General features: G+C 32.6%; 6 protein-coding genes across 8 annotated transcripts; 2 read left to right on the forward strand and 4 right to left on the reverse strand.

The window, feature by feature from the left end:
* The first annotated feature begins 843 nt into the window (after positions 1 to 843).
* Shark (SH2 ankyrin repeat kinase) lies at positions 844 to 11,765 on the forward strand. The gene is made up of 14 exons (XM_085191442.1): positions 844 to 1,118; positions 1,656 to 1,752; positions 1,830 to 1,906; positions 2,064 to 2,272; positions 5,102 to 5,300; positions 5,759 to 5,899; positions 6,199 to 6,304; positions 6,613 to 6,842; positions 7,135 to 7,275; positions 7,434 to 7,737; positions 8,088 to 8,317; positions 8,822 to 9,048; positions 9,336 to 9,561; positions 9,815 to 11,765. Exons 1-14 carry the CDS (start codon positions 1,083 to 1,085, stop codon positions 10,016 to 10,018), a joined length of 2,427 nt encoding a protein of 808 aa, XP_085047568.1. The 5' UTR covers positions 844 to 1,082; the 3' UTR covers positions 10,019 to 11,765.
* Positions 11,626 to 15,645, reverse strand: LOC146535537 (uncharacterized). 2 transcript variants are annotated; one of them, XM_085191443.1, is made up of 3 exons: positions 15,356 to 15,642; positions 14,351 to 14,590; positions 11,626 to 12,774 (listed from the first exon to the last, which is right to left on the reverse strand). In XM_085191443.1, the coding sequence occupies exons 1-3, from the start codon at positions 15,566 to 15,568 to the stop codon at positions 12,010 to 12,012; spliced, it is 1,218 nt and encodes a 405-aa protein (XP_085047569.1). In that variant the 5' UTR covers positions 15,569 to 15,642; the 3' UTR covers positions 11,626 to 12,009. The 2 variants fall into 2 exon arrangements, with proteins under 2 accessions (XP_085047569.1, XP_085047570.1); XM_085191444.1 differs by lacking the exon at positions 14,351 to 14,590 and having other exon boundaries at positions 15,356 to 15,645.
* A 94-nt stretch (positions 15,646 to 15,739) lies between these two features.
* Positions 15,740 to 20,148, reverse strand: LOC146535538 (uncharacterized). Its single transcript, XM_085191445.1, has 6 exons — positions 19,603 to 20,148; positions 19,336 to 19,521; positions 19,134 to 19,260; positions 18,065 to 18,213; positions 17,132 to 17,236; positions 15,740 to 16,300 (listed from the first exon to the last, which is right to left on the reverse strand). Exons 1-6 carry the CDS (start codon positions 19,648 to 19,650, stop codon positions 16,145 to 16,147), a joined length of 771 nt encoding a protein of 256 aa, XP_085047571.1. The 5' UTR covers positions 19,651 to 20,148; the 3' UTR covers positions 15,740 to 16,144.
* A 1,322-nt stretch (positions 20,149 to 21,470) lies between these two features.
* Positions 21,471 to 32,559, forward strand: Mtr4 (exosome RNA helicase Mtr4). Its single transcript, XM_085191448.1, has 18 exons — positions 21,471 to 21,675; positions 21,753 to 21,884; positions 22,043 to 22,285; positions 22,752 to 22,926; positions 24,408 to 24,519; positions 24,911 to 25,113; positions 25,633 to 25,873; positions 26,801 to 26,991; positions 27,229 to 27,330; positions 27,749 to 27,922; positions 28,171 to 28,273; positions 28,783 to 28,955; positions 29,565 to 29,753; positions 30,274 to 30,515; positions 31,038 to 31,274; positions 31,546 to 31,708; positions 31,967 to 32,129; positions 32,358 to 32,559. Exons 1-18 carry the CDS (start codon positions 21,578 to 21,580, stop codon positions 32,513 to 32,515), a joined length of 3,099 nt encoding a protein of 1,032 aa, XP_085047574.1. The 5' UTR covers positions 21,471 to 21,577; the 3' UTR covers positions 32,516 to 32,559.
* A 336-nt stretch (positions 32,560 to 32,895) lies between these two features.
* stol (voltage-dependent calcium channel subunit stolid) lies at positions 32,896 to 81,294 on the reverse strand. Of its 2 annotated transcripts, XM_085191446.1 has the most exons (25): positions 81,072 to 81,294; positions 72,857 to 72,938; positions 66,667 to 66,777; positions 52,878 to 53,103; positions 48,862 to 48,993; positions 48,495 to 48,772; positions 43,820 to 43,933; positions 43,209 to 43,404; positions 42,841 to 42,977; positions 42,642 to 42,722; positions 42,481 to 42,561; positions 42,320 to 42,394; positions 42,220 to 42,234; positions 42,002 to 42,112; positions 41,644 to 41,857; positions 41,379 to 41,424; positions 40,925 to 41,097; positions 40,307 to 40,397; positions 39,983 to 40,015; positions 38,549 to 38,662; positions 38,152 to 38,422; positions 37,717 to 38,077; positions 37,172 to 37,460; positions 36,804 to 36,990; positions 32,896 to 36,634 (listed from the first exon to the last, which is right to left on the reverse strand). In XM_085191446.1, the coding sequence occupies exons 1-25, from the start codon at positions 81,164 to 81,166 to the stop codon at positions 36,527 to 36,529; spliced, it is 3,621 nt and encodes a 1,206-aa protein (XP_085047572.1). In that variant the 5' UTR covers positions 81,167 to 81,294; the 3' UTR covers positions 32,896 to 36,526. The 2 variants fall into 2 exon arrangements, with proteins under 2 accessions (XP_085047572.1, XP_085047573.1); XM_085191447.1 differs by lacking the exon at positions 39,983 to 40,015.
* Positions 81,295 to 82,499: 1,205 nt separating this feature from the next.
* ptc (protein patched) lies at positions 82,500 to 102,672 on the reverse strand. The gene is made up of 16 exons (XM_085191053.1): positions 101,447 to 102,672; positions 95,794 to 95,986; positions 91,118 to 91,263; positions 90,724 to 90,938; positions 90,224 to 90,431; positions 88,447 to 88,716; positions 88,200 to 88,340; positions 87,982 to 88,111; positions 87,620 to 87,864; positions 87,182 to 87,367; positions 86,863 to 87,003; positions 85,740 to 86,609; positions 85,396 to 85,578; positions 84,835 to 85,077; positions 84,345 to 84,668; positions 82,500 to 84,145 (listed from the first exon to the last, which is right to left on the reverse strand). The coding sequence occupies exons 1-16, from the start codon at positions 101,594 to 101,596 to the stop codon at positions 83,849 to 83,851; spliced, it is 3,942 nt and encodes a 1,313-aa protein (XP_085047179.1). The 5' UTR covers positions 101,597 to 102,672; the 3' UTR covers positions 82,500 to 83,848.
* Between the last annotated feature and the right edge of the window lie 19,840 nt (positions 102,673 to 122,512).

Below are 122,512 nucleotides of genomic sequence, written 5' to 3' on the forward strand. Positions count from 1 at the left end.
CAATCATAATGTTTTTTCTTTTATTATTTAAATAAAGAAAACAATACTTAAAACATTAGTACGAAAACACTAAGTAATAAAAGTAAAAGGTGTGAAATTTTATAGATGTCAATATGTAAAAAATAAAATACAACTTATGAGCTTATTCAACGTCCTTACCTTATAAGGACGTGACTTTGACTTTAGTTAAAATCGCAAGAATTTAATTATAAATCGGTCGCTATAAGTAAGTTACCTGCAATTATTGTAAAATAAGAGTATATGATTAAAAAAATATGTACTTAAAGATAAAAAATACAAATTAATACAACACAAAAAAGTAGATTAATTTGTCAGTTTTGCTAATTGGAATACTATATTTAATTATTATACTTACATTTGTAGCTATGTAGGTAACTAAAGTAATTTTGATATAAGTACATAAAATTAGTGAGATGCCCGGGGCCTAGCCTGTTTGGACTACACTGATAGGTATAGGTAATATGCATGTATTTATACATATAAATCTAAGTATCTCTTGAATCACATTTGCTAGGGAAAATCGCATTTAAATCAAATTATTTTCTCCACATATTATTAAATAGAAGCTTATATACATATATTGTGTTAATAATCCAATTCTTAAATCATGTCAATTATATATTTATGAAATAGGAACAAGCAGGTTGATAAAAATATTTGCAGAGCTAACACCACTTAACATGTATCTGGCGTTATTTACCATATGAAATAATATAATAACGATGTTGTGTTGTGCTTGTGCATGTGAGGGAATGTGTACTACTTATGGCATTGCTGAACTGAGTACGCTGGCTGGTGATTCATTTCTCGGAATTGACCTTGCTATGAGTCATTCGCTGGAAGGCAGAGTCGGGGATACCGCGCCTGTCTGCCGGTTGCTTTCTAGACGCTCTCCGTTCACTGTGAACGCTTTTATGGATAAATTATTTAGTGTAAACTCTTATTTTATTTGATTAATCGAAATGTGCCTTTTAAAAAAATATTGTATTAATGAATAGTTCGTATTTTGCATACACTTGAATTTTTGTAAATATTTTTGTGAGTTTCCGAAGTTGGATATCATGATAACAACCATGACGTCATTCATATTGTTGAAGGTAAGATTCTTGAAATAAATAATGATTTTATTTATTATTTAGTATTTCGCAAACGATGTCGCATAAATTCGATGATTAAGTAAAAAAATAATAATCAGTTTCTTATTTGACCAAACTAGATATTTGACGTTTGACGTTTACATTTATGCTACACAAATAAATGTCAAAGCAATATAAGAATGCTCTATCTCTTTTTAACACGTTTTAAATTAATTTTCTACGAAAGAGATGAAAAAAAATTATCTAGAATTTAAAACATTTGGTTAGGCGAAGTTATTTGCTATAGGTTAGAAAGAAATAAAAGACAAAGTTGTTGCTTGATCTCTTTATTGGGAATTTGGTAATCGTGTATTTACATTTCCAGCATAACTTTTAAATTTGTTTATTCGACAAAAAATACGTATTCAGACTTGGAATGCAAACTTTAATTGTTAAATAGTGTGGTGACATTAATAACAAAAATTACAAAAAAATTGGATCATCTGTAGTGGTGTAATGTGAGTAGTGACATTTGTTGAACAAGTTTCAACTTTTCAGACAAACTCTTTTTTATTGAGGATGAATACAGAAGACAATTTAAACTGGTTTCATGGGAAAATATCACGGGAAACTGCGGAGAAACTTTTGAAAGAAGGTAGGTTTTTGTCATGATATATAAATATGGGCCTTTGTTTGTAAATTGTTGTTGACAATTATTGTTTTATATTTCAGACGGTGAAGATGGTGTTTTCTTGGTACGCGAGAGTAACTCTTCACCTGGAGACTATGTACTTTCTGTTCTATATCAGGTATCTTTTATTTTTTGTTGTTAAAATTAATGCTTTTAATATCTTCAACTATTTAAATTTAAATTATAAGTACAGACAAAAAAATTGTTTTACTGTTATTGTTTGCATTAACTATTTTTATTATTTCTTTTTACCATAATATATACTTATATTTTAGGAAGAGGTAGTACACTATCAAATTAGAAGACATGGTGAAGATGCCTTCTTTTCTATCGAGGAACACACCACAGTGCATGGTTTAGATACATTGATACAACATTACCGAGGGGATTCTAATGGTCTTGTTACAAGACTATCAGTTGTGTGTAAAGGAAATCCACCACCCCATGAGTCAAGAACTCAGGGCACAACTAATCTTTTACACAGGTAAGTAATTCTAAATTAAAAAATACTTAGATAACCATTTTCACTTTTAATTTAAAATTATTTTTATCTTCATATTATATCTCACATTTAGCAATGAAAGCAAAGAAAACCTAGTATTGAGGCACTGTTCTTGAGATTTTGCATGTTGAGTGAAGTGAAACATAGAGAAGTGGGCAATCCTCAACTTCGCTACTATTTACTTGTTACCAGAGCAAGGAAATGAAAATAATTCATTCCCCTGTGAGGGAATCAAACCTACAACAATCACATATTATAGTTAAATTCTGCACTGCTAATGAGCTAAATAAGAAATAATGTAAATATTTATTGGATTAACTAGCTAGCTTAAAATTTCTATCATTTGAAAGATATATTTTTAATGATAATAATTTATCATTATATCCTGTTGATAGTCAAAAAGTAATTCACACCATTGGTTGTTACAATGATGGATTTTTTTTAAATGCCCATATTAAATGACATATTCATGATCTTTATACCATATAAAACAAATATGCTTCTCTTAAACCATGGAATGGATTTTATTATGGTTTTTACTGATTAAAATAAGGATAAATACAGTTATAATAAATACTTGCATATTATATATAATATTATTGTAGACCTGGATAAAGCTATGTGTTGCACTAGTTTATTATTTTTTCTATTTACATATATCATAAGTAGAGAGAAGGTTATGTTTGTTTCTCAACATTCCATGCAAGTCAGTGTGAAATTGTTTAGTGTGATTGTCAATAACAATAACAGTTGAAGGAGGAAGTCCTATTAAGAAGTGAGCCACACAAATTGCCCTTAATTTTTCTTTGTTGTTTTATTGCTTTATGTATGAATAGATAGCTTGATAGAGAAGGGTTCTAAATATCTAACGTAAATAATATAACATGTACAGACAGAAAGCAGTTATAACTTTATTATGTATACTAGTGAATTGCGTTCTGGCTAACGCAACATTCAAAATAGATTATGTATTTCTAAAAAAAGTATTTCTTTTCCTAAGTGTGCATTAAAACTTTAAAAATATTAAAAATATTTAATAAATAGCATTCTCTCTTGCCAAATGATAATTCTAAGTACACTGGCAACGCACCTGTAGCTCTGGTGTTGCACGGGGTCGTGGGCGGCGGTGATCACTTACCATCAGGTGACACGAACGCTCGTTTGCCTTATCTATTTCATAAAAACCAAATTGTTTACTCCGAGGACAGATAGAGAGAACTGATTCATAGATATATATAGATTCGCAATTTGAATTTTTGGCAACTACCAAATTAAAATATCCTCGTCTGAATAGTTTAAGTTATTAGCCCCCATATCAAGACACTACGTTAAAGATTGACGTCTTTAACAAACAATTTAGCAGCAATTGGCTTCCTACTGTACACAATAAGGTGTAAAATACAAATTGAGCAATGAAAAGAAATTGGCATTGGAACAGGGTATTGGCCTTTAAAGTTTTACTCGTATTGTACTCTGTAGGTGATGAGCAGTAAACAGTGACGAGCTTATTGATAATTTCCTGCTGCCTCTGCCACTGTGAGACAATGGCTATTGAGAATAACAGCAATTTATAGATTGATTACAAATAATAATACATAAATTACCGATTGTTTATCATTTTTATTCTTTTCTAAATTTTGGAGAATGGCGATTGTAGGGCGTACTGTTAAACGCTTAGGTTCAATTTATATTGGGTAGTGTGATCCTCTATGATATGTAATATTAGGAAAACTAAACGGAAAATCGATTGACTTAATTCACTATCCCCTAAAATTATAAGATAGGTGAAGATAAAATAAAAACACAACATATTAGATACAAGAAAATTCTAATAGTAATTTATCTACTTATGCAAAGTTTGTGTATGTCATTCTTAATACAAAAAAAAACTATACATTTATAAAAAAACCTACTTCGATTCTAAACATCTTCAATCAATTCTCAATCTGTGATTATCATTTAAAAATTTATATGCGAGACGCTATTGAAAATAAACACAAGTGAATATTAAGTTTAACCTTGACGCTTAAAATGGCGGATTATCATAAAAGTCGTGCTCAAAATCCAGATACTAATCTCAAGAGCAAACAGCGTCAACGAATGGTAAAGTAATTAATGAATCATTAACATAAACATAATGAGTCACTGTTAAACAGATGTATCTCCAATTGTTGCTATGTTATTGTCATAAGAACATTCTCAAGATATGAGTAACCAAAAAAAGTATGTGTCTTATATATATTCTTAGAATATATTTCATATTTCGTATACAATAAAACTATGTGAATTTTTACTGGGAATTTAAGTAATTAAAAATTTCGATGGGAGCCATTGTTTTTACCCACTGGATACTTATATTACCTATTTCATTTTTGTCTTTATGACTTAATTTAATTTAAATATATTAAAATATATTTCAGTGGTTTTTTAGTAAAATGTAGATCGTAATATTCTTCGTGACATTATGTGAAATCTAGGATAACTAAATACTTTTATATTACTTTACAAACTCTACTACTATTATAATAATTAGATGCAGTTAAGGTTCAGCTTTTGAAGAATCAGCTGTAAAATTTTATAGAAACAAAATAATAAATTCTATTGTGTTCGTGAGGCGTAAGCATCTTACGGTAGAATTTTTAAGCTTAAACAAAAAAATATTTAAAACAAAATGCTTGAATATTCTGCCTTGTATTGCAAATTTAGCATTATAGATTTTTTTTATATAATATTAACACCCTTAAACAACATTGAAACATTTTTAAGATTTTTCAAAAAATATTAACTTATTTCAAACATTTTCTCTTCCAGAGCAACAGAGGCCGGTGATTACAACATAGTATCTAAAATGCTAGACGGTGGTTATCGTAGTCGCGACGCCAAGAACCAAGATGGACAGACGGCGGTCCACATCGCAGCCAGGGCCGGCCGGGACAATATACTTGCGAAACTCATTGACAGCGGGGCTACAGTCAATGTGCGGGATTCCTTTGGATATACCCCTTTACATGTAAGTTTGATAATCTCGTCTTTATTTACGTCGAAATGTAGATATAGGTATGGCATCACTAAAGCTATTTATATTTATTAAAAACGTTCGATGGCCCCAGATTTAAATCTAAATGATCGCCGCCATGTATGAAAATTACTTTGTATTTCTTATTTTTAACAGTTGATCGATCACAGTCAACGTGGGTATAATTTTGAAAACTGCTCACTCAAATAGATGGAGCCCAAAGATTAAAAGACAGTTCACTTTGCAAACATATTGAGATTCTGATTAAGATTATATGAGATCAAATAAAAATTGACTTGAATTGAATATTAATGAATTCTCTCTCTGAATAAAATATTTATATTTTTTATATGACAGGCGGATTAAAAACAGTTCTCTATTTCGTAAGAGCAATATACAGATAAAAATGTAAATTAATTTTTATTTATAAATTATTTATTTTATTTCCACAGTACACGTGTCAAAACAATTTACCCAGTACAACGGAGTTGCTCATAACGAAAGGAAATGCAAACTATCAAATGCGACACGCGCCATCCGGCAAAGTGCCTCTACATGAAGCAGCGCAGAGAGGACATATTGAATGTATTAAGGTGAAATATTTTATTTAAACGTCAGGGTATTTTGTTTACATTCTTATCAATATTGTAAAATAGTAGGATTTTTTTTATTGTCCCGTCAACTTTTTGTATAAAGATTTGTTAGAAATAACGTTAACTTATTCCTTTCTTTAAAGATACATTTTCTTAAAGTCTAAGTTGTATCGACTTTGAATCCAATATCCAATCTTTATTTTGTTGTCCTTTTTATTTGTATATGTATACAATGAAATGGCAAAATATGTTTTTTTGTTCTACAAATTATAAATAAATAAATTTATATGTATTCATAGGTACTATTAAAACTGAAAGCCCCAGCTCATCCCCGAACATTAGCTTACGACACACCCGCACAATTAGCAAAACACAGTGGCCATACTGAATGTTACCATTTACTAAGTAAGTTTAATAAATTTATACTTAAGAAACTCTTGCAAAAATATATTTTAATTGTGCTTTTATTAGCTCCTCCTGTATCTAAGTCCTATATATCTATGTATCACTCTGTGTATGAAGACATCTTGTTATTTTCGATCCACAATTTTTCATTTGCTATAATACAATAATCAAACTATATTTTCGTTAAAATTCTTAAACGTTCCTTTTTAAAACAATTTGCTATCTTAAAATATTATACACTTTTATAATATATATTTGGATATAATACAATACTTAGTACGATTTTAACATTAGACCTACCCTTGCAGAAAATCACATTCCCGACCAACCGAACACAACAAAAAGTCAATGGTACCACGGAACCCTAAATCGAGAGGAAGGAGTCAAAATATTAGAGGAATATTGCAAAATACACAATTTGCAGGACAAAGCTTCCGATGGAGTGTTCCTAGTGCGGTACAGTGAAAGGAACAGAGGCGCGTATGTCCTTACGATGCTCAGTGAAAATACGCCTTACAACTTTATTATTAGGAAAGAGGTAGTTTAGAAGTTATTTTTTTTGCTTCACCTTGTATCATACATATAACATGGTAGGCAGTGGAAACCTTATTGTAAGGCACTGGCTCTGTTCTCCATTTTCTCATTTAATTTTTATATTTGATATATTAGAGAAAGGCCATTTTGATGCAGTGGTATGATGTAACCTCCATGGTTATAGGTTCTATCCTTATTTAATTATTAAAAATTAATAATGTATATTGTTAATCAACAATATTACTAAGATATTTTCATAAATTAATGTATATATTATCCTTTTATCAATATTACAGAATGAATGGCTGTTTATAGACGACGGTCCGTATTTAGAATCGCTAGAGAGACTGATAGAGCACTACGGCACTGTACCCGACGGCTTGCCAACAAAGCTTACTTCACCCGTGTCTCCTAAACCTAAGCCGCCATTGCCTGAGGTCAGTATCTATCATATCAGTATTTATTTGTTTATCTGTCTGTCACGCAAATTTAGATTTTTCGAACTCTTAACACCCTCCCCACCTTGTGTGACGTTACTAAACTTTTGCTTATTCGTAATTAGCTAATAATCTGTAATGATTTGTTTATATTCCAGTTTTCAACTATGCCACGAACAAAAAAATCTTCCCCAAGCCGAGTTCTCAACCAGTCACTGTCGCTAGTCAAACATGATATATTAAATGACACACAAACATCCCTAAATAACAACGCTTTTGAACTTCTCACAAGAAATTTATCGTTTTCCTCTGATTTCAATAATGATAGTTTAAATAATAATGACGATTGTCAAGACAATGATACTTACAAAGTGCCAGTAAATAATAGTGCGGTAGTTTCATTAGCGGAAAATTATAACGAAATATCAATTGACTCTGAAGGCCAGCTGTCCACATTGCAAGGTAATTGTAATCTATATTTTTTAGCTTCACAATTAGATATAGGTAAAGAGAACGTAGTGTCAAGACACTACGTTCTCCGCTTCCCGCCCGTATTCAAGTTGAGTGACGGAACTCACGCTGGGCTTTGTCATACATATGAAATAAAATTAATTACCTTGAACGTACAACCGTCGCATTTAGTCTCACTTTTACAATGTCGTCTTTTAATTCAGTACATATATATAATTTATAAAAAATACGGAATGTCTCGAAAGTAAAAGAAATTATTATTATTGTTTGCTTTTGTCTTATATTCATATATAATAATTAACTATAGACTCTATAACACATTTACTGTTTGCTGATTTCAGAATTTATACCATTCAGCGAGCTAACATTAGAAGCGGTACTAGGCAAAGGTGAATTTGGTTCTGTTCATCGAGCAGTATACACACCGGCGGATTCGAACCCCGTACCAGTCGCCGTGAAGACCTTGCACGTACAGCACACTGATACAAATAAAATGGAGTTCCTATCCGAAGCTAAAGTGATGATGTCGTTACGTCATAAGTGTATTGTACGGCTGATTGGAGTATCTTTAGTAAGTTTTTGTAAATCATTCTAATCAATACATAAAATAAAAAAGTAAGCAATTACTGTGTGTATGAAATTATCATTGTGGACATTTATTTAATAGAACCCAAAACATTGTTTTAAATTTTTTGCCTTTTTCTTTGTGTGTTTGAGCACGCTAATATTAGAAGCCGTTTAACTTGTTTAAATACAGTTTTTTGCTGAGCTTCCCTTAACATTGTTTGTTTTATTTCAATCGGTTCATAAATAAAAAACGTAAAATCATATAAATGATTTTGTTTGACTAAGGTAGCGTAAAATAACAATGTTTTATTGATTGACTAAATTGACACAAACTTTACTTTTGAGTCGATTTAGTCAGTCATTTGTAAAGTTATTATCCGAAAGTTTGTTAAAATAATAATGTTATTAGAACATGAAAGCAATTCAGATTAGTAAGTAAATAAGTCATACGCTGGTACCACTGCGTCACGACGTCCTAGGCTGTACATTAATTAAAAAACTATTGCAGGGTCCCCCTCTAGCCATGGTACAAGAGTTAGTACCACTCGGCTCATTACTGGAATACCTTATCCGCCATGGTCGTGGAGTCACAGGTTCAAATACAAGTGTGGGGGCTGCGCCGGGCTATGAACTAAGGTTGTGGGCGTGGCAGGTGGCCGCCGGCATGCGGTATTTGGAAAAGAGGCGATTCGTCCATAGAGATCTGGCTGCGAGGAATATATTGTTGGCTAGCAGGTTTGTTTGTTTTTTTTAACTTCACGCTTTATCGAAAATAGAGTGCGAAATGGTACGGTCTATACGGTCTCTTGACGTGCCCAAACCACCTAAGCACATTCTTTTTCATGTATGAATTAAAATTTCCACTTATGATTTTTGAAGCATTGAATGAAAAAAAGCCAATTAAATCATCTGATTTATCAAGTCATACACAAACAACACAAACGTCGTGTTTACATCACCTTTAATAATTTCGGTATCTAATATGGGTTCGGTATGAAACAAATACTTTTCATATTTCGCAGACATCAAGCAAAAATCAGCGATTTCGGTCTGTCCCGAGCTTTATCCACGGACAGTTCATATTATAAAGCGAGTCGCGGAGGCAAGTGGCCGATCAAGTGGTACGCACCGGAGTCCTACAACTACGGCACGTTCAGCCATAAGAGTGATGTCTGGAGCTACGGAGTTACATTATGGGAGATGTTCTCCTATGGGGAACAGCCTTATGGGGATATGAGGGGTATTGAGGTGAGATGGGTTTTTTATTTTTATTCGAAGATAGTGATGTATTAAGTTCGACCATTTAACACGAAATGTCTCGAATTCGGGAGTACTCTAAGGAGAAACTCCTTTATAGGGATAGGGATTTTAGAGGGATATAAGGAATAGCATTGAGATCATTATTTTATCTAATATATTGCCATGATTCTCTACATTTGCTTATAATTTATATCATTATACAATTATATTTTTATGAATATTTAATTATTTTTATCAACAGGCAATACAATTAGTAGAAAATGGTCAAAGACTAGAAAGACCAGAAGATTGTCCAGACGAGATTTACCAATTAATGCTCGACTGTTGGGATTACAGTCCCAATCAAAGGCCAAGTTTTGGTAAGCTAGTGGATTTTTTCTCACAGCATCCAGACTATGTAAATATAAGTCAATTGGCTATGGATAATGAAGATGTTAATGTATGACTTTTATATAAATGTAAGAAAAGTATGTAGGTAAAAAGTTATTTTTTTAAATTGATTTTATTTAAAATATTTTCTATTACTACATTGGAACATTAGTTCCAATAGAAAATGTTTTTCTTTTTTTTTACTCAAAAATGACACTGTTGTCAAATAGCAAAATGAAGAACTAAATTCTAATTTTAAAAAAAACTTTTTCTAATGAAATATTATTTTAATATATAAATATTTTTTTACTGTACATTTTAAGCTGAACTCAATTAATTTTATAGCGAAATATTTTTCATGACAATGAAATAGTTATAGACAATTTAGTTCATAACAGAGCCAGTTATTTATTAAAGTCAGTATGAATTATTTTAAATATAATTGTACAAATTATAAATAGGATTTACAAATATTGTATTTTAATAATATACGTATTTTTTTTATTTGAGTAACAATTATGGTTTTTTTTTATATACATATTATTTTTATTGTGCGTCATAAAATGAACCAATCCAATCAAACATGCCATGATGTGCCTGAAACATAGATATAAACTTTAACGTAATGGTGTACAAATGTAGTATTAGGGTTTTTAAATAAGATTTATAGGATTTGAATTTCAAATATATATACTTTAATCCATTAAATTTCTTTTTAAACTAAAATTTTATCCTCTTATTCTTCAAATTCATATTTTTAGACTTAAAATATTGTGTGCTTGTAGAGCATTTTCACTATAACATTAAATAATTTAATTTATTTCCGTAAAAATATGTTTAGACATATTTATTGTTTACATAAATATGTGTAAGAGAATTCATTTGAAATCGAAAAAAAATAATTTAGTGTGTGACTTCTATTTGACTCTTAAAATATGAATTTGGAATTTATACTTTATAAAATTACATTATATGACGTGAAGAATGTAGAAAAGATTTACATCTTTATGCATTTTTTTGAATGTTGCATTTCTATAAATTTAATTAAACATCTTTTTTATGAAGAGTATATAAATAATTCGTTGATTAAAAAATATATATTTTTTATGAACTTAGAATATAAAATATTATGTCAGTTATATTGCAAAATTTATTTTAGAATTATTATTGTACGTCATTTTCATATATGTGCTTTTTTACAAATTTTAACAAATATCTAGTAAAAATAATCATATGTAGAGATATCATATGTAAAGTAAATATTTTTTTGTTTGTTCTTTAAAATAAGAATGTGTGTAACTTCATATTTAATCAGACTTACAACGAAATAATGGTTTTAAGTAGATTGCTGTACTTTGCTTGGTTTTATATTTTTAGTTCCTCTAGAGTTTAATTAATAAATTAATATATTTTTTATTAATCAATTCAGACAAATCCAACATTGCTACAATTTGTACATTCCTTTTTATATTTTATAAACATAAGTAAAAGTATGTAAAATAATAGAATTTTAATATATTATCATTTTAATATTTACCAATTTCGATACTATAAGTTTATAATTGTTAACCTACATTGGTAATTCTTAAATGCCATGAGAATGCCATAAAGTATTTTTGATGCACTTATTGCCATGTGGTTGTGTTGTACAAAATTATGTTACCCAAATCATTTTTACTTTAGAAAGAATTTATATTAAATTCTATATACGAGTCTGACTAAACGTAAAATTTTATATTAATATAAGATTATATTGTTAGATTGTTATGCAAATGTGATAACTGTATTTATGAAGTAAATAAAATATTCCATATTTGCTTCTTTCAATGTGTTTTATTTTTCGTATAAAATTGTTTCGCACAATTAAAGTCCAATAGGCTTACTAGTTACCTATTATTAAATTACTGTTTCACTCATGAGTAACTTACTCTATTCTTTTTACATAAAATTGTAATAAAATATTATATATAATATGGTATCATGTCATAATATAGTTTCCTAAAAACCTAATAATATTCATTCTAAATTTAAATTGTAATACTTTGGTTCACATAAATATTACGTTTCTCATACATTTAAACGACATTCAACGTAAGGGGGTGGCGGCGTTTCTGCTCTGTCAACGCGAATGGCATCGACATGCAAACCAGCTATCCCGGTTCCAGGGAAAGGAGGACTGCGTTCTGGTAAAGATAATTGTCTCCTATAATACGGTGGAGTGTCTAAATCAGGGCTATTCCATAATAAATTAGCTCTCATATCTCCTTCCATGCGTTGACGACGTCGACTTCTTGTTTGTCGTCTAGTACATATAGGTCTGGTGCAGCTACAAAAATTTCTCAGCCATATGTAAGTTCCGACGATACCAAGCGCTAAGCCCACTTCAAGACCAATCACAAATGCTTGGACAGCAGAAAATTCTCTATCGAATTTTTGATATGGAGTCAATGGTTCAGTCTTATTCGTTTTCTCCTCCGTCAGAGTATTGTTTGTTTTAGATACATTCCACACGTTTTCAATATCTACGGCCTCTTTTTCAATTGGCAATGTAGAGATCATTTTTTCAAACATTTTAGGTAATTTCTTGTGGCATTGCTTGTCATATTTTATATTACGTGAGGTTATCCAAGTCTCAACGGCCACAAAGTCGGGTGTGCACTGCCAGTATTCATTTCTTAACTCTATCCTGTCCAACTTTCGAAGTGGTCTCAAAACGTCCAAATTTAATGTAACTACATAATTTTCACTAAGATCAAGTTTTCTTAAATTTGGTAATCTGGTAAAGAGTCGTTCTGGTAGAGCTTTTATTCGACAATTGTTAAGATTGAGAACCTAGAAAACACGAAAATATTTCAATGAAAGAACAATCATACAATTATTTTAATAAAATATCGAAAAGCCAGCTTCACGCTTTTTCCTACATTCCATAGTAGGCAGAAGGATCCTTGTGTTAAGACATCTCGTTCCTCATTTTCTGCCTAATTAATGTTAAGTGGCGAAACTTACGTTACGTCTTGTCTATCAAAGTAGGGAAATGAAAATAGGTAATTTAAAAATAATCATTCCACCGAGTAGGCATCGAACTTCACGCTACATTACACATGCGGCAGGGAGGAGGGAATGTAGTTTTAAGATACTCCGGTTCCCCACTTTCCGCCGAATTATTCGAGAGACATGCGTATTGAGCCAGAGAAGAAATGCAGATATTAATAAATAATAATTATCAATTCTCGAGTGAGGATCGAACCCACAACCGTCGCATCATAATCACACCCCTGTGCCCTTGCGCCACGACTGCCTCTTTTTGTTATTTAACTTAGAATTTTAATTTGCTTGATAATTATTTATAATAATAATAATAAATAATAAATTTATTTATTTAAGACATTAGTCCACTTGTTAGTAACAATTAAAACTTACCCTATGTTAATACAAACACAAACACACACATATACAAACAAAAAAAACAAAAACTGGCTTCCGTTGAGACTCCTACACTATTGACTGTAGCTGGTAGCAGGAGCATGGAGATTAGCCCAGCGACTAAGCAATGGGGAGTCCCATCGGTCAGCCAACGTACTCAGGATGGTGTTCGATGCTCCGCGCACTCGCGCCCACAGCGAAGCGCACCGCTTTCTAATAATCGCGGGGAAACAATCGGTACGCGACTCGGCAAACATCAACGACGCGCTACAAAAGCGCGGCAGATCGAACAACATCCTGAAAGCATTATTATATTGAACGCGCAGTGCGCCGTATGTCCGCTGCGTAAAGTTGACCCACAGACTGCACGTGTAGAACGTTTGACAGTAGGCTTTGAAAAGCGTCAGTTTGACCTGTTGGCTACAACGCGCAAATCTGTGAATCAACATGTTACAGCGGACAGACAGCGCCCTACGCTCTCTTTCTATATCCACCGTGTCTGACAAAGTCTCAGTGACCCAGTGACCTAGATATTTAAATCGGTCAACTCTTTTTAACTGAGTGCCCCCTAGATCAACACTAGTTACTGTCCGTTGACTCCTCAGGTCCTTCGCCTGGAAAACCATGAACTCACTTTTAGATGCATTATATCTAAGCCCATGGGCCACCGCGTACTCTTCACACATGTGAAGCAACTTATTCAAAGCACCGATCGACGGGCTCAGCAGCACCATATCGTCTGCATAGCTGATGTTGTTGATGCACGTCCCTCCTACATGACATCCTATGTAGGTGCTGCTGAGCCCCTCGATCAGCTTGTTAACATAAAAGTTAAAAAGCATGGGTGAGGACAATCCCCCCTGCCTCACTCCACATTCCAAACTGTAATCATTCGACTGCTTTCCAGCCCATTTGACACAATTCCTCTGGTTGTCATACCAATATTTAAATATTGATTTAGCAATAATAATTGTTATCTTATTACCTGTAATTTTGTGTGCATAAGAAAGGGCTCATTTTTCAATTTTTCAAAAACATTTGACGATAAGTCTAAGATTTCCAACTCCGGTGTATCCCAAAACAGGTCAGAAGGGATGTATCTTAATCTGTTATTACTTAGGTCCAGGTTGGTCAGCTGATTTACACCCGAGAATGCGTGTAATCCTATCCAGAAAATAAGATTATATGACAAATCCAATATTTTTAGATTTGTATATCCTACTTCCTGCAATAAATATAACATAGTTTTAGACGTAATGATAACCAAGTTTTAGTAGATGGTTAATATCTAACATTCAAGAGAAACAACTGTTTTTAAAAAATCTCTATTAACGAAAGTATACAAAAGGAATTGACTGAGAAACATTCACGTAGAAAAATGAGCATGACCTTCAAGCACCATAAATTTTTTTGGCCTTACTATTACGAAGAAGTTATCAATTTTATTACTTACGTATGATTAAACATTAATAACCTCGATATATTCATATTCAATATCTTCCTACAAAAAAAAATGCTAACAAATATTTGAACTTATACTTACAATTTGTATGTTTACTATTACAAAACATCATGAGTTATGGTAGGTCAGTTTTATGATAAGACATTTACTTATTCACGTATATCTTTATGATTCTTCTAATTTTAGGTAAATATAAGCAAAGAATAGCATAGCAGCAATAAACACATATATTTCACGCAGCGTCAACAAATTAAATGTTTTTTATATTAGTTGCGTATTCATATTCCACATCGTATTTATATTCGAGTGCATTGTATTGTACGTGTTTGTTTTTTCTTTTTAGGTAAGGAAAAATAAATTATTATTATCCGATTGATTTTACTCTATACCACTATAAAACGAGAAACTAAACACTTCACGCATATCTAGATCTTCAGATTAATTAATAACACAATACATGACAAATAAATACCACCAAGAAATAATTTCTCTACCAAAAAAAAAACAGAAAATAAAAAAAGGACTTACTTGAAAACAATAATTATCCAATTCACTTATCACGTTCCTCCTTAAGCTGTACACCTGCACCTCTCTGGGCACTCCCACATCAACACTCACAATGTTCTGATCAACACAAGCCGCCCTATTCAACCCATCGTCCAAATCACAATCACACTCTTTAGGACATAAAGCTCCCGAACACGTCCCGAATGCGATAAAAGTTATAAAATATAACAACATTGTATAAACTAAAGCATTGCATTCTGCTTTATTGTTCTAAACCACTAACCAACACATTGTGAAATGGAGCAGTCGCGGCCGCGGCTGATAAGCGTTATCAGTACAAAGATAAGATAAGATAGAGATATTTGTCATTTCATTAATAGGTAAACGGAAAATGAAAACATAAAGTTAGTTAAACTAAAATTGAGTATATATTTGTAATTATATAAATTATGTGCGTACATGAATATTTTCAGGACATTGAGATCATTATATAAAATTAATTTAATAGTAAAAAAAAACAAATATGCCATTAAATATCATAATACATTTTATGATTCATTTATTTAATCACTACAATTGACATGCTATCTATTTGTTATAATCGAAAGTGGATGACTCTAACACATACAGTCGAACAGCCTTCTGGAACACAGTCAATAATAAACACGTATATTTATACGTCATTTCATAATGCAATAAAATTACTTCAAACTCAACTATATAGAAATTATAAGTTACCTACATACAGTTATTGTATATGAAGTAGGTAAAATAAAAATGCTAGCATAGAACTACTCAATAAATAAATGTCTAGGGGAACATATTATTGTTTTGTCTTTGTTGCATGGGAGTGGCGGAGTAGCACCGTTTGAGACTGTAATCAATGTTCATTATTGCATTCCTCATATCGTACACTGATGCGTTGATTGTCTCAAACGTGTTCGCCAATCTGTCAACAGCAAGGGCCTGTAATAGACAAAAAAAAAACTTCTTTTATTAGATTGTACTTTTACAGGGGCTGCAGTTACAGAGTTCGATTCTGATTTTCAAATTAATAATATTCAAGTTATTTTTTTTTAGTCAGAAACTACTCATTTAGGAAAAACAATATTTAAATGTTAACAAGCGTATGTTCTAGTTAAAGTATGGTGATTGGTCAATAAACACAACTTTAAATAGGATGAAAGTGGAGTATTGTGATGTGTGTGAAAAAAAAATGTATTGCTAATTAAACATCACGTTGAACATGTACAGAAGTCAAACGCTATAAAACAGAATATTTTACCGTAATACATAATATATATTTTCTAGGTTCACACTATATCCCGGCAGAAGGAACCTGGGAACCTAATGTTAAGATACTCCGTTCCGAAAGACACTTTCATTACCCACTTTCCGCCAAATTCTTTTGATTTCCAGTCAACATCTTTATTTTCGTTCGCATGAACTTGATTCAAATAGTGGAGAACAGCCTGCCTCTCCTACATATTGCAAGATTTTGCAAGATTATTGCATAAAATTAAATACTTTATTTTTTTAGCTTCATGCTTTATAGTTTCAGTATATAGAAGAGTGAAGATAGTAGAGCTCAACCAGTCAGGGCACTCCATTTTCCGTTTTCCACTGAATTCGACTGTGTTTCGACTTTTGAGTAACGATAATTATGACATAAGAAATGACATACTCGTAAGTTCATACCACTTTACAATGATTGCACCTAAAACCATCGTGTTTACAGTAGTCCCCAATACTTCATAATTTATATGAACAAAATAATGGAGAACAATTTTTACATACTTGCTTATGAGAAGCATCTGCAATTTTTTCCATAGCTTTTGAATTGCATACTGCTGCTTGGGCTATTTCTGTCATAGCAACGGCTTGTTGATCCATTACTTCAGCCTTGAATAAAACATATTATAAAGAGATAGTTATGTATATTACTCATAATAAATCATGCAGTGGAGGAATCCGCGAAGTGTGATGTTGTGTGATAAGTGGTCCTTCCTAACTTTGTGACATCAGGTTTCAACTAAACTCACAAATGAGACCAGGAGTATTTTTTTTACTAGAGGAATGTCAGGACTCCACAGAGGGCATGTATGAAGAGGTTGATGACAGTGTTCGAGGCGAAAGAGATCTCTACATACCTCTTTCGCCTCGTACTCTGCCATCAACCTCTTCAATCTAATACATGAGCGTGCGGTGCATCAACGGTAGCGTTTCTACGGCGCTCTGTTCTCCCTGACTACCACGCTAGGGATTAAGCATGAAGCTATGTATGTACCTAATATATTGGATAAAAAATTACAGTATACAATCCTACTATCCTTCTAATGTCTTATTTAGATACTCACAAACTTCACATTTATGATATTAGTATCATAAATGTGATGTTTGTGAGTATGATACTAATATCATAAATGTGAAGTTTGTGACTATGAATGTTTGTTCCAGCTTCACACAAAAAGAACAATAATATAGCTTGTACATCAAAATTACACAGTGCCTACAATTTATGTAAAGGTTTTGTACAATTGGCTACAATATACTATTAACAAGCGGACAAAGCCACAATTGGGTCACTAATAATTTTTTAAAATTAATATAGAAAGAAAGAAAAATAAATACCTTGATTAAAAAACAAAAAACAGGCAATGCTAGCAAAATTATAAAATAAAATTATAAAAGTGTACTTTAAAATAGTAAAAATAAATTAATGCATTTTACCATTTTTTCCATGACTGTCATATGTTTGTCATCTGCTTCAGTACATTGTATTCTGTTAGTTTCAACTTCAAATTCAGATTCACTACCATTTAGTGCATCAAGGTAATTATCTTCATTATTACAATTTTCTTGTTTTAATTTACTTCTTCCTATTATTTCAAATATAGTGTTATTTCTTTAAACTTAAAACTTTAAACTTGTTTTATGATATAATATGTAATTAATTATAGTTCATTTCATGTAATTTATATAATGTGATGTCCTTTTTGCTTGAATGAATGAAATATTTTTTTATCAGATTCACACTGTATCCTGCACACAGCAGGGTAGCCAGAGGGAACCTAGTGTTAAGACACTCCGTTTCCCAATTTCCGATCCGATCCATCCGATTTTCCAATCTGAAGGCATTGCGTGTTGTGTCGCGGAACTCGATGTCGTGCTTTGCCGTGACACCAGAAGGAAGAAATGAAAATATAAAATTATATAAATATATGAGTTCATTTGAGGAAATATCTAATTGAAATCTATTAAAACCATAATATTATAAAACAACTTGTTCACAGAGGCCAGTTGTGGTGCAGGGACACATATTTTAACCAATTTTAATGCATTTTCACTATTGGCTTCTGGCATGCTTCACTTAACATTTAACATTACTTTTATTTCAATCATTAATAAAAAGATATGTCAATATAAAGATTTGCATGGTACTCTGGAAATTGTGGACCCACATGGGTCTTAAGGGTAACAAACCAATAACAAATTCAAAATTATTCTAATAGTTATGCCTGCCTTCATAGTCTACATACATAGACCTTCAAAGTCATACATTCTAAGCTAAGCTAAGCTAATGATAGTCCTGGACAGGTCAAAATCTTGTAGCAAGTTATAGATAGATTTTACAGTTACAGCTTTTAATTTTTTTTTATATATTTCCTGATAAGTTCAAGTATTTACATTAAAATATGACCTTTAGAAATATTTGTTTCCTGTTGAACTTTAAGTTCTACTGGTATGGATTTAAAAAAAAATGTTCTACTAGTATAGTTTAAAAACGTAAAGTACTTACTATTTATTTTCTCATTACAACAGAGACTTAAAATTTTTTGTTCCAAAGGTGTCAATTTTTCCTTAATTTTACCTTCACTAATTTGCTTATGTTTAAAAACAACATTTCTTCTTTTGTCAGACCAGAACTATAAAAAATATATTTAAGTGATACATGATATACAAAATTCCATGTACACATTTTAAACTTTTGAGATAAATACCTTTATCCATCCTTTAGTTGATTTTATCGTACCATTCATAGAATTTGCAGTGTTGGATAGTTCTATCCAAAGTTTTTTAAATTTTTCATGGCTCATGCCATACCGCAATTTTTTATGAGCCATGTCTGGATGTTTTTGCATAAAGTCTATTACTACTTTAACTTGGGATAAAGAAGGTCGTGTAGGCTGTAATATTTACAGTAAATAAAATTTATAAAGATTGAAATAAATTGACTTTCAAAAAAAATTTTCATAACAAATACGTACTCGACTTGCATTTTCAGAACCATCGCTGTCTGATAATATTTCTGCCATGCTTTATTCAAAAGTAAATAATGATTTCAATGATAAATTCTCTAATTCATTTATTTACAAATTCATTTTTACTTTGTCATTTATTATAATGAGTGACAATGAATACTAAATTCCAAATAAAAGTTATACTTATAAAAAATAACTAAAACACTAAACAATAAACATCCATAAGAATCCACATCCACAGATGATAAAAATTTAAACATTACCAAATGTCAATAAAAAGATAAAAATATAAAATTTTAAGAACTTATTATAATATAGTCTGGCAAATATGTTATTGATAATGGGAAGCACGCGCGGCAAATTGCGCAGAAAGCGTATTTTGATGTCTGCACATAGACACCCGCTCACGCCGGACCGATTCCCCGTAAGGGCTCGCGGGGAATCGTTGCGGGGTGTGACCGGGCTACGGTACAGTCGAGTGCAACGCTATCAGTTCATTACTATGAAATATGAATATAATATCATATGATAGCACCATATATACGGAATGGCGTAGTAGAGCATATTTTTCTAGTAATATTATAAAAATTAGTAAAACACACCAAAGCAACATGCAAAATGAAGATATGGATAAGCAAATTGAAAAATTAATTAAAAAACTGAATTAAATTATTATAATGAGGCCACATACAAATCTTCTCAATCCAAATTCAATAAAAAAAGTAAAATTTAAAAAGTAAATTTAATATATAAAACAAGCAAACAAATACAAGATATTGGCGTTAGGCAACATGCAAAATCAACTTATGGGTAAGTAAAAAATTTGTTAAATAATGGAAATAGAGGTCTTAACAAATGTTAATAAATTATATCTTCAAATTAAATCAAAATTTTATTACCGTTTTATTTAAAACGTTAATTAATGCATGCAAGAAAGTAAAAAATAAAAATTGACAAATAATAAAGCAAATAATCAAAACGGTAAAAGGCATTTTTGTTTACAATTAATTATATTCTTGTTTGAACAATATAGTGTGAGCTCGATAGTACCTTTAAAGATGTGTGGGTGCGAATTTCCTGTAAGGACGTAGCGCTCACACTGACGCAAATGTCAAACTATGGCAAAGGGATACCGCACTCTCATTTTTTGTACCTCAAAATTTATTGAAATAATTTACCCAATATTATTTTCTTTTATATAATCTTTAAAAAGTTTAAATATTGCCAGATATTTCTTTATTCATATTGCATAGTTTATAAGCTTGTATTATGCACACTGAATGTTTATGTTGTACATAAGTGTGTATATAGTATATACACATATAGGTAAATATCATGTGCCATTAGTTATATAAGCAGAAGCTTAGAATTGATTAATTATTTATTGAGTCAAAAATGTTATTATACTTTTCGGGCTAGTCTTGATTTTATTCTCGACAACAATGTATGAAACAGCTGATTATTTTGTGATATTTACATATCCTCATTAAATTTTCGTTTTGTATAATTTACTACAATATAAACATGATCAGATATTTTAATTATCGAATAGGTAAATGTGATTTGCTAAGCGTGAGGTAAAACAACATAACAGGTAACACTGATCGAACGTTCTCTGCGCATACGTATACTGCGCAATTTACCGCGCGTGCTTCCCATTATCAATAACATATTTGCCAGACTATACCATATAATTTTTGTACTATAATTTGTAATTGCTAATTGTGTCTATCAATATTGACTAATGAATATAATCAAGTGTATTTATTATATTTTAGCTCAAGTTCCTTATATTATATTATTTGTTTGACTCTAGTGATTTAATCTGTGTGTTTGACATTTATTTATTGAATTTTATTGACATATGCATATGCAATGATATGAGTTAATGTGTTCTGTGGACACTGGACATATGAAATGTGTATTTGTATTATATTGCGAACACGTTAGTTTGTATTATTTTTAAGTTTAAAAAGTAATTATGGCTGATATAAGTGATATATTTGATTGTTTTGAGGAATCTTCTCGCAATGAAAATTCTATTCAATTACCTAACGTTTCTAAAGATGAAGATAAGTCGTAAGTATTTTCTAACCTTTGTAATGGTTTATGAACTATCAATAAACTTTAGTAACGCGAATTTTTTTTTAATGTAGAATATCTGAGAAAAAACCACCCACGAATCCTCCCGTAAAGCGTCCTCACGAACTGGTTCAATATGAAGATACTTCTAAGAAACCGAAACAAGAAGAAGAAGAAAAACAAATCGATCTTATTAATGATATTAAGTAAGTGTCTTATTCCACATTTACCTTTTCTAATTCGTAAAGAACGTCATTCATATTATATAAAAACAAGGATCTTATTCCAATAGCCACATTTTCATATAAATATAGGTGTATTATTTTTTCAATTTCATATCTTAATCAATTTTATTATTTTTCAGTTTAGACATTTTAGGTTCAAGAATAGTAATACATACTTTAGAAACACATGAAGGTTGTACACATGAAGTGGCATTACCACCTAACCAGGAATATGTCCCATTCATACCACTTACATCTGAACCAGCAAAACAATACAGTTTTATTCTGGATCCCTTTCAAAAAGAAGCTATTATGTGCATAGATAACTTACAGTCAGTATTGGTTTCTGCACACACATCAGCTGGAAAGACTGTTGTAGCAGAGTAAGAGAGTTTTTTTTCATTTGTTTTGTGTGCTTGCTTGCAATGCTTTTGCATAAATATAAAAGCTAAAAATAAAATGCATTTATATTGTAGCTAGCTAGCTTTCTCTTGCTAGCTTTTTTAGCTTTTTCGTGGCTTTACCTATATAATCAAATAAAATTTTGTTAAAAACAATCAGAAAAATCAGAAATCATAATCATAAAAAATCAGAACTCCAGCTAGTAGTTTCTGAGATTAGCATATTCAACCAATCAATCTCTTAAGCTTTATAAAATTAGTATAGATTTTAATTATTATTGAATTATATGTATATTATTATTGCATATTATCATTAATTTTGGATTCTTTTTACCAATCCATTGTAATTGTGTCAAAAGGACATCATATAGTATAGTCAATCATATAGTTCATGCGGGCGAAGCCTCTCAGGTCCTCTAGTTTATCAATAAATATAATACTTTTTCAGATATGCCATTGCCCTATCACTAAAGAGTAAACAAAGAGTCATTTATACCACACCAATTAAAGCTCTCTCTAATCAAAAATACAGAGAATTTTCTGAAGAATTTCGTGATGTTGGTCTCATTACTGGAGATGTCACTATTGATCCTTCTGCATCATGTTTAATTATGACAACAGAGGTAATAAGAACTAGTTTATTGCAATAAAGAACTTCTTTTTAAGAGTTCTTATTTCAAAAACTTACACTTAAACTTATTTAAAACTAAATCCTCAAAATTGTCTCATGAGAAGGTACATACAAATTGAAGGTGGTTGACATTAATATAAAATATCCAGGTGGAGACCTGGATTCCCTTGGAGCACAGTAAAAATTATACTTTTAAGTCAATGCAATCAAAAGATACACACATTTATATTTATTTTTTCCACATAGTTTGCAATCTACTTCGAATTGATCTAGAACAATTAAATTTTGCAAGGAACTTGTAGGTCAAATAAAAAAAACTGTAACTTGGTCATTTAACCATTACTATTTAAAAAAACTATTAAATTATATTTATAGTTCCTTTTATACAAAATTTATGCATATATCCATAAACTTAGGTTTGTCACCTTTTCAAAGTTGTAGTAGTAGTAGTAGTTGTAATCAATAATGAAATTGACCCTCCTGAAATTGACTCACCTGGGCTACACTAGTGATGGTAATAGAAGCCTTCGGCCATTTAACCGGAATCTATTAAAATACCTTCACATTACACGTCGCACTGTCGCGGATGTTTTAAGTTTGCTGCAGGAGGAATTTGTAGTGCTCTACCGCATCCCTTAAGACTTAAAATTAGTGCAATTAATTTTAAGAATAAGCACAAAAGCGCACTACAAAAACGGCAACTTGATGCAGAAAATTATAACATATGTTGTAAAAAGAGTTTTAAATATTATTTTTAGTCCTGAAATTTCAAATATACTTGTATACAGGGTAGAATTGTCAGCACCACTTTAAATGAAACCACAGTTTTAACTACTCTATAAAAGCCTAATATAATTCGGAAAAAAAATAATTCCCAAAAATGAAAAAGTTATTTTTTCAAACAAAATAAATAATAAAATTATCGTTTTAAAATAAAACATCATTTGTATAGTATAACATAGGCACGCACACACTTACCTGTCAAATCGGAAACGTCGCACACTTATGTGTGCGTTACACGAAATACAGGTATGGATAAAAATCTTGAAATGAAAAAAAAATCCTATGTCCAAACTGTTGAGGTACCTTGATTAATTTCTAAGGTGTGGGTTTGAAATATATTACCCTATATGCAGTTTCAATAAAAGAAGCTCTGCCTCTTCCACCCTGTATATGATTTATTCTCCTTATTAAAACTTAAAACTTATCATTTAGCTGAGTTACACCTTTTGCCATAATGTCCTATTGTTAAATTGTTAATTTGTTAAATGTGTATTTCATGGCAATATTTTTTTTATAATAATTATTATTATTTATTGCGAGCCCTCAGTATGGTAATCCAAACTCGCATTTGATGTTTTTTATACTGTCATCATTTAAATAATTCCACTTATTTTCTAAAACAGCTAATGACAAAAGAATCTTTTAACAATAAAATAAAAAAAAACACTAACTCAGCTTTACTTTACACAGATTTTAAGAAACATGCTATACAGAGGATCTGAGATAATGAGAGAAGTGGGATGGGTTGTGTTTGATGAGATTCATTACATGAGAGACAAAGAACGAGGTGTTGTGTGGGAAGGTAAGTTATGATTCTATCATTAAATAATAACCTTAATAGCTAGCCTTTTACATTTATGATGGTTTATAATATAAGAAAACTTCACTAGCTTTTTTTTATCTGAGGTTTTGCCAATTTAATCAAATGGAAATAGATAAGTGTGGTGTATGAAACATTCCATTTTTCCAGGGGAATCTCTTAATGCAAATATACAACAGGTTACAAAGATACAATGAATTGGTATAATATATTCTATAGCCTTCTTCAATATTAACACAAAAAATACTATTACTATTTAAAACAAAAATATTTTTTTCAATTTGAACTAGTAATTCCTGAGATTAAAACATTCAACATACTCTTGAATTTTATAAGATTAGTATGGATACTTCTAATAGAAAAAAAATTTCAGAAACATTAATCCTGTTACCTGATAATGTCCACTATGTGTTCCTATCGGCCACTATACCCAATGCGCGTCAGTTCGCCGAGTGGGTATGCCGTTTACACTCCCAGCCTTGCCACGTGGTCTACACAGAGTACCGGCCGACGCCATTACAGCATTATATATTCCCAGCTGGTGGAGACGGCATACATTTGGTTGTTGATGAAAAGGTAAATGTTTACTTATTATCTATATTTCTGGTTTATGTGAGAACTGAGTGTTAAGACAGTTAAGTTTGCTAATAACTTCTCTAGTCAGTATTCATTGAATACTATTGAAGCATTTCTTCATAACAACAAAACTGCCTTGTTTATAGTATTCTGTCACAATAATTTTAATCTTACTAACACTCTGCCCACTCATAGATGTTTAGGTCTTTTTTATATATTTATTTCAACACTACAGACATTTGGTCCGTACCCTTTTTGACTTTACTATTATATCTATTTTTTTTATCATACATATTAATTACATTATTGTTTTTGTACATACAATTAATACCTATTATAAGAAACTATTATTTTTAACTTTACATTGTTTTATAAAATTTCACATAGATCTATGGTGTTGAGCAAGTTTTTATATAATACATTAACATTTTGACTAGGTTATCTTTTTCTTTGCTATAGTATTATATGTTTAGGTTTATCAACTATGCTATTATAAATTTTATTTTATTTTTTCTTTAGGGGCAATTCAAAGAAGACAATTTTAACACTGCAATGACTGTACTAAGCAATGCGGGGGATGCAGGAAAGGGGGATCAGAGAGGACGGAAAGGAGGTCCTCGTGGAAATAATAATACAAATATATTTAACATAGTCAAGATGATCATGGAAAGGAATTTTGCTCCAGTCATTATATTCAGTTTTAGTAAGAAAGATTGTGAACTGTATGCCATGCAAATGGCCAAATTGGATTTTAATACAAGTAAGTTTAAATATGCAATGCATATATGATGGATGGATATGATACAGGATGGAAGCGTCAGCGCTCCTTTTACGGGAGCAGCACATGGGGAAAAATAATTCAAACCCATACCTAAAAAAAAAAATTAGATACGTCAACAGTTTAGAGGTAGGATTTTTTTTTTAATTTCGCGATGTTTATCCACATTGTATACGTGTGACGCAGTTACGAATAGATACCAATAACGTAAACACTTACTACTACAAAAATACTACTAAAGGTTAAACAACTTTGAACTTTACCACCAATACCTACGACTCGATTTCGTAAGTGAGGTGTGTGGGGCGATTTCTCCTATCTGCATATTTTTAATTTTTAATGCCTTGAGCGGGATAGGCAATGTCTCGCTTTTCGTAGATCTTTTTTACACACACAATTAGACACAACAAAGACACACGACAATTTAGACGAAAGTCTTAGGTACAGAGAAATCGAAACATTTATTGTTATAAGTATAGTGACAATTATCCGTTTAAAAATATTTTATATTGTTATCTTATCACACAAATGTATACGTAAAAACTATTGTTACTTTTGTTTTGTTAGAAATATATAATTTCTATCCCCCGCGTTTGGAGAAGGAATCCCGTTTTTTTAATTGAAATATTTAAAAATCCTGGTTTTCTCCAAAGTAGAATTTGGCAATGCTGATCGACCGATTCATTCCACTCATCTACCTATACAGCAATTTACCAACCTGCAAACAAACCACTTCATCATTCAAATAAAATTATACAACATTATTCTGATTTACTTAAAAAAAATGTTTTGGCAGTATGATATTGCATAACTTTGATTTTATTTTATCTTTTTAAATTATTTTGTAATTCTTGATGTGCATTAGGTTCTTTTGACAAATAAAATTCTAAGTTATTTTATTTTATTAAGTTGAAGAGAAGAAGTTAGTGGACGAAGTCTTCAACAACGCAATGGATGTGCTTTCTGAAGAGGATAGAAAATTACCGCAAGTGGAGAATGTAATACCATTGTTACGACGTGGTATAGGCATTCATCATGGCGGCCTTTTGCCCATATTAAAGGAAACTATTGAGATATTGTTCGGCTTGGGACTTATTAAGGTAATAAATTGAATATTTTAATTTTGAATTTAATCGAATATTTTTTTAATTTATTTCTTACTGCAATTTTTACTTATTTTATTACAATTTATTAACGTACAAAATCTCTCTAATATTAAATTTTCATGCTATATATAAACAATATACATCTTTAAATTATTTTCTGTGTATAAAATTATTTAGAAATTTGAATTCAACAATATATTAGTATTATGTCGTAATATATTTTTTTTGCAGGCTCTTTTCGCTACTGAGACATTCGCTATGGGTCTTAATATGCCGGCTAGGACAGTCGTTTTTACGAATTGCCAAAAGTTTGATGGCAAAGATTTTAGATTTGTAAGTATTGATTACTCGTTTCTTAAAATATACAAATGAACATAACATGTAGTAAATGCTAAATATCTTAGGCGAGGGTCGTAACAAAATATCGCATTTTTCCATGCAAGATAATATAAACATACTTTCAAATAAAAATGCCTTTTACTTCTTATTTTCATATTTGAGAAATATAAATCCATTGTGCCATCGTAGCGTAGTCTTTCATATGCTGTTAAAAAAAAACTTTCAAATGCTGTTAGCATTTCAAAGACTTTCGGTGGTTTTGATTTTGATTCCCACTTGAAGGATTAAATAACTTTTATTTCAAAGTGTATAGTTAAGTACTGTCACAGATCTCTCTCCCTACCCTGCCATGGGAGATAAAGCTTGAAACCTTTTTTGTTTTGTAATATTTTACCTATTTTTATATTCACAGATAACTTCCGGAGAATATATCCAAATGTCAGGTCGCGCAGGTCGTCGTGGCTTAGACGACAAGGGTATCGTCATACTTATGATTGACCAGAAAATGAACCCTGCTGTTGTCAAGAGCATGGTCCAAGGAAAGGCCGATCCTATTAATTCGGCTTTCCATTTGACTTATAATATGGTGAGTATATTTTTTTGATTTATGCTTATTATAGTTTCATTGATTCGAGACCTTTGCCTTTTGAATCCAAATTTATTATATGGATAATAATAGTTATAGTAAAAAATAAATAATAAACAATAAACAAATTAAGCTTAAACTTGTGATTATATATATTGTTGAACCTGTGTGATTCTTGTTATATGCATATATGTGCAATTTAATAACAATTAATTGCATTACAATACAATAATAATTTCTTTATCTAGGTCTTAAATCTGTTACGAGTGGAAGAAATCAATCCAGAGTACATGTTGGAGAGGAGCTTTTTCCAATTCCAAAATCAAGCAGCCATTCCAGATCTAATAGATAGTAAATATTAATCTCATATACAACTATATTATATAAATATAAATGTTTACTATATATTTTAGTACCACAAAAGTGCCTAAGGTTGCCTTAGCATTAAAGGCGTAACGCAAATAAAAAATAAAATCTTATTAACATATTTAAATGCCTTTCGAACTTGTCATGATTGATGAGTTTTTAATAAATTCTTATATTATTCTTAATATAAATTCTCCACTTATTATTTTTTTAAATAGATTATTATGGATGATAAAACCCAATATAGTACTTTGTGTAATAAGCTTAAAAAAATATGTATAATATAAATATTTCTATGACTTTGATTTTGAGTCTATCAACTTCAATTCTATCTCTTCCTGTGATTAATGATTTATAGTCAATTGTATTTGAAATTAATAAATATCTCCATTTTACATAATATGACATTGTACACACAATTTTATAAATTAAATTTAATCCTACATTTTTATCAACATAACTAATTATAATTAATTTATATAACTTATCAACAGGAGTAAAAGCAAAACAGAAAGAGTATGACAGGTTGACAGTGGAACAAGAACATTCAATAGCTTCATACTGCACTATCAGAACTCAGCTGGATCTTCTTGGAGCTCAGTTCAGGTCGTTCATAACACGGCCGGAGTATTTGAAGCCTTTCTTGCAACCGGGAAGACTTGTTAAGGTACAGATATGTATATCTTATTTTTATACAGTTACAACAATAATCTGACTGTAAACGCGACGATTGTGAGTTTGATTCCCACTTGGAGGAATTAATTTCTTTCATTTCCTTGTTTTGCTACAAAAAAAAGCGCGGTGTCGAATACCGCCACTCAATAGGCAATGTTTCGAATTGAAGTGGTAAGTGTAGAATGAAGTGTCTTGACATTCGGTACTGTCTATCTACACCATTATATTATGCGGTATACATATGGAATTTAAAACAGACGTCTTATTCCATTGTAATATGAATAGAAATTATCTGTGATGCTTAATTTGCTCCAATGATTCTTACTTGAATGCTTGTTTTTTCTAGCATTGCCCTTCCATAATTTAGCATGGAAAACCTCGTTCTGCTTATTTTTAGTTGTATTAATTGGCAGACCTCAATAATTTGCTTTGTCCTAACAAGTCAGAGATATGAAAATAATTTAGGCAAAGTATTTTTGATTTTAATTTAATTTATTTAATGTAAACTTATCCACCTACTAGTATCTTTTAATAAAGCTCTCATATCAATCAATAAAATCCTATTATTCTATGTAATTCTTTTAATATAATTGTATTTTAGGTTAAAACAGAAAAATATGAATATGACTGGGGTATAATAGTTAATTTCAAGCACAAGACAGGTAAAGGCAAGAAGCAAGAAGAGAATCCACTCTCGGCCGAAACAGTAATAATTGTTGACATTCTTTTACATGTTCAAAAGAATAAAAATAATGACAGTGATACAAATCCGCCATGTCCGCCGGGAGAGGTATGTTTAACATATATATATTAATAAATATACAAATACGTTTAATCTAGATCTGGGCATTTAATGTTTACTAGAGAGTAAAAAAATCGCACTGCCTTAGCTACGTGCTTGTAGTTTTTTACACAAAAGTAACATATGGTGTGTTAGATTTATTTTATGAATTATTTTTTTTTAACATTATTCTATAATATTCTAATATTAGCGTTCTATACTCCTCCACCTACAGTTATAATGCCAAATTTCATACTCCTGTAATCGTTAAAAGGGTTACAAAGTTTCCATTATAGGTAATAAACAATATTGTCACAATGCGCCATACAATCATGTCAGAGTTGAGTATAGTGAATAGTGCATATTCTTGAAATGTATTCGCTAAATTCTAATTTCAGTTACTATCCTTGTTCTTTAGGACATTGATAGCTTAATAGTTAGGTGTCTTTAAAATTCGACGAAATGAAAATTATCTTTTACATTTGTATATATTAAGTATTGTTGACAAGACAATATTGTCCACTTCTAGGCAGGTGATGTACAAGTCGTACCAGTTCTCCACACTCTAATCTATCAAATAAGTTCACTTCGAGTATACTATCCTAAAGACCTTCGCCCGGCTGACAATCGGAAATCCGTATTAAAAACTATTGGTGAAGTCAAAAAACGTTTCCCAGAAGGTCCTCCATTATTAAATCCAATAAAAGATATGAAAATAGAAGATTCAGTGTTCAAAGAGTGTGTGGATAGGATTAAGGTATTGGAGGAAAGGTAATTTAATTAACACATTTTTTTTATTATATTTAAATCTATAACTTGCCCTGTCTATTAACTGTCTTGTCTGTCCATTCATATATAAAATTGACAAAGAAACTGATGAATATTTTTACAACTTTAATCTGTACATACATATAAAAAAAAATTAAAATGTCTATCTTTGATTTCAAAATAAGTCTGTTTTCCTAGTATATATTAACACCATTTTGATTTTTTTTGTCTGTTTGTCCGAGCTGTTCTTCAAGTGCTGATTTGAATTTTATGGGACTTTCAGTGGAAGATAAAGCTTTTCATCCACCAAACATTTTTCTATTAATTACGACAATTCAATTAAATAATAACTATTAAATTATTATACATATAAATGATGAACATAGTATCTTAAAACTAGCTCCGCATTGCCTACCCTGCTGTGCGCGGAATGCAGTTGATACATATACATAAATAAACTTATAGTTCAAGCAGACTTAGCCGCAAACGGACCACATGTTTCTAATTATCTATTACTATTTCCAGGTTATATTCACATCAGTTACATAAAGATAAAAACCGTGGTGCTTTAACAGCGGCATATGAAAAGAAACAAGAATTGTACGAGGAGCTATCTCAAGTGACATCTGAATTGAGGAAAGCTAAAAGTATATTGCAAATGGACGAATTGAAGAAGAGAAAACGAGTGTTGAGACGCCTCGGATATTGTACGTTGGCTGACGTTATTGAAATGAAAGGGAGGATAGCTTGTGAATTGAGTAGGTAAGTGATTTTGAATATTTTTTAAATGTAAATAAAGTAGCTTTACGCTATTATTCCTTTAGGTTTCACTATAACAAATAAACTTTAGTATTAAAAAGATTGTTTTGTCTAAGCATGAAAACGACCAATTTGCCTCATTATTTGACCTCATTATACCAATTTTTTAAATCCATTTTTAGTAAAATAGGTTGTCTAAATTACAAAGGTTTTTAAAATTACAAAACAGATTACAACTATTTATTTAAAAGAACTATATCTATTTGTTTCCTAGTGCTGATGAGTTGCTCTTAACGGAGCTAATATTCAACGGCGTCTTCAATTCACTGAGCCCGGAGCAGTGCGCAGCGCTCGTCAGCTGCTTCGTGTGCGACGAGAACTCCACGCAGGCCTCCGCCACCGGCGAGAACCTGCGCGGCGTGCTGCGTCAGCTGCAGGTAAAGTAGAGTAGGCAGAGGGAACCTAGTTTTGTGATACTGCGGTCCCACGCAGCTTGCCATTTTCGAGACATTTCGTGTTGATTGGTGGGACGCCATGCTTTGTCTTGTTAGTAGCGCAAAAAAATTCAATTAGGCCATTCCTTATAAGGGAATCGGACTTATAAACGTCACGTTGATCTGCATAAATAAAAAAATGTAAGAAAAGAAAATAATAAAATGTTAATTAAGTACTAAAAAATATCTGTCGTATTACAGGAATACGCTCGTCGTATAGCAAAAGTATCTATCGACTCTATGATGGACCTCGACGAGGACGAGTACGTCAGCAAGTTCAAGTGCACGCTCATGGACGTCGTGCTCGCGTGGGCCAAGGGCGCCTCCTTTTTGCAGATATGCAACATGACTGATGTGTTTGAAGGTTATTTATGGTTTTTTTGTTATTTTTAAATATTTGTAATATTTTTTTAGGTCTTGTATGTTGGTGAAAGAATAAAAGTCTGTTAACAGAATTAGAACCCATAAATAGCGACAGCGTATAATATAGTTTAAAAATGTTATAAATATTTTTAAACAACTTTATAATTGGATCATTAAAGTTAAATGATTAAATAATTTCTCGTATTAATATTTATAATATATTTTCTAGGTTCGATAATCAGGTGTATGCGTCGTCTAGAAGAAGTGTTACGACAATTATGTCAGGCCGCCAAAAACATTGGCAATACAGACCTCGAGAACAAATTTAGTGACGCCATTAAACTATTAAAACGTGACATCGTTTTTGCTGCTAGTTTATATATGTAATACTATTGTATTTCCATTTATAATAAATTCTCTTCTTCCACATATGCTGTTGTTTTATTTTGTTCCTACTGTTAGACAAAATGTGGATGTAAAGTTTGCCACCCCCAAATATTCTATCTATATACACCTGTCTGTATCAGGCTGGGTCCGCTTACCTGAACGTGGGATACTTCGTTCTTCGCAGTTGCCATTTGAGACATTGCGTATTCAGTGACGGAACTCAATACTGGTTTTATCTTGTCAGTGTATGAAAATGAAAATAATGAAATATATTATTCCACTGAGTGGGAATCAACACATCATATTATAGCTGCCAAGATGGCTAAGGAGTGGGTGTATTTTTCGTACGGAACAAGGATGTATAAAATAAACCAAAGTAATATTTTTCACAATGTTATAAGAGAACTTTATTATTGTAATTACGGTTTACCTATAGCATGAACTGGCAAGTAACAAAAGAAACAGTATTTGACTATAATTATTCTAGAGAACCATGTTCACAGTCGGCCGTGCCCGAGTACACAACAACTATATCATTTAACTAATATAATAAAAGATAATTCAAAAACAGCGACATCAAAATTTGCCATTCACAAGTTTACTTTCATAAAATTTCGAATATTACCTAATTACTAGAAGCGATAACGAGGGGATGATTACAGTGGAATATTTAAAACAGATATTAAATAAATAATTAGACTCGTAGAAAAGTGTACGCCCTGTATACAGTAGGTATACACCGATACTCGAACGTAGCGTTACTTTAGAAATCACCGTTGCTTACATAAATTTATTGCACGTACGAACCTTAAAATGTACCATAACTTTAGGTAGACCTCACTTTCGAATATAACTTGAAGTTGACTGTAAAATTTCAAATTTCCAACCGGCCAAACATATAGGTATCACTATATATTGTTAAGAAAACGACAGGACAGAAAGTGAGGTCTTCCCTAAAACGAATAATATAAGATTACAATTGAAAATATTCAAAAAATTGCTTACGCTATAGTCTCATTGGTGCCTGAATTGATATGTCCAATAACTAAACGCGAAATGAACTCTAACACTCTAGCTATGGCTGCGTAACTAAACGAGGTATTTGTTTGTGTCTATACTCGTACAACTAAACCCGAGCGCCGCGGCGCGATCTCTCCTATGCTATGTTAAGTAGTTAAGTATAATATTCTATTATTATCCTTTAATGCTTAGTTACAGTAACACTCGTCCCGCGTTCGACTGCTATGGAAGACTCGACGCTTACAAGAAGCACTTTCAATACATTACCAGTCGTTCGCCACTCACCAGATGAATATTACGCTTTACATCGAAACCTTACTGTATTATATTTATACAAAATGTACATTATCTCAAAAGCGCGCCCACTATCAGTTACGCGGTTACGCCACTCGTGAGGCTTTGGGTCGCGGCGTCGTTATCACATCTCAAACGAAAATAGAAAAATATCGTTTAAACACTTATAATATTGTTCATATTGAAATTTCTTTCATTAAACACTATTCAATACTTGTAATATAACAAATATTATACTTTTATATTTAACAATTTAAGCAACGTCAACGATTTTCTACTAATAATGGTGGTAACGACACCGAGAGTATGTTTTTCTTTAACTTTTGAAATATTCACCCATAAACATGCAATAATGTCGGAATTATATATAGAACTATTATTGATGAATTGATCACAGTAAACTGCATACAAATGTAGTATCATTTATTATAATATTCAAAATGTCTTATTATAGCTGACACAAAAAATACCGTCAAAAATATAAGATGAAAATATGTCCAACCAAAAGCTTAAAGAAGAGAGTGAGATGAGAATACTGTGATTAACTCTATTCGGACTTTGAGCTTGGTACTGTCCTTGTAAGACTTCAACTATCGGTCCCATTCAATAAAATCCATAATTACGAAACTTAGATGTGGTTTGGCACAAGACGCGAGACATGCAATGTATGTAGAGTTTTGTACTATTTCAGATTATTATTCGAATAATGAAAATCTTTGTGGACACAACCAAGCTCCATTCTAATGTTATGTGGTATAGCGTAATGTATATGCTAATCTAATTCATATTTATGATAAGTACAAACAGATGAATAAATTTATTTTAGTTAGACCTTGTCTTATCGCAATATGTGTATGCTGTACTTGATGTAGAACCTTAATGATTGAAGGTAGTTCCGATTGACAAATTGATTGATTTAACTGGCCGTCTCAACAGACGGAATTAACTGAAAGGACAACACTGCACACTGCATGCCAGAACAAGATTTGTCAACAAGAACCTGAATTGTGAGATAGATGTGATTAGATATTATTAACATTAACGTATGACAGAAGAAGTCGAACTCGAACTATTAACATTAGCAACACACATTATAATTTAGTAGGCCCTTTAAGTCAAATATGTACAATAAAAACGAGACCGCTTACAATATCTCAAATACGTACAACATTATTCAAAGATTAGGCAAAATTTACTAAAAAGTATGTGGAATGGGAGTCAGCCGAGGGGACATCGTGAGAATATTATATCGTAGGAAGAGCTTTAACAGTTTTGAATACATTATTGTTTATTGTTGTAATTTCAAATTATATATTTAATAGGCATCAGTATAAATCATTTTAAAGTTCTTTAAAATGTATAATAGGTATAGTTACGAAGCTCTTCCAAAGATAAAAAAATATTTAATGAAAACTGTTATATGATTACATTCTGGCAAGGGCTATTCTAATCCAACCCCGTGTTGCACAATTTATATTTTATTTTAATACATAACACATAATAAATAAAATAATTCCGACAGAAATGACAAGAAAAACACAAAATGTCAAAAAATCTTATAACTATAGAGAAAATTTAATATATCTAACATAAAATTTAATGTTAATCTTTTGAAGATAACGTTTTAAAAAGTAATAAATAAGTAAATAAAGTAAATAGTTAATTCGATATGTATTTTGTTCATGAGATCGTTTATTATTTTGATTGTGAATATTTGGAGTAATTACTTGTATATTTATAATATTACAATGTTGTTAAGACAGCCTCTACGATGCTAGCTCGTCGACTCTTCACGATAATACTGACAGTACAATACGGCACACACAAACGTGGCAAACAAACTCCCTACAAAGAAACGCTCCTTATTTACAATAATAAACAATACATCTATGAACTAGTCAATATTAACTAATATAGGTAACTATTTTTTGGAAACAATTTCTTGAAAATATAAAGAAATAAATCGTGATAGAATCAACATAGGTAAATTTTTCTAAAACAGTTATTAGAGGATATTTTATTTTACATTTATTATATTTAAATATCTATTAACATTAGCTATAATTTATAAGATCTCCGAGCTTTTGATAATTCTCGATTAAATTTAACAAGATATTAGGTACCTATCTATCACCGTATGCGACTGAGTCGCTGACACGATATGAAGACCGACAATTTAACGGTGAAGAGAGAATATTTAAACGTTACCTTAATCTAGCTCGAATCGAAAATCCTGTCTCAAAACAAGATCAAAAGTTCACTTGGTCGGACCAAAACTTCAGTCGGTAAAATTGATCAAAACTTTAAACATTTCACATACACCTACAAAATGGGCCGACGACGTCACTGTAAAGGAGCAAGGATATAACACTCAAAAAACTCAATTACCATTTAATTGATATTAAATCAAATTCATTTCAGTTTATCAATTTAATTTCAATTAATTACTAATTGATGTGTCTAAACGCGGTTGCAAGAGCTCCGTAAAGTGACGTTTTTGGATGCCGGCCGTCAACCAACGCACAATAGTTCACAAGTATTGTCCAATCACACTGAAACACGTCGCTCGAACACTGCGGGTGTCCGCGGAGCTTCCCTATTAAAATTCATAAAACGGCATTTGGATAAAACAATGTTTGATATGAAACGATATGGTTACAGAAAGCTTCAAATAGTCGGGGACATTAAGTTGGACAGTCACGTTGAGTTTGTCAAATTAAAACATAACCGTAACACGAGTGCAGCGACGACCGCGTATAGAGGACGTGCGATGGCGCCGCGACCACACGATTGTATCTCGATCTCCTGGAATCATTTAAAACGTATTAATGTTTAAAGTATAGTAATGACGAAAATTAAATTAACAAAATAAAAGCTAGGATCATAAGCTGAACATTGTACATAACAAACAACTGCATAATTGAATAATATTAATAATAACTTTGATATGGTAATAGCGTTAGTTAAGGAATACCTCAGGATGGTAGGAGACGCAAGCGGGCGGGCGGCGGCGCGGCAGGGCGCGCGGCGGGCGGCGGCAGGCGGTGCGCACGCCCGCCTCACGCGCGCGCACGTCCAGGCGCTTGGCACCACACGGGCACAGCGTGTCCACTACCAGCAGGATCAGGTTGCTATGCGGGATCTTCTGGACGCTGAATGGTCTGCAATGGTCCATTTGGAAACTTAGTAAATTTCACTAGAGCAAGTAATACAATAACAAAAATGCATTAAAAAATACAATAAACAAATATGTAACTACATAGATACAGAAAAGGTAAACGATAATTTTATAATTATATATACCAGTGGCAGTATATTAAAAATGTAAAAACGGTTTTTTACCTTTCACATCCAGAATTATGACAATTAGTGAGCTTTCCCTTCAGTGGTTGCGCTGCATTAAGCCTAGTGGACTGCAGAGTGAACAGCTCGGCGCTGGTGTCGCACGGCCGCACCGCTGCGGAACGCGCCGCCTCGCGAGGAGGCTCACGCGGAGGCCCCGGGTTTACGGGAGGCGCCTCGTGCCCCTTGTCCGAGGCCCCCGTTCCATCGATAATAATTTCATACGTCCCACGATCACGATCTAAATCATCCTCGTGTTCTATGTCTTCACTTTCGTAATCTTCATAGTCTTTAAAGTGTATAAATTAATTGGATATAATTTAAGTTCCAAAGATTTGAATTAAATTGGTTGAAAACTAATAAAATGAAAATTCAAAAACCATATTAAAAACATGTATTATGAGAAAATTTCGAATATTTATTTGTATATTTAAGCAACAGTTTTATTACAAAGACTATGATAAACAGAACAGTCTTGATATAACCTATTTGTTATGATTGATATGACAATAATAATAAAACAAATATAAAACGAATATTTATACCTAATTCCTCTTCGGCGTGGGAACGTGCATGTGCAGTCTCCCAATGTGGATACCACACCGCTATCAAATTGAAAATATATCCACTGAGCCAAGATAAAGGCTTTATTGGAGAAAGCGTATTACTGGCACCGCTGAAGGGATTCCTAGAATCCGGACATCGACCTTGGTGATCATGAACTGTTACTTTTTTATAAATCCGGTCTTGGACCAAAGAGTCCATTATAGTGCCGTCGACTTGCCCGAAAAATCGTCCTGTCTGTGTGGCATCCTCAGACAAAATTATAAAACCGTTATCGTCCAATATGTAGCAGTCTAATTCGTCTCCAGCACAAGTTTTCTTACAAACACTACCGGCTGTACACTGAAATATGAAAAATAAATAGAGAAAAAATATTAAATAGGTTAATACTTAACTACAAATTTTAAAATACCAACCGTAGAAGTAACATTTAAGAAATGTTTAGCAAGTGAGTCCAGTTGGAAGTGCAGACCCACCACTGCGGCGGGAGCGCGATGACCTCTAGATTCTACAAATACTGCATGAGTAGCCAACACTAAAGGAGGTTTTCCACTGAAATCTTCCGGCTCAGATCCGTCACGGAACGGAACGGAAAATACAAAACTTTCTGGCTCTATTGAATGATGTTCCACAGCACGACGATACCACTCAGAATCAAATGCTCGAGCGTATTTCTCACTAAAATGCCTGAAATAAAGAATAATAGAGTTCATTATGAGCTTAAAAAAATATTAATTATTTTATGTGTATTGTTCAAAACAAAATAAGCATTGAACAATGGAATTTTAATTAAAAGCCCATTTTTATACATACGGCTCAGAAGAGTCAGCCGACCTTGAGCTGTTGAGGTTTTCGGTCCACTTTAGAAGGCCACTTCTAGTAGCGATGAACGACATAGACACCACGAACTTATGAAAGCGCCCTTGCCTGTAAGAATTTATTGTATTAGAAAAAAGAAATCGTTGCTTGCCAGTTTAAATAGTTTCAAATATATTTTCAATCCATTTATAATTTACAAATCCACAATTTCTTATTTTGTATACAATTAAACAAGATTAAATATATTGTCCGCGAGATCTCAGCTGAGCTTTCCATTTGTGTTCATAATAGTGTGTAGGTGTAATGCCACGATAGCAGCGTGACATATTTAATTATTCATTTTATGTAATTTCTGTGTTCGATTTATTAAAAGTAAAAGATAAAGATGGTAGTATCACGGTATACAGTAACCTTTAAGAAATAGAATCTTATAATAATGGAAAAATTTTTGTGACTCAGAGTGATGTAGTAAAAGAATCGTGAACACAACGCTATTCGCGATGATATATCGAAAAGATTCATTATTAACTCAAACTGGAGTAAAAATAATGGAATGTCCGGCGTAGAAGAATTCGTATTTTTTTATATAGATTTTTTTAACGATTTGTAATAATAAGCTTTATTTTTATTTCTGGCTCCACTTATACAATCATTCACACAAATGCAAAGGTCAGCGTATTTCTCGCAAGCTGAACGTACAATTCTTTATTAATGATATCTCTTATTTTATGTTTTTGATTACAATATTAGATCGACATTTAAGCCTACATACATACATAGGGAATGTACGTATTCAGTTATCTTATATATATATATATCAGAATAAGAAATAAATACAAACAAATATGTTAGTCATCTATATACACATAATCCAAGCCAGCTAGAAAAACCTGTTAAAAATATAAAATTGCATTAGTTTACCTGCATCCTTGGCTGCTTATCTATATAATATCGATATGTCGAAAAGCAATACATCATTATCAAAGATTTATTCAATAAAAATGATATATAATTATGCCATTTGTTTTTAGCGTGATTGGATTCACTCCAAAAAATTAAGATTGTCACACTTTTACCTGTTTTAACTATGTTGTTTATGCATTTAAAACAAACTAGCCTCTAGTGGGTTTATGAGGAAATGGCCATGTCTATGAAAAACATTAATGTAAAACAATCTATTGCGTTGGTTACTCTTAATCGAATGAGACCAAATCTTGATAAAAAGGGGTTTCAAGTCTACAACTCAGTATCGACTTTGATTTTCACTCAAAGCTTCTATGGACTTCCAAACATCACACATCTGACCTAATCTACATTATTATTAGCGCATCCTTATGTTTTCTCTAATAGGACAGTATTGAACCATGTATCTACGTTCAGAGTTCATCTACGCGAAAAATTAATATGGACATTTTATAGTTACGTTACCTTGTCAGTAGTGCCATTAATGTTGCTATCGGGCTATTCGTGTGACAAACACATAGACATTAGTGATCAAAATAAAATAAAATAAAGTGCGTCGAAGTGTTCTTTATTCTATAGGTGCAAAAGAAATAATCATGCGGTATTCATAGTATATTGTCCATTATCGAATTTGTATATACCATACTTCTACTTGTACGAGTATATCTTAGGTTCGGAAGTTTTTGAGATCTTTTCTTGATTTTTATTATAGGAGTATGTGGACTTTAGTCTTTTGGAGGTAAGTGTTTTAAAGCTATGCAACATGCTTCTCATCGAGACGATACTTACTGTGAGTGGTGGCTAGCGTGTCCAGTGTGTGCGTCCAACTCTTTAATTACCATTGCGTCCCGGACCAGAGACTGTACTAATGTTTTATCACCTATAAAAGAAATAAAACGTTTTTTAGATAAATCCGTAACAAAAAGATTATGAGGCTATCGTGATGCATTCAGGGCTAAAGGCTATATTATTATTTGTTTTTCTCCGCTGTGATAGACAAAACGCGGCACTGAGTTGAACAAACAACACTAGAAGTCTTTTAATAGTGGGCCAAAAATGGGGAACGGAGTATCTCAATATTAGATTCTCTCAACCTAACCTGCTCCTCGGGGAGAAGCGTGAGGCTGCTTCTTTTTTTGCTTTTTATGTGATAGGTATCTATTATTATATTTTAATTAAGCTTTATAATCATCCTAAATCGAAAAATTATTTATATATTTTTTTGCACAGTCACACAGGACGTTTCTAAAGAAAAAATCATCACTACTACGCAATAATTTAAATTTTTAACTAACTAATATAATTGCAATATCAAATTTAGAATATAAAATTTTCTCAAAATTAAATATTCAAAGATAAACATTATCAAATATAACTTTAACCATAACGATAACAAGTTCCACTTACAATAATACGAATCCCGGTCCTGTTTCTTATGAGCGTTGTGCAGAGTGAGGGCGCGCGGACGCAGCGACATCCACTTCCAGCCGGGACGGCCCGACCGCGTCAGGAAGTGCAGCAGTTGCTCCTCGGGCGAGTTGAACGTTTGGTCGGATGTCGACGAGTACTCGCAATATACCCTATTTAGTATGGGCCTTTGAGTTTTGTTAAAGAATATTGGCGATCAATATTGTATTGTGTTATACTTATGCTAGTTACCTATCTTTACAAAGTTTTTTCTTGTTTTAATTTAGATAGAAGTGTGGGTTTCAAGAGAGCTTATTAAGTAAAATTTATGAATGATTGACATTATTGTAAAGACCATTTCAAGTATTCATTTCATTTTCATTATTAAGCTATATCGTTATAAAGTCTAACATTTTTAGTTTTGTTGTCGTTTTATTTCTCATTATTATCTTACCAATCTGGATGAATTTTCCAATTTTCTCCTTTAAAATATTCCGTGACTGCATGTAAGAAACAAAAAATAATTAGGAAGAGCTAAATTACAAAAAAGTTACACACATAGTTTTAAATTTTCTTAAAAAAAAAAGAAAAAAAATGCTTTATTTACATTTTAAGCAAATTATAACAAGATTGAATTCATTATATTGTCAATATTCAATTAATTAAGGTCTGAGGTTTGAGGTCTTTTTGGTACCATAAAATAAAAAATAAAATCTCACCATTTATAGGGCTGTGCTTTATTTCCTGCTCCGCTTGCAGTTCGTACATGCCGTACCCGTCAGGCAGTACCGCGGCCAGGGAGTAAGGCGTGCCGTCCACTGGGCTATAGAAATAACGCTGTCGTCGGGTCGCAACGCGGCGCATCCCCTCATACTGAACTTTTACACCCATTTCCGTTTCGCCTTCACGCTGTTCTATCATGTCATGTCGTAGCTAAAAAATCATATATTTTTAAATAATATTGATCTTGAGCAAATTCGTGCAAATCTTGCAAATAAATTTATTGATGAGCACTAAAAAACATTTTTAAAATTATATTTGACGAATAATTTTGAATATTTAAAGTACAAAACTTACATCAAGAAGCAAAGAAGTAAGGTTGACTCGAGAATTCTCATCGGAATCTACAAGTAGTTCGACGTCGGTGACGTCAACGCTGGAGTAGAGAGGTCGTAGCGTTTCTGTGTACTGTAGCAAAAAATCCTTTCTTATATTTGTGTAAATTAAATAATCCCACTATTTTACATTAGAACTACGAAAACCTATTTATTAAATATTGATGTATAGTTCCTTACCTCCTCGTTTGTATGCTGAAATAAAAATAGTTTTAATTAATTTACAATGGTTTTTTTCATTAAATGTGTAAAATTTAATACATTAATTTTTTTATCTTACCAAAGGTCTTAAATCAGGATGGTACAAAACATGCCCGTTGTTATCCACCATAAATGAGTAACCGTTTACTCCAAGCTGTCAATAGAAATATATTTCAATATATATAATAGTATACATAATATTACAATTTAAAATTGAAGAAAATAAAAAATATAAAATACCTTATACGGTGGAACGAGCTTCTTTATTTGATTGACAGGAACATCAGTACCAACTACACCTAATAAATTGGCTTCTCTTTGCTGGAAACATGTTTTATTTTAATAATTTCATAATTGTATATTTTATTAAAAATGTTAAAGAACGGAAATTAAATACTTACAGTACGATTTCGCCTGTCGAAAATAGGAACTGTGACTGATGTCATCAGTTGACCCATTCCGTCATCGTCAAGGCTGCTACTCTGTTATTCAAGAAAATTTATATTTGTAAGTAAGAACTTCAATACATATTTATATAATATAGAAAGTTATGTATTTTTTATTGGTACTTGTATTTAAATTGTGTATTTGACTCCTTACCCTGCCGCCGACGTAGACGTGACTCCAGTGCACGGGGTGCATGGTCTGATACATAACCATCGGACGCGCCAGCACTTCCACAAAGTGCAGCACTTTGGATTTAATTTCTCCGTGATCATTTATTGTTACATGGAATCCTGTGAAATTATTAAATACGTAATTTATATACCCGCTGTAGGCAGAGAGAACCTATTGATAAGACATTGAGGTTTGAGCAAAGATATGAAAAGATTAAAAGATAATAATTCAATTCTTCGAGGCGGAATCGAACCCACAACCATCGCGTTTCAGTCACACCCTTGTGCCTGGGCCGCGACGGGCTCGATTTTTTTAATTTTGTAAATATAATAGTATGTGATTATAAGGACCTTTATTGGTGCAAGCCATTTCTTTCAAATTTTGTCCTGAAGCTGCGTCACCACCAACTCTGTATGTGAATATACGAACAGGCATATGAGGCCAGTTCCATGTACGGAATACGGCCTTCACTCCACCCGAGCCACCTCCAGCTCCAACAACGGCGATTGCCTGGTTACATTGACAACCTAGCCCCGTTCGATTGTACTGTTAAATAATACAGAACGTTATAAAATTAATAATATTGTTGGCCACCGATGGCTTGGACCCTTGTCCCGCCCTCGGAAGAGTGTTTTTTTTTTTTTATATTTTTAAATGTATCTTTTTTATAATAATTTATATTTAAAAATGTAAAATTGATTAACTAATTTAATAAAAGTATATTCTGTTGTTAATTATCAAATATTAAATAATAATATAAATATTTCATTATTTACTAGTTTTAATATAAAAAGAAACATATGTACATGTTACTTTCAAATTCTTTCAAGAACCAAAACTTATAGACTTACACTGCTATAAACTATACTAAAATTGATATGATATTTCTATTCTTAGAAACTACAAAGGCGGACAGGTCAACATTGTAACTAGCCACGCTATGTATAAGCAATTCTCTTACCCTATGGAGTATCTCAAAGGCCGTGGTGAGAGCGCCGGTCAGATTGGCCGCGCCGCCGGACGCCTCCGCGGCCCACACTTCGCTTTTCAACTCTCGTATTGTTTCAGGTACCGCCTGTAAACATGTGCATTCGCTAAAATATCTTTCAAGCCCAGTGAATACTTAAAAGGTCTTTTATGTAAGCAGCTGTGATGAGTTTGGAGAGGTGTTCTTGTGTATATTTTAGACTTTTTTACCATTAAAAATATATAGGTAATCATAATATATAAGAAATTTTACGTGTTTATTTAAATGTTATTAGAAGTAGATCATTGTGTTATTTAAAGCGATGAATATTTTAGTACGTCAGTGTATTTTGTACCTAAGTAGCTGCAAAATAGTAAAGAATTTTGTTTAAAATCAAATTATTGTATATCCGAGATATAATATACACATATTTGGGAAGTGCTCGTTATTGTATGTTTAGTAGAGACGGAAGATAAAAGATGGATGTAAATAAGCGTATTGCTACTGGTTGTGGCCGTCTTATAGAACTAATAACAAAACTAATAAATCCTAACAAAAAACCGCGAAATAAAAATAAAATAATAAAAAATACAAAACATCGCAAATATAAAAATATAAATACAAAATTAACACTAAAAATAATAAAAACAAAATTTCAATCACTCAAATCTTTTCAAGAATTTCTGCAAGATTTAAATATTTCCAGGCTGTAAATCCTTCAATTTTGCTAATAATTTATGTTTACTTCATGTATGTATCAATAATAAAATTATTTCAATGGCGTAATTGTCCAGTATTACTTTTGATCACTTTACACTATTTTTTAGAAAATTATTTATTATATATTTTTAGAAAATTAAGAATTTATTAATAAATTTTAAATATTATAACTATTATGATAATTAAAGTATTTGCTTTTATATCACGTAAATAGCATCCATTATTGTTATATATATACGAGAATGAGCAACAGTAAAGTATTCCACGAACTAGAGAGGTTTATAATAGTTGAGAGCTAGTCACTTCCCACTGCCTTGTAAACCTTGAGAGGGTCAAGGATTTATGTCACGATTCCATTTAGATGTGTGGTAGTGGGAGTGGTCACAGCTTTTCAAACTGTGCTGTCAGTCCAGTACTCGCTGACAGTATTTTGAAATATATTTTATATTAGTTTTGGTGATCTTAAATATTTTTTAAATATAGAATAAACAATGTCATCACTGATTTGTATATTTACTTCACCCAAAACAAAATTAAAAAAATCATATTTACTTATGTGTATAATATTATAACTTGTTTAACCTGCTTATGTTTATGAATATGCACATAGAAATCGATATATTAAAATTAATATTTTATGCTCAAATTGCCTATTATATTTTTTTTATTTGTCAGCAAGCGAAAAACGGATTGTGTACCATTAATACAACATATATGAAATAATTTTTATTTATAATTAAAATACATGTATCAAAAGTTAATTTTGTAACTTTACAACAATTAAAATATAAAAGCACTAGGGCAGATCACACTCAAACTTCTGTTTTTTAAATCATCAGATTGCGAAATTATATCTTCAACTTCTTTAAAATTAGGCACAAATGGCACTCTAACTAACATCGTTGCTGTATTTGGTTCCTCGGGAGTGTATGGTATGAATGGAGAATTTTGCGTTTCATACTGTAAATGATATTTCTCATTTATATACCGAATTACAACGTGAAAATTATGTTTTCCTCTGCATTCACATTTATTCTTGAGAGCTCTCGTTACTTCTTCACTCTTTAAAACAATTATTGTTGGGAATTCACTGAACGACCCCAGTGGCTCACCAAGCCATTTGGATCAAGGAATCATCAAAGGAGTTGTTTCATTTCCACATATGCAATTTGTGTTTGTATAGCTTATTTCATAAGTGTTGCAAAACGGCAAGAACTCTATTTCCGGAAAGGACACTATTGGAATCCATTGCCCGAGTATATTTTCAATATTAAGTATAGAAAGTACCGGAGATATTGATACGAAAAATAATACTATAATATTAAACATATTGTTCTCGGAAATATGATACACACGTTATGCTGGTCTTATCGCGTGGCACTGAGTAAAGATGTCCTTTAAGTTGATAAGTTGTTTGTAATGTTGATTATGAATTCTTGTTTAGGAATTGTATTACTTAATTAGTTTATATAATATTTATATATTGATAAAAAGTAATACTTTAACTTTTTTTTGCTTAATGCTTTTGTCCTTTTTTAGTGTTAAAATTCCGTTCGTAATAATCTATTCTAAATAAATTATATTTATAAACATATATAAAGTTAATGTAAATAATAAAGTAAATATCAGTAGAGCTAAAGGAACTTATATAATCTATATATATAAAAGGACTTGTCCTCACTGACTGAGGTAAGACGCACGCACAGCCGTAACCGCTGTGCATAGAAACGTGAAATTTGGACAGATGTTTACTTTCCTAATCTGGACATCCACTAAGAAGGGATTTTGAAAAATTTTAACCCTAAAGGGGCGAAATAAGGGTTGAAAGTTTGTATGTAAAAAAAATTAAATCGGCACCGATTTTTATAAAATTTAAAATTTACATTTTTAAAAGTATTTAATTGAACACGTATTTATATATTATACATAGTTTTCTAGAATTCTCTCCCTAAGGGTGCAAATATAGGTTTGAAAGTTTGTATGGAAAAATCTTTAAAACGCCACCGATTATTATAAAATTTGAAATTTAGACTCATAAAAATATTTAATTTAACATGTGTTTCATGGTTTTTTAGAATTGACCCCCTAAGGGTGCAAATAAGGGATTGAAAGTTTGTATGGAATAATCTTTAAATCGCCACCGATTTTTATAAAATTAGAAATTTAGACTCTTAAAAATATTTCATTGAACACATGTTTCATGGTTTAATAGAATTCACCCCTAAGTACGCAAGCGAAGCTGCGCGCGTCCGCTAGTATTCCATAATTCCAGTTGGGTGATTTCAATCTCGCGACTAGTCAAACTTGTCATTTGGAATATCGTATGTGCAAGTCGCAAGTCAGGCGAAGTTACAAACTCGGCCGATAAGGTCTCACCTCGCCTGTCACGGGTGTTCAAGCCACAGTCTACTCTTCTACGAAGCACAGATATAATCTTAAAACTTCTTATACAGTAAATGGCTAAAAACATATAGGGAAGTCAAAATAAATGAGCAAAATTTCATGTTTATTATACTGTATTCAAATATATTTTTGTTTATTTTTTTTGTCTATTTTTAAAATAAATACATACATATGTTTAACTGTGTGTATACATACAGGTGATAGAATTTTTAAAACAAGTTCTCAGGTACGTTCATGCATAGGTGCTTCACACATAAATTAAACCGTCACAATACGAATTTTAGTATAAATTTTAAAATTAATATTTTTTTGTCTTTTCTATAGCAAGCTTAAAGTTAACTTTAAAAGCATACATCAAAATTGTCAAAGAGCGTTGAACGTAAACTTCTCACTTAACTAGAGCCTGTAGAGCCCAGCAACTTGAAATTCCACCAATAAGGTGCGTGAAGAGGCTGAACAAATGATAAATTTCATGAGATGTTTCGCAGCTACGTGCTACGCTCCAAGGGCGTACTTTTGTATTCATAAAACGTTTCCTATTGAAATATCCACTTAGTTACCGTTATAAATTATTATTAAGAGAATTTTTTATATCTCAAATATTTAATAATGTTGATAATCATTATTTGGTTTTAGAGATATGTACATTCAAATATTAACTTAGTGTTTGTAAATATTTTTTTAAAGAATTAATGTCAACTTGAATATAGTATCACATTTTGTAAAACGCTTGACATAAATAATGATGTTCAAGCTTACGTTTTATAAATAGACGAATGAAAACCAACGAATCATTTAGGTTAAGCTCCGGATTTTACTAACAACGAATATTCCATCTCGCTCGCACGTGCCACCAAATATTACGTAAGACAGAGGAGACCTACGGCAAAGCCTTCGTTTGAGGTAGCAAAGTTACGGAATTACATTATTTGTGTCCCGTTTTTAATGGATCTCTGCATTAAACGCGTTCGGTAGAATCCATTAGGACGCGTACACACCGAGCAGATGTGTATCGGGGGAAACACGCGATACGTGGATTTACTTATAATTGACCAAAACTAGACTTACTCGTTGAAATCGTTGTCCTTGACTTGTATTATAATGGACTCTAACAATACAAGTCTATTTACATTCAATAATAATATTCACAATAAAACTTCTAACACATTTTCTTCAATAACGTGTATTTAAAAATGCTTTAATAAATCTATAGAGAATCGAGATCGTGATCAAAGGTTCCTTTAGCGTACCGTGAATAAACATCCTTTCTATTGAAGAATTCCACATATATGTAAATTACGCTTGTTATATCCGACAGAGCTACGTAAGCAGATTGGTAGAGTCAGCGTATTTTGCGCGCACCGTCTCTTTGTGTAGCGCTAATAATTTCAAATTAAAATAACATTTTATGGAAATTTATGGAACGTTGTAGGGCGTTGTCTTACAGACTCAAAAAAAGTAATTTAATTATAGTACAGATAGTGTTTAGAAAATAATGTATGTATGTGTATGTAAATTGAAATTGAAGCAATTAAAATATTTTCACCTGAGCTAATATTTTCGTGTAGCATTGATGGAGTTCAGATACTGTGTCGCTGTATCTGTACACGTTAACGAAGTCATTTGGGCCGAGAGTGTCAAGTAGGGCAGACACTGTCGCCTTCGCGAGACGACGGTACGAGGAGCCGAGGTCGTCGGAGTCGTCTAATAGGATCACGAGGTCTTTCGGAGACGTTGCCGCTTCGACGAACCAGTTTGACGACCTGAAGTCGTAGAAGTCGCGGGCGTGGTGTGAATATCCGTCTTCAGGAGGCCATGACATAGCTAAATAAAAATTGGACAAGTGTTTTTGTTATACAACAATATGTGTGGCTTATTAACTGTAATTACTATATATATTTCAGCATACTCACCTGGGTACCGTCGCATGAAGCCCGAAGAGGAGGCGTAGTACTGCCAGGACAGCGTGGGATCGATTTCATAGTTATTCACGAACAAGGGATCCAAATGTTCCGACCATGATATTTGGTTTTGAACCTCATTATCTTTGGAAAGAAATATATAATTATAGAAAATTACAATATATTATGTAAAATAATTTACTAGAAAGAGTCATAATTCTTCAATTAAATCATGCTCTTAATATTTTTTTTGTTGTTAATTTATTTTTATTTATTAAAATGCGGGTATAAAAGTATACAATTTACTCTGTGGTAATATATTATTTTTAGAAACCATGTAAGCCTTGTCTAAAAAAGTAATCAGTATCAACAAAGGTAAACGTTTGATCTGTTACATGTTCTATTAGTATAAAAAATATTTATTTGTTATTCTAGCGTGTATCAACTATCACTACATTGACCTACTTTTGAAAAAGCTTTTATTTACGTTTTATGTAAAATAGCACTTTCATATTGAATATCGTAAATACATTAGCATTTATAAAATATTTATTTAAGTATCGTCTATTTTATTTCATATTTATTTTTATGGGCTGCTTTTTGCTTATTTATAATATTATTAGTAAAAACCTTAAATTCAATTCATAATAATAAGTTTTTTAATTCACATGAATTCAATTTTCGAAGGATTTTCTTGAAAGACAGCAAAAGTTACTTTTTACTTTTTGCTAGTGGTTGAAAGAAATTCCTCTGTTATTAAAATAATTAGTGTTTTTTGAAGAAAAAACTTTAGTGGTACTTGTACGGCGTGTCGCTGTGAAAGTATCTCCGAACTGACGAGCTATTTAGTAAATATAAGTATTTTATAAAATCGAATTTACTCATTGATTCCTTTTAAGAAAAGTTTCTACTACCAGCTCAAATTCAATGTAGGTTAATTGAGTTCTGCCGGCTAAAAGCTTTGATGTAGAGCTCACTGTAATAGCTCATAGCCGCAGTGCTGAGTGCCTATTATCCTCGTATATTCAGTTTTGATATAGTTTCATTTAGTTTTCATGTTTTATTTAGATTTTAAATAAAATATACCAGTGCCAGAATATTTTTATGAAATAACAAAAAATAGCTCATTTCTTGATTTTATAGGATACCTACTTAAGAATTAATTCAGAAATCGTTGTCAGATATTAGAACAAACCCAAGGGTTCAATGTAATCCATTACAAGTACTTAAGTTAGTACAAGTACTTAATCCATTAAAAGTAATAAAATATTAAATTTAAGTTTTGCTTAGATCTAAATAAACCAACGTATCTGTTAGGTTATTTATCAATTTCAAAACATATTGCTATTATCAAAACAAATGCATATACAACCTCCTCTTTAAATATAGTGTTTAAAAAATATGTATAAAACATATTTTATGTTACCATACATTCGTCCATATTAGTAACTACTAGTATCGATTGAGTAAATTAAAGCCAGTGATTGTATCAGTTGGTATAGTAGTAAATGTTGTAGAGTAAAAATAGGCGAGTTCATTTGTTAATAAATCATTCCACCACCACCGTCCCCCACATCCACCCCTCACTTGTCAACAATATGTCGTTTTATTTAAGGGCGCAAGCAGTGTCATGCTGTCACACAACGTTACTAAAGCAACTGGTGATATCCTATATCTTATAAAACAAAGTCGCTTTTCGTGTCTGTCTGTTGTTTCTAACTCTTCTTCTTCTAAACCACCCAACGGATTTTGATGCGGTCTTCAACATTAAGTCGAGTGTTTTTCGTAGAAGGTTTATATATAGTTTATTATTTGTACATTCTTATGTAAATTAACATAAATACGATAAATGTGTATAAAGTCCTACCTGTTGAGACACTTTCGCGCATGCGCTGCTCTAATGGTAAGTACTACATGAAAAAAATGTACTGGAGTATTGTTCCTCTTAATAAGATCTACAAAAAAGTCCGCGAGAGCATATTTTTATCTTTTAAGGATAACGTGTAGTGATCATATTTCTGTCTAAAAATAGTAATTTCAATATATTTTTTATTGTGAGGGATATTTTTCCATAATGGTATTAATCCTTATCCTTTAAAATACTTTATTAATTTTCTACGTTAAACGAAGATAAAATTTGCTTTTGACACTATTTCGAAATTGCGAATAGTTTTAGAGAAAAACGCATTTAATTGTTGACACATCACGCCGTTGACTCATCAGCTGTGCCGACTTAAGTTTTACTTATCCCTTACTCTCAGCATATAAATAAGTATATTAGTTACGTTGGCAATTTAATGTAGATCAAAACTGTCTTTTACTGTTTTTTCATTTTAATAAGTACTTTAGAAGTTGTTACAATATCAAAACATCCTTGCTGCGAAACGCGCCCCGCGACGTTTTGCTTATACAAGCGCGTCATGAGCAGTCATCGGTGGTTCCGTGGTAGAATGCTCGCCTGCCACGCGGGCGGCCCGGGTTCGATTCCCGGCATTCTATTTAATTTTCCTCACGTAGTGCTTGCTTTTCATCAGGGACAGAATATCCTCTTCAGCATTAACCACAAGCAAAAAAAAACCCGCCTGCCTTTATAGCAATGAAGATTTAGATGCGTTTGCACGTATTGGATAATTGGAGTTGAATGTATTATTTCAGCGCGATATATTTTTTGTAGTAGTTATTAGTAGGTAATTATAATTTCTTCCGTTTAAAAATAGTCATTTAAATATATTTTAATAAGTACTTGAAAAGATTAGTAGCACAGATTTAAAATTACGATACCTACTTAAAAATCCTTGCCGAGTAAAACAATTGGAAAATCCTTATTGGAACTACGAAAATGCGGGTTGCATTAGAGTTTAATTAATTTTCACATTATCTTAAGTGCTTTGCAAACATACATTATATGAATAATCCAGTAGTAAAAGCGGGCGAAGCCGCAAGAGGGTCGCTAGTTAAAAATAAATGTATTTACAGGATTTTGTATGGACTTGCATAAGGATTAAAAAATATTTATAATATACTAGCGGCCCGCTCGCGGTTTCACCTGCGTGAACTATGTTATTATTAATTTCTGTCTCCATGACTACGTCCTAGTGACGTCTATGCAAAATTTGAGACTTTTTAGTAACGAAGTTTCATACATTTGTAGTAACGAAGTTTCATACAAACTTTCGACCCCAAAAACAACCCCTTAGAAATCGAATATTGCAAATTCCCGTCTTAGCGAGCACCTACGACCTATTAGTAACTCCTATGCAAAATTTGAGATCCCTAGCACTTGTAGTTTCTGAGATTTCGTGACGAGTGAGTGACCTTTCGATTTTATATATATAGATAAAAACTAGTCTTGTGTCCTCCTGGTTTAGTTCAAATAACAATCTGAGATTTATGCTGCTTATTCGTTGTGCGTTGTTGGCTTATGCCTATATACTTCATTTATGCCCAATTTAGTATTATTCATATTTTATTGTTTTACTTATTCATTCATGAAAAAGGTGCGAGGTTTACAAAAATGCTTGAAAATTATATTCATTAATGGTTATGCTTATGACAGTAAATAATTTATCAAAATTATCAATGGTAATTACTTGTTTATATACAAAGGATACGTAGTTATAAAACAAACACCAGAACTGCGGTTTCATCGTGTTCGGGAGACTATAATTTAATCATAATACAAATTTATGCTTTAAAAGCCTAAATTAGATAGTCTTTTATACTTATTTGCACTAATTTAAGATCTATTCACTGAAGCAGCCGGACGTCATTTAAAGATGCCATTTAGGTTTGCCAATGCTGGCGCTAATTGGGCTGGCACTGCAGTTATTATAGGCGAGCGATTCTTTAACCATAAGCTTCTTCATAAGATCATCTATATGATAATATTTCTTTAGTCTACTATGAATATCTCGTAGAAAACAATGGAACATAATTTGTAGAAGATATTGTTTAGATTTTATTTTAACATAAGTCTTTAAAGAATTCCTAGTATATTTTCGGAAACAGTAAAACAGTTAATATCTTACCATCTGTATTTATATATGGCGGCATAAGGACGGCACTATAACTGGTGTTCACAGCAATGTGGTCGAAGTGTCTACTTGGTGAGAGCAAGAGTCTACGGGCTCTAGCTGCTAACGTGCCATCGTCCGCGTGGACGTTCAGCCATCGAGCATCGTAGTATGCGCCGGGGGATGCGTCGGTATTGCTCCCTGCTGACAGTGCGGCGGCTTCTGCTGAATCCATTATTCGCTGCGAAATTAATTAAAAATTACTATTTATCTATGTTAAAAGACTTAAAGTAAGCATTAGTATAACATTAGAAAAATAACAAATATTTTGAGAATAAAATTATAAAATAAGTTAATTATACAAAGGCCGTGGTGAAGGGGCACAAAGTATGACTGTACACGCGACTTGTGGGTTCGATCCCCACTTGAGGAAATGAAATATTTAAATTTTTATTTTCATTTTTTCGCTCTAGTGTCGAGGTACAGCGCGGCGTTGAGTTCCGCATCTCAACACACAATGCCTCCAGAATTCAGCGGAAATTGGAGAACGGAGTATCTTACTAGGTACCCTCTGCCCACCCTGGTGTGTGCGGGATACAGCGTGAAGCTGATACATTTGTTTTGTCTTAATAGCATTGAAAACTTATTTTTTTTATTTCGCAAACTAAATATAACAAATTGTTTAAGAACTAAAAAGCGAATTTCCAATTATTGCAAACCCACATTTATGAAATTACTTAGTTTATCAACCTGTTGTAATAAGAAGGTACAAATTTTATTTGGCTGTTTTTAGTTCTACCCGTTAGAGTGAAATGCAATCACGCGATGAAACTTTTAAATTCACGCTTTCTAAACTATATAGTATAAAGAAAACACTATTGCATGTATTAAGCTACACGCTGTGTCCCGGGTAGGCAGAGGCAGTAGTCATTCATTCAATATTTCATTGCTCCGAGTGGGAATCGAACCAGTAATCGTCGCCTTTACAGCCGCACGCTTGTGCTATAAAATTGTTCTTAATAGTATTCAATAAGAAAAAACGAAACGAAAGAAAAGAGAAACAAAGTATCTATGTATAATTCTTGTAGAATTTTGAAATATGATAGCAACATAAAGATGTAATTACGGTTCACAGTTCCTCAAAGACGCTCTGATACATAAAAATGCAATTATGTTCTTCACTCAACTTTCTTCTGAATTCTTGTAACTAAATTCCTTACCATAAAAAGATAAAAAGTAAGTAATTTTCTCTGCGCACACTTAAAAGAAACTTGTCTGAAACACTATTGCTCCTTCAAAGGAAAAAATCACACAGTGACAGAAACACTTTAATATTATTTTTATCTTTTTTGTATTCGTTCCTTGTTTCGTTTGAAATTCTATAGTTTTGCCGTAGCGTTTTTGGCAAAAAGTATGATTATAATATTTTTATAGTAAAACGTTATAGTCCATTTGAACTATGTTGTCAAAATAACAATGTGTATTTTTAGTGTACAAAGCAAGTCAAAGTTAAGAATAAGCCTTTTATGGATCAATTATTTTTATTTTATAAATAATCGCTGATCGTCTATGCCGTTATAGATATCAGAACACCGACGGAGATTTAGATATTGTATAGTTTAGATGTAGCAAGATATATTTGTAGTATATTCGTAGCACATATTTAGTATCTAAAATTACGTGTATGAAATATGATAAATCTAGTAGATATGGTTTTCCTAATTTAATTTCAAAGCATTATAACTCTATGTTTTTTGAATGTTCATGCCAGCAAGGATGAGTGTTTACAGCCGTAAAATTAAGGTGTTGCCAATACGTATAATGAGGTAAATGCTAATGCTACTTTCACATTCTTTGAGATAGCAGTAAAACGTATTTAGTTAATTTGCTGAATGTTTCTGAAAACTGTTTATAAATGAAAGTTTTAGTTGTGAGGGAATAGTCCCGTCGGGGAACAAGCTCCAAGTAGAAGCGAAGTAATTAAAACTTGCACCCGTCCGCCCTTATAGCGTTTGTCGAGCTGGACGCCCTCTTACTCACACTTTTATACTATTAAAAATCCGGTTAAGATCTGAGACAGGATTGTTATAGTCTGAATAACTTTCGCTAGAGAGTGAAATTTAATTTGAATTCTTTTAAATATTATAATAATTGTTATGGGGGAAATAATCTTAATGTACAATTGGAAATAAGTATTCATATAAATATTCCTAACTTCAATGATTATATCGAATTTCATTTTTGGGAAGTATTGAACAGAAAAACCTCCAGCACCTCAAATATTTGAATCTAGTCATTAAGGGAGGATGAGGAGGCTCCGTATTCCTGAAACAATACTTAGTGCTCTATAAATGCGGAATTCCTTTATTTTGTTTCAGCTACAGTTTCATTAAGTGCGAAATGTTGGCGTCGTTTTTTCTTGGCGACGCCCGCAGCACAATCCCCCGATTTTTCAACTTTATTGTCGAGCTAAGTTCTAGGCGCTTTGGCTCGGGCCTTGTTCGCAACTTATTATGATACCGCCTATTCGTACTTCTACGCCGCTACTTCCTTCCTCGTAAATACGTATACCGACTCTCTTTATATACCAATAGCAATATGTCATTACTATCTGGGAATTACTTTCGTTTTAAATTATTTTTAAAGTAAAATCAGTTTATTATTTCAATAAGAATTAAGGCTTTTCATTTATTTTTGTAATTATGTACGACGATTTAAATATAGTCGTAATACGTTTTGAATGATTAATTATTTATGAATAGCCTACGAATGCTTCATTTCACGAATAAATACACACGAAACGATAGTCGGAAAGAGATTATTAGTAGAGAATTTAATTTAATTGAGTCTGAAGTAATAAATTATATTAAAATGCTTATTGCTTATATTATGTTTAATTTTAATCTTGTGGTTATCCTTATTTGCCTGTAGGAAATTCCTTTTCTTTAGATCCCTTTGTACTTATATAGTAACATTCGGATACAAATTTATATTCCGTTGGAACTGGAAAAATATGTTAATGCAAGAGAGAGGTTTTGCGGATTTATTGAAAGCCAGTTCCATAATTTGTCTAATATTTTATACAGACTTAATCATAAAATACATCATTATTAGTAGTTTAGTATACTTTTGGCATAATATTAAATTATTCCACTCTTGAAATAATTTAATATTATGCTAAATGGATAAATAATGGATAAATGAAAATCTTTACGGATTTTGAAAGCATGTCGTGTAATGAGATTACAAGGCGTTGCGAGTGGCGCAACGGCGACAGACCGCCACCGCCACCGCACGCTCGTCTGTGCAGACATATTGCATTATGTCAGCCCTCAGCCCTCCGCCCTCCGCCTCCGCCACCGCTACGACTTCGTATAAACACTTTCGAGCTCTCTAAACACTTAGCTAATTTAGCTTCAGCAGAGACTCTCGACTCACTTCGCGCAGGTTCATGTTTGTAAAACGCTAGAAGGTCTTTTCAAATGACACACTTGACTAGAAGCGGTAATCTCCTGAAAATGTATTTTTTTGAATTCAGCAAAGCTTCGAGTATAGGCTAGTTAGTTAGCTTTTCAATATCAATACACCTATCATATGGTTGCTTAATATATTTTGTGTTCTTCTTTGCCTGGCAGGGTCGCCTTGAGTGTGACGTCGAATGGGTTGCTATATAATGTGTGTTACTTAATAAAACGACTGTCTTGTTCCAAGGTCCGTTTATTACTCCATATTAATTATGTTTAGCCTTACAATATATAAGATACCGGAAAGACAGCACACACATACGCTTTAGATAGGGCTTAAATATTAGTGAATTTCTTGCTAAAACTTATTTTGTTAAGGGTAATTATATTCTAGTGAAAAACTCCACTCTTTCATTTCAGACAGACATTCCATTTATTATAGTAGCTCCCGGACAAGTAAGGCGTGTCTTTATAATTACTTTAAACCAAGCACTTAAAACCTCTCTGAAAATTTAAGTACTGTAGCAACATTCCAGTTTCGTGGAACACTTTATATTACCACTATATATTTATTATTTTATATTAATAAAATGGTAGGAAACAATATTGAATTATATTTTTAAAGAGCTGTATCACTTATTTTTTACAAAATAAATATTTCATGATAACTTACGCAAACTTGCTTGTTGTTGTAACTTGTACTTGTTCTATTCCGATTAAGATAATCTTATTTGCAGTTAATTTGCTTACTAATTCACAATATACCTATCCTCTATTTTCCTACTTTTGTTATTTCTAATCAATAGATCATCTAACTTTAGTTCGAACGTCATCAACACAATCAATTGTAATTTATTGCTTCAAATCAAATTAAATCAGGTTCACGCTGTACCTGGCATACGGCAAGATAGGCAGAGAGAATCTAGTGTTAAGACACTCCGTTCCCCATTTTTCACCGGATTTTTCAAAGCATTGCGTGTTGAGTAGCAGAAACAAAAGCCACACTTTGGTCTGACTCCAGAGCGAAAAAATGAAAATATATATTTAAATATTTAATTTCTTCGATTGGGAATCGAACCTACAACCTGCGTTCACAATCACGCTCGTGTGCCCCTGCGTATTATATAATATTTTGATTAATATATAAAACCTTTAACCTTTTTTAACTCCATACACTACGCAATCAACATAAAACTTCAACCAGTGTATTTATGGTGTAGTACATGGTCGTATGTTGCGAGCCGCGGCTCTGTCGTCTGCAGCTCGTAATAGGAATCGTATTAGTGGAATAGTGCCAGCGGTTAGTGAGTGCACTTTGTTGCATTGTGGCGTGTGTCGAAAACTTTTATCGTATCAATATTGAATTGTCAATTTTTGTACTTGGATTGGTGGTTTCTTTTTTCTGTTTTCATCATGTAACACAGATAGCAAAAGATTTTTGTTTTCTTGAATATATAAACGAATAATCAAAAAAAACCCTCGAGCAAAACTTTAAACGTAAACAAACAACTAGAAAAGTAAGAAAAGTAAGTAGTAAGATCGTGGCTAAGAACACTCTCAATTAAATTACCTTTCGAACAAAAAAACTTAATCAAAATTCGTTCAGTCAATTTGGGAGCTACGATGCCACAGACAGACGTTAAACTTATATCAATCCTCAGATTTTCGACGGAGGTTAATAATAAAAGCTGGCTGTAGATTTTTCTTCTAAATTTCAACTTTTTTCGACTGCTACGACATGAGATTTTAGTTGGAAAATATTAAAAGGTTTTTGTATGCAACGTCCATTAGAATCTTATTAAATTCCACTGTGTAATATAAATATTATCCTACTTTTATATTTTTGTAAAAATATTATTAGTGGAATGGTGCCAGCGATTGCTTCGAAGTCATTGTTGCGTGCATTCAGTGCTGCCGCTGGCTTTGCAATGGGAACAATTGTAATCCGCTCTCAGCAGATCATATAACTACGTCTTAAAATATAAAATACTCTATAGGCAGTATAGGCTATGTTAGTTATATTATTAATACGTTAGTTATATTTTATTTAAAAGAGAAGACAGAGAGAATCCAGTTTTGCTCATATTCTGTTATTCGTAACAATTACAATAAAAATCCACTAATGTGTTGTTATTTGGTTGTCAGTACTAAAATTTACAGCAATTTTAATAGTTTCATTATTAAAAAATACTTAAAATGTAATATATTTTGCATTCCACTGTCTACTGAAGGGACATTTATTAATAAAGTATATTAAATGTATATAGTTTCTAGTTTTAATAGAAAAAAATCTTTTAATAATATCAGCGGAATGGCACCAGCCATGAGTTTCAAGTCATTGTTGCGTTCTAGCTTTGCAACGTGAACGATATAATCCTTACGTCAGATTCAATAAATCTATAAATCTGTCTGCCCCGTTTTGGTTGGAAATATACAGAGTTATCAAGCAATTGAAGTTTTTATTACATAATTGTAACTAAACGATTGTTTAATTCAAATTGAGAAATTGAGAAACTTCATTTTTTTAGGCGTCCTCTTAAAGAATTAAACAAAGCAAATGAAAAATGAACTAAAACATATAACTACTACAAGGAATAATATACAATAAGCCTATAATTTAATCTTCTACAATAATAATAACTATTTACATTCATCAGTGGAGTTAATCTACAAAATCAACAAAGAAAATCAAATGACCATCGATTGACAATACTGAAAAATTTTAAAAAATAGACAATTTTTAATATAAAATGTATGGAGCTAACTTTGTAAGGGTCAATGTAATCCGACAATCAGGTCGTCAACCCGCACTCTATATTTACGCGGTCTACGATGCTACACAGCTACGAGGTTTTAATAATAATAGTTATGTTTAATAATGTATTTTTTTTTATAATAATTTATTTTTAAAAATGTAAAATTGATTCGCTAATTTAATAAAAGTATATGCTGTGTATAGTTATAATAAATAGCTTACGAAAGTAAAAAACATATATTTAATATTTTTATGAAAAATTAAATAAGTGAAGCGTATAAAGATTTATTAATATTACTTTTTACTCATCTTACATTTTATATTTTTGACAAAATCTTGCTATAAAGACAATAAAAAACGAAATGTGAAATATATGTATAAAATAATACTTAGTTTCATATAAATGTTTAAAAACAAATACAAAACTAGTTTCAAACTATTAAAAGGAGAAACCGCGTGAAAATCTACAGAAGAATGCGTGTTACTTAAGCTATACTGCAGGCTCTTCGGAATATTGAGTAAGTGGCCTGCGGGGCTCAGTGCGGGAGCGAGGGAGATGGCAGACCGTCTCAAGACTGCGAATCAATAAAGTCCACTCGTATAAGTCGGGTGCACTGGATATGGGTCACGGTGCACCCGCGAGATGGTATTTAATAACTTCTTACGCCTTACAGCCGTCTCTACATCCTTCCCCCTGATGCTTACACGAGGTATTCTAACGCTCTACGTTTGTAAATGTCTTGTCATAAACCTTGGAATGGCATCCAATAGCTTTACTGTTGCATACAAATTGATTATGTGAATGTTTGTGGAGAGCCAGCGCTGGAATGTTGGTCTAAGATTATTTTCGAAGGAAACTATTTGAATATACTATAAACCGTCTATATATTTATACACGTTATAAATAATTTGTATACTTGAATTGTATTGTGTTTTTTTTACTTTTGATGAGATTTGTGTTTCAATTCAAAAATGTCATTAATTTAAATGAAAGCCGGAATTTACTTTTACAGCATAACTTTTTAATAATGTTAAAAAATTTTATGAGAAAATAATAATTCTAGTTAACGTTCAAACACGTTTAATTACTTACACTTAAAAAAATTGTATCCGTGCCTCTAAGTTAACTTACTCGTATTCAAGTTGGACGTGTTTTCTACGACGCGCACATTTAAATACTGCTACTTTTAAGATATGTGTTGAAAATTGCAATAGCTTGCTAGAAAGAAACATACAAAAAACATACTTTCTTAAAAATTGGTATATTCGTCTTAAAGTCGTAGAATAACGCATTTACGTTTTCACGCATAATAATAATCAATATTAAACCTACATATAACTTATATTGGTAAAATAGAAATGTACATTTTTAATATGTTCGGTTATCCGTTTCATCAAAAATGTATTCACCGCAATCATTTACAACGTAACACTGTTTTAATTATTTCGTAATTGTGGTAATTATACTATAGTTGACTACTGTTCATGAAAGAAATAATGTTTGAAAAATAACTCCTAAATATTTTTCGACAGTGGCTTACCATTTGTTAAAAAAATGTTTGTACACAGACACAAAAAAAATACCATTTAAAGTTTGTGTTATTATTATCAGAAAGATTTCGAGATGCTAATTTCATGTTATGAATATTTTTAATGTGAATAAATATTTGCATAGTCGATACAATAATTGAGACCATTCAGAGATATACATATGCAATTTAGCAATGCACTAGTATTAATATTTTAATAATAGATATTGTCAAGAATAGGCAGTACTATTATTAACATACGTACGTTCGTGTCAGGTCTGTCCGCCACGAAACGACGTATTAGTGAGACATATGTCAGGGCTTTCTTGTCAGTACCAAATGCTTAGCAATTTGCAGATGGCGGCGTTAAGGTCGGGAAACAGCGTACTCGTAGCACCGCCCCCTGCACCTTGCACCGTATGGCATTTCTTAGGAATTTGGCGACGCATCTTGATAACATATTTGCTTGTACAAGATTTCAAGAACGCGACACTTGCTTTGGTAAACAGATGCCTGAGTTATAATCTTATATAACTTAACAATTACTTGGTAACTAATTTCACTTGTGCTATACAAGTGTCAAGGGTGTTTGCATGATTTATCAGGTTAACATTATATATACGAGTACATCATTTGTTATTTGGGGAATGTTACTACACTCCGTTTTACGTCGGTCAAGCGAAAATATAGGTGATCAGATTTAGAAAAAAATATTGTGGGGAAAAAATACGTGTACATTCAACAAGAAATTAATTTCGATTCACCGTGCGGGTACCGGATTTATCACGTAGCAAGGTCAGAATAGATAATAGTCTGGGCTTGCGACTGAACTGTTTTGGGAGCTATTTGAAAATAAGCATTAGCATTCGCCTCTTTCTATACATCAAAAATGGAAATGGAAGTTCCACAAGTATTACGCCTATTAGGTTTTAAGAAAAGGAATAGGTCGGGTCTGAATGACGAAACACTAACATCCACAGGGATTTTGTACTGTTTCTCATACATGTCCGCCTTGACAGTCCATTCAGGAGCTGATTCTAAAATCGAGTACTTGGCTTTTGTGTATATTATTTAAACGAGCTTTCTTTCACAAACGTTATTAATCAGTTGTTATATTTATAACGCTTAATCATGGTAACGTAGTAATGTATTGATCACTATATATGAGTATATATGCAAGGTAGGGTGCACAAAAGTAAATAAATGTTTACCGCTTCTATTGCCTCCCTAAAGATATAGCAAAATTTTTCGGTAGCTTTACCTCATCTTATCAAAAACTTTGATGTAGAGCACATTAAGATAGTAGAGAGCTGGCGATCAACCACACTGGCGATCGAGCCACTTTACAGTTAATTGAATACAGATATTCATTTGTTTTGCATTTCTAAGCTTATGTATAGATTTTTATACTTCAAATTCAATAATAAAATTACATATACGAAATCTTTACCTGTACTAAATGAGATTAAACTGATATCGATATCACCCCGTAGCCCGTACGACCTGCCTGTGTACGTGTGCGTATCAGTAATTACTTTCATGTAAAATAACTATTAGCGCACTGGCAACTAGGTCGCGTTTTGTTCCCACCGCCGGTTCATTGCTCCTAAATATCAGATACGTGGATTTAACGCAAATATGTCACATTAGCTATTGTTTGTGGTGCTTAATTAAATACGCTGGCGTACGCTTTTGATAATAAATTTAATACAATACGAATTAATGTCAAAGCTCCAAAAATTAGAAACAAAATTGGTTGTTTAATGTAAATTAATAAAAAAATTACAAAAATCTTATCTGTGTTAAAATATTGAATTCTGTTGATATTTTTTAACATTTTTAAGCACTTTAGTCATGCTTTTTCCAAAAACTATAATTAAATCGCAATACATATTTTAGTTTGAACGGTATTGATATTATCGATTTTAATTTGTCAACGTTGCTTGACGTTTTTTGTCTCGTTAAACGAAGTATTGTTTGGATGGCGGGCGAGGAGGCCGAGGAGGCCGAGGTTAGAGGGTGGCGTGATGGCGTCCTGTTTACATTATAGCTAGCTATTATAATATTATGATTTATTACTCAATCGGTGCGCCGCCAGGCATAGCGGCTTCGTAATTTCACCTGAATTTCGTTCACATACGCGCATTTACACTAAGGAATTTAAACTACGCTGAAACACGTAAAGGAGAGCCTTTGATATAGATTAATTTTATGAACTACTTTGAAATATACAAAAATTTATTCAATTTTACAAGTTAAGCTTACATATTTTTCGTTCATTAAACTCTGTCTGTGTCAATTTACATATAAAATGTTTATACTGAATATTGTGGTATATACTTATACGTTGTTTAAAAGCCCGAGTCGCTGACCGTTAAATTTTCGAGAGACATTCTTGTCTGAACTTTCTATGTATACTCCGTAAATAAGGTCTTGCACATTTTCAAACGTTTTGGGTTTCTATTTTAATGTATTTCTAAGCTCTTATACGAGTGCTGCGACAAGTGTAGCTGTTTTATCTATGCAAAATTAAAAGTAAATATTTAAATATATTAGCATTTTATTTTTGATTAATTTACGTCTGAATAATATTTTATACGTTTGAAATTGCCGAACAAATAAAACATTGTTAATTTAAATCACATAATATTATTTTGTTACATTTAATTATAAAATATTTTTATTATTCTCTCATTACATTTTCTCTTACTTTGATTTCCACAGAAAATAAACGACTATTGAGCCAAAACGCTGCGTCGTGCCGATAGAATTACGTATCCGGTACAAATCACAGAACATTCCAATCTCTACGGTTAATTGAATACTGTAGGCCTTCATTACGTCGCGTGGGGATGAATTGACAAAAAAGGAACTTTTCCAGCACGGCTCTAGTAGATTGTGTGGTCGGGAACAAAAACCACAAATGGCATTGGGGTGGTTGGATCGGTTGGTTCATACTCGAACTTGGCTTTCACACGACAAACATTGTCGCTCCTTCATAAATCTTTGTGTTCAACTCAACGGAGGTTGGGTATTAAATGTTTTACCAGAACACTTAAGTACTTCTTAACGAACTTTGGTCGCATGAAACATGTTTTTGAGTGTTTACTCTAGAAAGAAGAATCTCATCTGAAAATATGTTCTTTTTGTTTTATGGTTTTCGGTGGCGTTGTGGTTAAATTTAATTAAATTAAAATTAGAAAGAATTCATTTTCGTATAGATTTTAATATGAATAGCTTCGTTTTAGATGTTTTATAGTACGAACATTTTTAAATAATCTATCTAATCTTATTTGAAAATGTACATCCTATATATACTTAAAATTCTTTAAATATATTCGACAACCCCTATAATGTTCCCACCTTATGAAGCCGTCGTATACCAAATAACGTCAGCTACGACGCAAGGTATATTTATATCGCAATGTTGACTGTTTACGTGTATAAGGAAGTTCTTCGCAAATATAATATTATCATATGAGCTTTGATGAAGTCAAATATTTTGTTGGTAAGACATGTCATCTAATGTGTGGAAAAACTTAAATTGTATGTAAAAATAACTGGTACACATGTAGAACTAAGCCATAAGTAAAGATTATGTATATATATAATTAATATTATATTTAATCTATCTTATAATCAAACTATAGAGTTATATTCTACACTATTTTCTTTTCAACAATTATTTTATTATTTTCTTCTTCTATACTATAATAAAATATATCAAAACAATGTACATAATGCTTAACAGATTTTTAATAGTGTCTGTCTCTTTGTCAGTTTGTACATCACACGCATATCTTCTGAACTACAGGAACGATAAGAATGAAACTTTTCTGTAGCTCTGGACACGCTATATTTGATTTTGAAGACTTGATGACGATTTTTCAGTGACATAAAAATTAAAGATTTGGAATTTCTATTGAACAATTAGGTATAAAACTCCAGGTATAATATAAGACATAAAGAAAGGCCGCCTTAACAAAAGTTGTCAAGCATTAAAGTACATACAATTAAGTAGTATCAATTTCACATTTCTATAGACATATAAAATAGAAGATCTGTAACAGAACTGTAACAGCCTAGCTAAGGAAATTGCGACTTCAAAATAACGATGTTTTTTCAAGAAATTACATATAGTTATTCCACGACACTAAAACACCAACAAACAATTCAAAAAAGAATCTTCATCTCTTCTTTTAACTAAAGCTGCTGCCCCGTTTTTGTAGAACTTTTACTGATTTATTAAATGTAATAACCATATATTTAACTATTTATCATATTAAAATAACCAATTTTCTCTAAATATCCTTAATAAAAAGATAAAAGTCCAGTAAACCGTTATGTAAAACTAAGATATCTGTATTTTAAATTAATATTCATCATTTCAACGTCAAAGAAACTGGTGATAAAAAGAAGCGGATAGCTTTTTTATTTAAGTTTCTATCAAAGACTCATCTCATTGTGAAGACAACAATTCTGTAAAAGAGTAGCTTTTCTTATAAGCAAAGCGATTTGTTTCATTATGAAAACAAAAGGTCCTTGAAGGGCTAATATTTTAATATTTATTTATACGTTGTCGTGTTGGAAGAATGCACTCGATGAGTATTAAGATACTTTGTTTCAATTAGGAGCAGCAAGTGCTTTTAAGTTCAATTAAACGAAAGCAGTAAAAGTTTCAATTTTATGGATAGTCCTCTTAAAAATTAGTAATATTTAAGAATTTCAATACTAAAAGTACCTAACTTGATTAAAAATAGCGTTTTTTTTATAACTGCTTTATCTATTTTATACTATTAAGTTTATTTATACTTATTTTGTTAGTATTTTGTATTTATGATTATTTCTTATTCTCATTTAATTTTAGGTTTTTTTTATAGTGAGAGAATTTAGAGATATTTAAAATTCTCCTAATAACATTGCTGATGGATCTCAGTGTTTTCAACCTGATTCCAATACCTACGCTCTAATAATAAGTTTAAATTTTAAATATTAAAAATAGAGGATAAATTAAAATAAATTTAAAAAAATGCTATTGACTTTCCTTTAAAATTCTATTTTAACTTCGAGTACATGAAATTGTAAACACAAATTGATATGAAACAGTGTTAAATAAATTACGCAAGAATACTTACACAGCGCCAATGAGTTAGTTAGACTGTCTTTTTAAGGTTTCTAACATGTTAATCTAGGTGAGAATTAACTTTACGGTAATTGTATTAGTTGCGTCACAGTAAATAAATAGTACATATTCTATATAGTAAATAGTATATTATGCTATTTTTAAAATTTATTATATCTATAGGGTGGAATTGTCAGCGCCACTTTAAATGAAACCACAGTTTTAACTACTCTCTAAAAGCCTAATATATTTCGGAAAAAAAATAATTCTCCAAAATGAAAAAAAATTTTTTTCAAACATAATATAAATAATAAAATTATCGTTTTAAAATAAAACGCCATTTGTAAAATATAACATAGGCACGCACAGACTTACCTGTCAAATCGGAAACATCGCACACGTATGTGTGCGTCACACGAAATACAGGTATGGATAAAAATCGTGAAATGAAAAAAAAATCCTACGTCCAAACCGTTGAGGTACCTTGATTATTTTTTTTAATTCTGGGTTTGAAATATTTTACCCTATATGCAGTTTCAGTAAAAGAAGCGCTGCCTCTTCCACCCTGTATATAAGTTAATTACGGCATAGTCGGCATAGCAAACATCACATATTGAGTTGTGGTCTTATGGACCTTGGTCTTCTAATAAAATGTTAGAGAAAATGTAACAAGTTCGCAAAAAACAAATACTACTTGGAAAACCATATAACGATCTTTGCGTTTATTTAAATTACATATAAACGATAGCTCAACAAAGGGTAGATAAAAAAGACAATGATGTTATACACGTAAATACAAATAAGAACAAACAACCATCTGATTGCATTCCTGTTAAAGTCTGATTAAACTATAGTTTCATTAATAGTTTTTTATTCTTACTTATGTCAATAATTCATATTTTTAGGAAACTAAAAAGTATACATTTGTACTTACCATAACTGCGTTTATCTTGAAGTCCATGTGGTTCTTAACTTCAGCAGCTAGTTCCCGGACCAGAAGAAGTCCATCCTTTCGCACCACTTCCACATTGTATTCATGATATTTCTGGACAAAGAAAACATATTTTTAAATTTAATAAAATTGTCACATTTATTATTATACATTTAAAAGGCTACAATTCACGTGGTCTCTTTGGCATTAAATGCTTAACGATTTAAAGGTACGGCAACAATCGATAGAGTGGCATTTGTAAGTAACTCTGTCTATTTGGAGACGAAAAATCGATATACATCGAACTGAACTATTGTTTTCATTGTGTAGAGTATTCCAATGAAATCAAAACTATCTTACACATCGTTTGTTACATATGTAGATATAGATACACAATTTCGTTTATAAGCCAATATAAATGAATATAGCACTAGTTGAATAAACTAGTAGTAATATCGGTGCGAGCAGGCACGTAATTTAAGGCTTTCATAGCAGATATACATGCGTCGAGGAGTGTAACGCTCGCATTATTCGCTAAAATGACAACAATCGCGCACTCGCGCTACATTAGGCGGTGAGTTATTGGGCTCAACATGGCGGCTCAGATCTGTCAAATTTAAAAATGGAAACACGTCCGGAATTTGGCGGATGCTGGCTGCCAAATTATTGTTATTCGACGGAGACGCCGCCCCGCCAGCGGTGTTATTGAATTTTGGATTGTACCCGATGTCGTCTTTGTAGCGCTATCTAATCTAATCAAATATATTATTACAGTTTGGCTAATTCTGTTTTTTATTTCGTTTTTATACAATAAAGCATAATTGGTAATAGGCAGTATTTAAAATGTTCAAGAATCTCATGTTTTATATTATCTCAAGCGTGTAATTGCAACGAATAGATACTTTTTATTTTTTTTATATTGTTAAAGGAAACATTCAATTAACGTATGGGTTAATAGAAATCGGAAATTAAACGATGCTCTATACAGTCTTTATACAAAGGTAGTAAACCTTTTTACTGCAAAACAGTCTCCGTTCACCCAATAAAGTTCATTTTAAGTACACCTCCGCTGTGGGATAAAAATGGCGGACGTAGAGGACTACGGGCTACGAAGCGTCTGTACTGTAATCGTATCATTTTAACGACTCGTTGATGTCGTATTGCTCGAATCGAATAGCTCTATTAGTAATGACGTTATTTTACGCTCTTTCGCCTATTGTACTTTCAATTTTATTTATTTTATTATTATAGTTCACAAATTTAACTATTTGTAGAATAAATTTTCGTGTTTAAACGGCATTGACATATTACGTACTGTAATATTTTTGAGACTCGTCACTCGACATTGTATTTTTAAATTGCGTCGTAACTAAAATAATCAACAAAATTAATTAAAATTAATGTGGCATATAAATTTACCTTGAATATTCAATTTATTTTATGTTGCAGATAAACTTTTATATAAGCTTTGCGTCAAAATATTTATTTTAATGAGACTTCAGCGCGACTGTCTCTTCAAACCTGGGTCAAGTTAATTTTTATTTATAAAGCTCTCGTAGTTTAATTAAGCCCAACTCTATGGGTGGTTTCATAAAAACATAGATTTACTTTAATCCAATTAAACGTAATAATATCCTCATATTTTTCATTCCACCATTTCCATAAGCAATTACAATAATAATGAATGAATGTAAATAACATTAGAATACATAGATTTTCAGGAATATTTAATGAAGTGGGTGAGAGCTGCAGCGCGGGCGGCGGTCCCCCGGGGACGCATTGGCCGACAAGGAAGCTAAATTCAATTAAGCCCGTTAATTTAATCCGGTCTGTATTCTGCACCTCCGTCCTTACAGGCCACCCGGTGATTGGACGATGCTTCTAATGATTACTAGTTTTAGTAATCGAAGTTGATATCATAACGTGTTATCCTTATGCTGTCGTTACTGCTGCTTCAAATATATTAATTTGCATTTAATTATTAATTATTATTAATTATTTTGATGGAAATATATACATACATTATGGAGTCGTTTGTTGGCAGATTTCACATTCTGTTCTGTTATTTGTTTCTTTGAATGTGCCAGAGTCACTTATACAAAAAACATACTGAGTAATAAATTATTTCAATATTAATAATTATTATATATATATATATGTTCTTTTTTGGTCTAAGGATTTTTTTAGCGTCACGCTGTATCCCGCACACACCAGGATAGGCAAAGGGAAGCTAGTTTTAAGATACTCTGTTCCCGATTTACCTCCTAATTCTAGAAGCTTTGCGTTTTGAGTAGTAGACCTCAACGCTGCCCTTGCCGCGACAACAGAGCGAAAAAAATGGAAATATTAAATATTTCATTTCCTCGAGAGGGAATCGAACCCACAACCTTTCACGTTTAAAGTCACACTTTGTGCCTGCGCTAGAACTGGCCTCATTAATTAATATTTTATCTTTATTGATTTTGTAATAATTTAATTGACGAAAAGCTTTTATATAATTTCTGCATTTGTATGACAAAACGTTATAGTCCGCATTGACTATAAACTGCGAATTTTGTGCTATAGGTACGAAAGAGGTCCGCTGTGGAACTACATTATATAATATCATTGCATAACCCCTCTCGACCTCTACCCATTGTTAGACATTGGAAATACCGCAATGTTACACTATCTTAGGTCATAGTTGCCGATTTAGTCTTATTCAATCACTTTTGTAATGCACTTGCCAAATATTTTTTTTGATGAATGATAATAATTTATATGTATTTTAGGGTTCCGCATCTCGAAAGTAAAATGGGATCAAGATAAATTATATCAAGATAGCTTGCAGATATCAAGTTGAAATATCAAATGTTTAGATCTACAGTTGCATAGAGTACAGAAAAATCAAACTTCTAAGTCAAAGTAATCAAAAGATCAGATTTGCTACAATCCTAAAATTGGTACCTTCTTGGAATTGAAATTGGAACCTTCGGTGGGAGAGTCCAACATACACTTGACCGGTTATTATTATTTATAAATTAAAAATATAAATTTGTGAATTAATATTAGATAATAAACATTGAACAAATTAACATATATTTTGTAATACGTAAAAAGGTAAATACGCTTGGTCACGATACGTTTAGGCGAGGGACCAGCACTCCTCGACGGACAGGGCTTTTCACTCGGGCGGCAGTTGTGCGTACCACTCACAAGAGAACTCCATTTACGTACGCAAAAAATATGTACCACACGAGGGGGGGGGGTGGTACATAACTTAATATGATTTAACATTTGCTCACTCATTTAGATTTATATTCAAATAGATTTATATTAATTATTATTTATAATTTAATTATGTGACCGTCTATGCGGTTTCGGAGGCTGTGTGCGGTTTCTATTAAACCGCATTTAGTTCGATTGGTGAAGTGCTATATACATATATCGTTATGTATGATTTCTCTATTCGTAATATTCCAATTAGTATGTAGATACATATGTATAAATATTAGTTCTATGGTTTGCCAACTGCGAGGCGTGTGGGGGGAAATATTACTTGAGCTGTGAAATATGGGTTAGGAATGCTTATAAAGGTAACTAAATACGTACCCTGTTTTTAAATTAACATATTATTTTAAGTGTACACTTAATATTATAAAGGTCAAAGTCAAAGCTTAGGTTATTAAGTACAAATAAGTGTTTCCAAAAGCTTATATTTCAGAATGAATAATAACGTAAATTTGCTATTATCTTGTTGAAAATATCTTCGTTTCTTATTGATATTTTCAGGTAAATGGTTTACTTAAATTATTTGCTAATAATATACGAGTATAGTGGGTAAAGCAGCGTCCATTCATTTTACCTTTGATGTAAACTCTCCCGCATCCAACAAAGTTTTCGCCACAACCATTTATTCTAAGTAATATTTATGTATAAAACATGTACATAGTACATTGTGTACGTGTTATATACCTACATGTTTTTTATACAAATACCTAAAGATTTATATTAAAAAAATATTAAAATCTACTTAATATTGTAATACTTTTTAATTGTATTTTACTACAAAATATTCTCCATATAATTCTAATCTTCATATAAATCATGTAATCTTTGTCTGTGGTGATAATCAGAGTTTCATCCAAAAAACAAAGAATATTTTACCTGAACAGTACTAAATGAAATTAAAGTTTTTGAAGCGCAAAAGAGTGAACAAAGCATCTTGGAATTTTCAATCTGTTCAAATGTTCAATCCTCGCTCGATATTAATATTGAACATTTACTGAAGTCCATTTCAAAATTTCTCTTTTTACATTTTTATGAAAAAACTATAATTTCTCAAATCTCATATGAAAATTACAAATGACAGAAGAATTAACCAAATAAAAGTAAGAATCTAAACATGTATGTTTTTACTAATATGATATTGTTTTATGATATGAAAATAATGAAGTAGCCTGAATACAGCATATGGAAAATTATATAGTAAGAAAAGACGTAATCACGTAACGATATATGATTTTTTAAAGAAAATTGTAGATAAATGCTTTTAATTGCTGTAAAATACACAGGTTCCATCAGAGAACCGAAATACCTATTGAACAAATTGGAGACATTTCTTAGAAAGCGCATGTACGACATCGACATTACCTATCGCCATCTACCTTGTTCCACTTTTCTCGATAGTGCCCCAAGCCCGTATAAGGTGAAGGCCTTTATAAAATACTGGCGAAATTAGGTTAAACTCCGTCCACAGCCTCGGTGAGAACATCCGACGGATGGACAAAACCATTTTAAAAGATTACACGAATGACGTGGAATTGGTCTGGATCATATTGTACAAACGCTTTGCGAACGATACCTTGCACAATTATTTATTATAGTTATTTTATTAGATGGTTAATTATTTTATTGTATATTTAACGTAAGAGTAGTAAAACAACAATTATTTATATGAACCGTAAATGGGGAAATAATAGAGTTATGAACTAAATAAGTATATATAAATGATTTATAGCAGTGATATCGCGTAGGTAGTTTGCGATAGACGCCGCTAATATTGAATAAGTTCCGATGGCAAAGTTTCTCTTTCGAAACATTATATTACTTTCAGGAGCGCGATCTCGGACAGAATTTTGATTGTTCTACCACAGAGGCAGACGTGGTCGAAATGTGTAGGTTCATCACATGCCGATGATGCCGAATAATTGTTAAAAAAAAGCTTTTAAATATGTCCATAATGTGTCAAATATGCAGAAAAAGAGTAAATCAGAATACGTATTTTATGCATGTGTAATTACAGTGTCAGTGTCAGCGAAGAAAGGAAAATATTAAATATTTAATTTCCTCTAGTGTAATATATAAATAAATTTCCTCGAGTTGAAATCGAACTCACAATCTGTTACGTTTACAGTCACACGCTTGTGCTCCTGCGCTACGACTGACTTCGATTTATTAATTACTCGTCTTAGAAGTAAGTATGCAACAAATAATTAATAATTACCTAGACCTCGAAGTCTATTGATGGGTAACCTTTACTTGTACATGGTACGACTGGTACGACCTATCTCATTACATGAATAGTTTACTCTTTCGATTTGTTATCTAAATTGGAATTACTATATATGTATTTCAGTGGCATCGAATAATTTCTAACCAAAATAATTTGAAAATAACTTAATTCATTGGTAAGCTTAATTATTACAATTTTGATTAAATTATAACAAAGAAAAATATTTCATACAATTACTATTTCCATGAATACAGTATTATTATAATGAAAATTAAATAAACATATAAATTTATAACGAGCGAATTTCACTAATTAGAGTGCCTCATGTGACGTTTCTGTGATTTCAATTGAAATTGGAATACAAAAAAATATAAGAGTTTCATCTAGAGACTAGAGACTAGCAGATATCGAAGGTCGCTGTTAATTATCGTAGTGGTAAGTGTACTCGGGAGTCGGGAGTCGGGAGTCGGGAGTACGCCGAGTGTATTTCAACAGTATCTGATACTTCCCACCCGCCCGTAACTGGGTCGCGAAGAGGAGCGGCCCCGCGGGCACGGGTGGGGGTGCGAACTCTCTCGTTGCGTTTTTGTAGCAGCGCGTCCAACCGATCGGCCCGGCGTTGCCCCTCGCTTCACTTCTAAAGCGAAAAGAATACCACACACTTCTCTCGGATACCGCCGTGAAAATGCATTTACTCACGTTTTGTATTTGATTCATTTTTGTGAAGTGCCGCCCGAACTCCCACAGGTCGACGCCGAACTTCAGCGCCCAATTCTTGACTCTGCAACAAAAAATATATTACCTCGTACCTCTTCATGTCACGCATCGTTTGTCACGACATTTAATTAAGTGTCCGGGTAGATCTATGCCCTTGTTCCATTTGGACGTAAAAAATCTTGTCTGAACAATTCAAGAAAGCTCGGAGGACGAACTTTGTCCTCATAATAGTCGTATAATGCAGAAAAGTTTTTATATCTTTCCTTTTTCCGAGAGAGGATCAACAAAATAGTTATTGTTTGTCCAAATATAGTCCAAATTAATAGACTTGAGCTTAAGTTCATTATTATGAATATATAGAGTATAGAAATGTAAATAATAAACTAAATATAGATATAATAGAAAATTATATTTCCTAATATTTCCATTCTTTATATTTCTAATTAGGAACTTTTCGGTAATACCCAGTAACTAATGATTACTTTTTTAATAACTTCATTCCATAACGAGTGCCATTGTTACAAAACAATATACAAGAAGTGTTCCCCTACAATCACACATAGTAATTGCAGTAACACTATACACTATACTCCACGTAATTACCTTTTGTCTCGCTTTATTATATTTCTTTTGACAATATTTACCTTTACGTATCAAATTCAAGTAGGGTACGTCAAAGATATGGCTGAAACGTGTATTAAGAACCGAAATGATTCTCAGAAGTAAATGTGATTGGGGGGAAGCGGGTTAAGCATTTTTTCCACTCGGTCGACCACCCTTATAACAAGTAAGTGTTATCAGAGGTTACACTGGGTATCATTTTGTCGCAGCGTGAGATATAGGAGGGCTCATGATGGGAGGACCAATTTAATTAACGAGTGTAACGAGCCTTGCGAAGAGCAGGTACTACTGGCGTGTGATTGAAAATGTTATTCTCTTTTAATATTAAAATATTGTTGTAAAGCATTATTTATGTATTTTATGTGATAGGTATTAAAAATGTTTAAACATGTGAGAATGCGTTTTTGTTACAAGGGGAACAAACTAAAGAAAATCTTGTGTAAGGACACTCCGTTCTCCACATAATTTTCCAGAAACTGCGAGTTGAGAAGCTGCTGCCAACCTCAACGTCACGTTTTGTCTTGATACTAAGACGAGGAAATGATAACAATTCATACCCCCGAGCGCGAATCGAACTTACAACCGTCGCGTTTACAGCCAGAAGCTATATCTCTAGCCTCTCTCGCGGCCTCTGCATAATTTTATTTAAATATCTACCGAAAAGTAATTTCTACATATTTTATGAAGATTCAAATTCTAATAAAAATAGTCTCAAGTTAAAGTTAAAGATTTTAGTTTAAAGATAGATTAATGGATGGAGTTCTAAATAGTGTAGTAGTTCTCAATTATTTTTAACATATTGTTCCAGATTCAAATATGCTATGTTTAAATCCTCGTCTAAGCAGTGAGTAAACACTATTTTTATCTTACTACAATTTCTATTTCGAACCAAGGTATACATTTAAGTAATAGGCATATAAATAAAATTAAAAAATATTATTTTTATGAGTTAATTCTCAAATTAAATTAAAAAAAAACAATAAATAAATACAGTATATATATACCTTATTAGTTTTATATATTTTTCCACTAAATAAATCAAATATATTAACGTTAAAAATATGTACATCACTAAGTTCAATAGGTATCGCTTTTATTTATTATTCGAAACGGCCCACAGAGTGTTCTCATTAGCAATCGGGGATGTTCGCGGCCATTGTTCTAACTTGGGCCGTCATGAGCAGAAGTTACGAATTTTAAATTATTTAAAGCGCTCCTCCTCACCCGCTTCGGGTCTTCCTCTACCACGACACCGTCAGGTGCTCACAAGCGCTCTTAGGGCGACTGAAAATACGATCTTTTGAAATGAAATGCCGGGTAGCGGCCCTTCGAGAGTGCTATCTGCGTAACTGTTATCATTTTTGTTTATATTCTAATACTGTAAGCATTTATCTTACTCGGGAAATGGTCTTATGTTTATGTACTGTATAAGTTATTTATTTAGCTGTAAAAATAAATGATCATAAAACAAGTGTTTTTAAACTACTTATACAAAAAATAAATTTGTAGAAATCAGCGAAGAAAACTTACAAACACGGTATCTCCTCTTGGAAAAGTTTTGAAAGCTTAAATAAAAAGCACTAAAAGCTTCACTGGTCCAGGTCCTAAAAGAAATCCTGAATAGTGTTAAAAAACGAAAAGTGGCGGATTAACAGAGCAGAGATCCGCTTAAAATATCTTGTTACTATAATCGGTTTAACCCTAGCCCGGGCCCGGCGCTAACCCCCGCGCCGCGCCGGAATCTCGCGACTAACTCGATTTGACTCTTACCTGATTTACGACTAGCTTTATTGTTTCTACACCTTTAGCAATGTGATTTAGTTGGAGTATGATTCCTTTGAAGATACTATTGTTATAAAATACTTAGATAAATTTTAGTATTCAATATTTGTTCAATTTCCAATTAACAAAAACGAGTGTTGTTTGAACAACCATTATTTATGTTTTACTAGCAAATCCTTTTAAGGAATATTTAAAATGTTGATACTTAAGTCCTTACTTAATTAATATTACCCGATTGCTTCTTCAGCAATGCAACGCAAATTCAATAACATCTAAGCTAAATTAATTAAAGACGAAGTAGGTAATCCATGATATTTGGTTGCATCTGATAGTTGTTTTATTAATCAGCGTCGTCGTAGCAGACGGGGTGTCAGACGCGCGCCCTTACGTAAGCCAGCCTCCGTAGTACGCCGCCGCCCTCGCCCCTCGCGCCGCAACCCGCGCACCACCTCCCCCGCCCCCCACACCCCCTCTAGATCAATACCCGCGCCGGCCGCCTTTGACATGTGCCCCGCGTGCCTCTCCGCAAATATTTACGTTGTGGAAACAGATCATAACTAGTTTCATTTGCCTGTTTGTACGGCGGACCGCACAATAAAAACGTTTAATTGGCGGCTTATGAGTTAATCTAATCTGGATTTTTTTTTTTTTACTTATTTTTCGTTTTCTTTTTATTTACTTTAAAAATCTGATAGTTATCTCTTAACACCCTAATCTTAAATATTTTTTCTCAATATAGAAAAGAAATTGTTAATCGTAAGAAACTTTTCTTTAAGCTAACAACTTCCGAGCTTTAATTTTTATGTATAATTGAAACGAGGCAAATACTTGTCCTTTGCTGAAGCATTTTTTACTGTTATAAACCACGTGACCAAAAAGACATATTAGGCAACGTTGAAAAGGTCCTCGCTTAGAATTGTGGCTTTTAGAGGTTTTTTTTACATTGCCGCCCTAACTTCCAGTTAGGAAGTTAACAAATTTTTATTTGTACGGGACGGATAAATAATGTATATAATTTATTTTGCTTGTAATCAATGTATATCTGTGAGGGATATCCTATACAAAGTACCAAAGCATCTTTTTACTAGCGCGACTACGAACATTTCTTAGTGTAAGACTGATGATAAAATTATATTTATATATATTTTATAATATACTTAAATAAGCAAAAATCAAATCTTTGTAAACTTCTGTAAATATTGTAAAGTGGAACAGTTCGTTTGGTTGAGCGCACTAACATCACGAACTACTGTTTCTAATTATTAATTATTTTCATGTCGGATTGTCAATTTATAGAGGAAGGCTATATTTTATATAACGTCACGTAACGTAACCGTTGCGATGTAATCCACTGTACCTACGGAATATGTCATAGGTCAACACAACTCTGAGTTATTGCAATTAAAAGCTAATATTTTACAAAATGATTCCTTTCTAATATTTTTTTCCAAATAGACAACAATCTTATTAGAAAACAAAAAAAACACAATTACCAACGAAAATTACGTTTGGTAATACGAATTACTTCACTGGAATAAATAGCGGTGCGTTTATTGGAGCTAATGGAACGGAAACGCGTAGCCCACGAGCTACGTACGATGCTACGAGCTACAAGGCTACGCGGTAAATAATAATCAAAAAGACTGACCCAATTTTCATCAATAAAATCATGGATTTATTAATAATGAACAATTACTGGTATGGTAATATATGTTGAAATATAAAATGGTTAACATGTTGTAAAAAAATATTGAGAAAGAGAAGAGAAGAGGCCAATTTTCTTGGGTTTATTATTTTACCAAAAAATCTCAACAAAACACTGATTCAAGTTATTACTTCAAAAATAAAATACCTTAGAAACATGCTGCTACGGTATGTTACATGTCTAGACATAGGGTAATAACATATAAGAATACGAGTATATGCGATGGTTGACAATTTACATTTATATATATTTTTTAAATTATATTTATGACAAAATTATTATGCAATTTTGACTGCATACAATGATGTGCAGAAAATATCGATCTGGGGTTGAATGCTAAAGCCAATCTTAATATTTAAGATTTAGAATATATTATTCTTTAATTAGATCAGGTACACATACGGCGCTGCATCTGTAAAGAATTGAAAAGATACCTAGTAATTTATCAGTAGGTTTTTCCCAAGTAACCACAAATATTTGTAAGAATAAACAATATGAAGTGATATTTCTTTTTAATTTTATGCTTTATCCCATATTTGCGAGGCAGAGGGTCCTAATGTCAAAATACTCGTCCTTCACTGCCTGAATCCGAGCTATTGCGTGTTAAGGGGCGCAACTCTACGCTATGATTCATCGTAGGGTTCAGTCTAATTGATTCATTTAAAATATATAATTTAATAGAAAACCGATCGCAAAGTAATGCTTGCCTTCATATAAATAGTAATAACTTTTTTAAAAAAATATATTGAAATATATACTTTTTTATCACTTCCTGAGCATAGCATGTGGGTTGATATTGGAATGATAAGAGAAAGGTCAAAGATTATTAACAGAATATTCATTGAACGCCCACACCTTGTGGTTCATAACCACTAACAAGAATTTTATTAGCGAGACGATGTGAATAGAAATTTGTAACTTGATTGTACGATAATGAATTTGTGACAAGTTGTAATTTTCTATATTATACCAAAATAATTGGACCAGTTTAAAAACATAGTTTTTTCCTCTTTCCACATAATAAGTGTTATTTTTTAAATATTTGTTTAAGATATAACGTAATTAATTAACCCTCAATATAATGGAATTCACTAACACTATTAACTATAAATATATATTTCTTTATTTATTATTCAGCATTGTAGAATAGAATCTGATCTTATCTGTTCTATTCTATTCTTTGGCGGTTAGAAAGTGCCAGTTGAGCACTCATCACTTTGGCTAAGAATAGAAACTCAAGATGATTGTGAAAGAAAGGAATAAACAATTACATCCATCATAGTAGAACTCATCTCCTAACTTTTGTGTAATTATATTTATTAAAATAAGATAAAAACTCGGTAAAGCCATAACTAGCCTTAGTTTAAGCAGCCATTCGTTTTAATAAGAAGAGAGTGTAAGTGTCAAAAGATAAATAATACTTGATTAAAGTACATTTGCTCAACATACATCACTAACGGGAAATCAAAGAACTTTCTATGTAAATATTATATCCAATTAACTATAGAAAAACAAATCAATGGGTCGCTGTGAAGTGCGCTAGTTGAATGTATCTTACTACGCCGGAAGTCCTGTATTCAACGATGTTAGAGTAAATGTCTGCGTTGTTCATTCAAATGTGTTTCTGTGTAAAGAAACACAGTTTGCATTGATTTTGAGACATCATTACATTCGAAAGTAAAAAGAATTTAATACGCCTGATAGAAGCATTTTTCTTGTCAATAAATCAGTTGATGTTTTTTAATACTTTTCGTAACAGTTGCGAAATTTCTTTTTTTTTTGTTATAAGAAAATAAATAAATAATATTTACAACGGAATCGATAATTGATAATCTAACATATAATTTATTAACAAACAAAATAATACATTGTCTTCTCCGTTTTTAGATAGAGAGAATCTATTGTCAAAACACTCCCCCCTCATCGAACTTAGGCTTGGCGTTGCCTTTCGCCACTGGGATGCACCATTGGACGTTCAGTGGGACTAACCACCAGGGAGAGGTAATGAAAATAATTATTTACTCATATGGGCTACGACATCGCAACGATGTTAATAAGACGATAGTTAATTAATATTCATGGGTCACTTACAATGCATGCTTACAGATGTTTCTTTTAAATAAAATTATATATTGTGCAGTTCCCTACACTCAGAAAGGGGATCAAACTCCGAATTACCGCGTTTGCAGTTAGATACTGTCCCACTGCGCCACGGTGGCCTCTCCATTTTTACTTATTCTAAAATGTAATAAAATCTTAACTTTGCCTTTTGTTTAAACAGTAAATATACGCAGTGTACACTTGTATTCCTTATGAGAGTAATGTTGGCGGTTTGTATTTTAGCTATTTCTTTATGTATTTTTATAGTATATATTTTTCTAATTTTATTTTAATTTTACTCTATACAACCTACGTAATACAGAAATATTATATAAAATAATGTCGCTATCTTATTTAACCTTAACTATTATATAATGCCTAACGTAGGCGCACCGTAAGTTTCTGTGCTACGCCTACGATAACTTCCACCTTCCAAACAACAGAAACTAATAATTAAATAGATTCATATATAACTTTGTAAAAGCAAATAATTACTTAAGCAAATGTTCGACTTATATATTCAACAAGTTTTTAAACAGAAATCTATCTAGAATTTATCTTTTTTAATTTAAAATAAATAAAAAAAAAATACTACACGAACATAACATTGTTTATTAAAGTATAACAAATGTTGGTACATGTCTCTATTATTTATATATATTTATATATAGTCTGACATGGGATGTTTGGCACAAAGCCTGAAATACCCTGCAGTCCCAGCTGCACGTCTGCCCTAACACGAAATGAAAACACTTCACTACGAGTGCTTTCATCATACAAAGTAAATTCGTTTCACTTACTATAAACAACTTGATGTAAGAAATTGTTTGTGCTAGGTATGCAATTGACGCTTTCTAGTGATTAGCGTAATGACTTAATTCTTTTTTTGCACATAGCAAGAGGAGGGAACCTAGTGTTAAGACAAACTGTTCCCCACCTTCCGCCCAATTTTCGAGGTATTCAAATGTCTTAAATATTAATTTCAAAGGTCAATTGTCAATGTCTTAATTAAAGATATGAATAAACTAAAAACATTTATTTGAAAAGTCAAAATTATCATAGTCAATATGTATATTATTACTAGTAATTTTAGCATTTCATTCTAATACTTCCATTACACTGCCATACATGTATTGGTATTGTCCAGTCAGCTATAACATAGCAATGGAATATTATGTAGAACCATTTAATTGCGGTCATCTTCAGATATATGTGTAAACCTCAAATTTCTAATAATCTCACTAGTTTAAACTAAACTTCCGCATTTTATTATATTGATTTTAAGGTGCAATAAAGGTTTTCTTGTAAAATTACTTCTATTGTGAGAAAACCTTATTTGTAGACTAACTTATGCAATATTTTATGAACTAATACGTTCGTAATATCAACCAAGAACCAAGACAAAAGCTCTGAAAAAAAACCACCTCCACCTTACTGTAAATGTCAAGTAATAATTTAACATATACAGAAAATATTCGATTAAAATATATTTAAACCTTATTGCTTTTATATATATAATATCTATCACTGATGTATAAGCAACCAATACTATATAGCGCATACAATCGTCGGGTCGTAAAGCTCGCGTATAATAAGAATACTAGCTGTAGTAGCAGTAGTAACTCTTATACCGTAGACGGACAATTAATATGATGAATGAAATGGTATTTCAGCTAATATCTAGGAAGTTTGCTTTATTCAGGATTTTAGAGGAAGTACTATATTTTAGAGATGAAAGAAAAATCATACTATAATTATTAAAATAAGATGAATACAGGTTAGTTGTTATCTTCATCAACTCTTAACTAAGAATTGACAACCAAAATGGGGTTTTAGCAATATGTTTTACTTATAATTAGAAATAAAAAATTATGCACATCATTATACATTTTGTAATATGTGTCTATAGTAAGAAATCTATGCAAACTATACATTTAAAAGTAATTCTCTCATTCTATTCATAAGTAAAGCTGAGCTTTAAATACATACTCATTGTGAGGGATATCTTCGAGCTGGTTGGCAAGCGCGGCCGCCAATAGGGCGAGGAGGAGCAGCGGGCGCCTGGTCATGGTGCCTAGCGCCATCGCACTCGCCACATGACAAGAGGAACACACTCCACTGGGTCTCTACATGGGATCACACCACTCGCACTGCACTGCAATGTCACCAGGACTGAGGCATCGGGGCGTGCGGGGACGAGTGGACGTGGCAACAGAGTGTACGGCGGCCGCGCGCCCGTCGCCCGTCCCTCCTCACCGCCGCGCCGCCCGCCCAGCCGCAGTGACGCTGCGCGCGAATCATACGCCCAATAACGCAGCCCTATTATTGAGATTTATTTGATCATGCATACACTTGATGGTCAGAAACGGTCGACCCTATTATTATTCTCTAATCGAGGGTGACATTTGCGAGCATTCTTATTATAGGCATATGTAACCCTATTATTATTTTTTTCAATTTTTTCTACAGATTTTACAAAATTTTGTCATGACGAGAGGTTGTTGTCATTTTGGGAGCGAAGGCCGTCGAAGGCGCCGCGATGGACGAGGTTCAGGGCCTCGGGCGCCACGCACATGCGTGGGCACGCCGCCAGGAAATCCTTTATTGATTCCCGCGCTCCCGCTTTCTAAGGAATGTCGCAGGCGTTGTTGCCGCCAAAATTTTACCCGCCTTCTATTATAATAGCGGATTAGGGATCATCGTACGCGGCGCAGATTGATTTAATTTAATGAAGCAATAACAGATAAGCGAATCGTGGTAGAGCAGCAATTTGTTTATTTGATCGCTACTTTTGTATTGTTTAGTAGGAAGTCAAAGTTAAAATTAATTTTTAAAATCGAGAGTCTCTTCTAAATATTCCTTAACAAAATCCCAATGAGTAAAAACTATTACCTTAGATAGTCCCGATATACAAACCGTAATAAATCCTAAAAGTAACAAAACAAATTATCCTTCTAAAGAATACTTGAGGCGGAAGAACTTGGTTCGTAGAACGAAATCGTTGTATTTCGCTTGACATAGAGATACTAGAATATAATCATTAATAAGTTCTGTTAGCTGATTTAAGTTAAATTTTGGTTAAATTAAAAGGCTGAACAACCGTTTCATGTTGAAGGGTTACAACGTATTTGCGATGTAATGACTTACAATATTATCTCTTCCGGGTCAACGGAGTCTAACAAGGAGCTTGGCCCATCTGCCAAGAAAAATATATACAGTTATAATTTTATTAGACCAAAGGAAATGACTTTAAAGAACTCAGGTATGTTTTATTAGGTATTCAATAAAAATAAAAATTATATTAAAAAAATTGGCGTCAGCCTTAAAATATAACTTAACGAGATTAATATTGCGTGAAATAATGAAAAATATTGTAATTAATTTTAATCGAAAATTTTAAATTAAACCAAATTCAACTTCTTTGTAATATTGTTTTTTTTTATTTCATAAAAGTCATATCATAACATGTATTTTCTTTAAAAAATATATTGCAGTAAAAGAGGAGGGAAATTAAAAGACAATTTTGTATACTTGAAATCTAATTTAACAATCAAACAGTTTGCTTTTTCGATGTAATAATATGTCTAAGTTTTTCGACAATATGTCAGTTAAAATTGTATAAAAATATAAGTTACGAGAGTAGACAGCTTTCGATTGTGCGTTGGCGTCGCGTTAACTAAACTACATATTATATCTATATTTACACAGAATTAAGTTACATGAATATAAATTAATATAAACTAATAAGTACTCTGCACAAAATGTCACAACACTAATCACTAATTTCATAACTGAGGTCAGTTGACTCTTAGCTCAGATCTAGGCCACGTTATAGATGTTTAATCATATAAATATATTAATATTATATTTAGAAAAGAAAGTCCAATAAGTGTATGACATAAATTCTGTTACTTTTACTTTTTTGCATTTTAAATCTTTCAGTTATTTTTATCTATTATTATCTATTATATGAATGAACATCTGAAACGTGTAAATGTCGACTATTTATTTTTGTACGCTAAGAGCTTGTTTCGATCGCTTAATGCAGTCTTTATATGTGACCAAAGGTCAATACAGTAAAAGGTATAAAACATCTAAGTAATCTCATAAATAAACGCCTTACCTAATATACATCTACTTAAATAATTTGTACAATAAATCTGAGTCCACAGATCTTTCTGGTGAGAATTATTATAGACACGAAATAAATAATATGATAAATTATTATTAATAATATTCGACCACAGTCTTTAGACGTGAAATTGTATCAAATATGGAAGAATGTCTTTAAAATAGGAACACGCGAAAGGTTTACGATGGTTTCTTGTATGTTATTTGGTCTATACATTAATAATATAAATTGTGTTACTTTATATATAGCAATCACGTAGAAGCACTAGTGTCGCTATGGAATGATTACAGTATCGTCACTTACACAATACAGTTCAAACTAGCACTTCTAAGACAATATAGCCTCAACTATAACAGAATTTTATTGTGAAGTCTTAAAATTATTCTCGTAATACTGTTCTAAGGTAAGTAATGAAATACAAAACCTTAAAACTTCTTCTACAATGACTAAAATAGATGATTTAATAAGCAATCGTTGACTTAAGTCAATTGTGTAGATAGTAATTTAATAACATAGTTCTTTACACGTCATTTTCCAGTATTTATAAAATATTCCCTAAAATAACAGGAAGACATGCATTATTTCCTTCTTGATAATTTATTACATCCAAATCCTTCATTTATTCTATAAATACTCAATGTCTGGATGAGTCGCTTTCGTGTCCTGAATCTCTACCGTTTTCTCTCGGAGACGCTCGATGATCTCTTTCGTCTCTGTACCGGTCCCTTCGATCACGTTCTCTTGACCTTTCTCTATCCCTATCTCTTTCTCTCTCGCGGTCTCTGTCCCTGTCTCTATCTCTGTCTCTATCTCGGTCACGATCTCTATCGTCGTCACGATCTCGTCGGCGATCGTAGTAATGGTACGACCGCCTTGATTTTCTATCACTTGGTGTTACTACTTCCACTTTAATATTAGCCGTTGCAGTAACCTGCAATAAAAAGAATTTATAAAATATCTAATTTTATTAAAATGCTTGTTAATAATTATTAGTTTATGAAGAAATCATTAAATATATGCATGTACACATGCATATATTATGGGTAATATACAATGTAAAGTTCTATGATTAAAAATAAAGATAAATATCTCGTTTTATAATAAGGATTAAATAAAGCTAAAACCCTTACCTTAGTTGTAATAGCTCCAGAATGAGATTTGGTAGGTGTAGACCGTCCTGAAGCCGAATCACTACCATTATAAGTAGTAGTTTCAACGACCACTTCAGGTTGAACTACTATAGATTGCATTGATGATTGGACTGAATGTGCAGAACTGTGCCAACTTGAGGGTTCCTCCGTAATAGTAGTAAGGGAAGGAGCACAAGGCCTTGGAGCTGATTTACTCGTCCTTGATTTTTCCTTGTCTGAACTTGAACTGGACTTTCGTTGATGTATTGGAGAACACTTTGGAGAAGGTGTGGACAAACGTTCTGGATGTTCTAATGGTCGTACCTGTTAAATTTTATTATTTTTATTTATAATTGAATATTAAGGAATTTAACATAGAAAAAGACAAGTAAATATATTATTAGTTGATTGTGCGTAAATCGTTAATGCATCATTAAGGCTGCCAGAAATCACATATACATATTTTATTTTAGAAACAAATATTACTAACCTCAGCAGCAGGTCCCAATATAGATAATATAATAGGGAAGAACAGCAAGCCATCAACCAATCCTAACATCACTAGTGCCAGTAACAGGCGTAGGAACAGTCTGGCAACGAACCCAAACTCACTGGCAGCCAACATGGATGCCGCCAGTGCGGCTGCCAGAGCGCCGTGCACTACTGGCGCTAGCACTGACTCTAGTGCCAGAGACGCGCGACGACGTTTACAACCTATTGATGTTACGAAACCCTGTAAAGAAAATATTTGTTAGATATTTTATATAAAATTTAACTATTTATAATATTATTTTTTTGTAATTATGAGTATGATATAAATATTAATTTCAAGCCGATAGTTAAATTGCTCGGTTATTCTTATATCTTAATATATTATGTCTTCTTTTTGAGGGACGGTCGAAATGGAATGATTTTCTAATAACTTTATTTTATCCTGTTTCCTACCTAATTAGAGACATGGTGTAGAAGAATAAAATATAATAAAAATAAATAATAACACTGATATACAATTAGTAAAATACAGTATTAAGATAAAAAATAGAAAACTCACCAGACACAAATGAACAGTAAAGTGTACTCCGCGACCAACTGCTAGCACCAACAAGACAGCGGGCATCGCTGATAGCTTCACGCCTAACAGAGCCATCACACCCAGCAGCTGTAGTACCAAGGTTGCCAGCGATAATGTCACTAGTACGGCCGCCCACGCGTTGAGTAGGAGAACCATTACCGCCTAAAAAATATATTAGTATTATAATTTATACATCAAACTTTTAATTTAAGTAATCTCATTATATTATTTATTTTAGCACAATAATTAAATATTTGTAGCTTACAAAAACATATAAATTGAATTAAAATAAATCAATACTATATATATATAAAAATACTCACAATAAACACAGCCGCTAGAGCACAAGCGAGGGCCAACAGAAGAGATGTCCTCAAATACAAATACTGCTCCCAGAATAAGAAGGGTATTCCAGATGGAAAATTGGGCAAACCCTTCGCTTCGTACTTCAAGCACAACTCTCGCACTGAACGTATCAAAGTCTTTATACTGTCCGTATCACTTAAACCAGATAAGTAAAACGGTAATTGTGTATAAGTTAAAGGAGAAGACTTTTTAATTTCCAAATGAACATCTTCTGGTGAATGTATCCATCTTTGCGGTTGCGGTTTTAGATTGCCTTGCGACGCGCCATACGCCAATGCGTCGTTCGTTGCCCAAGCCGATAGGTAGTTGTAAAAGGCTTTTGGATTTATTATACCGTCTCTATCAACTAACCTATGACCTGCCGTTATAAGTGATTTATCTATAGGATTATCGACGTGACCGGTTTGTACCATCAATTTGTATGCCAATATCCCTTCGTCAGTTGCGTTTTTGCACCAATATTCTTGAGTTATACAGCCATTAGCGACTTCTTTGTCAAATGCTGCTTGTAAGTCAAGCAGCCAATCTCGGAATAAGCTCAACCAAAACTTCGTTAAACCGCCATTGTCGTTTTTAATTATATTCGGTATTCGAACAAATTGATCGTGATATTCGTATAACAGCCTTTGATTTGTTGGGTATTCAAAATCGCCTTGCGTCACAGCGTACATATTATAAAAACCAAAGAATTTTTCTTGTCGAGAAAGGAATTCATGTTCGTCCGTATTTTCCGGTACTATGTCTGTTAAATCTAATCCATCTTTTACTTTTGTTGCTCCCCAGACGCTAGCTAGTATTACAACTATTAAGGCTAACATTGATGTCACCTGTAATAAAAAATAATTAATTTATATTTGTGGAATTTCAACATATTGATTATTATTATTATAAATCACACATAACTAGCCAGTTATCCGTATGATACCTTAACTAGGTTAAGTTAAGAATTAGTATCATCATTAAAATTATTTATAATTTCATTTCTTTTAACAACTTGAAAATATAATACTCAATAACATACCAAAATATTAGCTAAAATAACACTTATATGCATATTATCGATATTTATTTACGGCTTACCTTAACAGCGGGGCGCATTATGAACGGCGCGTACTGGTTCTTGACCCACTTGGTTAGGGACAAACTTAGGCAGCAAGACTTAGGCTCTTCTTTATTTACATCCGGGTCTAGAGGTTGACGGGTTGTATCTAATCTGCTGCTCTGTAAGGTCAAACGTTATATCGTTAATATAATTCAAGAATTAAAGCCCATTTATTAATTTAAAGGCTTAAGGCAGAACGAATTATTTTACGAAACCATATTTTGCTTAGGTATTATCTAAATGAGAATAAAAATTAATTATAAAAATGTCTTATTTATCTTAAAACTTATATAATACCTTTTCATTTTTTGAGTTTCTTGACTTAGTTCTTTCTGGAACCTTTTTCTTGGGCAGTGGACTTTCAGGCATCAAACAACACAAAAGATCTGCTCTTGCGGCAGACCTTCTTCGGAGGTCTAATGAGATCATCGCGGGGAATACTAGTAGCATAGAGCCTAAGTTGAATAGAAGCAGGATAGCCGCCTAAAATGTAATAATCAACTTAGAAACATGATACATTTATACATTTTTAATATTAAATTAAATAATATTTTTTTAAGCTTTTTATTCAAAAATTTATCTCTTTCGCGTAACTAAGATTATCAGTTCAACTCTCACTTGCAATAATTTTAATATTTAACGCACATTTAAAATACAGATATTCTCAATTTGTCTCGACTAGGTGTCTTATGCGTTTATTTAAATAATGCAGGACAATTTTTTTATACAACGTACCTGTAAACAAAACACTCTGAACGCCGGTATTGGCAGTAGAGCGGCCGCTAGAAACGCCATAACATTGCATAGCGACGCTAAAAGCACACTCAGTCCACTTTTCTTCAGTACAAGGCCGGTGCGCTCTTCGCGCGACACTTCTGCTTGCTCTACGTACGCGTGCGTTAACAGAAACATGTCCTGTACACCGAGCCCTAGGGCTAGAAATGGAACAATTTGCGTACTAGAAGCGTTGAATGGTATACCTGGAAATGTTATATTAAATATAATGGATATAAATAATAAAATTAAATACAAGAAGAAACACGAAATAATAAAAAAAAAGAAATTAAAAGTGTATTATAAAAATAAATAAAAATCACCTAGTAAAGCACAAAATCCTAATCCAGCTGCTACAGTAATAGAGAGAAGCATAACTCCTGCGATCCCAACCCCCGCTTGTGAACGAATGGGATCTCGCCATTGTATTAACGTAACAGCAACATAAATTAACTGAAATAATAATTTAAATAAAAAATAACTGAAAATAAATAAAAGACAAAACAAACGAATAGAGTTAATAATATAAAATGTGTATTACCATAAACATATATCCTAATATAATATTCTTTAGTGATACTTCAGAGAATTTTCCAAGAATATCATTTAGTGTCGACGTCGAAAAGGGATAGAAACTATACGCCGATGATACTGCTCCTGAGGTAGTCAATTTTCTCACTTCCTAAAAACAATAAAATAAAATATTTAAAGTCCGCAACTTTCGAGCTCTATATGGTCAACACGATAAAATGTTATGAACAAAAAAAATAATAAAGGAAGGTACTTACGGCGGCGAACTTTCTCTGCCAGGCATCCAGTACGGCAGCCGCCTTCTCTTGGTTCCATCCAATTTGGTGTACCTTATAATGATCTGACCAATACTCGTACATTTCTCGCTCGCCCATTAACTGTACAACGGTCTGTAAGGCGCGTGCCCTCCGTAAAGCCGATGTGGAATTCCTCGTAGCTCCTCCCACGATTAACTGTTCCGGCCAGTGCATGTAGGCTGCCGCGAAACCGTAACAGCCGTGCGATAGTTCGGCAGCTACATCTGGAATCTAAAGAGAAGTTTCTATGAATACCTATATTAATAGTACTATAAAAAAAATAAGCTTTCACTATACTAGTAATTAATAGAATATAATAATCAAACACAACTTAGTAAAACTGAGAATACTAAATTATATTGTAAATCAAATTTTAGAGCATAAATCGCATATTTATAACCCTAGTGTGACCAGAAAGAACAACATTTCGGCTTAGCCACGGGCGGCCTCCGGTTAATAAAACTGTTACAGGTGCCTTTGAATCCCGAATATTTGGGTACAAAGAGTAGTACAAAATTTACGATTACGTGGAACTCCCCATTTGTACGAGTATTATTGATATAATGGTGTCATTGTGACGGACGGAGCCGGCAAACGAGGCCTATTGAAGCGTGTATAATGCGCCCGTATGGAGCGGAGGTGAGCGCGGGCGAAGGGACAATGCGAGCCCGTTCAGTACCGAAGTCCTTCGCCGAACGTGGGTGGCACCGCCTTGCTGCACACAAAAACGCACCCTACCCACTCGACCGAGCTTCAAATGCGCTGTTTGTTTAACACAATGAACGAAACGATTCAATAAAGTATTGATATGCAGTAACAAGTGAGATTTACACCCGTATACCTGCGGAATACACACAAGCAAGTTGTAAAATGTCGGAATGACCGTTTGTTAATATTTGTAAATTAGAAAAATTGGTTAAAGTATGTTTGTAAGTACCTTCTCGCGTAATTATTATATCACAATGCCATAATATATTAATTTATAACCTCTATTTAATATAATATGCCTAGTATTTCAATGAACTCAATTTTAGAAACCAGTTTGTCTGTTTTTATCATTTATTAGTTATCACCTTGGTAGTGTTTATTAGTACAAGTAATAACACTAAATACATATATGACCAATAAAAGTAATAATTATTAAAATATTTACTTGCGATACGAATATATTTTTAGGCATAAAATTATTATGGCATTCTTAGTTTAGCTTTCTCAAAGGGCCGTCGTATTCGTGGCAGGTAGTTACACCATCTGCCAGGCGGTGTCCACTTTTATCTTTCCTTATTGCAGTTTCTAAATATATTTATAACTACAAGGCCCATAGACGTAATATTTAATAAAAACTTGAATATATATATTGATTTATGTATAATTTTCAATAATAATATTATTATATATATATTATTCACAGAAACTGCCGTATACATAAAAGAGCCGGGAGTTATAACGTGTCCTTAATGTATGTAGAACTCACGCAGGCGTAACAAATGAATCGTACATCTCAATCATTATTTTGTATACAAAAAAAGGTCCGTAATTTATGAGCGCATATCTAATGGCAATAAAGACATCTCAAACTACACACGAAGATAATATGTATTCGAAGTATTGGATATTGAAAAGAAATATAAAATTAAAATAACTGCATCGCATAAACCATACATTCATTTGTGAATTAAAGTTAAAGCAATTACTTATATATTATCACATACATTGTTACTAAATACTTAAAACTTACGTGACCGGATTTCTTGTTCGGCGCCGTGGCTGGACAGTTCTCGTCCTTGGGGTCGAGGCACGGTTTTTTCATGTAGGCGGAAGTGATCCCGGCTCTCTTCATGTACGCCTCCATTGTGCTCAGGGGGAATTGAAACTTCAACTTCTTCACTTCCTCTAATACTTCCAGTGGATTTAAATGTGTCCATTGTAATTTTTCTTTTAGATGTCTGAAAAATAATATATTTTAATCATGGATGATTCTTATTTTGTTATATTCGTAGTCGAGTCGAGGTATTATGTTAGTGATATACTGACATTAACAAGCAATCGACAAATCTCAAAATCAATTGACCGTAATACGTCAATCGTGATTAATTATAACGAAGGTCCCTTTCAGATACATTAAGGTAATAGAGGGTTATATTATATTTAATAGTAATTTACTTACAACACAATAAATTAGATTTAATAAAATAATATTGTAACATACAGTAGTTTAAGTAAATATATTAAACTTACGGTACAAAAATAGGATAATCCGGACCAAGTAACTTGGAGCCTTCCCAGAAACAGTCGAGTGGTGTGATGATAGCACACGGGATGATGTTGTCGATGATTGATTCAATGTGATGATAGCCCTCGAAGTCAGGTATGCTTGGACTGTAGCACAAGTCTTTAAGTCGCCACTCGATGTCGTACATATGAATTGTAACGCGCGTCGCCGACTGCACCACCTTCATCATAAATATATATTTCAATACTTTTAGTTAAGACTATAATAATTACTAAATGATATAGGTTCATTATAGAATCTCTACATATATCTTGCAATTTATAACATAAATTCTTAAGAGATCGTCATTATTATTTAAAGTAGTATTTCTTTAATTATTCTGTAGATAACTTGACAAACCTTTAAGTGTTCTAAGAGGGCACCCGGATGGAGTAACGAGACGTCTGGATCTTTGGCAGTTTGTATTACTAACTGATGTGTTGAGGAGTCGGCCTCGCCTAAGGCGTGGGCGGTATATTTTAACTCGGCCTCTAGTCTACCACCCTCTGTAACAAAAAATAATGTTATATATTAAATAAGCATAGTAATAAGACAAATATGGAAATATAACAAATATAAAATAGATCTTATTTAAATTGCTCTATCTATATGGAAAAAGGTACGGACCATATATATGTCTGTAGAGTTTAAATTAATTTTTAAATTAAAAAAAAATACTCTTTTGTAGACAGACATAGAATCTAAACAGAAGAGACGTAACACCTCCTGATTTCACACAAAAGTTTGGCTAAAATATACATACATATATTTTTGGTGATATTCTGACAATCAATATCCTCTAGGTATACTATAAGGTCAAATTAATATGCTGTAGGTACACATACTATGGTTATCCAATTACACAGTTAACTAACAAAAATGTATTATTCCGCAAATATTATAAACATTGTTTTAAAAGAAAAGACGAGATATCGTAAAGTGAGATAATATCAACACCGAACGTATTATTATGCATAATAATGCTTACTTATAAGTTTTATGTTCTGTATCTATAAAATTCATCTGTCTTAGGTGGTCTCATATCGCGAGTCAATTTTATGTAGGCATATCGTAATATGAAATACGTAAAGTCAACGTTAATAACATTATAAATGAAAACGCAGTAAAGCTTGGATTAAATTAGTATCTTTTTATCCCGCTTTGGTACATTAAAATAAATCGTCACTTAATACGATTGTCGTTACACTCGGACAACTCAATTTAGTTACTCATGCTTCTTACCCTCGCGTCATATAATGGCCGACTGTGTGAATTTACATAAACTTGAATAGTTTTATATATAGATAAGTTTAAAAAAGTTCATTCTTTGCATTTGACCTTATAGTTGAAAATATTTCAAGTATTTAACATAATTTTTTTCGCTTGTTAAAAATACTAACTGTAGCTTTACAACTTTTGACAATTTAATGTTTATTATTGCCGCATGCATACCTGCGTAATGTATTCAGACCTTATCGCACCACTGCAAGGTGCAAACTGTACAACTTAATTTTAATTATCAAAAACTTTTATCAAGGGAGCCAGACCCTCGATGTTCACAAAAAAGTGTAGTCTAACTTTAGCTTATCCCATCAACGCCTATAGCTTATTGGTGTGTCGACACATTTGTTACGGGGCGGAGGAGATGTGATAGTTAACACTGTCAGTGATTTATAGGAGGTGCGGCTGTTGTTCTGCGCAAAGGCAAATTGTGAAATTTTAATAATAAAAAATACTATTTAGACAATATTATATTAATTATCGTAAATATTTACTAGATATATTTCTTTATACCAAATAATAATTTGTTTTTTAAACATAAAGAATCCTATTGAAATAAATTAAAATTAAGAATCATCTTCGTGAATTGAATTAAATGAATTTAAAAAATATTTTCCAAGTAAAATGTTTATTCGTTTAATATACATTTTCTGGTAAAGCAACGAGGATTCGTTCCAATGAACACTCGCCCTGCTGATTTACGAATCAGTCCGGTTTAATTTTTTTGCCTCATATCAGGTAGGAATGCGAGGTGTTAGAAAAAAATGTGGCAACATTATACGTTCTGCTGCCAATTTAGGAAAGTGATATGTATCTTTTTAATTAGTGTCGTTTGTGGAAAAAGCAAAGAACTATCATTTTTAATTAGGAATGAAGCATCTAACTATGCTATAATTACAATTAGGTAATTACATAGAAAAGAAGAATATAATCTATTCCATATTTTTCTAAAAAGCAGGAAACTTTGGATATACCGCGCTAAGCGAACTTAAAAAAGAGGTTTACTAGGAATAAGTATTTGTGTACATTTGTTAAAGACATGTGTGCTGAAATGTCTCACGATGTAACGTGTAACTGAGGCAGTTAACGCCTTCACACTGCACCCAAGGAATGCCATTTATTTTGGTCGATAATTTATGGCGCTATGTATAAGGATACATGTAAAACATTAAGGACTGAATGTTTTAAACTTAATGGTGTATAAAACTGTATAAATTTCGTTAAAACTTTAAAACATTTTCTCTTAAATTATATTAAGTAAGCAGCATCTACTCGATGAATCTATTACTCTTTTGCAAACCATTCTATATGTAAATTGAATTATAATTAATAACTAACAGAGGGTTGATAAAAACATGATTGACGCTTCAAAATTTTTTGCGAACATTGAATGTTGAAGGAGCTTAAAAAGGTATACCATCACGTCGTTTTAAAAAATATTTATCTTATTTTACCTTTTATTCTCTAATAAATGACTGAATGATTTAATTGATTATTTGAATTAGTTTATTTATTAAGACATAGCATAGCAAACCACCGCCGGATATTAAAGATTATCATAAACCAAATGAAATTGAACCGAGCTTATTTCGCCCGCACAGGGCGACTCTATTTTAACACCTACTAAGCCGTGGGCGCGATTTACGACACACACTCTCTGGAACTTATTGATACTGATCTCATTAAAACAAATGAATACACTTATAACATAATAAATAGCAATATGAGAACTGAAAAACCATTTGTTGTAGGAAAGAATAGTTAAATCAGTCGTGTTAAACTACCAACAACTTACGTTACCAAGGAAATGGCTTAAATTGTAATATGGTATGCAGTTACATGATTCTATCTTTAAAGATACCAAGTTTGCCTTAAGCTTTGTTGCATAATATATGTAAGGCAGCTCGGATAAGCCTCTGAGGTCATCGCGGGTTATCCTGGCAATAATTCACACGTCGTTATTCACACATGCGCCGTCTGCGTTTTAATATATGTCAATAAGAAATACTAACAATATCATTTTGTCTACAGTCAATGGAAATATAGTTTATTGCATTCAGAGTGCGTGCGCGCCGATAATGACAATATTCCTTTGCTACTCGCGGTAGCGGACGATCGCAATGAATGACGTCCTGGGCGAGGGGCGCGGGGCGGGCGGTACGTGCGCGCGCGCATGTGGTTGTGGCCACCCGCGCGCGCCGCGCGGAGCCCGTGTGGTCCTCCTCCGCCCCGCGCACCCTCAAGCCCTCTATGCAAATTAGCCAGCGTAGACAACAGATGGATAGCGGAATAAACAAAATGCTTTTTTAGATAAAAAAATATATTGTAGTACATGTAATAACAACTCAATATGTCTCCGTAAATTTAAAACTATAGAGCTGTATCTGGTATAATTAGGTGCAGGTTTGTAAATATAGAATCCAGTTTTATCTCAGCGCGTGAACCCGAATAGAGTCAATATAACATTAACAGTTTAGCAGTGAAAGTTACTACATTCTTAGATATGAACGAGAGGAGCGAATATTGTAAAATTCCGGTCATGGCCAGTAAAATATTCAGGTTGAATTCAGGTTTGTAAACAAAAAATAGAAGGTTGTAGTACTAGTAGAATAGGATATGTAAAAAAAGCTTTGCATAACGTAAGTATTGTTAGTTCTTGGAAAACTTTGGATGGCAGATCTTAACATAAATTAAACTTCCCAATATTGTAAGTATATAGTAGATTCTATATTAAATTATGTTCTTAAAAATGTATTATATTATCTTATTAAAAAAAATAGGAATGTAATATTTGTCCTCTAAACAATGTTGTAATAGCGTTTGACCCTGATCGTGGTTCAAATTGGTAAGGGCCAGCCAGTGTATAACGGCCCGTGTCACGGTCTGAATTCGTCGGAGGAGAAGACGGCTCAATCTCAATCTCGCGGGCGCAGGCACGGACTCGGGGCACAGCACGACGTCTCCACACAAAAGCGAGTCGGACAATCAAGCCTTCATTTTTTGTGTCTCGATAGATGTGTTATACATTTTTTGTTTTATTGGTCGTAATTTCACGTGGGGATATTTATGAGTGGCGGCGGACCACCTAATTAAGTTGTTGGGTGTGCAGGACGTTTTCGTATTGTTTAACACCGTCGGTATTGTACTCCGATAGGGCTTAGTGAGGCCGTTACTTATATTTGTTTATGTTATTATTTGTACGGTAGCTGATTATTATAGACGATTAGGTAGATAGAATAGATTTTTTTTTCTTTTATAAAATCTTTTTAGGTTTTTTAATATTATTCATATTGCAATGTTTCATATTGATTTTCAGTACTCAAGTTTATAAGTTATAATATGAAAAAGAAAGCGAGAAGCTTTATGTATTAAGGTTACCGTATAACTTTCAAGAGCAAGCGAAGGGCTCGCGACGCGACAGGTGCATCAGTAAACGAACGAAACGAACCGGACACATGTACGCATTAAAAATATGTTTGAGGAATTTAAATTTGCCATGTTTGTTATATATGGTGTGTGATGTGCCGCGGCGCGCTGTGTAGTCGCGGACGAATGCTGCTCACGTCGTCGGAGACGGAAGCGGCACAGCACAGACGACCCGCTGGCGAGCCCGCCTCGCTGCATTGGTATTCAATGAAATGCACATTGTGCCACAGAGTGCTTATCTGATGTACTTTTACGGTTTTTAGATTGTATACATTCGATAATGGCGCAGTCGACTTCAGTTGAATAATTATAAAGCTTATTTAACGTACCTTGAACCCAGAGCTGATCCACTCTCGTGTGTATTTGAGCAGACTTGAGGCCTACACAGAACGTGGACAGCACCAAGATGGCCACGAACAAAACTTTCCCGGCGTCCCCTTGTAGGAAACAGCCTAAAATAAATAGCTGTTCTTGTAACCACGCTCGTATCCACAAAGACGTCCTGCCGCCTTCTATATTTCCCTGTAGAAGAAGAGAAATTGATATTATATTTATTGTATAGGTTCTATAAATTAGAAAAAGGGTTTTACTGAAAAAAAAATTGTTTTGCAATATAACCTTTTCAGACCTTCGTTTTAACATACGTAAAGCCTAAAAGGGTATACATATCCATAGTGCGTATGGCATACGGCATACGGATTACAGTACATTATATAAATACAAGATAGACAGCTTACGCCGGCAAGCATTACGTAGTAGTCAACCGTGTTACGATCACTTTATAGAATGTCAAACAGAAGCCCGTGTTTATAATCAAATGTATAAGTTTGAAGTCATCATTATATCGATGGCTCTGGCGGAAGACGTAATGGTACGAGGATTTAAACGTCGAAATAATTTCCGAGTTGATTGTGATTAATGAGAGATACGGGCGGGCCCGGCGGCGAATACTTGGCGCCATGGAGCGGTCATGCCGGCCACGACCGTCTTAGGCGCTGGACACATAGTTTTCGATAAAACCAAATTGTTCTTGATTATATCTAATTATTACATAAAAGGACATCTCTTAAACTTACATATCTATATACGTATATAATAAAAATGTAACTGATTGCTGTCTGTACATGGAAGATATGTGAGGAAATTTATTATTTGGGCCATTTATCAATGTAATTCTGTTAGACAAGGTTTTCAACCAATTTCAACCAATAATGTTTTTTCAAACTTTTGTTGTGTTAAATGATTGTCGTAAAAAACATTGTATAAGAAAAAAAATATCAACGCGATTATTCCATCTAATCCTAGGCAAGGCAAACAAGGTTACTATAGTTTTTGAGATAAGAATAGAAGATGTAAAAGAAAATATAATAAACTTTATCTTGCTAATTAAATAAAATTTATGACATTTCACATTTACATATAAGCAATTGGCCAAAATCGAAAAAGGTAGTCATAATATAAAACTAACGTGAACTTTTGATTTAATTATGTTCCGCCATAAATCGAGATAAAAATCGGCACGTTTCTCTATTTTTAATGACATATTTATTATTTGAAATACAATTCTAATATTTTGCACTATAATTTTTTGTACACTAATGTAAAAAAAATGAACCGAGTCGCCAGCTGAGTACCTTATATGAGATATTATAAAATTGATTTTTTATTTATATATATTTTATTATTTTGAACAGCGATTTCGTTTTCTAATTTAATCGTTTATCTGTAAATATATTTTAAAGAAGCAATATAAAACGGTTTTTTGGGTAGATTCCTTTAGATGAATGGAGATTAAACCTGACGAGTCACGCTGGGTGGGCGTGACGTCACAGGCGGAATGCGCCCGCGCCACCCATATCTCTACCTACGTAGAGTACGTAGCGCTGGTCTGGCTATCTACAATTACGTACGAGCATAAAGGTCTCATTCATAATGACAACAACAAATTAACTTCTTTAATATACTATGTAAAATATTCACTAAAATATTTATTACTATAATTAAGATTAATTAATTTACTATGAGTGTAAAATATAAAAATAATACTAAAAATATCTAAGTATTATAAGTAGAAACTGTTTTTGTTTTTAATTAAGTTGCTTTAACTAGTAGGAATTAAAAATTATTAATAATATTATAATACGATATTGTATGAACGCTGTTTACGTAAGCGCAATCGGATTAGACCGAAAGAGATCTGCAGTGCGGACGCGATGGAGACACTTCCTTTAGATAACAGATCGGGCCATTGTGTTCACGTTCTCACGTCGACTGGCTTCACCAGCAAATGCTCTGATAAGCTTCTTACGCTTAAACCTATCTCACTGTATGTCAATACGAGATAAGACCTAACATCATGTTTCCTGCAATTGTTCAAATGCAAGGCCAGTCGCGGGACTGGTTGTGGGTTCTATCCCCAATCGAGGAAATGAAATATTTATTTAAATTTATATTTTTATTAACACCAGGTTCCCTCTACCTACCCTGATGTGTGCGGGATACAGAGTGAAGCTGAGTTTAAATACAAGCTTGTCTACGTAGCACAATGATTAATACTTAATTTGTAAACACATTTCTTTATCATCTCACAGGAAACGGTGTTCAGATATATATAGACTGCATCTGGATGATATTATGAGTATACCGCCCGCCGGCTGACTTTGTTCTTATCGTGGGGTCGCGCCACTTGTAATTGTTATCTATTTGATGACTTAGTAAGACGCCTGGAAATAATACTATTTATAATTATGTTATTTTAAGGTTTATCACCTCGTAGCTACCGGCTTCGTTCGCATTTAATTACTATATAAGCTGAATTATTCTAATAATGTTTACAAAAAATATATTTAAACCGAAAATAATAATACTATAACATAGTTTGTTGCTATAAAAATAAGTGTTAAGTTATTTACAACACCTAAAATATGCATATACGTAGGTAATTAAAATATTTATCAAGGACACTCGCGTCGTCAATTGGCCAGTTGATCGCGCGCTCGTCAGCTTCTGAATGTCAATGACACCTACATATGACTTTACGTAAATTTAGAAAGACCTTTGAAATATTTCGACGATTTCCTTTTTTTTGTTTTGAACTACTAAGTAATAAGGATAGTTTTCCCATTTTTTTTATTATGAAAAAAAAACATTAAATTACTCTTCTCAGTAATTCAAAACATTAGCGATTTTTCACTTTCGATATTTTACTTATCGTTTTATTTATATTATTTGTTTTATTTATATTATTTTACTTGATTTCCCAATTACACGAACACGAACATTGTTTTTGAGATTTACCGTAATCAACAATTAAAAAATAAAATAAACAATTAAATAATAAAACAGTCCATTGACGTTGCGTAACTAATTTGAGTGATACCTAGCCAGAACGACATACTCGTGTAAGCGGGGTTAGTTGTTTCTTGGGCTCACAACGCAAGTCTAATTATCATAAACAAATAGGTACGAAGTACCTATTATACATTTTGTACTACTTTTTATAGGCAGAGCAAAAATTTTTTACTAACGAGTTTAGAAATATAGTTAGTTGTGTTTAAAGCTATATGTGTAAAAGTTTATAGGCAATAATGTAGAGAAAGTTACCAGTTACAAGTTAGGCACACAACCGGTCGAAACGACCATGGGACTTCTCTTTACCGATAAAGCACTAGGTTACTAGAGATGCAATAAATAAAAATGTGTCAAAAAATGGGGTATAAATAATATAACAATGACTAATTAAAGTTTAAACAAGTTTTCCGTACCGTTAACAAAACTACTATTGGTATTAAACTTCAATTAAGAATTAATGAAAGTTTACATGAACGAAGGAGTGTTTAAAATTACGAAATTATTTCTGAATTTTAACTACAGAAATATCTCCATTTATTAAAATATTATATATTATATATATGCGCATTATAAAATTATACACTGCACCTGCGCAGCGACCAAGGACAGGAAACGAAAAATTTAATATTTTCATTTCTTCGCTCTGGTGTCGACGCAAAAGCGCGGCGTTGAGTTCTGACACTTCAAAGCATGTAGTGAATGGGAAACGGACGTGAGCACGGAGTGAATGGGAAACGGAGTGACTTAACACTAGGTTCCCTCTGCCTACCCCGCTATGTTCGGGATACAGCGTGAAGCTAAGTTATTTATTATTATTTTTTAATTATATACGAAAACTGGACATATGGTAATTTATTGAATTGGAAGCGAGGAGCAATGATGAGTAAAAATGGCAATGTGCACTGAAGTGAAGTAACCACGTGTTACGTTCAGTGGGTTGTCCCGACCGTGCTGATTATCAACAAATGATTCACACTGTAATTCGATATTTGCGGTTTTAGTAAAACGCCCGCATTCTTTGCGGTTTACCCTAATTACCCAAATTAAGACATTAAGCACACCACTCGCTGTTTTTGCAACGTAACACAACCACATTACATAATCGTATTTTAATATCAAATATTCAAAATAAATACATTACGTATACAGATATTTTGGAAATTGTTGTAGTTTGTATAGTTTATCAGATTATATATATAAAATTCTTCAAAGGAACACATCAAAGAATCAATTTCCGAAGAATAGTTCATTAGCCATTCTATTCTTTAAGAAAATACCCAGAAGTCCGATGCACATTTGAAAATCGTGGGTGTAGTAACAATCATTTATAGGTTTCCAGCGCAGCTGCCGGCCGCCGGTGCACGCAATGTTTGGACGAAGATAAAACATAAGGAAAGACACTAGTTGAAAGGAGATGAAAGACAATTTCAAAGAAAAGGAAGGAGGCTGCTCTTGGGGCAAGCAAGAAAGGGATACTAGATCGGAAACCACAAGATGTCTCAATTCCACGAGGCGAACGCTGTGCGGTCCTACCAGATATACTTATTTTAAAGAAATACATTCTTCATTTTGAAAAAAGTTAACAGGCTTTAAATAAATCTTATGATGTTACGATAATTTGTTTGTTATTGTAAATTAAAATATCTTTTAGAGGTATATTTTATCATTAAAAAAACATTCTATAAATGAGATATAAAACAATATCTCAATATTGTTAATTGTTATTATTTATTATAATAAAAAGTATTTATCGACTGTTTTTAAACTCTAAATAAATCTTTATATTGTAAACTGAACTGTGTGTTCGATAAACGGCATTCTCCACGTTGATGGCTCTATCGGCGCCGCACCGCCAGTGCGCGTGCGCAGCCCCGCGCCTTTCCCGCTGTGCCTTAATTGCTTCATCTCGTATACGACCGACTTACAATAAATATCTACCTACAAGTACTTCTATCCAATTTTCACTATATCATTACAATGCACACAGCTGTTTAGCTTAATAATTTCTTTAGTATGAAAGCAATTATTATTAAAAATAAAATTCTCTCATTTATACTTTAGGAGTTTATTGCTTTTTAGGATATTTTATGGTCGGGATTAAGTAATTATAATGATTAATTGTATGTGTATGCTTTTGATATTTCTTTCACAACGTTAAGCTTCTTTGAGCTTTAAGCTATGGAAGCTTTAGAAATTTTTTATTACGCTATGACCATTTTGCAAAAATTTGTTGGTTCAAATTATCATAAGAAAAGAAAAATTATCTGAGCTATAATAATAAATATTAGAAACTTACAAAACGGCATTAAATATTAAAAATTTTAAAATTAATATGAAAGCTTTTTGTGAACTTTTTCGATTGCGATTACTTTTTACAATTATTTAATAGCTTTTACTGCTTGCTTCATTGAAAAAGATACTTATACGTTATCAATGACAATCATAATTGTTTGTATAAAAGCCTTTAAATAAGCGCGGCCTTGATAGTACTCACTACAACCACTAGCCGGCGCCACGGCTCCCTGCTATCGCGTTCCTAAACGAATTGACATTCGCAGAAAAACAATCACACGTGCAATATGACAGTCGAAATTTGACACTGGAACTTCAGATAAGTAATGAATATAGCACCTTTTCAAGTTCGGAGAGAGCGAGTGCGGCATCCACCCAACTGGTGCGTATGTACAGATCAGCGCTGTGACGCGCCTCGGCGGCGGTGGGGCTCTCGTGTGCGGCCGCTATCCGAGGATTCGAAGGAGCCTCGGAATCGGGAGCCACCATGATCTCGGGGCCAGACTTGTCACCAGTATCCTCATGAAGACGGCCGGAATCCGTCTAGCGGCGCACGCTGTCATATCACTCGCCGCCACATAACCACACACTTGTACACCCAAATTCTACACTCGTGTTTATCACTGACCGAACGAAACACGAAACGACACCGAGTTTCGATTTTCTAGTGACAACAGAACGGCGTGTCGACACTGGCGCGACCCGAGCTGTACTGAATCAAATACTAGCTGGATACATGCACTGGATGTTTGTGGAGCCGCCATCATGATTTGGCCGATTATGTTGCCGCTCTTGCGTACGAAGGCGTCCGACAGTCGCCGGGAATGACCGAGGCCACAGTTTGAGGACCACACACGTAAGTCGCCCGTCTCGCTCTACTCCCTCCGAGGGGGGATGTGACGCAGTAAAATAAGAGCATTGAATGAAACTGCATGACCATTACAACAGGTTACGTTTCGATTGTCACACACTGTACTATTTTATTTTAATCTAAAGATACTTACATAATATGATCAGAAAAAAAATATCTGACCCTCAACTTTAGCTAAATATTCGTCGTTGATGACAGCAAATGTCTTTATTTAAGCAATTTTTTTTTTAATAAATATGTTTAATGTTTAAAATAATACAAGTTAGACAACCAACACAAGGGAGAGCATTTACTGGTTAAACATTATGTCTGTATACAGATAATAAAGGTGGATCAAACATTCGGATGCGCCATATTATTTTGTTTACAGAGTTTTCTTAGTAAAAAGTCGAGCGAACGCGCCCCTGGCAAGACGGCGTATTGGCCCTTTGAAGTTACCGACATAAAACGCCGCCGGCGGTGATTTAACTAATGAATTTATTTAGCAGGCGTGCCGGTAGAGTGCCTCCGAGTCAACTTGCCCTATATAACTATATAGGAGAATACTACAAATACCTAATAAATACGTACATATATGCAACACACATTTATTATCACGTTGTCCATCAAAAATGGCCCTTCGAGCCATGAAAGGATAATCTGCTGTCATGTAGATACGGCAATTCAGTCGATCGATCAAAATTAAAGACAACTTACAAAATTGTTTATTGTTTTATTTATGCTTTGTAATAATACAATTTATTTTTTTTCATTTATGTCATATTGGATTAGATTCATTTAATAAGACTTTAAAAAAGAGATATTATTATTTACGCAGTTATCAGTTTATATAACCTAATTTCAGTCAAACACCTAAATTTAATAGCTTAACAATTTCACATTATAATTCACAGAAAAATAATAAAATCTTCCTTTTATCTTTGGTGGGTAGACTGACAAAATTTTATGACAAGTTTCTCATTGCTTTCTTTACTTAGCATAAGTTTTATTTAACACCCACAATTTGTTGAAATATAAAAAATATATAAGAAAATTAGCTTCTTTTCTAACCATTTACTAATTTCCATTTTTACTGAAAATTGTATATGTACGGTAAATGGTATTAACATTCTATGTATAAACATTTTTTAATAAATGTGAACATTATACAGCATTGTAGAGCTATTGTAGAGCTTTCTTCTTCTTAGAGTAAAACACGAACACTAAATAAAAATTACAAATTTATAATAATACGTTTTAACTAACATTCGTATATTGTATTTCAAGTCGTAAAAAGTAAATATGACAAATGCTAAGTAATAAATCTAACTCTCATTAATACTCTACGTACGCCATTCGCTTTATTAAGTACATACCAATTGTATTTAAAAATATTCCTCTCACTTATAGAGTATCTATTAAGATGTCAGTTTGACAAATTAGCTTGCACGAAACAAAGCGCCGCACAAACCTCGTCTGAATCTACTGTATACTCTGTGTTACTTAAATCACACAACTCTACATCAATAACTTTATATGAAAAACAAAAGTTAAAATAGGCGAGGGTATAGAGTTCAAAGTCCACTAATATAATTAAATAATGTATCCGGCGTAGTAATGCAATGCAATCACCAATACTGAATATTCTTAAAAATAAAAACAAAATATTACATTTAAATATACCAAAAAATATATTTATCTCTAATTTATACAATTTTTAAATGGATCAGTAAAATAAATATTTAAATTAGAGTTTTTAACGTTACTTTTTTTTTATCAAATATAATTCATGTCAACAGATTGAGATAGATCGATTGATTGAGATTTTGTACAATCTTTCATAGGCGACTTCTTTTTAATTTTATTCCCTTTTATGAAAAAAAAATACTCAACTATTACAATTAACAATAAACTTATCTTAAAAATAATATTTTCAGTTGAATAACATATCATAGCGATCGAAGACAACTTGTTTTTACGATTGATTTCTCCGAATTTTTAATAGATTCGTTTCTTCTATTTCAAATAGACAAGAATATAACAATTCAATGATATTCATCAATACAATATTAGACACCGCAAATCTGCCATAAAAAAGATGTAGAAAAATCTTATATCAATAAAAATAAAGTTGATTTTTCAATAACTAAAAAAAAATAAAAAGAAATCCTTTATGGTTTCCTCAGGGTGGGTTACGTTAGACATTTTGACACTTTGGGCGAAGTCACAGCGGGGTGTCGCTATATACATCTTCTAGGAACGTCGTGTGAATTGAGAACTCAATATGGAACAATTCAATTACAAACGCGGAATGTAATTTAAAACACGACTATAATATAAATTAAATGGAAATATACTGTAATATATTAATGTCAACTGACTGCTGTCCACATAGTAACATATTTAAGCAATTGACTAATACGTTCGTCTAGAATACCTAACGTCAAGTTCGGTAGATTTCTCACCTGCAAGTCACATAAGGATGACGTTCCTCAACCTATTGTGTGTGAATGTGCTGGGCATTCAATTAAAAATTAGTATTTGATGATTCTAGTCGGTAACCAGCAACTGCTTAGTAAATTAAAGAGGTACTCTAGACTGAATATTTTTCGACAATTTAAAAGCGTCCTGCATTTAAGTAATTAGCATTCTACATAGTAAGGATGTTCATCGTGCATGTGTTGAAAGGTATAAGTAGTAGGGTAGACATTTAATTTTTACTTCTATAATCTATATATATATAAAAGGACTTGTCCTCACTGACTGAGGTAAGAGGCACGCACAGCCGTAACCGCTGATGGTAGAAACGTGGAATTTGGACAGATGTTTACTTTTATATTCTGGACATCCACTAAGAAGGGATTTTGAAAAATTTTAACCCTAAAGGGGTGAAATAGGGGTTGAAAGATTGTATGGAAAAAAAATTAAATCGGCACCGATTTTTAGATTTTTAAAAGTATTTAATTGAACATGTGTTTCATCGTTTTCTAGAATTCACGCCTAAGGGTCCAAATAAGCGGGCGAAGCTGCGCGCGCTCACTAGTTTTAATATAATTTGAACGTATCGTTAATATCAAGGAAAGTTACATTTTTTTATTGAAATGAATAGCTGCTGAGCTATGTATACTAAATTCTTCTGGGGAGATATGTCAAAAATGAAACAGGTGCTTGTCAAACATAAAAAATCCCCTCTTTTTCCCGCATATGAGAATAAAATACTCCGTACCCACTTTCCGCCTAATTTTCGAGACATTTCATGTTCCATGGCGGGACTCTACATCTTTTATTGATATTTTTATTAATGGTTCGTACGAGTATTCTAATTATATAAGGCATGCGTTATTACAATGGCACTTAGTGACAAAGCAGAGCTAAATTTCATGATAATTCGCGTTAAGTGAAACATTAGAAAAATTCTAACTAAAATACAGTAGCTCAGACACTCATTTTCTCTTACTGGTGCGGTGTTGAAATGTTTACAAGAAGTACACATTTTTTTTATTTTTTATGCTCAATAGGCCTTTTATATAATACAATTAAAAGAATGAGTTCCAATAAAAAATTCGTTTCCTTCAGTACGGATCGAACCCACACCTAGTCTTTTACAGTCACACATTTGTGCCCCTGCAACACGACTGCCTTCACAATATTGGTATAAATTAGTACAAACTTTACACGCCCAATAGGTGTACTATAACTTATAAGGCTTTTCACGAAAATCACGGAAAATCGTTCATTACGGCACACTCTGTATAAGGTCAAGCAAAGTAATAAATCAATCTTCTAGCAATTAAATTCCACTGACACATCAACGGTAAAGCCGTAAAATTGTTTTGGTCGATGTCTTGTGAATAATAATTTTCCTCTACCTATTCATTTATACGTACCAAATCTAATCGTTGTCATTTCTATGTCACAAGTTGCTTAATATCACTATAACGACGCATAAAGTTTTCACTTGTTAAGGTAAATAAAAGTTATAAGGACTTTACATAGGAACAAAATTGTACAGCCATTATAACGTAATATTTATTATGTCATTATTGTATTATCTGTGATTCAGCTTTTGCGTGCACTTAATAAGCTTTGTTTTTTTTTCATCTTTACACTTAGTAACTACTCTGATTTCTTTTATTTGTGATTATTTAATTTAAAATAAAACATGTTAAGAAAAATATGTTATCACACAAATTACTTAGTACATTAACTATTTTATTATTTAATTTAATTACTTGTTAATAAAAGTTTTCGAAAGTTTTTTTATATTTTTTTAACTTTTCCGAAACACGAAGGCTTTTCCTCTTGTCAACAAATCATAATTCGTTTATACTATAACATGGAATTGCTCTACTATACAATGAAAATAAACTAAACATGTCGAGTTTAATTTAACCTTTTTTATGGTGTAATAAAATAAAGAGGCTCGACACTTCAAAGGCGCAATGCTTCCAGTAATATTGAAAATAAACGGTAATGTTACAACAGTAACTTGTAAAACACGCGAGGTTATCTCATAAAATCAATAGCATATTTCAAGTAACACCCATAAAATTTGCCAAATGCTAAAGAGAGAATATATAAATTTTACAAGTTTAAAGTCCTCAGTTGCCAACAAAGTTGGCTAAACATACTTTCAATATATATTATATTTTTAATTTAAATATTTAGTTACGTTTAACTTACCGAATAATTGTTATTAATAAGTGTAAGTTGCAATGAGATAACGAAAGCCTTAGTGGATAAATTAAAACATTTAATACTACATAATTACTATTGGCGACTCGTGCCTTCATTTGTATAGATTTTATGAGTCTTGCCATGCAAGAGAGCTTAGTGATCTCTATCCAAATTCTAGACATTCCACATTGGTGTTCTTCACTTTCACTTTCCAGTTCTGCTTTGCCGAAGTGGGAAAATAAACCATTTTGTTAATATACTCCGTTCTCCAGGAACAACTTGATATACAGCTATTTGCTTATTCAATATAAATAAAAATTTGGGGACTCCAGTTTTGAAAATGTTTCCGGAGCTTTCTATTTTCGACCTGTATTAAAAACTAAAACAAAAAATGACTACAAAAATATGTTTGCTGATGCGCACATTTGCCCCGCATACAAATTCGTACACTTAAATATATTATTGAATATAATTAAATAATTAATGATATGGTAATTGTAAGAGTTCCAAAACTGTCAATCATCAAACTATCATCAGTATCATGTGGGGAAAGTGTGCGCAAATTACTCTTATTTAGTGTATAATTATATTATAAATTAAATTTGGAAATATATTTAATGTAAATATTATTATTGACTCTTAACTAATATAACTTGAATTTTCAAAAGAAACTCTTTTGAAAATTTCACTGAGCTAAAACTCTTCATAGCAAAATCTAAAATTAAAATAAACAATTATAGGCATCTTAATTCAGTCAATTTTTTTTATATGAAGGAAATTTAAATCGCGTGTTACAAAAGCTGTGAAAACCATTAAAACATTTCGATGACGGGATGTGAGCGTAAAGCTTAATTGATTAGAGCGCTTGAATGATACTATATAAAAAGGGCGAGTTCAAACCCTACACTCATGCTTAAATTTTTATACCAAATTTAAAAACATAAAATGTAACAAATAAATTTATTTCTAATTATAGATTATATAACAATACTTATCAAAATTGATGTGGTTACATAAATCAGGCATCAAAAGCCCCACGAACAAAAGTTCTAACTCCATGCCAGAATTACCTTCAAACACGCTCTCATTCCGGTCTTAAATCGGCTGACGTCCAAAATAAAGGCAACTAAATAAATTATAATTCAGTTTTAATAGCCTTCGTGGGTGGTCGGCGAGCGGGACACCTAATTGGATAAATTGCTTGGTTAGATACGATAAGCAGTATTAAACAAATTGTTGCTTTACTCGCATTGTGTAACGGTGCGCTTGAATTGCGAGCGCAATCGATATCCTTGCATCTGTTCTGGAGTTCGTCTTAATATATCTATTTATGTACTTAAATGGATAATAGTAGCCAAAGATATTTCATTAATTTGATATAAAATGCAATTAAATATCTTGGCTAGCTTAGCTAGCTTTCGATAGCTTTTTAATTTTAAATACTTTATCTGTAAGTAAGTAAGTTTGTCCTGTAAAAATACTACTAGCTGCCGATTTCTATAAAAAAAATCTATTTTATATGAACTATCGATTATCAACTATCATAGGTAGTAGACTCTATGGGTGGTCCCATTGACGTCTCTATACGCTTCTGCCTGAACACGCATCTAAATGTCCTTATAATTCACTACATCTGCCACTTTATTCACTAGGTTAAATATGACTATCGAACTTATGGGATTGCAAAAAATAATTGTATTTTATTTTATACACATTAAATATTTCTGTTTTGTATCAGAGTGTGGGTTCGATTAACACTTGAGGGATTAGATATTAAATATTTTCATTTTCTCGCTCTGGTAACGAGGCAAAGCGCGACGTCGAGTTCCACAAGAATTCTGCAGAAAGAGGAGAACCGAAGTGTCTTAATGGGGGACGGTCACATTCTAAATACAAAATTTCAATAAAAAAAGTTTATATTTTAATTATTATGAAAAATATGAAAGGAAGTTCTCCAATTTTATTACTGTTTAAACATTTTTCGGTTAACAAAACAAAAATTAAATTAGTTATAAATTAATGTCCCATAAAAATCTACCTCTATGGACATTCTAAGCTTCGTACCCGTAATTACATATATTACCTACCGATTGCAGATGCAATACTTTTTGCTACAAACCTAATTAGCACATAAATGTCCGTTGAAAGCTCGCAGCTGTACATCTTGTTTTCATAATCCACTAAAGCTCACTATCATAGCTTTAGCGAACCGCCCGCGGCTTCGCCCGCTTGAACTATACGATTATTTATTTAATAAAGCAAATCGCGTTCGTGTTCTAATATACCTACGTGTGCAGCGCACTTATATTATATTTTTATGTGAACAATTTTAATATCTTGGAGTTACAATATCTCATTTTATTTATAGAACATCATGATAAAAAAATACGTAGCTGTGGACTCTAAGCTTTTACCATACCATAATTAATTCAATTCTTTTAAGAAATGTATGCGTGCGTAGCGTAAGCGTAGCACAATCTAACAGATAGACAAAAAATCTGCTTTCAATGGGTTCAGTAGATAATGTTATCTGTGAATTTTGTAATTTTATATATTTACAATAATAAAGCTATTTTATACTACGTTTTATATATGTATTTAATTAATATTAATGCTTAGTGTACAGAGTATTGTGATACGACGAAAAACAGTAGTAACAACATACTATTCATTCATATTTTCTCAGACTCACGCCTATAATCTATTGGGTCGCCAGTCAGCCTTCTCTTTCAGTTATCAGAGAGGAAAAATGGAAATATTTTTTTCCCCCGAGTTGAGACCGAACCCACACCCATCGCTAAGAGTCAAATACCGTCCCACTTCGCCCTTATGGTCTTAATTATTTATAATAGCTAAAACTATTATTTATAAAGGCTTTTTTTAATATGTATACAGTATGTATATATTTTTTTTATTGTTACTTTTGTAATATTTTACCTATACTTATGTTATTAATGTAGAGACCATATAAATAAAAGTATAAAATAGCTGTATAAAGCAATAAATTTGTTTATTATACAATAAAATAATACAGCTTGTCGTGCTGGGTGGTCCACAGAGCGGCACAAAAAGCGGGCAAGATGGTCGGCAACCCGTTACCATAGAGACGTGACGCGTCCTCTCAGTTGCACACCATTAATTGTAACAACATCAATTTAGTAATTTAATTTTGAATAGCTGCACTGAAACATATAAATTAAGTGCAGTCGTAATACACGGACTCGCAATGCCTCAAGAATTCGGCGGAAAGTGAGGGACGGAAGTATCTTAATAGGGAATTGAGTCTCTTAACACTAGGTTCTCAGGTTCCCTCCAGTTACCCTATTATATGATGGATACAGCGTGTAGCTAAAAAAGTACTAGGTAGCTGCAAATAGAAAGTAGTAGGTAGGTACGTTATTTTGGCTTCGTAAACAATCCTATACAATAATAAATTGCAATTCCTTTTTGGACGAGATGAAGTTGTGAAAAATAAATGTAGAGTTAAAGAGAATGTAGAATTAAATTAAATGGATATGAGATTGAAGGTATAAAAAATATAATGGTAAATTGATGATGTATTGTTAATTGCTTCATCAGAATATGTTACCAGGTGTGGTCGCAAGGTTAAAAGATGAATGGCAAAAAATGACATGAAATTAAGATATTTATATTTTAAAAAGATAACGTTAACATAAAGGCAAAGAAAAGCAATAATGACAATGAATTAAATGGACTAATAATATATCAAGAAAAATTAATCATTATTCGTTCCTTTTACCACAGCCGTATTATTTTATAATTATATTTTATAATACGGCTGTGATAAACAGCACAGAAAAAAAATATAATTACGCCATTTTCTTTTTACTATATAGAACTGATTAAAAATATAATAAGTGTATCTTTTGGACATATCTCAATCCTCACCGAACTAATTGCATCCTAAATGCCGACTCAACAAATATCTCGGCCAGGCGGTAAATTGATGGCAGTAAGATTGGGCACGCCCACGATTATCTTTGAATCGAGAGAAGTACTCACATATTTAGTATATCAGTCCGACGTGAACAGTGGGAACAATGTCTATAGAAGCGGAATTCATGTATCGCACTTATTAATATAATTATTTATTTATTTATTAAAATATTATTTTCTATTTTTTAGTTTTCGCATAAGTTTGTGCATATGGGTATGCCTATGCTCAATAGTCATTACATGGTATATTTTAAAGTCGGTTTATATATATTTTTTCAAGCCGATAACATAAAATGATCTTATATTTGTAGTTCAACATAAGTTTGTCCGTTTTTATAAGATACTATATTATTTTTTACTCATTGTTGACCTACAATGCTGAAATTAGCACGGAAGCCTCGGTGGCCATTTCAACTCGCACTTATCCGGTTTTTTGCAAAGAGCGTTGTGCATTAAGATTAGGTGTCAACATCTACCGGAGCTCCAAGTAATAAGTACCTTAATTCAGTTTTTTTTTTTTAACTTCATGCTGTATGCAGGATTTAGCAGGGTAGGCAGAGAGAACCTAGTGTTGTGACAGTCCGTTCCTCCCCTTCCCCCGAATTTTCGAAGCTTTGCCTGATGAGTGGCACAACTCAACGCCGTGCTTTTACTTTGGTACCAACGCGAAGAAATGGAAATCAGGAGAATGAAATATTAATAAATAATAATTAATTCTACCGAGTGGGGATCGAACCCACAGCCGTCGTGTTACAGTCACACCCTACGCATGTAATATAATTTTTCTCTAATTTAAGTTAACTCAACTATAAAACTTATACCTAGAAGATAAATAAAATTATAAACAAAAAAAGAACAATGGTTTCCCTTAAAGTATAATTCTAAGAAATTTGACTTTGAATTTGCTTCCACCTCTTGTCAGAAGCGTCAGCGATGCCAATATGTATCTCCTTATAAATGCTGGCGCCAGTATCGGTCTGCCCCAATATCGCATGTCTTAATAACCTGATATATGTAGAAAAATAATACAAGAAAATTTTGGAATATTTTAAACTATTCCATAATTATTTTAGATCTTCAGCCAGTAGGTACAGAAGTAGTTTTGCCTTAGCAAAATGAAGACGTCATTTGGCGGCACTATATCTATAAAAGGTGGTCACTCATTTGTCAGGAAACGAACAGGAATTCTAGAAAAAATGGAATAAATGTCGGTCTCAATCAGGCAACAGGATGTTCTCGCTGATAGTATTTGTTGTACGGATTGAGTTATTAATTATATGTCTACTTACCTTTTTTAACTGGAAATTATAAATGATTTCTAATTCTTAGTATTATCTGAACATTTTTAAGGTGATTTTTTTAGGCTTTATTTTATTTTGACCATGTATTATTTTGAAACTACAAAAGTTAAACTGGTTAAATAATGAAGAAGCTTTAAATTGTGCCGTAGGTACTGTGCAAAGTGTGCCTGTAAACCCGATTGGTTGTGGGTTTGATTGCCACTCAGGGAAGCAAACATTTATTTTTTTCATTTCTTCGCTCTGGTGACAAGGCAAAGCGCGGCGTTGAGTTGTGCCACTCAACACGCAATGTCTCCAGAAGCCGGCGGAAAGCGGGGAACGGAGTATCTTAACACTAGGCCCCACTCTGCCTACCCTCCCGTGTGCTGGATATAGCGTGAAGCTGATTTGTATAAAAATTGGTGCAGGATTTAAAAGTCGTATTTCTTCCTAGTAAGAGTCTTATTCCAAACATAGGAAAAAAAATACTTGTTTAGAAAACGTATAAAAATTTTAAAATAGCGGGATTGCAGATCAACGGAAAGTACAACTTCTAAAAATAGACATCATAATTTTGCCTAAAAATATTGAGAAAAATGGTCTTCATTAAATAAATGGATCAATTTGGATGTTTTTTGCAAAGTAAACGGTAGAAGACCAAGTGGAGAGAAGAACTCGCCGTCGCCAATTGTGTCACACTGTCAAAGAGACTGCAGGACCCCCATTAAAGAAGCTTTAAGGATTTCATAGCAGGGTAGGCAGCTGGAACTAGGGAACCTAGTTAAGTCACTTCCGCTTTCCACTTTCTGCCGAATTCTTGAGGCATTGCGTGTTAAATGACGGACTTAACGCCGCTCTTTACGAGCACATCGTTACCACATCAAGGAAATTAAGTTATTCAATATTTCATTCATCCGAGTGGGAATCGAATCAACAGTCGTCGTGTTCCAACAGTGCCCTTGCGATAGCCTCACGGGTATGTAATAATTTGAGATTAAGAAATTTTCTTTAAAATCCATAGTTGCATATTTTTTCTTACAAATTATTTAAGTCACTTTTAACAAGAATACGAAAGTGTTGTAAAAATTCGTACTTTAATGATAATTGTATGTTGAAATATTTCACACTGTCTTGAAAATAAGCGTGTTTTGACGGTTGACGTAATTTAAAAAATATATATAATGTTCGCGGACGCATTCGACGTCGGCGCCTGAGAGTGTGTTGTCAAAATTCGGCAGCACTCTGCGCACGCGCCGCTATACAGGTGTTGTGTATCTTGCGGTTACTTGTATTATAATTAAATCACTTGAATTATCTTAATTTTTATAAGAAATTACAGTGCAATCAGTTTTTAAAATATATGATAAATCCTTTATTAATTTTCTTCTGTAACAATTTTTCCATATTAGTGGGTTTTTGGCTGTAACATTTAAACTATATATTCATTTATAACTCGTAGCTTGGGTAATATGACCTTACAAACAATTATATTACAATGCTAAAATGTTTTTCATAAATATTAATTGTATACTTTCTCTGTATTGTATAACATAACATTCCCACGATCAATGAACTCGGTATCGTTTTTTTTTTTATCAGCACATCCTTATAATTCCATTAGGATGCAAAGTAAAATTATTACAAGAAAAAAGGCTGTCAATTGTACATTAGCTTGTGCAGGTATAAGATCGATCGATGTACACGACAGACCGACTCAGTTATCGGACAAATCAGATTCCAATAGGAGATCTGTAGAGCGGCTTGGCGGTGGTAGCGGTGGTGGCTGTCGTGGCAAACGTCAAACAGGCCGTCACTCGGCGCTGGTCGGTCCGTAGTCGGTAGCAGTTTGGCAGAAGAGCAATAGCGAGCGGGCCGCGGCGCGGCGCCCCTGCCACGTGGGTGGGCGCGGTGTGTGGCCGCGCGCTGGGTGGCCGCGCTCACACACGCACGCCGCACCAACACATGCCCCGCGCAAATAAACACAATAATCAACTAACGATACTTTACTCCGTCACCGAGTAGAGTGATCGCTCGGGGATGTTGCTGCGGGACCACTCCTGACTCCTGACTCCTGCGCCGAGTGACACGCGTGACGCCCGCAGCCGACCCGACCTCGCACGACCTACCGACACTCAGACAAATTACACCCTTTACGATTGCTACTAATTTACTCGTGCGATTACCACCTTAAATCGATTTGCAAGACGAGGTGTTCTTTTTATTGTCGACCATAAAATACCTATTCCATGTATAGTTACGAGCGGAGCTTACATCGGATTGAGCCGAATATTCTGGCACTCGGGCTTACTTGGGTCATAAACTATGTAAGATAGGCAAAGTAATGATTGACATCAATGTAACATTGTATTTTACTCAACATTCTGTGTTGTATCCTGATTTTCTAAGAATCCATTTGTATGATTATTATTTATGTGAGCTGAACCAATATTACTTGTAATACTATAATTTTAAATCATAAATAGAACAACAAAGAAGTATTTATCAACTTTCAACTAATTATTTATCAATGCAATAATAAATCTAAAATATGTAATAACTACCCCAGAAACTAATAGTACCTACTAGTTTCCTAAAAGTAGAGTATGACGTGACATTTTTAGTGGTAAATCAATCTAAAGTAAAACAAATTTCTCATAATTTATCTTATTACCTTATATCTCAACGGTTATCTCGTTTTGTAGTAATAATTAAATAGATTTTTTTTTCAGACCTATATAGGCAAAATAGTATGCAATGTTCACACAGAACATTATTTTAGTAATATGAAGTATAATACAATTATTTGCACCATTGTAGAAACTAGGCCCAATTGACTTGGTTGAATTTAGCATTCCAATATATCTTGGAAGGACACAAATTACCATTCAGAATTTTACAATCTCCAACAGCAAATAATACTACCTACATTTACAAAATATCTACTACATTCCTGATATTATTTAACGCTAAATATTATATTTTAAAATGTACTATAGATATGTATGAATGACCTATCCACAGATTCATATAAAAACGCATCAATTACTAACAAACTAAAGCTGATGTAATACCGACTACGAAGCTACTTACTTGTAAAGACATAATAATATGAGCTGCTTCGTGCTTTTGCTCGCATTAAATTATTCGTCAGGCTTTATTATAAAAGAAAAAAATAAGGTAGCATTGTTCAATATAATTATTTGTAAAGTCTCATACACACGTCAGTTTGTATACATTTAAAAAATATTATAGCATTACTTAACTTGCAACTTATTGTTATTTTATCTAAAATGTATTTAACGTCACACTTTGTCTTACCAGAACGAGGAAATAATAATCATAAAATCGTAAAAGGTACATTAAAAACACATTTACCCCGATTGGAGATGGAATCCACAACCATCGTGTGACACTGTGTCACTGAGTCAAAATAGCAGTTTTATTTTGCTATAATCTAAGAGGTAAAAAAATTTATTTTTTTATTTCTTCGTTGTGATAAAGAGGCAAAGCGCAGAAATGGGCGGAAAGAGGGGAACGGAAGTGTATTACCACTAGGGCCTCTCTGTCAACCCTGCTATATACGGGATACATTAGCGACACGTTATTAACTGAATTTTAGTGGAATAAATTGTACTGCATTCTTGAACCATATTAAGAATATTTAATTAGCCATTAGGGTCAATTAAAATGCCGTGAGGAGTGTAGACAAATAAACGTCACAAATGTAATGATAGACCACCTGCGCCAGTCTTACAAAACTAATGATTTAAAGTTTAAAAAACAGACGCTCATAAAAACAATTAGGTTTGACCGCTTTACCATAAAAGAGAGTAACACAACCTATCTTAGAGCAATTAAGGATTCTAATGGCAGGAAAGGATAGTAGCGTACGTGAGCGGCCATTACCAGGGGTGGTATCGCCACAATATTTATTCTACGAACATAGCCTGAGATTTTAGTGGGTGAAGAACCGGCACTTAATGTATTATAATTAATTATGTTGAGTATGTCATAAAATATGTATGTTGTGTATTTCTAACATATAAAACCGGCCAAGTGCGAGTCGGACTTACGCTAAGGTTAATATATTTTCTCATAGAATATTTTCCATGTACAGACAGCGATGGGTTACAATTTTATTATTATGCGTATATATAATGTATAATTCTGTAGGGAGGTAGTTTATTATTTTTCAAAATAATAAAAAAAATATATAAAAGCTTACCCATTCGAGGATAAGCATTTTACATTTATGCAACATACATAATTCATGACGTGACGAAACTATAGCAGTCACGGTGGGTGGTCGTTGTCACTTCCTCTACGTATTATAATCAATTTGTACGCCTAACTCTGCGCCGACGCACCTTCAGACATCGCAATATGTCAGACAGATAGGACTTTCGTCACGCGTCCTGATTCTATTAAGCTTCTTTTAGACACACTCGTATTAGATCAAGTTTTCTATTAATATAATAAGTAGCATAAGTTTTTCTCTCAACATTCTACTACAAGATTCTGTATTTAAAATACAGAAAAAATATCAAAAGTAAAGTTAGCTTGCAATACGATTCTATATTAAAAATTTATTCTTGTGTCCAAATTGTATTCGAAATAAAGCATAAAGCAGTATATTTTATGATATTAAAATGTCAAAAAATAAACAAACATATCTAGTCTCCAGTAAATATCATAATAGAATGCGAATGAGACCACCCACATGGCGGCTATTGCGGCTTGGTTATGGTTAAGTTTTGCAAACAATGAAAGACATGGTGTGGGATGGCTCAATTAGCAGGATTCAGGATGAAAGGACACAATGGACCGTAAATAGCTCTAGACGCCACTAGGAGTCTACGAAACCGTTTTTTTTCTATTTTTATGCGTCAAACATATTTTGTATGTTTCTTAAATAAAAAGATGAAACTTCATAGCATAACATTAAACGCCATTGTGACATAGTTCATAAGATCTGATTATAACGTTCATATATTCCGTATATAAAACTGATGATTCAAGAACTATCACAATTAATGGTGCAGTTATTAAAGGATAAAAAATATATCATCAGCGTCACACTGTATCCCTCAGAGAGCAGGGTAGGCAGAGAAAATCTAGTGTTAACACACTCGGTTCCCCACTTTCCGCCGATTTCTGGAGGCATTGCGTGTTGAGTGGCGGAACGGAACTCCACACTTTGCCTTGGCACCAGAGCGAAGAAATAAAAATTTAAATAAATATTTAATTTGGGTGAAGATCGAACCCACAACCAGTTGCGTTTAGTTACACTTGGTGCCCCTGCGCCACGGTTGGCATAAATATAAAAAATATAATTATATATAAAAAAGTTTAACTAATATTAGAATTAGAAGTAGATTCACTCATTATTAACTAAACAAAAAATCAACTAAAGATGCTTTAAACAAAAACTGAAAAAGTTTGAATTGCGTAATATTGTAAGATGTCTTCGATTCTCAGTTAGTTTTATAGTTTTTTCTCCATTCGCCAAGGTGGCATTCGGTGGCTGAACAAACTCAGCCTCGAGCGCGTCATCAATAATTCCCTCTTCAATCTTAACAGAATACATAATCTGTTTCCATTTTCACAAATTAAAAAATATATAATATTAAATTGTAAAATAAATTTATAATTTAATTTGATTACATTTGTTTTTATATCTTATTTTAGTGCGTTCCACATTTATATACTCGTATAAGTAATTAGGAAGACTGAAGGAAGAAACTCTCAACATTCCTAGAACCATGGATAAATTAGGTAGGTACTTCGTAAAGGCATAACACGTTTTAGGCTTTTTATACAGATATTGACACAACTTAATGCTAGCTACATTTACATATAATTAAACTCTTCCTCAAAAACATCTCCTTTTAAGAATAGAAAACAAAACATGTCATAATAGAAAGAAAATAAAAGCAAATAGTTAAAATCCATACTCAATAAGTTAAATGGAAACGAGCAGTTCACGTCAGATATCGGTTACGGCGCTGACCATGCTTCCTGATTCAATCGCCGAGCTCCGTGGATAATCTTCGTGCGATTATTTACATAATGCCGTAGCTGCCCCGAGCGTTGCGAGAGATCCCAGGACTAATTCAGAATTTCCGATTGTTTATTTTTAAATGTAAACTACTAGATTAAACAAACTTTGAGACAGTAAAAACTGTTTAGTTTTTGTAGGTATAAGTTTCTTCTTAGTTGTGTGACCAAATTAATGATATATTTACGTAGCTCTATGTTTATCTTTTATTATTTGAATAACAAAATGGTAATTCAGATAACATTTTTTTTATTTTTGATATTAAAATTAAGAAGCAAATAAATTAAAAGAAACAACAGAAACATCTAGTATTTTTAAGCAACGATGAAGGATGAAACTCATGGACTTCTACAAAAACCATTTACACAAAGGAAGAAGCAAAGAGTCTGTATATAATCCAAATGTCAACAGCCGCCATTCGTGGCGCAGAGGCACAAAGTGTGACTGTAAAGGCAATAGGTTGTAGGTTCGATTCCTACTCGAAGTAATGAAATATTTAAAATTTCCATTTTCTTCGGCCGGGCGTTGAACGGAATTGATTAAGCGGAAAATGAGGAACGGAGTATCTTAACACTAAGTTCTGTCTACCTACCCTGCTGTGTGAGATTCAGCGTGGCGCTAAAAAAAATATCCATGGGAAATAGAATATCAGCCATAATTTTAGCACAGAGTACTAGTACAAAAAATAATATTTATTATTACTCGAAAATAAAAGTATTTGTTTATTGTACCGCAGAGAAAACAAGGTAGTTTTTTTTTAAATTCGTAAAAATATCTTTTGTATATTATTTAAAAATAAACAATTACCAATATATGAATTAATACTTAAGTATAGCTACTTGTAAAGGCCTTACATCCATTACTCTTTAAGCCTCACTTCGGAAAAAAAATCCATTATAGAAATTTATAAAATACAAGTACACTGTAAAAGATATAAGTATTTTTTCTTACTTATCTATTAGCAAAGATTAAGAATGGCTCATATTATAAAAAGCTACCGTTTAAGTACTCTTTACTAGACAAAAAATCTATTTATCTTATAATTTGAGTCTTTTTAAGACGCTTGCGCTAAGCTGTCATCAGTTTCGAGAATTGTAAAAAATGTCAAGAAGTATGGGACACCGGCGTTTGCTCAGCCAGTTATGACGCGCTTGTTACTTCGAGAGGATAAACAACTACCTTAATTCCTTGACAGAATGGTTGGCATGTGTAGAGTTTCGCATTGTTTTGTATGAGTATTGTATGGTGACCATCATTTATGTTTGTATGTTGTAGAATAATTTATATACAACACATGCTATTGCTTATACATGCTTACTATACATATGTATCTGTGTATTTTATATATATTTTTACATTTCTTACACTGAGACACTATTTTTATGTATTATTTGCAATATTAATGTTTTTGTTACAAGAACTTACTGAAAATTTTAAACTTAACTTCGTGTATAAACATTGCACAAAAAGAAAATAATATTTTTGTACGTTTTTAATAGAAAAAACAAAATGTTGATATTAAATACGAGTACTCCACGAAATACGATATATTATAACACGTATATATTTTATTTACTTTTCAAACAAACTTCCGTATATAGTATCTATTAGATAAGCGCAGCCTGGTAACTTCCCACATGAACAATACCAGTAAGGTGGCTAGGCAGTGCAGCGTGTGCGCTGTGTACTCAGGACGCACGGTAGCCGCGAGCGCTACCTGTGCTACGCGCTACCTGCTGCCGGCGTCACTCGCCGTACCAAACGCAAACAATCCTTATCATTCCATAAAAATACTAAGCGCCCAGGTAACAGACCGATTTCAAATATAAATATAACCAGCGAATAAAAAATTAAGATAAAAAATAACATATTTTATCCAACTTATTTTAATGAACTCACCTACAGTTTTACGTTTACATAACCACAACTTTATGTCGAAAGAACCAAATCATAAATCTTACCTCTGAGACATGTTTAAAGCGAAAAAAGTAACACATGTCCGAGTCGTGTTGTAGAGGGACTAATTTCCTTTAGGGATTAATTTTTTTTATATTGTAGAGGAACAAGAGCGACATGCCACCCACGACGATTGCGATATAATATGTGAAAGGAAGATAATATCATCGAGCATTAGGCTGAATGGCCCATTGAAAGTATTCGTTTAGACGCACGTACGAACTTTAGTTCGCATTCGCAGTGCTGCGATTATATCATTGACATTCATTGATTGATCTATTAACTGTACACCACATGTAGTCTTTTAAGAAACATATAGAGATACTAGCGGGCCTATAACTTTAGATCCTAAGCTGGGTTAAAACAAAGATATTGGTGAAAGTTTTACGTAAATCGGTTCAGTACTTTCAGAGATTTGCGTGACCATACATACAGACAGACAAAAAATTAAACAAACAATATTTTTGCTTTCTATTATTCTTTTTAAGTGCCCCTCTATCCATTTCAGTTAAAAATACTAAATGTACAGACAAAATATTTTTACTGTTTTATTATATAGGTATCACATTACTATTACATTTAAATCTGTTTTTGAACGAGTAAATTAAATTATTCATTGACATCAACACTTTTGACCGTCACCGTCAGTCAATTCTGTTTATTAAATGAATAATCAAATAGTTCAAGCGGGCGAAACCGCTGGCAGGCCGCTAGTATTAAAATATATATTAAATATAAGAAATATCCATGTTATGCGGTTTCGTATAACAATATGACCACATACAGTAATTCTTTTGAACAGGACATATTGAAATATGAGGGTATAGCTTAATGTGAAAAACAAAAAGCTTACTTCTCTGTCGCAAAGCTCCAAACCAGATTTCTAAATCCTAAGAAATATGAGCATATTCGGCAATTGGCATAAGCATTTCATTATACGAGTATAACTAAACGAAGCATCGTCTGAACTCTGAACGTATAAGAACAACGCGACAATAAAAATAAAGTCCTCAAATAATTTATGTATCTGTCTGTTTTTATAGCTCATTGTACAAAATGATGCGATAATCGGATTCCGTCATGATTGGAATATCGTTTCGTAAAACGAAACAAATAAAAGCTCGTATTGCGTTTTCGTATCGGTCCGTATCATTCGCGTTGGTATACCTAAATAATAAACAGATAGACGCCTTATACTCGTATGTATTTAGGAGTGATCGCCTTGGGTGGTCTGTCGCGGGCTGCTGGCTGGCGGACAGAATAAGGCCGAGATTGGTATGATATGCGCGTTCCAGTCATATTGAAATAGATAGCGAGTATTTATCTCGCGTCGTATCGTATCTAGTGCAGTGGTGCGTCTAGATGCGTCACCTCAAACTAGTTTCAACGTCATGATTCTTATGCGTCGCTTACGCATATTTAGATTAAATACTTATTACTCTACATTTTGTATTATTTCCTGTAATTTTCTATAATCTTTACAAACTTAGTGTATTTTCAATTTATAATAAACAGTAACACATATAAATACTTATATCTTATTTAAACAAATAAATAATAAGATAAAATTCCTATTTCCGTATTTCTTTATAAACAAAAGATAAATAAATAATAAAAAACAATTACCTATATATAACATATTAAATATTTTTAGCCTAATATATCTCATAGGTTTACACGAGATATGGCAAACAACAGCTCGTATAGAAGGATATGTGATCATAAATTAAATACAAATCGTCCGCGATATGTAAAACCCGGCATTTCGCCCACTCAAAATGTTTACACGCACCAAAACTTAACATTAAGAAACCCGATACCGCTTCTGATACGTTATAATTCACCATTAACGAGACAAAGAAACGTTAGAACATAAACTAATATTATAAAACTTAACAACGCCTACTTTCCTTTATCGTTTCTGTTGCTGCTAAGACAAATATATTTTATTAAAATATTTCGCTATGAGAATACAATTGTACTTGCATATTTTAACAAAATATTACATACAGATATTTTAATCAGCAGCAGCATTCATCATTAGGACATATTTTAAGTGTCCATCCAGTCTATTTCCTCTTTCTTGTGAGTGACAGGCGAGTTGCCTATAATTACAGGCCCTAGCCCCTAGAGTAGTTTTATGAGCTCATAGACTAAGGCTTTACGGCACAAAGCCTACGCCGATGACCTTCCGAGAACAGGCCTGCCCCCACAATGTGAGCCTGAGCGACCACCCTCGAAGCCGATTGTCAGGGTGTCGAGCTTTGTTAAAGACACTTGACGCCTTTATTTCGCCTTAACAATACAAATTAAGACGTTTTGTATGATGATTTTCGAAGAACGCTGTTTGCGTCTTTAGATACGCATGAGATCTTGTCTTTGTTGTAGTTTTAAAATTCTATATAAACGACTTTTCTTGTAACGCTTGCAATATAATATCATATTAATGCTAATATTCTGTATAAATGTTCGAAAAATTAAACCTATATTTAAACACCTATGATATATCTCTATGACATATTCTATCTACCAACATATTTAAAATCTACAGGTGGCTATAGGATTATATTTTATTAATAGATATGTGTGTTCAGTACATATTTAAAAATCTATTTACATATTAATAA

This window comes from Heliconius melpomene, chromosome 10 (genome assembly GCF_056956725.1).
Source record: "Heliconius melpomene rosina isolate 202511_hmr_F chromosome 10, ASM5695672v1, whole genome shotgun sequence".
Classification (NCBI taxonomy): domain Eukaryota; kingdom Metazoa; phylum Arthropoda; class Insecta; order Lepidoptera; family Nymphalidae; genus Heliconius; species Heliconius melpomene.

Bases quoted from the DNA above. Each gene is read 5' to 3' on its own strand.
- Mtr4 (XM_085191448.1), top strand. From the start codon at position 21,578: ATGGCTGATATAAGTGATATATTTGATTGTTTTGAGGAATCTTCTCGC. The intron at 22,286-22,751 runs GTAAGAGAGTTT...ATACTTTTTCAG, and splicing joins GGAAAGACTGTTGTAGCAGA to ATATGCCATTGCCCTATCAC. The intron at 26,992-27,228 runs GTAATAAATTGA...TTTTTTTTGCAG, and splicing joins TCGGCTTGGGACTTATTAAG to GCTCTTTTCGCTACTGAGAC.
- ptc (XM_085191053.1), bottom strand. From the start codon at position 101,596: ATGGTGGCTCCCGATTCCGAGGCTCCTTCGAATCCTCGGATAGCGGCC. The intron at 95,987-101,446 runs GTGCTATATTCA...CTTCTTCTACAG, and splicing joins CTCTCTCCGAACTTGAAAAG to GGAAATATAGAAGGCGGCAG. The intron at 84,669-84,834 runs GTTAGTAATATT...AAAATTTAACAG, and splicing joins TATTGGGACCTGCTGCTGAG to GTACGACCATTAGAACATCC.
- LOC146535537 (XM_085191443.1), bottom strand. From the start codon at position 15,568: ATGTTGTTATATTTTATAACTTTTATCGCATTCGGGACGTGTTCGGGA. The intron at 14,591-15,355 runs GTAAGTCCTTTT...TATTTATTGCAG, and splicing joins TGGATAATTATTGTTTTCAA to GAAGTAGGATATACAAATCT. The intron at 12,775-14,350 runs GTAATAAGATAA...CGTGTTTTCTAG, and splicing joins TTATGCACACAAAATTACAG to GTTCTCAATCTTAACAATTG.
- LOC146535538 (XM_085191445.1), bottom strand. From the start codon at position 19,650: ATGGCAGAAATATTATCAGACAGCGATGGTTCTGAAAATGCAAGTCGA. The intron at 19,261-19,335 runs GTATTTATCTCA...TATTTTTTATAG, and splicing joins CAACTAAAGGATGGATAAAG to TTCTGGTCTGACAAAAGAAG. The intron at 16,301-17,131 runs GTATGTAAAAAT...TGTCTATTACAG, and splicing joins CAGATGCTTCTCATAAGCAA to GCCCTTGCTGTTGACAGATT.
- stol (XM_085191446.1), bottom strand. From the start codon at position 81,166: ATGGCGCTAGGCACCATGACCAGGCGCCCGCTGCTCCTCCTCGCCCTA. The intron at 72,939-81,071 runs GTATGTATTTAA...TTTTTGTTGCAG, and splicing joins GAAGATATCCCTCACAATGA to AGTCAAGAATTGGGCGCTGA. The intron at 41,425-41,643 runs GTGAGATTTTAT...TCTTACATGCAG, and splicing joins AAAGCACAGCCCTATAAATG to TCACGGAATATTTTAAAGGA.
- Shark (XM_085191442.1), top strand. From the start codon at position 1,083: ATGATAACAACCATGACGTCATTCATATTGTTGAAG. The intron at 1,753-1,829 runs GTAGGTTTTTGT...TTTATATTTCAG, and splicing joins GGAGAAACTTTTGAAAGAAG to ACGGTGAAGATGGTGTTTTC. The intron at 7,738-8,087 runs GTAATTGTAATC...TGCTGATTTCAG, and splicing joins CCAGCTGTCCACATTGCAAG to AATTTATACCATTCAGCGAG.